At 45.5% G+C, this 144,179-nt stretch overlaps 2 protein-coding genes across 3 annotated transcripts; both read right to left on the reverse strand.

The window, feature by feature from the left end:
* Positions 1-23,939: 23,939 nt before the first annotated feature.
* CAMK2A (calcium/calmodulin dependent protein kinase II alpha) lies at positions 23,940-102,204 on the reverse strand. 2 transcript variants are annotated; one of them, XM_036752541.1, is made up of 18 exons: positions 101,933-102,204; positions 86,806-86,900; positions 79,898-79,957; positions 72,243-72,297; positions 70,866-70,931; positions 70,449-70,521; positions 64,180-64,282; positions 62,875-62,958; positions 59,350-59,444; positions 52,154-52,276; positions 51,084-51,167; positions 49,212-49,254; positions 45,891-45,931; positions 41,119-41,151; positions 39,929-39,977; positions 30,381-30,456; positions 26,647-26,741; positions 23,940-24,172 (listed from the first exon to the last, which is right to left on the reverse strand). In XM_036752541.1, exons 1-18 carry the CDS (start codon positions 101,992-101,994, stop codon positions 23,940-23,942), a joined length of 1,470 nt encoding a protein of 489 aa, XP_036608436.1. In that variant the 5' UTR covers positions 101,995-102,204. The 2 variants fall into 2 exon arrangements, with proteins under 2 accessions (XP_036608436.1, XP_036608437.1); XM_036752542.1 differs by lacking the exon at positions 41,119-41,151 and having other exon boundaries at positions 101,933-102,203.
* An 11,873-nt stretch (positions 102,205-114,077) lies between these two features.
* ARSI (arylsulfatase family member I) lies at positions 114,078-123,564 on the reverse strand. Its single transcript, XM_036752269.1, has 2 exons — positions 123,224-123,564; positions 114,078-115,494 (listed from the first exon to the last, which is right to left on the reverse strand). Exons 1-2 carry the CDS (start codon positions 123,553-123,555, stop codon positions 114,078-114,080), a joined length of 1,749 nt encoding a protein of 582 aa, XP_036608164.1. The 5' UTR covers positions 123,556-123,564.
* Positions 123,565-144,179: the final 20,615 nt, after the last annotated feature.

Below are 144,179 nucleotides of genomic sequence, written 5' to 3' on the forward strand. Positions count from 1 at the left end.
AGTTCCCCCATCCTCCCTCCCTTCCCACCCAAAGAAAGAAGTATCCCTTATTCTCTACAGATGCTAATCCTATGGCCCTCTCCTCCTGCTTCCTCCAGGCCCATCCTTAGCAATCACCCATGGTTCTTCAGTCATCTTCAATCTTTCACTGGCCTCTTTCCAAGACCCTACAGACATTCTCCAAACTCCCTGAAACTCAGAGAGTCTCCTAGCCCTTCCGCCCCCTCTGATTATGGTCCCTTCTCTCCCCTTCCCTTCTCTGCCAAATTTATTGAAGCAGTTGTCCATATGCATGGCACCCATTCCTAATCACCCACTCACTTCTCTACCCTCTGCAATCTGGCTTGTGTCAATGACCTCCCAAGTCACTGAATCAAATGGCCTTTTTCATTCTTCCTTATCCTAAAGGGTGTGGCATTTAACCACCCCCTCCCACCTAGATCATCTCTCCTCCTTTGGTCCCCAAGACACTGTACTGTCCTTGCTCTCCTACCTCTTTCCCCACTTTTGTCTCCTGAGTTCTGCCCTCTTCCCAAGGTCCTAAAGATGGGTGCTTCTCAAGGTTCTCTCCTTAGCCTTCTCTTCTCTTCTCTTCTCTTCTCTTCTCTTCTCTTCTCTTCTCTTCTCTTCTCTTCTCTTCTCTTCTCTTCTCTTCTCTTCTCTTCTCTTCTGCTTTGCTGATCTCATCACTTCTGTGGCTTCAATGGTCACCTCCACACCTAGGACCTGAGAATCTACATCCCCTGCCCTGCTTCCCACTCTGTGCTTCAGACCCACATTTTCTATCTAGGTGGGTAGAATCCATCTCCATATCCCAGCAGCATTTCAAATTCAACTTGGACAAACCTGAACTTCTATGTCCCCACCCTCCCCACACACACACACCCACACACCCCCACACCCCACAACTAGTCTTCTTTTCCTTCTAACTTCATTATTGTGGTCACTAAGTTCACTGGACACAAGAAGAATTGTCCTCTTCTGCTTTGAGCAGGCAGCTATCTGTGGGTCACCTTGGAGAGGGGGGAAGAAGAGATCAGAGTTTGGTCCTGTTCTCCCATGTCCCTAACCTCAGGGTTATCTTTCACTCTTCCTGCTCCTATCTCATTCCCCAAATTACAAAGTCCTTTTCAATTCTACCTCTGCGATTTTGCCTCAGTCCCCTCTTCCCTGTTCTACTGCTGCCATCATAATACAGACTCTCTTTTCCACCCACCTAAACTACTACAATAGCTTCTTTTCCACTTCCATTGTGTCCCCCGCCTCTCAGCCCTTCCTTCACATCCCCCCCAGATGTCTTAGGCATAAATCAGGTTATATTACCTCTCTGTTCAGTAGAATTCTGACTGGAGACAACTAGATGGCACAGTGGACAGATTACTGGGCCTGGAGTCAGGAGGACCTGAGTTCAAATCTTACATCAGACACTTACTAGCTGTGTGACCCTGGGCGAATCACTTGACCCTAATTGCCTCAGTGTCCTCATCTGTGAAATGATCTGGAGAAAGAAATAGCAAACCACTCCGGTAGCTTTGCCAAGAAAACCCCAAATGGGGTCATGAAGAGGCGGGCACAATTGAAAAGACTGAAGAACAGCAAAGAATTCCAACTCCTTTGCCTGACCTTCTGGAGAACTTCTCTCACTCAGATACACCACACTTACTATACCTTTCCAGCCTTCTCATATTGGACTGTTCACCACTCTCCAAACATCCTCCATGCTTTCCTGTCTCCATACCTTTCCTCACAAATGGTAGCTAAGGGAAGAACTTGGTCCCTTCCCCAACCATTGGGAAGGGCAAATGGGCCTTTTCCCTGGAGCAGGATGAGGCTGTGCATCTGAAAACTCTGCCCAGAGGCCTGAAAGCTGAGTGTAGAAGACCCACCTGTTGAATTTCTAGTCACTCATGATGCCTCCTCCTCCAAGAAGCCTTCTCTAATGCCCTCATTTCTCTTCCTGGACCCTCACATAGCACTTTGTAATTTTCTGATGCGCTTCTGTAGTATTTTACGTAACTATTTGTCTATGGGCCCCAGGCCAGACTTGTGTCTCTCATCTAAGGACCAGCCCAGCTAACCATTAAAGGCTCATAACTCACCTGACAAGGCATGGAGGGTCTGTAGCATGTTGGTGTAGAGAGGACCAATATTAATGAAATCTCAGCATTCTGGAGTAACAGTATAGTTATTTGAGCACATCTTATATCCTTCCGCTGGACTGTAAGCTCTACAAGGATGGGGGACATGTTTTCTTAATTTTGCATCCCACTCAGCACCTAGTACTAAACACTGTACATAGTCAGTGCTTAATAAATGTTTCTAGGGTTGGGTCAGCTCAGATGACATCCAATCCCCCACAACAGCAGTCCAATCCTGGGCCTCTCTTCCATATACTACTTACCCACCCCCAGGCCCCAAGCAACCATGCAATCAATGATGCTAAGGGTCTGCCCCTCCTTCCTCATCTCTGTGGCCCAAAAGGCTCAGAAACCAGACAGAAACTACCTGACCAGAGAGTTGTCCATGCTTGGTGGGAAGAGGGTAGTTACCCAAGTCAGCAGCATGGATGAGAATAACCTTAAAGGAAGAATTGCTGCCAATCCCACTCCAGGGCAACCATGGGAGATGCTCCCTTGCCTATCAAAGGGCATCCTGACAGAGACTTTGGCTCAGGGCCTCTGCCCAACCTTAGTGCCCCAATCTCTCTGACGTGGAAATATTAAGGGTACTAAGTAGAGAGAAGGAATCCAGGACTCAATGTTCTTATCCCAGCACCTTGGACATTTCTCATTCTGTCTAGGGAGGGGAATCTATCCAGGTGGTATCTGAGCTCCTTGAACTCTTGGGACCTGGTAAGAAGGTGCACATATCTGTGAGGCAGCTTGTCTTCTGCAAATAGTATTATACAAGGGGTGCAGGGCACTCTCTCTTAAGGTGTAGTTGAACAGTGCAATTGTGGTCTTCTGTGAATCATATCCCTCCTCCTGGTGTGTTCTGTTCTCTTGGCTGTCTGTGTTCTGTTAGTTCAGTGTTAATAAACACTCAGTGAGTAGCCTTCCAGACATCTTTTCCTTGTGTGCCTGATTTCTAAGATAACCTTTCCCCTCCCTCTTCTAATGTGGCTCTCAGGAGAGGCTAGAGAGGGTAGTAAATACATAGGACCAAAGACGTTAGACACCAAAGAGGCGTCGTAAGAGAGAGCGTCAGAGCTAGACTAAGATATCTTAGAGACTATGTGGTGTCTTCTACTCATTTGACAGACAAGGAAACAAAAGCCCAGAAAAGCAAGTGGATTGCTCAAAGATACACAATAAGTTAGTGGTAGATCTGGGACCAGAAACCAGATTTCTTTCCTTTAAATTCAGTGCCTTTTCTGTTATGCTACACCAAGAACTATTTCCATTATAGAGATAAACAGAAATCTCATCTGGTGCCCTTGGTCAATGTCATGGACATAGACCAATAAAGATACCTTCTTAGATATACAGAATTCCACTTCAGAGGGCTTTTGGTGTCCCTAATGTCCCAAGGGGCAGGTAGGTGACTCAGCGGATAGAGTACCTGGCCTGGGGTCAGGAAGACTCATCTCCCTGAGTTCAAATCTGACCTCAGACACCAGCTAGCTGTGTGACCCTGGTAAGTCACTTAACCCTCTTTGCCTCAGCTTCCTCATCTGTAAAATGAGCTGGAGAAGGAAATGACAAACCACTCCAGTAGCTTTGCCAAGAAAACCCCAAATGAGGGTACAAACAGTCAGTCGTGACTGAAAAACAAGTGAAGAACAACGTCCTTAACTCTGTTGGGGTATGTCGGAAGTCGATCTGATACTAATGGACTCCCACTGAGTCCAGTTAAATCAAATTAACCAGTTTTTATTAAGGACCTAGCAGGGGAAGGGGGAAGGGAACCATGACTCAGTGATGTCTAAGATCCCTCTTCCTGCTCAAAGGTCCAAACACTTGCATTCCCATCTTTCAGGCTTCATACAGCTTTCTTTAAATGGTGCCCATGAGTTAGAATCCTGCCTCTAGCTTTTCATCATATTGTGTCCTATTTCAAGCTGGTGACTCGGTGGGAGAGGCGACAGCCAGAAAAAGGGTTAAAAAGCAAACTCAGATGCTTTGGGTTTCCAGGTGACCTTTTGTCCCACTGGACACAGAGCTCAGTTGTAGTGTTGGTCTGAAGCAAATGCTTCTTCAGCTGCCGGTGTAGTCAGTCTCATTTTTTTGTCAGTGGGTCATGGAAAGTTTTGCGTCTTTGTGGCATATTTTTCCTTGCAGGCCAAAGGTCCTGAAGACAGATGTCGTCACTCTGGGAAGCTGACGGGCCAAAGGACAAATTGGTCTTCATTTTCCACCTCTGCCCATCCCCCACCCCCCGGAATATTTCACTGTCCACATGACTTCCTGTTCTCTTGGCCCCTAGATGATTTTAATGGCTCATGTCCCAGACCCTTCTCCTCCCTGGTGGGCCTCATCAAGCAGTCTCTCCTCCATTTCAGCCCTTGCTCCTTAAATCTTTTGTTCTGCTCCTAGCACTATCCATGTCTCCCTTGCTTGTGGGGTTTTGATTACTAACTACCCTGGTCAGTCTAGGTGCCAGTCACTGGCTATCAGAGTGAGTGGTACCTCAGTCGCCTAGCCTGACCCCGGCGTGCTACAAAGGACAATCTCAAGGCCACAAGAGCTGCTCAAATGCTGTGACTTTAATTAGTAGCAGTGTGGAAATGAGACGGCAGGTTTTCTAATTTTTTTTCCACTTTTAAAAATAATTTGAGTCCAAAGCACAGGAAGGTGAAGATTTGAGTACTGGTCCTGGATCCAACACATTATGCTGGGTGAGTCAAGTTGAATAGCTTAACCTCTTTGCCATCTGTACAATGGGACTGCTGTTATACCCTACTCCCCTTTGAGGATCTTGGAAGATAAAATGGTGATGATGGGAAGAGGAGATGTGTAAACAACACAGAAACCCATATAACCTGTTCTGAGCTTCCTATATAAAAGCAAAATCATGGTCTTCTCTCACCATCCCTATGATTTAAGGGGACAATATAGCACTTTTTAGGAAAAAGTATCCCAAACTCAAGCTCCTAACTTCCTGATCTGTAATATAAGGGCTAGATGACCTCTGAGGTCATCTGAGGACCAGCCCAGCTAACCACTAAAGGCTCATCACTTCCCTGACAAGGCATGGAGGGTCTGTGATGTGTTGATGTAGAGAGGACCAATATTAAGGAAATCTCAGCATTCCAGCTCTAGGTCTATCATCCTGTGATCTTGGTGGCACAAGGTTAAATGGCAGAAGGGTGTGAGAAGCATCCAGACCATCCAAGGGTTAGGTATCTTCAGCCCCTCCTTTACAAGGGTCAGCCTTCCTGCTCCAGTATCGTTCCCTTGACAGGTACTTACTGAGGGCTACTGAGTCTGGTCAGGTATAAGGAGACCTTTTTTCTTCTGCTCTGATCAGGCAGCAACCCAAGGGTTGTCTTGAAGATAGGGAGGGAGAGAAGATCTGAGCTTGTCTCTGTCAAGTTCTACCCTGAAGACTCCACTACTCCCCCACTCTGACCCATGTACCCCCTCTCCCCTCCTCCCCTTTCAGGTTGGGGGGGCAGGGAGAATATTGTGTTGTCCCACCTAGACTTCAAAGGACTTTGGTTTTGGGGGTGGAGAGGAGAATCGTGTCTCTTAGCAAGACTGTTTTTCCCAGCGATAGTTATGCACGATCCTAACCTTATCTCCTGTAAGTATATTGGAGAAGGAATAGGTGACCCCCACAGAGTTGTAGCTGGTTTCTAGTTTCTGTGACCATATGGATCTAAAACTACAGGCTGTGCGCCTTCTGGGGTCTCAGTCTCCTCAACTATAAAATAAATGGGCTGGACTACATTACCTCCCTACTCGAACTTTCTATGATTCTTTGCTCATACTAATGGGCATTCTAATGCCCATTCTAATAATCTTAGAAACCAAAAGAAGAACTAAGGCATAGGAGGTAAGGGTGGAGTAGAAGTGCAGTGTCCTTCCCATCAACTCTCTCTCCACTTGACTCAGCCCTCAAAACTCCTGCTTTGGTTTCAATGACAAGCCCTGTGGGACTGGTAGAAATTTTCCAGCAGTCTTTCCACAAGGTTAATCATTAGGAGACTAGCATGGGGCCTTATGCTGAAGTCCCAGGAGGGGAGAGGCAATAAAATTTTATGGTCTCCAAGGCTTATTTTAACCTTGGTTCTGTTTACCCAAATTGGAAGTTTAGAGGTTAAGGCAGAACTGGGAGCCCATTGGGCCAAAGGTAGATAGAAAGATAAGCTGAGAGAGACCAGACTGGAGGAAGGACTTGTTGATAGCCAGAACCCAACGGAGAGCCATTGTTGATGTTGGTCAGAATTGATAGAATTGAGTTGACAAAGGAGATGGGACCAGCAGGAGGAAGAAATGATGAAGCCATTCAATGGATTTTGGAGATAATTCAGTTGCTGTATCCATGGTAACTGGTAGTTGGGTGGTTTAGAGGAAGCACTGGCCTTTCTTTAGCTACAGAAGGCCCTTCTTATACTGAGATAGTCTGGGGCCCCACCTCCCCACTCCATCCAGATCCTCCTTCTCCCAGAGCCTAGGGAAAGGTAACCAGGCCTGACTACCATGTCATGGGGGTTTGGGGCTAGTCAATAGCAAGGGAGGAAATGGAGGACATGTGTAATGTCACCCCACAGGAGGAAGTGGTTGGTTCTGGGAGAAAGCAATTCTCATGGGAATGGAGTGAAGGAGGGAGGAGGGCAGAGCTCCACCCTAGCTTATAAAAATACTTCCTGTTAAGAAGGGAAGCATACTAAAGTGTTTATGATAGACTAGGGTCCTGACAACTTCCACTTTTCATAGTTTGAAGGGGCCATGAGGTGGCAAATAGGGCAAATGAGCCACTTCCTGGGAAAAGGAATTTCTATCATTCACATCTATACCCATTCATTCCTGACTAGCTAGACAACCATCTCCTAGACATACATTAGCCCCCATAACCTGCTTTTCACCCAGAACTGGGGTAAATAGAGACATCATTCATATGGACCAAACATGGGTGGAAAGACATTGATGAGTTCTTGAGCAGAAAAAGCATCGGAGAAAAGTCACTGAAGTGGAAGGGGTGGGGGGAAGGGAATAAACATTTATGTAGTGCTTACTATGTGCCAGGCACTGTGCTAAACACTTAACAAATATCTGATTTGATCCTCACAGCAACCTTTCTACCTAGGGGCTGTAAGGAAACTGAGGCAGACAGTGTTAAGTGACTTGCCCAGGGTCACACAGCTAGTAAGCACCTCAGGTCAAATTTGAACTCAGGCCTTTCTAACTCCAGGTCCAGTGCTCTAACCTCTTCACCACCTACTCAATCTCTGTTGCCTTCTCCATAAATTGAGGATAACAGCAGCATCTACCCTACAGGCTATTGTGAGGATCAGACGAGATAACATGTGAGGCACTTTGCAAACTTAAAGTGATGTATAAATGCTGGCCAGTATCATTCCAGCATTATAGACTTAGAACAGAGCCGAGAGGCCAACTAGTGAACCCCCTCATTTAACAGATGGGGAAACAGCCCTAGGTAAGTAAAATGACTTATTTAACTGTCGGTTGAGCTCTTCCGATTTCCTCAGTAAGTTCAAACCCTTATTTGACTCAGAGCAAGAAGAGTCTCTTCCCATTCCCGTGACTTATTGTTGTTTAGTTGTGACCCCACTTTGGGGTTGGTTCGCCATTTCCTTCTCCAGCTCATTTTACAGATGAGGAAACTGAGGCAAACAGGGTTATGTGACTTACCCAGGGTCACACAGCTCATAAGTGTCTGAGGCCAGATTTGAACTCAGGGAGACGAGTCTTCCTAACTCTAGGCCTGGCGTTCTATCTACTGAGCTACCTAGCTGCCCAGGACTACCCCAGTTCAAATTAGAGGAGCAAGACAGAACTAGTCGCTCTCAGTTCTGCATTCCTACCAGCAATAACATTGTCATTCTCCTCATACTCATAACAATCCTATGAGACAGGTCCAATGGGCATTATTCCCATTTTGGCAATGAGAAACTGAGAGGTTCAGTGGGCCTAAGTGACTTATCCATTGTCACACAGCTAGTGTCAACAGTCAAAGCAAGGTCTTGCCTTGCACCAAGTGCACTGTACTGTTATGCCTCTCTAAGGGCTGACTTGAGTAGCCTTCCCTCTGTGAAACCTTCTCCAAGTACTTCAGTTGATCCTAACTTCTTCATTCTCTGAGCTCTTCTTATACTTTATTCATTCATTCATTCATTCCACAAATATTTACCAAGCACTTGCTAGGTACATATCCCCATTTCAGGGGTGGTGGGGACAGATGGCAAGACACAGAGCAGTGTTCCACAGCTTATAATCTAGTGGGGGAGTCAAGATACACACATAAGGCAGTTGAATGTGACAAAATGGAGCACAGTTATTTGCATTCAGAACGTTGCCAAAACCACGAATGGCAGCCGATGAAGTCACCAGGGGAAAAATCCTTTGGAAGAAAAGAGGAGACTCAGGCCACTGTGTTCGGGGGAGCAGCTATTGCACAAGCACAGGGTGGAGGATACGTGGCTAGACAGTGGTTCATATGAAAAGCGGCCAGAGGGGCTTTCACGGACTGCAATTTCGATGAGTCAATAACGTGATGCGTCTGCTATAAAAGTTAATGAGATCTGAGGTTGCATTTGGAGAATAGAAGCATGTATTCATAGCATGTCCCAGTTAAAGGGGATCTTAGAAAGTATATGGTCCAATCCTCTCCTTTTGCAGAGGGTGAAATAGGTCCAAAGTGATAGAAGCACTGTGCCCAGAACAGGGGAGGTGGCACCAGTCAGATGGTACCTGCTGAACCGTGTTTAAGTTCTGAGTACCACATTCGAGAAGAGGCATTGACAAGCTGTGTCCAGGGAAAGGTGAATAGGTGGTGAGGAGACTTTTTGAAACCGTGTGCCACGAGGATCAGTTGAAAGGAATAATTTAGCCCCAAAGAAGACCTAAGAGAGATATAATTACCCATCTTTATCAAATGTCAAAAGGGTTATTATCACGGGGAGGGGGGTAAGATTAGAATTTTTCTGGGTGACCTCAGAGGGCAATATTGTGAATGAGTCAAAGTAGTATGGAGATAGATTTCAGCTCAATATAAGGAACAGCTTCCTAAAAATTAGAGCTGTCAAATGAAATGGCCTGGTTGAGGAAAAGAGAGATCCCCAGCACTAGGGGTACTCAAACAGAGGCCATGACATCACAGAATGAATTCCTATGCTGGGTAGGAGTTTGGATCAGACAACCTCCGAGGTTCCTTCCAAATCCAAGTCTGCTCCAATGTGTCTTCAGCGTGACAGGCCTTTACATATTTAAAGGCAGCTTCTCTCCCCTCCCTTCCCTACCCCCTTCCCTCCAGTCTTTTCTTCTCCAGGATAAACAAAGTTTGCTCTTCTAGCCACTTCCTGTTGTCCACAATTTCTCAAAGGTTGCTGATAGTAGTCTGGAGCTGACATCTACAAGTTTTTTCAAGGCCCTGGTATAGAATTCATCTAGGCCAAAAGACTGAACTCATTTTTAAAAGCTAGGTGAATCCTCCCTCTGTTAAAGATCCCCATGGATGCCTCACTGTGGCAGGGGGTCAGCCATAGGTTCTCCAAGGCTATGCCAGGTTTGCAGGTCCCATACTAAAACTCCAGGAATGTGACCAGTGATTAATCCAAGGACCAACCTAAGTTCAGAAGCAATTCATCACCAGAATGTTGGCCCCCAGATGATAAATGTTTAGCTACATCAACTTATGAAACTATTTGCTAAGTCATGGACAAACTTCTATATCCTTAGTGGCAGTACCCAAAATTATGAAATCACCGATTCTTGAAAGATCAAACTGTTGAAAGAAGATATACCTTTACTTGCCGACCACCTATCTTAGTTTTCAATTTCCTTCTGCCTCTCTCATCTGTCGATAGTATCGACTGACATGAATTTTTTTTTCTAAATTTCACAATACCTCTGGAAGTCACTAGCATTATATAACTAAAGCTGAGGATCCCAGCTCTGAAGCTACACTAGGCTCCTCCCTCCCCTTCAACTGGTAACTTGCAAAAATCTGGTCCCATGATGCCACCTGCTGAAAGAAGCCTGGAATAGTCTCAGCATCAAAGCTACAAGGGGCATTGAACGCAGAACAAGGGATATCAGAGCTGGAAGGAGACTTAGAACACAGAACAGAGATAAGTGGAGCTATGAGGAGACCTAGAACAGAGAAGATAGAATATCAGAGAGGGAAGGAGCCTTGGACCAAAGACCAGAGAATGTTAGAGCTGGAAGGAGCCTAAGAACATAGGATTTTGGAGCTGAAAGAATTTAGGGAGTGACCTAGTCCAATTCATTCTATGGGACCCTGGCCATAGAAAGTGACCAAGAGCAGCCCAGGCCTGAAGAGCTCTCTACATCTCTCACAACCCTTGGTCAGTAACAAGAAGTAGAATTTTTTCTACAGTCTACCAGGCTCCAAACCAACCCTACTCCTAGCTCTCTCTCGTCTCAGGCACCAAAGCAGCTGCCGGAGGGATTTGCCCAAGTGGAAATGGCCCTACTATACATTTTTGTGTCTAACAGGTTCTTTAAGTGGGGATCACACTTTCCTGTTACTCCTAAGTCTACTCAAGTTTTAGATTCAATGTACCCCAAACTAGATCAGCCGCCACCCCATGGGAACTCTCCTCCTAGAATTAACTTTAACACATCACTTACAGCTCATCTCATAACAAAAGTGTTGAACTAGGAAAATCATAGTAATAGCAAGATGCAGTAGGGATAGGTCACATAAACTACAAATGAAAAACTGAAGTGGGGTGACTTGAACAAGGTCATACAGCTGGCTAGTAAGCATTCGAGGAGGGATTTGAACAAAGCTCTTCCTGAATCCAAGTCCAGCTTTCTATCTACTGAGCCATGCTTACAGTCTAAAGGGGAGAAGAACAAGTAGACAGCTATTTCAGTATCCTTTGTACCAGTTAAGAAACAAGGAGAGACTAAATGACCTTTAGCTTAGGGGAAGACGATGGCATCAGGAATCCTGGATGGAAGAGCATTGGAGTTGGGCTATGAGTAAAGCCAGAGACAAATAGAAATTCCTAAGATCATGGATTTATACATTTAAAATTGGAAGAGGCATCAGAAGTCTCTTAGAGAGGTAACATGGGACAGTGTGAAATTCTCTGAATCTTAGAGTTGAAGAACTTGGCTTTGAATCCTGACTGCCACTTACTAGCTTGAAGACTTTGAGTAAGACATTTAACCTCTTTGGGCCTCAGTTTCCTCATCTGTAAAGTGAGGATGGATTAGATGGACCCCAAGGTCCCTTCTAACTCTAAACCTATAATAGATTTAGCATAAAAGAAGCCTGGAATAGTCTCATCTTGTCCCACCCCTTCATTTCACAGATGAAGAATCGGGTAACTTGCTCAAGGTGACACAGAGCTAACTAAGGGATCTGGGATTTGAACCCAGGTCTTCTGTCTCCAAATTCAGCACTATCTCTCCATTTGATCAGTCTAAGCCATTCTTCAGTCTATTCCCCCTTCCCCAGCTCGGCTGCTTTCTAATGGTTTTGGACAGCTCCGAGGGGCCAACAGGGCCTTCTAGGGGTGCTCCCTGGCCAGATAATTCTCTGAACCATGATCTGCCACAGAGGTCAGCTACTTAGATGCTGGTGACCTAGTCTCCCCCTCACTCCATCTCAGACTACCCAGCAAGAGAGAAACAGCCAAGGCTTGTCATGCACAGAAGTTAGTAGCTCTTTATTGCACTGGAAACATCAAGAATAAAACAGATAGCACCCTCACTTCCTCCCTCCCTCCCCTTCCCAAATAACATAAAATTAAACAGCGATTATTCAGGTCACAGCCACAGATTCCCCCAAAACAACCCCCCCCAAAAAACAGTAACAATGCAACACGGGCACACTGGCAAACATGCCCCAAACGAGGTCCCCTCAAGCCTCATCCAGACCAGAGAGGAGCAGGGGCCAGGCTTTGCTCCATGAGCAGGGAGGTGAAGGGGAGCAGGGTGTCTTTAAATATGTTTTTAAAAATATATCCTCTGCTATTTTTTTGCAATCGCATGGGCTCTAGAGATCCACACATTAAGTTTGGGTGCTTGGGTCCTGCCCATTTGAGCAGAAATCTCTAAAATATGCAAGAGTTAGAAAAGAGAATGCCTACTCCGTACCCCCTTTGCCTTTACCTTCCCCCAACCCACCTTCACCTTCTGGCCCCACTTGAAGGGTAGAATGAGGGACAAAGGGGTGTCTCTGGGGCAACAGTGCTAAGGATAGAGAAGAAAGCTCACCTTAAAGAGAGAAAGGAAGGGTGAATGAGTGGGCATTGAGGGAAGAGCATACTTGCTTGGTCATATGCTAATAGGATGTCGAAGCTGGAAGGAAGCTTCAAAATCATCTAGTTTTGTACTGGGGGAAACTGAGGCCAAGAGAGGTTAAGAGATTTGTCCAAAATCCAGCTAAGTAGCACACAGCTAAAACTAATATTCAGGGTTTAGCGCTTCTCCCAACCCCCATTGTGATCATTCTTATTGTTACTCAGCATCAATGAATGACCGTGCTTCTGGGGTATGGCCAGATAACTCCATGGTTAGAGTAACAGGGATCATGGGATCTGACTTCACTAAGGGCTCCTGCTGCACTGAGGGAGCCTGAGCAAAGATCACCCTAACATGCACCTGCTACGTGTTGCATGTTCTCACTCCTTTTCCATCCCCACTGAATACCTGGCGTCCTTTAAGCTAGCCACCAAGGAGGACCAAGGTACGATGTTCTCCTCCAATCCCCAATCAGGGAATTTTCCCCAACACTTCAGTGATTGGATTTGGGAGTAGGGAGTGGGGCAGAGAATCACCCCAGCAAAAGAGAGATGGGTTTCCTTGCCCCCCACGAATTCTGACATAGCTACAGGGACTATGGAATTACAGCCTGAGAGCTGAGGGTGACCCAGGAGGGTGGGCCACCCCACTACCTGAGGGTGTTGAATTGGGGAGGAGGAAGAGAGATGATCCTCACATATTCACACACAGACATACTCACACATGCCCGCATTCTGATGACTCTAGTGCCTAGAATCACAGAATCTCAGAGCTGGAAGGGACCTCAGAGGTCCTCTGGTCCAACTCATACCTGAGAAGGAATTCCCTCTGCGACATTCCTGACAAGTGGTCATTCAATTTACCCTTGAGGCTCTCAAGCGAAAGGGATCTCATTACCTCCCAAAGAAGACCTTCCACTTTGGGATGGCTCTGATTGTTAGAACTTTCCCCATAATGAGCCAAAATCTGCCTTTCTGCCACTTCCATCCACTATTCCTAGTTTGGACCTCAAGGGCCAAGTTGCCTTTGTCCACAGTAGCCCTACATCATGTCTACCCCAAGCCTTCTCTTCTCCAAGTTCTACGTTGCTAGTTCCTTCAAGTAATCCTCAATCAGCATGGTTTTAAAAGGCGTTCGGAAGACACAGAGGCATATGTGGGAATGAAACGGCCACTGACTCGGTTCTACTATGAGTGGCTTTTCCTGCCCATCTAACTGTTTTGGATGCTACTATTTAAAGCCACTACGGGGTGCAGGGCGGGGAAGGGACAGCTTGTCCCAAAGCCTATAAGGCACTAAGGGGTGGGGTGACTTGGCTCTGGAGGGAGGAGGTGGAAAGGAGGAGGGCTGGTTCCAGAGTTCCATTCAGAACAGGAATGGGGATCATGAAATCCTTCTTCAATTTTCTGAACTGTAAAATTGGGGTGGCCGTTCCTGCCTCACCTCCTGCACAAGGCAATTTGGAAAATAGACTCAGATAACAGATGTGTAAACTCCTTGATAAAAAGTAACAGATAGATCACTGTTGGCAAGGGAACAAAAGAGCCCTGTGTCTCAGATGCTTATCTGGGCTGAAACCTTAGGGCTGGAAGGGATGTTGAAGCTCATTTGGGCCAAAGACGTACTCTATCCTCATCTTACAGATGACGAGACTGAGGGCCCCAAAAATGAAGAGGTCAGGCAGGGAGTCACTAGTAAAGCCAAAACTAGAATCCAGGGGGAAGGGGGAGACCATGAAGTCAAAAAAGATAAACCACAAAATTCCAGGGCTCTTTCCACTGTCAGGCTACCAGGTAGTTGTTGGGGTACCAAGAAAGGGATTGGGGTTGGAGGAAAGAAGGGAAGGGGGGATAAAGAGAGCCCTTCTTCTCTTCGGTGTCTAAGAGAAATCTAGAGTTTCTCTAGTGGCCCTCCCAATCTGCTCAGGGCCCCTTGGGGGACCAGAGGTAGGAGATCATAGACTTTAAAACAGTAAAGAACCTCAGAGATCATCTGATCCAACCCCACCATTTTACAGACAGGGAAGCAAGCCTAGAGAAAGAAGTGATCAAAAGGTTAGCCTGGAAGAACGGGCCCTAGGGAAAGACATCTTAGAAGCTTGGAGGAAATCAGAATAAGCAAGTTCTGGTCACTATAGAGCCCAAGAGTGCAGCCAGGGAGAGCAAAAGGGCTTCCTAGAGGGAAAAAACAAAAAGGGGACCATTGGTGGAAGACCATTTAGACTGTAAAGGAACTACTCTGGAGAACCAAGTGAGAAGGCAGGAACACTCTCTGTCTGATCGCCATCCTAGAAGGTATTTCCCACTAAAACATTGGGATTTAAGATAAGCATCTGCTTGTTGCAGTACTGGCAACCTGACTAGGACATGTACATATTCCCTACCTCCCACCCCCTACCTCAGAAGAGAACTATAGAGCAAAGAGAACCATGACTTAAAACTGTACTGATCCAATGATTTGGGGAACAACTCTTGTTAGGCTTTCTGTCCCCTGCCTCCAAGGACCCAATGGATGTACCCAGGTGTTCTAATTACCCTGCCTTTCCCCTGCCTCCAGCTACTACTGCCCCACCCACACAGGCCCCTCTTCATACTTCCCCATCCCCAAAAAACAACAATCCCAAAGGTGCTGGGGAAGGACCAGGCATGGAGGACTGTCTGTCATTTGGCAGAAAATCACTCACAGAGAAGTCAAACAGGGAAGACTTAGAAAATGCCCAGATTAGAAATAATTCAATAGTCCTGTGCCTACCCTCGCTCCACACACAGGACTCATGTGGAGGTCAGTGGGCTGGGTGGGAGCCATCTCCCAGAGCTCAGTTTACAGCCCCTCATTAGCTGGGCCTTCCTCTCCTAAGATACTCAGGAGAAATGATCTTGCTCTGGCAAAACATGGCCACACAAAGGCCGTGAGACAGAAAGGCAGCAACGCAATTCCAAATTGAACACTGAGAATACAACCTCTTTTTTTTCTTTTTTCTTTTTTTTTGTCCAAAACACATGATTAGTTTTGTTCGTTTTGTCAATAAACTTACTGCATATACAGTGTAAGGTCATGCAAGGAACACAGTGCAGACACAGCCCTGCTGGAAGGGCCAGGGCATCTTATGTCAGAGTCAATCCAGGGGGAAAGGGAGAAAAACCAAGGGAGGGTAAGAGCCAGAAAGCAGGAAACCAAAGGGTGAAATAAACACTAGAAATACCGTCAGACCCCACAGGGAAAAGGCCACACAGCATCAGGCCACGTAGGGTGTCCCTGACCTCTCCCATCTACTGCCGGAATGCCCTGTTAAAGGTAAGGTCCATTGAGCCACATAGATGGCTTGGCTCTTCACAAAGGTCCAGGGGAAGCTTCTGGTGGGGAGCCAGGAGGCCAAGATGTTCTTCCAACAGGCCAAGTTCTTCCTCGTCATTTCTGACATCCTCCATGGCCAGCTGTGGTCAGATGTGGCCAGCTGTTTCAACATTTACGTCAGCATGCAATGCTTCTCCCCAACTCCACCTCTGTCAGCAGAACAGAGGGGAACCCGGGGAGGGGGAGGGCTGATGCACGGGAGAGAGCAGAAAGGAGAGACTCCTTCAAGGATGAGAGGGAGAGCTCACCTATGCTGCAGACACCCAATCATTACACATTTATAGCTTCAGAAGTTAAGGGGAAAAGAGAGAGAAGCGAAAGAAACAACGACCCTACCCTAACCCGCCCTTCCCCAAAGTAATCTGAGATGTTTAGCTATTACATAAAGACCCATTTCAGCAAATACATGAAATCAATTTACCAAACACACAGAAGTTTGGATATCAAAAGGCATGCGGTCAAAGTAGAAGAGATTCCTAAAGGTTGCATTTAGTTTTTCTTTTTTCCCCAAAAAAGATGATCAGCTTTCCTCTCTCAAGTGTTACTAAAGCAGAAACTCTCAATCTATGCTGGAAGAATGGGTTCAATGAAATCCTTATTTGAAGCAAACGGCCCCACCAAATCAACGACAAAGGACAAGTACCCTGGTCTAGCACCAGTGTTCTTAACACTGCTTGTTTTCTCCAAAATAAAATAAATAACGAATAAATAAAATCAGTTTCAATTTTCACAGAAGGAAAAAAAGGGAGAGAGAGAACAGTAGGAGAAAAGCAATTCACCAAGGGAAAGGAAAGAACACAGAAGGGAAGTATAAAGGTGGTACCTTTGCCCAAGGCAAAGAATCTGACTAGCTCATGCTTGCAGCCAGATTCCCCAGGTTCCCTTCTTTGCCATAAATGAGCTTCTCCATTGGGTCAGCTGAAAGTGCCTCAAAAGAGAGGCAGGAACAGAGAAGGGAGGCCTGAGACCTAAGGAGGGCTGGCAAACAGGGACCCGCTCACTCTGCTAGCTAGCTAGCTACCAAGGCCTGGCACCACCATAGAACAGGCTTGATTCCCCATCTACCCATATCTGCAAGGAGGGGTAGACTGTGGGAATTGAGGGTTGGGTCCAATAGGCATAACAGGTGACAGACAAGAGTGAGCCCCTGGGAAACTGTTAGCTCCCAGACCTGGGGCAGGAGGTGGGAGGATAGGGGTAGGGGTCCCTTCCCTTCCCTTTATTCTCCATCCCAAGAGTTGGGAGCAGCTGACCCAGGCAGAGGAATGACAGTCTGGGCCCCTGGGCCTGGCTCATGCACACAATCAAAAAATGAAGCAAAAAGCAAAACAGGGAGAGAAAAAAGGGGAAAATAAAAGTAAATAAATAACTGTGGCCGTTTGCTCTCTGGTGCATAATGGCTTGAGTTGGTTGGCAGGTTTTCTTGGCTTCTGTGAGGAGCTTGGTGGTGGTGATGATGATGATGGTGGGAATTCCAGCATATGGTAGAACCAGCAGCCACATGCCACAGATGAAGAAGGGTGGATCTCCGTGGTGCAGCCAGGGAGTGCACAACCCAATCAGAACTTCAACTGAAAAATAGAAGTCGAGGGATTAAAAGAGAAAGGTGAGATCACCCAAGGGTGATAATAATAGATAGTATATACTCAGGATTATAGGTCATAGGAGTATAGATTTAGATCCAGAAGATATCTTAGAGGCAATTAAGTACAGCCCTTCCCCATTTTGCAGATGAGGAAACTGAGGCACAGAGAAGTATGTAGACAGTGCAGTATTGGCCCAGAGTCACACAACTCGAACTCCCCTATTTCTGTCAAAGGCTATTCTTCCAGGTTTCTGGTTTATAACCTAGGAGTCACTCTTGACTCACCCTCACTAACCTCATATAACCAACTAGTTGCTAAATCTGGCCATTCTACCTCTACGACACCTCTTGCATCTAACCCTTTCTCCTGCCCATATAGTCACTACTTTAGTTCACCCCCTGCCCCACCTCCTATGGGCCAGTGAGATGCACTGGATAGAGTTGGAGACAGGAGGATCTGAGTTCAAGTCTGACCTCAGACACTTACTAGCTGTGTGACTTAACCCTGTTTGCTTCAATTTCTTCATCTGTAAAATGAGCTGGAGAAGGAAATAGAAAACTATTCCAATGTCTTTGCCAAGAAAACCCCGAATAGGGTCACAAAGAGTTGGACCCTACTGATTGACTAAACGACAACAACAACCCCTCCCATCACCTGTTGCCTGGATTATGGCAACATCCTCCTAATGGGCACCCCCCTCCAAGCCCTGTGTCCCTCCCCACTCCAGTCTATCCTCTCCACAGTTGCCAAACGGAGTTTCCTTAAGCACAATTCTGACCAGGCTCCTCAATAGACTCAAGCGGCTCCCTACTATTTCTAGGATAAATTATAAACTCTGTTTAGTTCAAAAAGTCCGGCCTCAACCTATCTTCCCAGCCTCCTTGTCCAACCAAACTGGCCTCTGTTCCTCATACAGACACAGCTCTCCATCCCCCAAAGCTGAAATTCTGTCTCTCCTCACTTCTACCCCGTAAAATCCTTCTATTCCTTTCAGACCCAGCTGAAGGACCGTTTTCTACTCCAAAGAGACTCTCCTGAAACTCCCAAATGCTAGCTCCTTTCCAACCCAACCAACTTGCGTTTATTCTCTTTATAGTTATTCTGTCTGTATGTACTCAGCATGTCCCAAAGGACTCAGTGCAGCTCTAAGCTTTACTATCTAGGTGACGCAGTGGGCAGAGTACTGAGTCTGGGATCAGGAAGACCTGAGTCCAAATCTGGCCTCAGACACTGACTTTTTGTGTGACCCTGAGTAAGTCATTTAACTTCTGTTTGACTTGGTTTACCCATCTGTAAAATGGGGATAATGACAGCACCTACCTCAAAGGGTTGTTGTAAGGATAAAAAGAGATAATATTTGCAAAAAGCACTTTACATGGTGCCTGGCACATCGTAGCAGCTGTATAAATGCTTATTCCCTCCCCTAAAGCACTCAGCTATGTAGGGGATGCGGTGGGTAGAGAGCTGACCCTGGAGTCAGGAGGATCTGAGTTCAAATCTGGCCTATATAGTAGACACATAATTAATGCTTGTTTCCTCCTTGCCCTCCCCTAATAAAATATAAGCTCCCTGTGAATAGAGATTGTTTCATCCTCTGTATTTGTACCCCCACATCTTTCTGACTCAATGTCCAGAATTCATTCTATGCACTAAGCCATGCTGCCAAAAAAAGAACCACAGTCAACATTTGATCAGCTTTCTTTTTTCATATGTATATGAATGTGATATATGTATATATACACACACACATATGTATATATCTCCTTTTCCACTTCCTAGAGTCTAGGAACTTCACAGAACAAATTCCCTTAATAAAAGAATTTGTTCTGTAAAACTTGGACTCAGTCAAAAGGCCACACCCAAGGACCTAGAGCTCAAGGCTGAAGGTTCCCCACCACTGTGACCTAGACCCCTAATGTAGTAACCCTACAAGACTGGTCCTCTTCTCTTCCTGTGCAGTGTCCAGCAATCTCAATCATTCCTCCACCTTCACTTCTCATCTCCATGTAATGGCTCCAAAGTCTCTCTTGCTCTTCCCAAGCTGCCTCCTGAATCTATACCCACATCTTCAATGGCCACAGGACACTTCCACCTGCATAGATCCACAGCCTGGTGCCACCTGTCTCTTTTTACTTCCCTGCACATACTATCCACTTATATCTATTCCATATTACCCACAGGCATCTGGGCTAATTGAAAGAATGAATGGATTGTTGAAAGAACAGCTGAGAAAATTAAGCTCTAATAATCCATATCAACATTGGAAGTATAATTTGTCTATTGCCTTAGGTAATTTGAATAATAGGCCCTTAGGGGGGAGAATACCTCTAGCCAGAATGATGACCCCAAATCTGCAGATTAGAGAACAGCAAACACATGAGATCCAAAATATTGAATTTTGGACTGTGAGGGAAGATGTCCCACTACCATCTCCAGGAACACCTGGTTCGGCAGGATATGATTTACATTGTATAGAGAATTTTAGGTTAAATAGGAAAGAGATAAGAAAAACCCCTACCGGAGTATGTATGAGAATCCCCAAGAATCATTTTGGACAGATATTACCTAAACCAGGATTAGGAGCTCAAGGAGTACATGTATTGATTGGAGTGATAGATTCTAATTATCAAAAAGAAATTGTTGTGACACTCCAGAATTTGGGTAAAACACCTGTACAATTTTGTAGAAATGATAGGATAGTTCAAGTGATTATTACCCCCTGTGAAAAAATACCCTTTGTGAAAACTGACCCTCCTCCCAAAATAACTACTAGAGGGGCAAAAGGGTCTTGCTCCATTGATAGAATAAAGTCGGGAGCTAAGGTATGGGTAAAATGGAAGCCAGATGATATTCCAAAGGCTGCAGAAGTTATAGCCCATGGGAAAGACAACACTGTAACAGTTGTCTATTCAGGGGAAAATAATTACCAAATAGTACCCCTGAACCATATATTTTACTGTGAATAGGGCTATAATAATAGATTCACAGACTCCACAGGTATGGCTGATGCTGGTAAATGCCACAAGCCACTCAGAGGGAAGGTGACCTTGTGTGATTAATGGATGAAAGCTTGTACATCTGGGGAAAGACTGGGAGGACAATCCTAGTCTCTACCTAGGATGGGATCCTCTTAGTTTAGTTTTCCCATTGTGTTTCCTTGTACATCTGGGGAAAGGCTGGGAAGACAATCTTAGTCTCTATCTAGGGCGGGATCCTCTTGGCTTCCTCATTGTGTTCCTTTTGAAAAGAAACATTTCCCACCTGAGTCTGGCTCTGATATTGGATCTTTGCATAACTGAGATCTCAACCAAACCGGAGATGATTTTATTTGAAGGATAATAGCCCATACTTGCCTACTCTTTTTGTTCTTTGTTTTGGTTAACCTTGTTGCTAGTTCTGTCTCCTTTAGGCTTAAGCACCCTGCACTTTCCAGTGACTGCCTAAGCACGTAGCATTCTTGGAATTCTTACAAGCTCACTAAAGAACTGACCTCTGCAATGGGACTCTTGGGGCAGGGACAGCTCTACGCCCAATTTCAGCAAGAAGAAGCTACGGAAAATGAGACCTTCACCCCTTACCCCAAGATTTTGAGCCCCAATCGTTCAAGGGTGGGGGGGGGAATGATGATACTGTTCTGTGTACTTATTTTGTATTATCCTTACTATATTGTTTGATTGTTATGATATTATTGATCCTATGTAATGGATACAAAGATCTAGGGGTGGAAATTTGAATTATTAACAATTATTTTAGGGATGATTGATTGAAGAGATTATCTTACTGGGACCTAGGGGTGGGTCACATTTGAATTGTAAACCAATATTTGGGAATGTCACTGAATGATATGTTTTGCTTTATTATGAATGATATGTTTTAGTTTCCTTCGTAATTGGATCACAATGTATGTTCTAGGATACATGGCTGATTAGATTATGTATCCTAGAACAAGGGGTGGAGTGTGTTGGTAACCAAAAATGGGCTTCTTAGCACTTAGTCAACAAGTGCCCTTGAATAGTTTGGCTTTTTCCCCTGAACTGGGGATTGAAGTAAGCCTGTCAGCCCCTTCACCTTGCTTCCCTTGGTTAAGCAGATCAAAAGAACCTGTGCTTTCCCGGTCAACCCCTTCACCTTGCTTAAGGAGATAGAAAGAACCTGTGCTTCCCCAGCGTGCCGGCTACACCCCCACAGAAGCTGCTAGCCGAATGGTTAAAAACAGCTTCTGTTGGAGCCAGAGACAGCTACAGCTACAGCCGAAGCTGAAGCAGGAGCTGCCGGTAGCAGAGCTGACCTATGTGTGGACCGAGGAGTGCTGAGCAAGGACTTGAGGCCAGTGGGTAATCTTTTTACCGTAGAGGGGAAGCATGTATATGATTTTGCTTTATACCATCATGCTTCTCTGTGGCCTCCTGGTTACTCTTGTGAGGCAGACTTATTGGGCCTGGAAGCTTTTGATCAATATATCAAAATGGGGATGCTGGCTCATGGGTCTGTTACTTTGGAGTTTAAATACATGCTTTGATTCTTCTGCCTCCTATCTAGAGAATTCCTTATATCCTGCGGTTCCGAACCTTTCAGATATATATATGATCCTCTTTGAAATTATAAATTCTGCCTTCATATTACACCACTCTGTCCAAAATGGACAACTTACCACCTCCTATAGATACCATATACTTTTCCAACTCGAAATCTTTACATATGCTATTCCCTAAACCTAGAATGCCACCCCTTCCCAACCTGCTAAATTCCTTACCAGTATTATAAAGGCCAAATGAAATGCTACCCCTTCTGGAATGATTTCCCTAAAATTATGGTCAGTAATGACCTTTGCCTTTCAGATCTTGCTCATGTAGCACTTTGTACCTCTCTAATGAAACATATAGAGTAGGTCTTTCTGAACTCTCTGCATATATTATGGCCAATTGATAGCCTGTGGACTCTATGAGGACAGAGACCATATCTCATCTAATCTTCATATTTCTCAGAAAGGATAACAATGATCTATAAGTTGCAGGTACTTAATGAATGCTCCTTTGAATATATCAGGAGATGTTGCCATTTAAAGGAATTCTATAGTGAGTTCTTGTGTAAAGTAACACAAATAAGCTTGTTTTCATAAATTCAGCTACTCTACTTAGTAGCTCTGTGACCTTGGGGAAGTCAAGTCACTTTTCGGGGTCTCAGTTTCCTTATCTGTTGAACAGAGCTAATGACTGTACTACCTCCCTCACTGATTTGTTGCAAAATAACAGGTTTACATTAGTAAACTTTAAAAGACTGTAAAATTGAATACACTCATCATGGTAGGCCCAGACAGAACACTTTGCCAACATTAAGGCATTATATCGATGTGAACTGTTATTATTAGGTGGCTTGGGAGGAGAAAAGGGTGGAGATGAGGGTGAAGGTGGGGGTGGGAAGGGGAGTGTACTGAAAAGACACAGAAGTGTGACCTCTGAACATTTTTTGGAGGGAAAAAAAGACAATAATCAGAATAGTTCTACTATAGAAAACATGTTTGAAATGTACAACAATGAAACGTGTATTTTTAATGTCAACCATGTAATTATTTGGGCTAAACCAGCAGGATTCATAAAAGATAAGGCAAATGCTTTTTCTTTTTTAGCTGAGTTTGGGAGTACGAAGGAGTGAGGAAGGGAAGAACGTAGCTTTTATAAATGTTCTCAAATTCTAGATATCTATGAAAATCCTAAAATCCTGTGGGGAGGGGGGAGTTAGGCTCTAAAACAGACTCCCTAACAAAGATGCCAGTTCACCTGACTCTCCCACTTATTAAATCGCATGACCTTGGGCAAATCTCTTAACCTCTCTGGTTCCCAGCTTTGTAAAACGAGAAGATCAGAACATCTAACCTCTTAACATCCCTTCCAGTTCTAACATTCTACGTCCTATGATCTGGAAAGAGTCTGGTGTAGTGAAAGGAGCCCAGAGGACCCTTCTCTGACAATTACTGCCTGTGTGATTTCAGGCAAGTCACTCGACCTCTTGGGGCCTCAGTTTCTCTATTTGTAAAATGAGGGGATTGGATTAGTAATCCCTTCTGAAGTCCCTCTGCCTTAAATCCTATGATCCCAGGTCTAAGGTCCCTTATGTCTCTGACATTTTGGAGTCTAGGGCCCCCTCACTTTATTCTAAGGTCTCTTCTAGTGCTGTCATTCAATATTCTGAGTTTCCTTCTGGCTCTAACATTTTTTTAAATAGATAAAATAGCCTCCTACAATGTGACTTGTACTTCCTGCCTCAAAGTGTTGCTTCAAGGATCAGATGGAATAGTGTTAAGAGCTAGAAAAATATTAGCCATTACCATGACTACAATTGTGATTATTTCCAATAAAAAGTAATCTAAAGAATCATATGCTGTTTTGACACTGATGCATCGTAACCTAATTAGAATGACTGGGTCCAGGGTAAGTGGTTCTGTATTAACAGAAGATTGTCTACCTGGGAGAAAATGACTTAGACACTGCTCCAAAATCCAATCAAACCACAGCTGCCTTTCAGACTCGGCCCCTGGGAAATCTCAATATCAGAGGCAGCCTGACATGAAGGGGAGGAGGGAAAAAGAGAAAGGATCTCACTGTGGTAGGACTGAAGGCGCTCCGGATCTGTGGAAGTGGACAATCTGCCATTTGCCATCCCGGCGGTGCCAGATGCGGGTCTCCTCAGACTGGGCAGTGCGAGGGATGCCACCGGCGTCCACATATTGTGTGATGCGGATGTAGGCAATGCAGGCTGACTCATCACCCATCAGGTGGATGTGGGGGTTCAGGATGGTGGTATGGACAGGCTTGCTGTTCCTGGACCACACTGGAGATCAGGGAGTAGGGAAGGGTAAAGAGGAAGGGGGACAAGGAGTAAAAGTGGAATGGAACCATGGGGTTGTACATGAGCTGGGAGACCCTGAAGTTTCTCATCATCCTCTTTCCTTCACCAGCTCCCCCCAAGGAGTTACTTAACTGAGGGGACCTATCATTTACATTAGTCCAGAGTTGGGAACTCAACCCCCAGGCCCTATCTTGCCCCTCAGACATCTGGGAGCCAAGGTAATTTTTCTAGGGGACTACACCCTTTTATTGGAGAAGTTTCAGGAAAATGAGACCACTCCCTCCCCAGATTGTTCTCCATGAGGGTAAGAGGGGGCAAAAAGTTTAGGAGAAATTACTACTGCAGAAAAATACTTCCCAGTGTTGAAGGAAAAGATCTCTCTGCAACAGATAGGCAAGGAGCCCATCATCCCTGCTTCAACATCAGGCTAGTTCAGATGGCAATGTCCACATAGATCCCCACAGCTTAAAACCAAAACATCTCACAGTTGGAAGGAACTTCAGGGGTCATCTCATTTAACCTTTCACCCAGGGCAGGAGGAGTCTGCTCTACGGAATCCTTGACAGAAAGCCACGCAGAACTAGAAGGGTCCTTAGAGATCAGCTAAGTCAACTCCTGATATTTTTTCAGATAATGACAATAACTCCCATTTCTGTTGCATTTTAAGGTTTGCAAAGTACTTCCCTCACAATCCCATGAGAATGATATTACAAATATTCTAGGGATAGGGAACTGAGGCTCTCAGAGGAAAAAGTACTTGCAAAAGTTCTCATGCTCAGCATGTTGCTGAACCTAGACCCTGAGCAAGAACACTTGGCCCCCAGCTCAATAACCTGCCTGCTCTAACACTTTGGCCCCTTAAGAGCCTCAGGATTCCCAGGGCCTCCCTTCCAGGGCAAGACAGGAGTAGAAAGGAGTGCTCAGGCGAATTAGCATAGAGCCATGGGGCCAAGAAATCAGGCTGTAGGCAAGGTTGAAAATTAATGGCTCCAGAAACGAAGTCCCAGGGTGTCTCTTTGGCTTTCCACCACTGCCAGTGCATATTAGGAGAACTACAGAACATTTTGCTGTTATATAAGATGGTTCGTTTTTATTTTATCTCTCATACTTTTTCACATGGCAAAAATGATCCAACTGATGGCAAAGTCAGGAAGAGTGGATGAAGCCTTCTTTGCTCTCCAGGCACAGAATCTGGGAGGAGGCCCCAAACTCCAACCCAAATGGAATATTTAATCAGCTAGTCCGTGACCAAAGGGCCACAATAGAATGAAGGCTTCCTCACTCATTTCCCTCCTATGAAGAGAAGACAACATGCAGGGTGGAGGTAGGTTAATGGAAAGATCACTAGCTCAGGAGCCAGGAGATGTGGGTTCTAATCCTGACTGCCTCTCACTGGCTGGGGGAGCTTGAATAAATTATATCTCTTTTTCTATAAAATGAGGATAATAATACTTACCCCAACCACCTTGTTGTGAGGAAATAAAGCAATCAACAAGCATTTATTAAGCACCTACTATACCTTAGCACAACTCCTGGCATATAGTAAAGCCCTAATAAGTGTTTATTGACTAAGTAAGGGAGTGAGAATACAAAGACAAATGTGAAACTGTCCCTGCCCAAAGGAGCTTAGATTTTCTAAGAAAACACTTAGGATTTTCATAGCACTATGAAAATGTGAGCTATTATTAGTCCTGAGTCTCTGGCTATCTCACTGGCTGCCCCTGGGAAAGTCCCTTCCCCTCTCTGAGTAGAAGTGTTCTCATCTATGAAAATGAAGTTGGGTCTATTGATCCATTAAGGTTCCTTCCAACTCTGAGACTCCATGAGGGCCCCTTAGGATAACATAGCCGGGGGGAGTTTTTAGAGCCAGTAACAGGGAAAACAGGCAAAGGCAGAAACAGGCCTGCGGAAGCCCCAGATCAGCCCCCAGGTATCATGCTACCCCCGCTGGGGGAATGCACAGGACTAACAGACATGAAGAACAGAGACCCAGCCGCATGGCACACAGACGGGGGCGGGGTACAGCAGTGTGAGCTCCTCCCCCATCTCGCCCTGGTAACACACCCAAACCTCCATCCCAAATGGCCTGCCGGTGAGATCAGGACCACGCTGGATGGAACCCGTGTGCCCCTGAGAGAGCAACACTTTTCTCAGGGACCCTGGGGGGAAGGCTGCCTGCCCTCCTGTCCCTCCTGTGAGCCCCAAGGTCCCTGCCCCTAGCTATTAAAGGGTAGAGTTGGGGAGTGCATTTTGCCTGGCCAGGGTTAGGAGAGGGATCCGAGATGGTACCAACCCACGTTCCGCACGGGGCTTCCTGCAGGCTTCTCGGGGTCTTGAGTTGCCCAGGGGCCCTGTCTGTCACACTGCTATTCCCAGGAGGCTGAGACACGCTGCCAGCGGGCAGGACAAGCAACGAGAGGAGACAACAGGCACCACGGAGGGAAGGAATTGCTCACGGTTTTCAAAGTAGAATCGATGGAAGTCCAGGCCTTCAACCAGGTTTCCCAGAGCCTCCGGTTCAAAGGCTGTCATCCCAGGGTCACACATCTTCCTGGGGAAAGAAAGAGCAAACAGGGACCTCCCTGGACCTCAGTTTCTTCATCTGTTGAATGGGGTTCCTGGGGCAGGGCTTTACCTTCCATCTATTCCTGAAGGTCTCTTTTCTAAGATCCTTTCAAGCTCTGACATTCCATGTTTTGTGTTCTAAGATCCTGCCAGCTATGACATTCTATATTCTGTGTTCTACAGTCCCCTAGAATTCTAGCATTTTACTTTTGTATTTTATTATCCTATGAATCTAAATGGACACCCAGAGGACCCAAGGCTCCCAAGCAAGCCGCAAGCCCTGTAAGGGTGGTCTTCCTCTCTTCCTTCCCTTCCCTCTGCTGCTAAATACTGGCAGAGTCTTGGGTTAAGCAGGACATTTTGGCCCCTTGTGTGTTCTCTTCAAGGGTACATTCTACACACTCAGATATGCAGAGATACAAGTAAATATGTATACACTCACGTGACCACACATGCACAAACAAGCACATTTAGAGCTTCAAAGGCCCCATAATCTATGGAAGCAAGAGGTGTCTCAGCTCACTCTTAACCTGCCCCTTCTGGACCAGTTAGCACATAAAATGGGATTTCCTCATTTTGTCCCTTTCCCTAGGAGGGAAGGCCACAGAGCAACCACCCTAGGCTATCTCTCAGCCCTAGGGCTATGGAGATCCAAAGTTCAGCACTTGGCAACATCAGCTCCTCTCCAGTGAACTTGGGCATGAGCACAAGGAAGCCCATTCAGGAATACTGATCCCCTCATCCAGCCCTAATATTTGTCCCATAGAGCTGACGATTTGTTGAACAAAACAAGCAAGGAGGAAGTGTCCCGACTCCCAGGGAGCCGTCAGCCAACCCCTTGCAGCAGAGTACGGTAAAAGCAGAACGTGGAAAGTATCCCTTTCTCTTTGCAGGCCAAGAGCCCATTTCCCCTTTCTTACAGGGATCCTGCAAGATTCTGACTGAGAGGAGTTATCTCTGCCTTTTCCCTTATTCCCTATATCCCAGCAGCTGCCAAATTCTGAAGATTCTACCCCCAATAAAACTTCTCCATTCACATAGTCACCGTGTTAGTTCAGGCCCTTATTTCTTCCCTCTGGCCTACTTGAGATAGCTTGACTGGTCTCTCTGCCTCCAGCCTTGACAGGGCTGCCAAATAAATCTCCCTAGTGCTTAGTTCTAACCAGGTCACTCCCCTGGTCGAAAACGTCCAGGGCTCCCCACAGCCTTCAGGAGAGATTACAAACTCCTTAGCCTAGCATTTAAAGCCTTCCATGATCTGGCTCCCTTATCCACCTTTCCAGATTTCTTTCACACTACATGCCTTCACATAGTCTCAGTTCCAAACAAACTGAACTACTCGCTGATGCCTGGTCTCTTCTAGCCTTCTCCTGACCTCGTGTATTTACATAGGCCATCCCTGTAGCTGGAATACACCCATATCTCCTCCTTACCTCTTCTTGTTGGAAACCATCTCTTCCTCCAAGGCAGAGCTCAGTGCTAACTCTTGCATGAAGTCTTTTTTGATTCTTCCAGCTCAAAGTGGATTTCTAATCTTATCTAGCAATCTAGATCTCTCTTTTACCCTTTTGACATTCTGCTTTTCATTACCTACACACACACACACACACACACACACACACACACACACACACACACATCCCTACTACTTCCATGCCTCCTACCACCCCCCCCCCAGTGGCTTGTAAGCTCTGATGGTTTGTCATTTCATCTTTGTACCCCAGAGCCAAGCACAGTACCTTGCACATAGTAAGTAAATGCTTAATAAGTGTTTATTGAATTGAATGTGAGATCCCAGCCCAGAGGATAAGCTAGAACAATGTGGAATGAGCAGGGAGTCCATTAAAAAGTAAAGATCGTTCTATAACAGTGGATCTCAGAGGGTGGTCTGTGGACCCCTGGGGTACTGCAAAGTCAAAACTATTTTCATAATAATATTATGATGTTATTTGCCTGTCAAAATTCTTCTTCCTTTTCTAGCTAACTATCTGTGTGAGGCTGGATCTTCTTCACACACTTCAAGCAAAACAACATATTGCAACAGATTGAATGCAGTAACAGATATGAGAACCTAGCTCTCTTCTATTAAGCAAAACATTAAAGAAATTTGCAAAAACATGGAAAACAAATCTGCGAAGACTTATACGAACTGATGCAAAGTTAAGTAGCAATAGTGTGCAATGATCATCTGTGAATGACTTAGCTATTCTCAGCAATACAATGATCTGAGACAATTGTGAAGGACTTCAATGATGAAAAATGCTGCCCACCTCCAGAGAACTGATGGAGTCTGAATGTTGATTGAAGCGTACTTTTTCTACTTTATTTTTCTTGTCTCTTTTTGTCTGTGTTTTATTTCGCAACATGACTAATATGGAAATATGTTTTACGTGACTGCACGTTATAATCTATATCAGATTGCTTGCCTTCTCAACAAGGAGGTTAGGGAAGGAGTAAGGGAGAAGATTTGAAACTCAAAATTTTTAAAAATGAATGTTAAAATTGGTTTTACATATAATTAGGAAAAAGAAAATATTAAAAAATGCAAAACAATGCCACTCTTCTCGCTAAATTTAGTTTTCTTTTGAAAAAATATCATTATTTTTCATAGAAATGTTATTTATATTAATGTTATTGGTTTATGGTCATTTTAAATGAATTCAATATTTCAACCTATAAAATAAATGTTTTGTATATTTTAAAAATAAAATAAGTATTTTAAAATTGATCATACTTTAATTTTATTAAATTAATTTTATTAATTAAATAACATTTTGCTGCCTAATATGGTAAATGTTAATAGGTAGAACACACATAAACAAAAGCTCTTCAGAGTCCTCAATAATTTTTGAGTGTGAAGGGGTCCTGAGACCAAAAACTTTGAGAACGGCTGCTCCACAACATTCTCACCACAGACAGCAGCATGGCTGGAGAAACACTACCACCAGAATCCCCTCCAGGGAGCATCCAGCTGCAACCCCTCTACCCAGCAACACATATACACACACCCACGCACACACTCCCAGAGAGCCCAGGGAATTCAAGGAAGAAATAAAAACATCTTTTCCTTAGGGAAGTAAAGGATCATTTGGCAGTATAAAGGAAGCATCTACAGGGAATGAGAGTTAGGAAGGCATGGGAGGGAAGGCAGAAAAGAAACATAAATCAAACTGCAGAGAGGAAAATTCTTACCAAGGGGGAAAAAAACCTTAAAATGAGTTTAATCTAAATGCAAAAAGAAGTTTACATTGATCCATGCCCTCAGCAGACCTTTACAAATAAAAGTGAGGTGAATAGGGATAGGATAGGGACTGTCCTTATGCTTTATTGGTTAAAGGGAGCTCCCAGGTGAGGCGGGCCCTTCTATTAGTGCATGTTGATAACTTCCTTGCAATTGATGGTCTTAGAGAGTCATCAAGAGCATAGAAAAATTAAATTGTTTGCCCAGGATCACACTCAACCTGGTTAGGTTGAGTCAGAGACAGAATTTGAACCCAGGTCTTCCTGGCTCTTAGGCTGGCTGTCTGTGGTTATGCCATGCTGGGATTAAATCATTTCCACATAATCGTTCAGCCACTGCCCTCCTCCCTTGCCCCGGATATCCGGAAGTACCCATCAAACTCACGTGTAGGACTCAAAATCCCCATTGCTTATTGCTTCAATCAGCTGCTCTGTCACCTTAATGATTTCTTGCTTTCTCACTGTAGGGCAAGGAGAAAATACAGAGAAACACAAAACACAAAAGGCGTTTGTAGCCTGATCAGAAGGAAGCATTAGCAATGGTCCCTGGAAGCCACCAGGTGGGGGGCCAGTTCCTGGTGGCCAAATGGTGAGCCCAAAGAACTTGGCTCTGGGCTAAATTTTTAGGAGCCTCCACTTGGTGGTGGTAAGACATGACCACAGGCAGGAAGAAAGGAGATGCCTCTCTCGGCCTGACAGCCCTTGTATCCTAACTGATACCCCTGACTCCAGGTTCTACCCTCCCAATGCAGCCTTCACACAGTTACCAAGAAAATCTTCCTAAGGCACGTGTCTCACCAGCCCCTGCCCACCTCACCCTCCCATCCCCATTCCTTTTTCTGTCCATCCCTACCAGGCCTTACCTCCTCAGCTAATGAGCTGTGCCCCCTCCTGTCTCATTGCTACTGTCTTAGAAGAATTCTCTGCTCATGGCTCCCCCCTACATTTACCCCAAAAGGAAGCTTTGCCTAAAGTCCCTTAGGGAGCACTGAAGCCAGCATAGAGTAACAGGTGCTTATAATTCCCACCAACACTAAGTGGAAAGGACATTTCCTATTAATAGTTCACAGTTATACAGGTCTCAGAGCTGGAAAGGACCTTAGGACTTCTTAACCTGGGTCTGTGAACTTTAAAAGTATATATGTGTGTGTGTGTGTGCGCGCAAAACTATATTTGGATATAAATGGTTTCTTTTGTAATCCTACATATTTCATTTTTTGCTTTAAAAAAATTCTGAGAATGTGTCCATAGGCTTTACCAAATTACCAAAATACCAACCACATAGCTTTACCAAATAGTCTCCAGCACAAAAAAGGGCGGAGAATCTGTGATCTAGACCAGGGGTGGGGAACCTGTGGCCTTGAGGCCACTTGTGGCCTTCTAGGTCCTTGGGTGCAGTCTTTTGACGGAGTCCAAGTTTTACAGAACAAGTCCTTTTATTAAGGGGATTTGTACTGTGAAGTTTGGACAGTGAAAGGGCTGCATTTGAGGACCTGGAGGGCCACATGTGGCCTTGAGGCCGCAGGTTCCCTACCCCTGATCTAGACCAATTCCCTCACTTTACATGTGAGGAAACTGAGGCCAGGAGAAGTAAATGACTGAAAGGTGAAGGAACAAATGAGATAATATTTGTAAAAAGCACTTAGGACAGTGCCTGGCCCATAGTAGGCCTTATGTAAGTGCTTACTTAGAGGCAGCTGGTTACACAATGAAAAGAGCTCTGGGCCTGGTATCAGGAAGACTTGGGTTCACATCCAGCCTCAGACACATAACTAGCTGTGTGATCCTGGGCAAGCCAAGTAACCTCTGTTTGCCTCAGTTTCCTCAACTTTAAAATGGGGATAATAGTAGTACCTACCTTGTAAGGATCGAATGAGATAATACATATGAAAAACACTTAGCACAGTGCCTGACATGTAGTAGGCACCATATAAAGGCTTATTCCCTTCCCCTTCCCTTCCCTTACTTAAGTCACACAGCTAATAAGCTGAACAGGAGGGGATCAAGCCCAGGCCTTCTGATTCCACAGGCATGCCCTCTTTCCACCTCTCACTGTGGTCTCTCACATAGCAGTCTGCTCCCAGTGGTCCTTTGGGCTAGGACAAGAATCATTAGCTCTAATTTACAAAGAAGGTGAGTCGAGCTGCCCAGTGTTTACACAGCTAATATAAGAATTAGGAATGCAACCTAGATCTCCTGGCTGCAAGGCTTGTTCTCTTTCCACCACCCCAGGCCTCACAGAAGTGCAGAGTTGGAAGGGATGTCAGAGACGATCACACCTGAACAAGAATCCCTTCTACATCACAACTGCACCAATGGTCATCACCGTTTGTCAAAACCAAAGGATGGAGCACCTGGGTGTAAGTCAGCCAGAGGCTAGTGACCCCCTACTCCAAGACACAATCTGAGGGTGGGATACTTGGTTCTGAGTCACAGCCAGAGGATGGAACCCAATTCTAGATCGCAAGCAGAGGATGGGGTCATTAGGAAGTCTCAAGTGATGAAAAGGGAGAACCTGGTATGAGTAATGAAATCCCAGGAGCCAGCTGGCCTTCAGACAAGGTCTTAAATATCCTGCCCTCAGCATTTTTCCCCATGGGGGCGTGCTAGTGAGACTGAAACCCTGGGTGAAGCCCTGGGACCGGAGCTAGAGCACTGCTCTGCTGCCATCTCCTGGGGTCTGCTGCCTCACCATCAAGTAACCTGATTCTGGACACACACTCAAGTAGCCCAGGGCCACGCCTCTTACGGGAGCACAAACTTGGGCCCGGAGGACTACAATTATAATAGCTCATGTTCCTACAACTCTTTCCTGTTGACAGAACAGTCTCCTCAGAAAACCCCCATGTTTGATATTTTACAGATAAAGAAACTGAGACTCAGAACGGTTAAGTAATTTGTCCATGCTCAATCTGGCTAGTGCCAGAACAAGATTTCAACCCTAAGAAGAATCACAGAATCATAACCTGAAGGGGAAGGGAAGAAGGATTTATTAAAAACCTACTATGTGCCAGACACGATTGTAAACATTTTTACAAATATCTCCTCATTTGATCCTCACAAGAAACTTGGGAGGTAGGTATGGTTATGATCCCAATTTTATAGTTGAAGAAACTGAGGCAGACAAGTTAAGCAGCATGCCCAGGGTCACACATCTAGGAAGCATCTAAGGACAGATTTTTGACTTAAAAGATCTGAGTTGATCTTTCAGACTCCAGGCCTGGCAGACTAGTCACTGCATCACCCAGCTGCCTCGAGCTACCACCTGAAGGATGAATACTTTCTATGATGAAATAATAACAATGGTTGGCATTCATGTACTACTTTGTGGTTTGCAAAGGATTTTAGTGTGTTATTTCAGTGATTTATGGGTCAGAATCTGTGATTTCACAGGTGTAGAGACCTATCCAGTGAGGAACGTCTCTCTACCTAAGCAGATCAATGACTGCTCTGCGACGTATGACCTTAGAGGGTTTCCCTGAGGCATGGAGAGTAAATGCCTTACCAAGGGTCACACGCTAGTTGTATCAAACATGCTATCCTGACTCTGATGAGCCTCATAATAACTCAGTAACACAGGTATTACAACTGCTATCCCCATTTTACAGATTAAGCAACTAAGCCTCAAAAAGATGGAATTATTTGCCTGAGATCACACAGATAATCTGTGGCAAAGCTGAACCTCAAACCCTGATCTTAAGATTTGAAATCTGGGGCTCTTTCCGCTACCACACCATATGGTAATCATCCAATAAGTAGCCAGTCCACCTCCACTTGAAGGCCTCCAGAGGCTTTCCCATGTACTTCTGAGGGTAGACCATTCTATCATTGGACGTCTCTAGGTGCAGCTAGGCGGCACCACAGTGCGCAGAGTGTTGGACCTGGAGTCAAAAAGACTTATCATCCTGAGTTCAAATCTAGCCTCAGACACCTGCGAGCTGTGTGACCCTGGGCAAATCACTTAACTTTGTTTGCCTTAGTTTCTTCATCTGTAAAACGAGCTGGAGAAGGAAATGGCAAACCACTCCAGCATCTTTGCCAAGATGGAGTCACAAAGAGTAAAACATGACTATAAACAACTGAATGACAATGACAACAAAAAATTGACTCTTATTTTTGAGCCTCAGTCTGCACGTCTGTAGCTTCCATCTACCGGTCTTAAAATGCCTACTCATTCCTCCATATGATCATCCATCAAGCATTTATTTAGCATTTACCTATGGGCTAGACATTGCGTTCAGTGCTGGAGATATAAAGACAAAGCAAAACAGCTCCTGCCCTCAAGGAATTTACATTCTACATTTGCTGTTGCTCAGTAGCATCTGACTATTCACGATCCCATTAGGGGTTTACTTGGCAAAGATGCCAGAGTGGTTTGAAATTTCCTTCTCCAACTCATTTTATAGGTGAGGAAACTGAGGCAAAGAGGGTTAAGTGACTTGCCCAGGGTCACATAGCCAGTAAGTATCTGAAGCTGGATTTAAACTCAGGTCTTCTTGACTCCAGGCTCCACACTCTATTCACTGCACCACCTAGCTACCTTACATCCTATATTGCATTATCCTAATAACATCTACCTTGTGTCAAGCACTGGACTAAATGCTGGGGCTATAAAACAAAAATGAAAGTCTCTGCCCTTACAGTGCTCATGTCTCCTCTGACAGAGGTAAATATATGGAAGACAAATTGGAAAGAGGGAGTAGCTAGAGGGATCAGGAAAGCCTTCATGTAGATGTTGTTTGAGTGGAATTTTAAAGGAAATGAGTGACTTTTCCAGTGTCACAGTCAGTGTGTGTCAAAGTTGGGACTCCAGCTTAGGTTGTCCTGACTTCTGGACTGGCTCTCTCTCTACTGTCCTACATGACCCCTCTTTGGGCCTCATGATATTCCCAGGTCCTTAAACCCTTCCTCTAACATAGGACATCTTTTCAGAAGCTAAAAACCAATGAACTTTGAGTACCACAAAAGTCTACCCCGGACCCATCCTTCTGCCCAGTCCTAATGTATGGGAGTCCATCCAGCAGCTCTTCAGAGGCAACAGGCCAGGTCCCCACTTGGTTCCTGACATTTCGCATAATTGGTGATCATCCTGGCCTCCCGGGAGCACTTCTTTCCAGAGAAGAGAAACATGAGGCTTTAAGAGGTTAAGTAAGCTTCTTAAGGTCAGATAGTGAGTCAGAGGCCAAGAAGAGGCCTAAGCTCCTGGTCAGTATATCCCCATTAGGGACAGAGCCAGGGAATTGGAGAGCAAAAAGCTGCTGTGGGGGAGGAGAGACACCCAGGTTCAGATACTGGTGCCTACAGTTAGTAGTTGTTTGTGACCCTGGCCAAGACACTTCACTCTCCCCATCTGTAAAATGGAAATGGCGGGGGGGGGGGTGTCCATCTTCAAAAGATCATAGCTCTGGATCTTCAGAGCCCATCTAGTCTCACCTGTTCGTTTTAGAGATGAGGAAACTGAGGTTCAGATAAGGGAGGTCACACAGGTAACCATGCTTATACTACCTTCCTCATGGGTGTGAGTGTGCGTGTGTGTGTGTGTGCGCGTGTGTGTGTGTTGGGTTTTTTTGAGGCAATGGGAGTTAAGCGATTGGGGTTAGGTGACTTGCCCAGGGTCGCACAGCTAGTAAGTATCCAAGTCCACATTTGAACTTGGGTCCTCCTAACTTCAGGTCCTTTGCTCAATCCACTGTGCCACTTGGCTGCCCCATCATGACCTTATTGTGAGCAAAGCCTTAGAAAGAGGAGTTCTTGCTATGATTTCCCCCTCATACCTCCTTGGCCATCCCAGCTACTCCTTAGTCCAGTGTTCTTATTATTAGATGGCATCAACCACTCCAAGGGGAGACGAGTGGAGGAGGCCAGGCGTGTCAGTAATTAAAGAATTTCTTCACACACACACAGAAGGCTGCACACCCATTTTGGATTCTCCGTAAAATGTGAGCAGTAGACCCTTTCCTCCCTGTCCCCATCCCTCCCTCACAGGGATGGTGAGAGGGTCAGGATCAGGAATGTGAGAGCCTTTGAAGAGCTAAAAAATCACTGTGCAAATAGAAAGGTAGATGATAATCCAGGGGACTGTACTTTGTCCTTCCTGTTCTTAACGACAGGGCTTCTCAAGCTCCAAAAGAAACCACGTTAGCCTTTTACCTTTGCTCAGGTGTTGCCTGTAACAGCCCCCTTTGCTCCTCACAAGCCTCAGGACTGGAAGGGACCCAAGAGGTTGCCTAGTCCAATCCCCCTCTCATTTCATAAGTGAGGAGATCATTAGATTGTGAGCTCCCCTAGGGCAGGAACTGTCTTTTATCTTTCTTTGAATCCCCAATGGTAGGCACATAGCTTGGCACATAGTAGGCACTTTGTTTTTTTGACTGATTTATTGACTGATCAACTGAAACTCAGAGAGGATCAATATTTTTCCCAGGATCATACAGGGAACAAGTTGGAATTCAATCTAGCTCCTTCTAATTCCAAATCCCCTGCACTTTTCACTATCTAAATCTAGAAAATATTTACAAATATGTAAAATATTTATACATATTTAAATGTAAATATGAAAAATATTTACATATAAAATATATAGAAATACATGCAGATATAGAAATATTTGCATAGAAATGTATAAAATATTTATATTCAAATATATTTGTGTAGAAATATATAAAATATTTATATGTATAATATATAACATATTAACGTATAAAATATTTATATAGAAGCATGTAAAATAATATCATTTAATCAGTGGAAATGACATTAAAGAAGAATTAACATGTGATTTTCCAGCATACCCCAAGGACCTTTTAAGCTTTTTTTTATCAGACTTGAAGGTAAAATCTTCCCTGTGTATTGTCTCACCCATAAAATCCTGAGGCTCCTTGAGGGTCAGAACTGTATTCTCTATTTGTATCCCCAGTTCTTTGCAAACAGAAAGAGCTTAATAAATGCTTTGTTCATTCATACCCTGCATTGCCTCAAATTTCCTTGTCTATTCTTTGCCCTGAGAAGCTCATATCATGGAAACAGCCAAAGGAGATGCCCAAACGAGAGTTGATAGTCAAGTGACTCCCTCCTTCCTGCAGGGTGTCATGGTAGAGAGAACACTGGCTCTGGACAAAGAGGACTCAGGTTCAAGTTATGCTTCTGATACTATCTATGTGACTCTCAACAAGTCCCTCAGCTTCCTTGAGCCTCAGTGAATTCATCTGTAAAATAACACAGTTGGGCCAGATGTTCTCTGGTCCTCTTCACCTCTAAATCTATGATCCCACCAGCCCAGAGACTCTTGACCTCTCATCCTGCACCACCTCCAAAAGGAGAGGCAAAGATAAAGAGTTTATAAGGATACAGAACCCCAGTCAGGAAAGGAAACTGGCCAGAAACCCCTGGGCTTCCTCCCTCTTCTCCACTCTGCCTTGCTCTACCACTTCTTGCCGGTATCTTACTTTGTTTGGGATATCTTTCTTCCAGAGATGCCTAAACCCAGGCCCTGGTCCCCTTCTCATGCAAAGCTTTGGCTCCATTTTTGGCCCCATACCAAATCCCAATATCAGAACTCTCAGACACCACTAGATAGCTACATCATCAAGGCCCCATCCCAACTGACTGAATCATAGCTTTCCTCCCTTGTCAGGGAAATATTTACCAGAAGGCCTTCCTCATTTATAATACCACACAATTAGAAACCAACGCATGCTTAAAATTGTGTGGTTAGCAAAAGATTGCCGGAGTTAAAATCCCAGCTCAGCCACTTACTGCCTGTGTGACCTTGGGCAAGTTACTTATATCTCCAGGTCTCAGTTTCCTCATCCGTAACATGAGGGAGTTAGACTAGATTATCTCTAAGGTGTCTTCCAGCTTTAAATTCTATGATCAGAGGCCTCGTCCAGTGATTCTCAAAGTTCAGTCCAGGAACCCCTGGGATCCACAAGACCTTTTCAGAGGGTATGTGAGGTCAAAACTATTTTCATAATAATGCTAAGATGTTTTAATTCCCAATACAGTAAATATTGATAGATATAACACACATAAACAAAAGCTCTTTAGAGATCCTCAACAATTTTAATGGTGTAAAGTCCTGAAACCAAAAGGCTCCCCAAAAGGGTTTCTGAGAACCGCTAATCTAATTAAACTACTTCATCTTACAAATAAAAAAAATTAAAGCCAAGGGAGGCTAAATAATTTATCTTTGGTCACATAGGTAATAAGTAATAACCAACATTTATATAAGCCATAAAGTTTACAAAAGACTTTACATACATTATTTTTCTGGTAATGAGATAATGAGGTAGCAAGAACTGGGATTCAAACCCAGGCTGTTTCTTTTTTTCCCGGTGTTATTTCCACTAGGCTACACTGAGTCCAGCAATTCCCACCAAATAGTAAGAAGCTCCCCAGAGGAATGATCACCCCTAGGATGTGTCTATCAAGTCTGTGGGAACCAGAGAAGGAGGTTCCACTTCTCCGTTGAGGCCAATAAGCTCTCTCATACCCCTCTCTCTGCTTTAGGCAGACATCACTGACAACCTTGGTGTTGGCCCCAGCTCCTCAAACAGCTTCCTGAGAAGGGTGATACCCACTGTGGTATCAGTCCTGGGCCCAGGATGGAGATGAAACCAGCCAACTGTCCCAAATCTTTTTCCTAGAAAGAAGTCACCTTATCTAGGGGTTCATATGGTTCAAACTGAGCACTAAGAACTGACTTCTCTCCAGCTGTAACCGGTAAGACCTGGGAATGGTTCTATTACCCTGTCCAGATAGTGACTGGGGGGAAGGAGTGCAAATACCAAAGTGATTTGTTATTGTTTGCCAATCTGGATCTTTGAGTGTTATGTGGGATTCCCAAATGGTATCAGATCCAAGATTAGGACTAAAGGGGGAGTGGGAAATCAATGGTGTCACCTCAACCTTCCAGACTGGTGGCTATAAAGAAACATGGTATCTATAAACCGTTGGGGTGTTTTGGGGCACCAAGAAAACCAATATGATGTCCCTTGGGACAAAGATAGTGATGAAGGGAGAGGGGTCAAATGATCAGAGTGGAAGGTCCTTGGGCTTCAGAATTTACTTGGCCTAGAACCAGGGATTAAGGGAGGACAGGTTGGAATGTAGCCCTTGACTTCTTGGTTAGTTGAGGGTGGGTGATGAACTTTAAATCATGTCCCTAGAGTGAACCTAGGGAACTGAACTTTTGGAGGGGAGTCTGCTCAGTCCAGAAGTGTACTCTTCTTGAATGGAAAGAGACTGACTTTCTGTGGGCTTATCCTGATAAAGCACTCAACCCTTTTCATAGAGGATCCAAAGCTTTGATGGGGTTCAGAAGGGACCAGACAGGCAAGTAGATCTATAAACTTTGGAAACATCCAGTTTGTTTTTATGCATCTTTGATCACTTGTGATTCCACCAAAATATTTCTGTCCCTCACTCTTCTCCTTGTGCCCCTAGTGAGTGGGTGTGTTGTGTGTATATGTGGCAAAGGGGCAAAGGAAAGGAGAAGGGGCTAGGAGTAATAAGCACCTTATGGTGGCATTGAGGGATAAATGGGGATCAGAGATGGAGAAACAGAACATAGCGAGTCTAGCCTGATCAGGTGTGGTTAAGTGATCAAAGAGTAGTTTCTGCCTGGATAAGATCTGGAGCCCAGAAATAAAGATTAAAGAGACCTCTAGTGCCTCTTGCAGCTTTGCCCTTTGAGAGAGATCTGAAATTATTCTGTGGAATCAAGCACCCCAGTCCTATGGGGTTTTCCCAACACCAAAGGAGCTTACATCCAAATACGTTTGTCCTGTTTTGATTAGACAGTCCCTCTAGGCACACATTAACTTCAGCATATAGATTCTCATTACAAAGGGACATACTAGACTAAATTAGGCAAGGCTAGAAAGATTCAACTACAGAGTCTCCCAGAAGGGAAAATGGAGCCAACCCTCCTACCTTTGGTGTCTTCATCTTCAATGGTGGTATTGGTACTCTCAGAGGATTCCTAGGCAAAGAATAGGGGGGAAAAACAATAGGAAAGAAGTGAACCCCAGGCTGACCATTGGGACCAAGGAACCTGCTCAGCTGATGGCAGACATAATAGCTTCTACCAACCCTGGTTGCCAGAGAACTTGGCTGATGATAGTTCAAGAGCCAGATGGGCCCTGGATCCCAGATAGAGCAGCTAAAACCCAACCTAATTTTCAAACTCAGGGAGCAATGAGGAAGAGAAGGAGGAGGAGGAGGAGGAGGAGGAGGAGGAAGAGAAGGGGAGGAGGCGGTGGCAGTGGAGGGGCTGTTTATGGAGGTGTCTTATGGGAATGAATACATAGAGAACTCCAGCCTCTGCTATGAGATGGGAAGAGGCTTTAGCCAGAACAGGGTTGAGGAGTTGTGGAAAGGAGCAGAGTGACACCATGTTGACTGTACAATCAGGGGGAAATGGTACAAATTTACAGGGGAAAAAAAGAAAGGAGGGAGAATTAAGATGAGGGAGAGAGGAAGTTGTGCAGAAGTGGGGGAGAACACATGAAACTACAGTCAGGAAAGATGCACAGTCACACAAAGCGCATTTCTGAGCCCCAAACGCACCCACTGGTTATACTGACAGGCCTATGGAGAGGTCAAGGAAGGCCAGGACTGAGGTTCAAGCTTTCCAATGCACACAGGGTGCCTCACTCTACAAAAGACCCTAGGTGGGTCCCTATACTGCCACACCCACAAGTCCATATTGGCCACCACTGCGTCATCATTTAGTAACTGGGTAATTCAAAAAGTTGGATTTTAGAGTAAAAGCTAAGGGCTTTGGGCTAGAGAACTCCAGTGAGAATGATTCAAGAGAATCAGATTGGGAAATGACCTGAGTTGTTGTTTAAGGTTCATGTCAACCACTGCCCACAATGGGTCAATATTGGTCCTATACTGTGTATGCTAATGTATGCTGATGTATTGTTCCAGAGCACTGATCTGAAGGTATTAACATAAACACACAAACAACATACATGTTTGCCACACAACACACACATACCACACACGCCCTTGGCCCCCTCTTCCCACCCCGAATTCCCAGTGTGACCTCTAGGAGCAAGGCGGGAGTGCGCTGAGGCCCAGCATTACCGGCATTTGGGAAGACGGCAGACACTCACCATTAACTGAACACTGGAACTGGACTTTCTTTTCTGGAAAAACAAGGAGAAGAGATGGGACAGGAAGAGACACAGTGGCAAAACGGTAGAGAGTAGTGGGGAGAGGGAAGCAGAGTGGGGAAGGAGGGAAGCAGTGGCCCCTGGGCCAGTCTCAGTGGTACTTCAAAGGTGTTGAAATCTGGCACTCAGAGAAAGAGGGTAGTGCCCAAGGTGTGGCGTGCCCATGACCCTAGGAACACTTCCCCCACTTACCATAACTCTGAGGACCAGTTGGAGCCCTGCCTAATTCTGCTGGGCCTTGTCATTCAAATCCTTCTAACTGCCTGGGCCTTACCCTTCAAATCCTCCAAATCCCAGAACAGAGTCCCTCCTGAACCAGAGCTACCCACCATGCCAAGTTTTGGTGAGAGAGGGGATATGGTGCCCTGGATGCCAGTCACCCCCCAGCAGCCAGGTCAAGACTGCCGCAATTGATTGGCTTTCAAATGGGAATTAGATCCAAGAGTTGAGAAATGGTGCTCTCCAAAACTACTCCCTGGGGGCTTATCAGAGAAGACCCTCAGCTGCTAGTATTCTCAGGGCTTAGCCTTCCAGGGACAAGAGCAGGACAGGCCTCAGTGTAGTCTCAGAAGATTGGGGTAAACTGGTTCAGATACCAGTGTCAAAGATAGCTCCAAAGTATCTGAGAACAGCTGTTAAGTGCCTCTATACAGTGCTCTTCCATCTAGCACTAATTCTAAATCAAGTTTGATTTCCATCACTTTTTTTCTGACATCTTACAATTCTGCAAAGAGCAGAGGTCAACCCTATTTTCCAGATAGAGACACTGGAGCCTAGAACAGTTAAATGACTTGCCCAAGGTCATACAATGACTGCTATAGCCAAGATTCAAATCTGGCTCTGACCTATTCCATCTCTCTTAGGCATCTGAGCTTTTTTCTTTCCCAATCTCAACACTGAAGTGGGAGGGGGAAAAGGAAGAGGAAGAAGAAGGGAAGTAGGGTGAGAGGAAAAGGAAGCAAGGTAGGAAGAGAAAGCATGGCTCCAAATGATTTTCTCTTTCTCTGACTCCTGAACCAGAAATCCAGGTATGGACAAAGTCTCTGTGTGCCTGGGTGAAGTGGGACTGAGATGTCTCAAGAATCTAAATAGGGATACCAGTGAGCCACAATGTCATGATGCCAAAGCTCACTGATGACTCATGAGTGCTCCCATCCTGGAGGGGTGAGTAAGGACTCAGAAGCGGCATTCAAGAGCCCCCTTTTAAGGCTTTAACCCCCTCCAGGGCCACCGCAGCCTTCTTCTCTAAGGATCTGGGTAGCACTCCCCACTGAAGTAAGCCTAGTCTCCTATGCCTGCCTGCCCCTTCACCATGAGCCTCTCTGGCCCAGGCTCCCCTCCCATGGACATGGTCCCCTAAATGGCCTCCATGCCATGATGCGAGCCAGTGGATAGTGGGAGCCAGATGGCCTCTGGCAGGCCTTGGAGTCCAGTAGCTGTTCTGTCTTCTGCTGTAACCCAAAAAGACAGGGGGGCTGAGAGACTTGGCTCTACTCACTTAGGTCTGTCACATGGGGCAGACGTTTCAGACAAAAAACATGATGCAAACACAGAGCAGCGACTGTACTAGGTTCTGGACGCACAGTAACAGGATGGGACACGGCGGGCAGGGTGGGGAGTGAGTGCAGTTATCACAACAGGACAGGATGGGACACCACATATTGGGGCAGTGAATGGCTTTGGTAGCCTCTGTGAGGTGGAAGGGGTGGGGGTGGACAGGAGAGGGGCCTCATTTCCCCCCCCTCACCATTATGTAAGCAGGAAGGAGGATCTGGGGACTGGGATGGGTAGGAATCAGGGGACTCAGTCCCTCTGCCTAGATGAGCACAGAGTATAGAGATGAGAGGTTTCCTGAATGGTCCCTGAGAGGGGAAGAGAGGGGAAGAGGATGACTGTTTCTCCCTGATGTGCCAAAACCAGTGTATAACCCTTTGGAGATCTGACTATTAAGAAATAAAAGCCAGCACATGCTGGCTGTCCAAAACCTGACTCCCTCTTATTCAGGGAATGGTTTTCATCAGAGATTCTCATTCAAGGAAGGGAAGGCTAGGCTCACTCATCCTGAGGATTCCAATGACTGGCAATAGCTCCCTGGGCATTCCTGGTCAGAGCTCATGTCCTTCCCCCACCCCATTCCTGCCTCCCTCCTGAGGCTGCCAGAGGAGAGGAGAGGGTGGTGAGGCAGCATCAGGGGGTTGGGGGAGGATCTCCCAGGGTTGTCCCAGCCACGCCTTCCCCTGACTAAAAGCAATGGCATGGCACCCCAGGATGTTGGCACTCTTCTACCTCCCCACCAGTCTAAGAGACATAAGATGGTCTCCTTAGGCTCTGCTGTGGGGCAGGGGAACAGAGTGGCATTTTGGTCCACATGGGCAATGCCAACTCTGCTGCCCACAGATGGTGGACTCGGAGTCTGAGTCCAACTACTGCCTCTCCAACACTGAGGTTTCCTTGTCTCTTGCTTCTCCATCTCTCTGGCCTCACACACAGAGGATCCAACTTCAAAGCCAATTTGCAAAAGCTACCTTGTAGCCTCAGCCCTCAGGGGTGCAGGCTATGTCTGAGATTTGGTGGGGTGGTCCTGGAATCACTGCCCCACCCATCCAGCAGAATTCCTTCTCCTTCCTCAGACTGAAGCACCTTTGTTCCAAAAGCACAGGACTTATAACCCAACTGACCATGCAGGAGCCTGGGTCCCTGCTCCCTCAATCCCTAAAGCAACTCCCCAGAACCTGCCCCAAAGCCCATCAAACCCCATTAGAACTTTCTGCCCTATCTCCCCTACCTTCAGGATACAGACTACTAGGGAATTTGGGCTTGGCCAGCAGTTCCAGCTCAAGGCCACCTCAACACTAGGCTTTTCCCCAGGAGGCCTATCACCCCAGCTCAGCAGAAAAGACACCAGCAACCAAGGAGGACCACCAGGCATCCAAAGTCAGTAACCCCTACTGTGTGGGTATCTCATCATAGCCAGTTCTCAATTTCCAAGGAAGCAATGAGAAACCATGTCAGGGAAAATATAAAAGCATTCAGAGTCATTTCTAATTGACTCTAGAGTACAATGTATATTTTTGTTTGTTTGTGTTGGGGGAAGAGGCTTTTTCATCTCATTAATTAGGTTTGACTCAGGCCAATAATAAAATTAATCTGGATTTCTGGCACTACTTCTGAACAATGATTTGAGAGTCAGCTGGATAACCCAGTAAGGCCAGCAACACTAGAAGCACTAGAAGCATGACAGACTAATCCACTTAATTTGGATTATTATAGACTTCCCAAAATCCCACTGTCACTCACTTTAACATCCCATCATGGCATAAAGCCCATGTGCTGGAGGGGCTAAGTATGGTAGGATGACAAGGCCTATCCAGGAACAGTAACCTTGTGGTGGAAGAGAGCCAAGGGCAGGGTGGAACCAGTGTGTTTCTTAGAGGCCCAAGCATCATTCACCAGAGAGAAGAAGTAAAGGATAGTAGAGAAAAGGGAAGAAGCGAAGATAAGGAAGTATCATTGAGTGACTGGCCATCAGCATGGTATGAGGGTAAGGTGGAGGAAAAAGGTAACTTATGTCCATTTTTTCGGAGATAGAAGATCAAGTCCTCTTTCATTTGGGGAGGAGACAGATATTCTTCAGTTTGGTTCCCTTAGGCCTCAGAACTCTTCAAGGGAGATAGGATGGGCAGGGGATATAACCATTGATCAGGTAGCATCCCCAAAAGGCCACTAAACGTGTCTTTGGGGAAAAAAAAACCAGGTAAGGACCTTTTTAGTCATTTGGGTCCTGGATATACTACATTCCTGATGAGTCCTCACTCAGTGGGACCAGAGACTCATTTCTGTCAAATAGCCCTATGGGAAATAGAAGGGCATCATTAGCTACTTCAGCGGACTTTGGGGGAAGGTGTGGAGGCCAAAGCCTCCATGTTCATCCTGGGGTTTCCTCCTAGTGACCAAGGCTCATGGACACCTGCAAGCTTTTATAGGGGTGTTTTTGTTATCTTTCTTAATTCTGAATACTCACTCATCCTCTTGTTTTCCATCATTCTGGGTCACTCAGGGGGATTTAAACCCTTTCCTCTTTATTCTTGACCTATCCTTTTTTCCCCATATTCAAACTTTCCTTTACCCCCTTTCCCCTTATGTCCCCCTGCCTTTTTGCTTCCAACCATCCCCTCGCCCTTGCAGAAGGAGAGCAGTGCCTTGTGAGAGGGGACCCAGTGGTGAGATGGGATAGAAGAGAGGCCATTATCCCAAGGTACCCCTTTCTTTTATTTTTTGGACAAAATATCCCTTTCTTAATAGACTGTCTCTGTGACTTGACTCTCACCAATAGTCAGGAGGCCCCCAACATTGGTACTACCCCAGATGATCGGCCTTATGAATACAGTAGGACACCCAGAGCAGTTAGAGCCCCACCCCCTCCGCAACACATTCACACACACTCACACACACACACACACACACAAAGTGTGAGCTCTGTTATCATAGCATCATAGATTCAGAATTGGTAGTAACCTTAGAAATAAAAACCATTTACTCCATCCCTTCACTTTAGAGATGAGGGAACTGAAGGCCAGAGAAATTAAGTAAACTGTCCATCGTCTTAGGCAGTAAGTAACAGTTGGGATTCGAACCCAGGTCCCCTCTGGCTCCAAATCTTGTGCTCTTTTCCAGCACACCTGAGGCCTTTCCAGGCATCAAGGGGAGCTTACCTTCACACCGTCATTCTTCTTGTTGCCCCCGCTCTTCCCTCCTGTGATGGAGACAAAGTAGAGAGTTATAAGCACAAGGCAGGGCACCAGGGCCCATAGCGTGAGAAGGAGCAACATCAGAGAGCAGCAAGACAGGGGGTGAGAGGCTAGGGGAGAGGGACACGGGGCAGGGTGGATCCAAAATGCTCAGGAGGGACACCCTCCTCTTCCTCTTCTTCCTCCTTTTCCCAGCACTGGCGTTGGCCCCCTGGGGGGAGGGGGAGTTTCCTCTCTCTGTGGAGCCACCGGACACTCAGGCACTTCAAAGAAAGAGAACTCCTCCCCCGAGGGTCCTGGCCACCACACTGCCACAGGGGTCCCCCGTCAGCCTTGGGGGATTTCCTCTGAGCCCCATTCAGTCCGAAAGCTAATCCCAGAGTCTCAAACTCCTGGGACAGGGGTGGTTTGTACTTTCTCCCCGCCTCTGCCCCCTCTCTAATTTTAGCCCCATGCTGCCGTGGTCATGTGTCACCCGATCCTCCTCACTGGACAGCTGCAGGACCCATTTTGGCAATGAGGAGAAGCAGATGCCCACCCACTGTCGAGGTCCTAGCCCAGGCCCCCCTCCCAGGGCCAGACTGGTGCCTTCTAGCTACAGACTCTCAGCTCCGGAAAGCATGCCCAGGGTGGGTGTTGGTTCCCTAGGCACCAGCCGGAAAAGGAGATAAACAGCTGCCCTGGGACTCCTGTTCCAATGAAAATTCCCAGAGGCCTCTGCCTTTCTGTCATCTCCTTACACACACACACACACACACACACACACACACACACACACTCTCCTGGATGGAATGCTTAGACTTGGATACCAGCCAGAAAATGCCCCAGAGTTCTCATCCCAACCTGACATTCTGACTAAACTTTTCTCTGGGTCTCCTGAGCACCAGAGAGGAGAGAGTAAGAGAGAGAAGTAGGCCCAAAGCAGTCAGGAGTTTAATCTTGACTCCCCAAAGCTGCTTTAAGGACACACGGTGAGCCTAGCAGGGTGAATATCTTTTCTCTCGACCTCCCTTGGCCAACACTCATTCCCATCCCAAGGCCTACCTATAGTAGCTGCTGCAGTCTTAACTCTAACACGCCAGGCCCTGCCCTCTGCCTCCCCTAACCTGTGGGCACTCTGTGTACACTCTGTGCACACTGTCCCAGCTCAGAGGCTCTCCGGTACCTACGAACTCCATAAGGTTCCTGCTCCTGGGATCCTTTGAGACCTTTTTTCAATTGCACACCCATGATGCCTTGGAGCCTGGAACAAAAGGCACCAGTTCCTTCCTCATGCTGGTATTACACTTTGTAGTTCTCACATCCAGCATCCTACTTAGTCAATACAACTCTGTAATATAAGCTGGGCAGGGATTACTGTACGCCTTGTGTGGATGAGGGAAGTGAGTCTCAGTGAGGAAAAGTGATTTGACTAATGCCAAGTGTTCACTAAGAGGCACCAGGAGGAAGAGATCCTAGGATCACCAGCTCTTTCCATTGCACTGCTCCACGTCTTGGTTTTTTGCCATTGTCTTGTTCACCGTCAGTATCTTGTTTTCTTAGTCTCTCTTGGGAGACACAAATACAATCTTGGTTAGTAGGGAAGGTGTTTCCTAACCATTTTCCTGGCCCTTAAAGCCCTGCCTAGGGTCTCTAAAGTAGAACGTTCATTTCCTTATGCATGTGCATAAGCTTACAAGCAGTTCTGTAGGAACCAGCCTGGAGAAGATAGAGAATGTAATGGAAACCCTGGAAGGTGGTACACTCTTGGCTTCCAGGCTGAGCAAATAGGATGGTGAACAGATAATAGAACTGGATATTTAATGCTGGAGAAGATCATAGATTCACAGAGTCAGAGATTTAGAGCTGGGAGGGACCTTAGAGGTCTTCTTGTCCCAATGTCTTTGTCTTAAAGATGAGAAAAGTCAAGCCCAAAGAGGTTAGATAGATTTCCAAGGTCACCTGGGCATAAGTGGAAGAGCAAGGGTGTGACCCCGAGTCCCCTAACTCTGAATCCAGGACTCTCCCCCCTGTGCCACACTGCCTAGTTTGCTGGAGATAAGCATTATGTCCATCTCCAATTAGCAGCTTGAACACTATGCCATATCCATGCTATGCAAAGGCAAGACAGAGTTTGGCTGGGTCTGTTGGGTTTGAGAATGGTCCCCCTACCAAGTGAGTCTCTAGCTGCTGCCCATGGTGGATAAGATTCCCTGTTTCCTGAGATTATGGAAATGGGACAAACCTTGAGTCCCCTTGTCTGGGGATAGGTGAGACCAGGAAAGGGAACTGAGCTTACACTGTGATGCAGAATCACCCCAAAGACCACTTGTCCTCCTTTGGTGTGAATTTGCCACCTCCACCCAGCTGCCCTGTCAGTCCTCCCAAACCCCTGGCATCAGCAGCCAGACTTTTGTAGCTCTGTCACTCACTCATGTGCCCTCAGACAAGGGTCACTTGGTAAATTCAAGTTCCTATCCCTTCCCCCTCAATGCCCCCTAGTAACCTCAGATACTACTGTGCAACAATTGGGTGCTTCTCACACACCCCTCACAGGAAGCCCCTGGTGCATCTGCGGGCACCTCTCACTGCCCACTTTTCCCCTCCTGGTCATCCTCGATTGGAACTGGGGAAAGTGCTAATCTAGGCTTTGCCAGCCTCCCTCTGTGAGGTTGCCTTTAACACCGGGGCTGTTGCTTCTTCTACCCCCAGCCCAGGCACCATTCTCACAAATGGCGCAGCAAAGAATGATCAAAATAATCTTTTACATTCCCAGAGTTCTTTACAATTTATAAAGTACTTTCCTCATGACAACCTTGTATTACTACCCCCATTTTACAGATGAGGAAAGTAAAGCTCTCAGAGGTTTAAATGCCTTGCCCAGGGTCATACAGCTAATTAAGTGCCTTAGAATTTAAGCCCTGGTCATCCCTCCCAGAATACAAGTCTGTAGCTCCAGCCAATGGGGCAGCTTGTTTAGAGACACATCTGTCAAGTCCATTGGGATTTTTCAGCACTTGGTCAGCACCTCATGTTCCTCTTCCCCCTCCACCCACCCCTCAGCTGTCACCCCAAGTCTTGGCAAAGGACTAGCTGCCTCCGTGTATGTGTATGCTGAGCAGGCAGTGATGGCAGTGGGTGGAGGCCAGAAAATAAAGTCCCTGTATTCCCTGGGCAGGGGGAACAGGAAGGTTTTCACCCCTGAACTCTCTTGCATCCTTTGAGCACCATGAATACAGAACCCTACAATCCCAATGCTGAGCTGTGTATGTCAGATCCTGAGGACCAAAGGGTCCCACCACCTACCAGAGAAGTTCCTGGTGGCCAGCATGGTGGTAAGGATAGCTCCCTGAAACAGACAAAAATAGAATGGCAAGAGAGGTGAGGGTGGGAAAAGAGACCAGGGAAGAAAAGGGGAAGGAGGGAGGGATAAGAAAATGTGGAGAGTGGGTAGAGAGAGAGAGATTGTTGTATTCAGAGACCAAGCTTCCCATTCTCCCCCATCCCTTTGTCCATCTGTCCTCAGCACTCCCAAAGAAAAAGTGATTGGCTGGGAAGGGTGTTAGGTGGGCACAACTCCAGGGACAAGATTGCGTTGGACAAGAGTATTAATAGGCAGCTCCAGCCTGAGCCAGGGTTGCTGGCTAGACTCCAGAAGGCCTGCCAACTAGGTCTCCAAAAGGCCATGTAAATCTCCTGCCTGAGTCAGGTAGGTGGTCATTTTCTTGACCCTCCTTCCTCTTTCTACCCCTGCCCCCAATCTGAGTTGTCCCTGCCTCTTTAGAGCATTCAGTGCTCTCTCTCCAGCCAGCCTACCATCCCACTAAGGAATTCTAAGCCTTCAGAAATGTTCTCCATCTCCTCAAATTCCACATCTGTAAAACAGAAGGAATTGAATAAATGATTTCTAAGGCCCCCTCCAGTTCTGATATCATTTTATGTAAGATTTCTGGTTTCTGCTTCCATTTCTAAGCTCCCTTCAGGCTCAAAAATCCTGAAGTCAGGTGGGAATCCCCTTAGCCCAGATCTCCTCCTGGGATTTCACCAGCCCTTTGGTGCCAACCTCCCTTAATAAATGTAGTCTTCACTTCTGCCCCTTACACCCCCTCCCCTCCCATTATGGGAGGATGGCAGGCTCTTGGGAACAATGCACACTGGCAGGGAAGGAGATTAACAGTGAGCTCAGCACATCTAAAATAAATCATGCCTCAGCTCCATGTAATCCTGAGGGCTCATAGGCCCATTTAACTGGATAGGAAGCACCCTTAACTCCTGTTCCTGAACAGTCCATAGTATACTAAGGGGCTCAGGATATTCAGGAGCTATTCTGAACTATATGGATAATGATAATTTTTTTTCGGTCCAGACTCATGATTTCATCAGTATAGAGAATTCCAAGTGAAGAAAGTCTCTTTGCAGATATAAATTGGCACCTATTTTGCACCTTAGAGAATTTCCTGGGATGCTAGAAGATTAACCTGCATATGTTAAAGTCAGCACTGGAACTCAGGTCTTCCTGAGCATGTTGCCTCTCAATAATAATGATACTCTAAAATGATAGTCCATTTCTATAGCATTTTGTAGTTTAATAACTCATAAGTGCATCATCTTTTTAAGGTTTGCCAAGCATTTTCCTCATCATAATCCTGGGATTATCACAGATGAGGGAAGTGACTTGCCCATGGTCACATAATTACAGGATCTTAGATTTAGAGTTAAAAGAGACTTTAGAGTTTATCCAGTCAAACTCCTTTATTTTTTAGATGGAGAAGCTGAGTCCCAGAGAGGTTAAATGTCACAGAGCTAGTCATCACGTAAGGCAGGATTCAAACCTTTGTCTTCCCAGCTCTAAGTCCCACTACCCCAAGACTCCAAGTCTAACACTATTTTGACTTTCCCAGGGTGGCACCTACGTCTGCCCTGCTTCCAACTGGGGAGGCGGCATGGGGGAGAGGTGGGCTTCCTCACAGTGAATGACCACAGCTAGCCAGCTGTCACCATGCTTCTCTTTAACTTTCTTGACTGCAGTCCACTGTTGCTCATAGCCTAGGCAAGGCCTGAGAATCTTCCAGTTCCCCAGGGGCCCCCATCTGACCTTATCCACTATTCCCCCTGGTAGAAGTGTGGACCAATGCAGAGTCCAGCAGTCTCAGAGAGGGAACCAGGCCAAGGGGTTACCTTTAGTTTCCTCCTTGCGTTGAATTTCTTCAAGCAGTCCACGGTCTCCTGTCTGTGCATGCAGGAGGCCACTGTAGATCGGTGCTGGCAAAATGAGAGGGAAAAGGACATGAGCAGGAAGGAGGGGGTGGGAGGGGGCTGTGTGGGACTTTTATCTAAGGGACAGTTTCAGTTTCCAAACTTGGAGGGGTGGGGTTGGGGGCAGGGGTGTTTCCCTTTTTAAAACAGGCTAATAGGAGCAAGGACGTGATGTTGCAAGGGCAAGCCTATCAAAGTCCAACCAGTAGTAAATCCCTATCAATGGAAGCTCACTGAATTAGAAGACAGTAGAAAAGATGGGGCTACACCGGGAGTGGGGGGGAGAGAGGGGCTTCTCCCATTTTTTTACATTGGCTCATATTTCTATCACTTTTTATCGTTTACAAAGCATTTTCCTCACAACAACCCTATCATATAAGCAATGTAAGTATTATTATGCCTATGTATAGATAAGAAAACTGGGCTTCAAAAAGATTAAGTAATCAGCCTATGGTCACACAGCCAGTAAATGCTAGACCCAGAAGCTGAACTCGGGTCTCCAAACATCAAACCCACAGCGCCAGGCCTGGAGTCAGGAAGATCTGAGCTCAAACCCTGCCTCAGACACTTGCTAGCTGTGGGACCCTGAGCAAGTAGCACTTAACCTCTGTTTGCCTCAGTTTCCTCAACTGTCAAATAGTGATAATAGTAGCATCTACCTCCCAAGGCGGGGAGGATCAAATGCGACACTAATTGTATATCACTCTGCCAGTGCCCGGTTACGCAGTAAACGCTACATGAATGTTAGTCGTTGTCATGAGCTATCACTTCCAATTCACTCCTCCTAACGAGTCTTTTCTGGGAACAGGGGCAGGGGTCTTGTTTGCCAAGGAAAGGTACATAATTTCCTAAACACTCAAACCCATGGGCAGTGAGCATGCTGAACGTTCTTTGGTCCCTTGTGAAGCAAACCACTCTTGGCTATGTGATGTGAAGCCCTCAAATTGTACCCCAACCCCAGCGGCCCAAACCCCACTCCAGGTATTACTCACAGAGATCCAGGGGTGCTTGAGGGCTTCAGCAGCTGTGATGCGCTTGGAGGGGTTGATGGTGAGCATTTTATTAATCAGGTCCTTTGCTTCTGGGGTAACCGTGTCCCATTCCGGGGATGGAAACTGAAAGGGGCAAATGGGCCAGGTTTGGCTAGCCTGCCACAGGCCACCCCCTGCAATCAGAACAACTCCCGCCTGGCAGGGGAGCAGGCGTAGGAGAGCCATGGCCCAGAGACCCTTCTTGTTTGGGTCTACCAGAGGTATAAGCAGTGGCCATTCGGAGACCTCAGCCTATCTGAGCAATGTCAGAATTCCAACTACCTCTGGGACAGCACCCAGTGCCAATGGGAGAGGGGAATGAGGATTAAGGTATTTCCTCTGTACCTGGCACCCTGACCTCCGGGAGCCAGACTTTTATCATTGTCATTTACAATCTGGCATCTGTCTAGCTGAAGGTGATCAGAACTGTGAGGAAATCCGGAAAGAATGTGACACATTGATTGAAAGACCTGGGGATGTTCAGCTAAGAGAAAATTTGAGAACGACAGTCTTCAACATCATTGCCTATGACTTAGATGGATGCATAAATGATAGAATCAGGATATTGTAATAATAATAATAGCTCACATTCCTATAGCATTAAAAACATCCAAAAAAGTCTGGAACAATGGGCTGAGTCAAATAATATGAGAAGCAAATATAAAATCTTACATTTGAGTCCAAAAAATAAAAAGTACAAGTTGAAAACGATGCACCTAGAGGTTTTTGCGGACCACAAACTCAATATGAATCAGTAGTATGTGATGATTGCCAAAACAACTAATGGGATCTCGGGCTGTGGGAATTCTATTTCATTCTATTCAATTCAATAAATATGCATCAATTGCCTGCTATGATTAAGGGAAGAGAAGACTAGCATCCAGATCAGGGAAGGTGATGGTCCCAGTGTACTCTGCCCTGGTTAGACCACATCCTGAGCACTGTGAAGCAACACATGCTGATAAAAAAGAGCATGTCTGGACCATGAGAAAGATATGAAAACCATATCATACACTGTAGGAACAAGGACTGTTTAGAATGACAAAGAGAAGACTTAGGGGGGACATAGTAGCTGTCTTCACATACCGAAAGGGTTATCACAAGGATGAAGGATTCAATTTATTCTATGTGACTCCTTTCATTCAACACACAAGGAAGACCTTTCTAAGAAATCAATCTGACTAATAATGGAATGTGCTGCCTTCTGAGGAAGGGAATTCTCCATTCCTGGAGCTATTCAATCAGAACATAGATAACTAAGTGCAAGGCTTATCATTGAAGGCTTCCTGCATGAGGTAAGAGGTTGGATAATTTGACTCCTATGGCCCCTTGTTGTCATTCAGTCATTTTCAGTCATGTCCAATTCTTCACGTCCCCATCTGGAGTTTTCTTCGTAAAGCTATTGGTATGGTTTGCCATTTTCTTCTCTGGCTCATTTTATAGATAAGGAAACTGAGGCAAACAGGATTCAGAGACTTGCCCAGGGTCACACCGCTAGAAAGTGTCTGAGACTGGTTTTCCTGACTCCAGGCCCAGCACTCTATCCTCTGTGCCACCTAGGTGCCCTGAATGGCTCTTTAGAATGCTAAAATTCAGTGAATCCACAATCTGGGTTTTAGGCCTGGCTTTTACACCGACTTGGCTTTGCTACCAGAGACAAGCCAGTTATCCTTCTGTGCCTCCGTTTTCTTATCTTTAAAAGGAGGTTATTCTAGATGATCTCATGGACTCACAGAATTTCAGAACTGAAAGTCAACAGGTCAAGTCAATAAGTATTTAATAAGAGCCTGCTCTGTGCCAGGCACAACGCCAAGTGAAGAAGATACAATGGAAGGCAAAGTCAGGCCCTGTTTTCAGGGAGGTCACAGTATAATGGGAGAGACAATGCGCAAACAACCGCCTACAAACAAGAAGATAGATACCAGATAAACAGGAGGTAGACAGCAGAGGACAGGCACTGGTATTGAAGGAGATCAGGAACGGCTCATTTAGAAAGTGGGATTTTAACTGAAACCTGAAGGAATCCAGGCTTAAGCCGGGAAGGAGGCAGAGATGAGGAGGGAGAGCATTCCAGGCATAGGAAACAGACATTGAAAATGTCCAGAGTTAGGAGTGTCGTGTTTAAGGAACAGCAAGGAGGCCAGCGTCACTTGATCAGAGAGTACACAGAGAGGAGGAGGTGTAAGAAGACTGGAAAAGCAGGATGGGCCAGCTTGTAGAGGGATTGGAACATCAAATAGAATTGTATATTTGATCCTGGAGGGGATAGGGAGCCATGGCGTTTGTCGAAGTGGGGAAGGGGTGGTGTGGTGACAGAGTCAGATGGAATGGCTTACCCATAGTCATACAACCAGCATACATCAGAGATGGAATTTGGTTTTTTGTTTTGTTTGGAGGGGGGAAGGCAGGGCAATTGGGGTAAGTGACATGGTCACACAGCTAGTAAGTGTGTCAAGTGTCTGAGGTCGCATTTGAACTCAGGTCCTCCTGACTCCAGGGCCAGTGCTGTACTCACTGCGCCACCTAGTTGCCCCCAGAGATAGAATTTGAACCCAGGTTTTCCTGACTCTTAAGCTGGCTCTCTATCCATTACACTAGCCTGCCACTCAGTAGAGAAAAATACAAAAATAATAATGATAAGAGCTCACATTTCTATTGACAGACACTAGCTTTAGAGTTTCCAAAGTGCTTTCCCAGTAGAATATAAGCTTCCTGAGGCCAGAGATGGCTTCATTTTGTCTCTTCCTCTCCAGTGCATAACACATAGTAGGCACTGAATAAATTCTTACTGGATTGCACTGATGTGAATATCTCTGAAGTAGTATAGGTGTGGCTATCTCCATTTTATAGGAGGAAACTGAGGCTTACAGGTCATTGCCTGGCCAGAGCTCATATGTAAATAAATGTCCAAGATGTGCACCAAATTCAAGGTTTTTGTCACCAAGCTCAAGACTCCTACACTATGCCAAAAAAAAAAAAATAATTACATATAACAATAAGAGCATAAAAAATTTTTTAAATTAAAAAACACAATAACATCAAACTCTTTTTGTATGAAGCCCTGAGCGCCCAGAATTTTCATGTTTCAAAGATTATTGGTGGGAGGGCAGAGATGTATCCTGAAATCAAGGGATCTCAAAGGTTGTTTAGTCTGCACCACTCCTGAAAAAAGGAGTCCCTCTATAATCACCTGACAAGTGATTGACTAGCCTTTGAGCCACTGACTTCCTTGGGCACCCTATCCTGTTGCACTTTGGAAGAGCTCTAATTATTAGAAAGCTTTTCCTTACCTCAAATCTAATGTGTTGCCTCTTTGTAGCTTCTACCCCATTACTCTAAATTCTACCCTCTGGAGGCAGCATCCAATCTCTCTTCTATATAACAATCCATCAGATATTTAAAAGCAATTATCATGTCCCAAGAGACGGCTAGGTAGTGTAGTGAATAGAGTGTTGGCCCTAGAGTGGGGAGGACCCGAGATTAAATCCAGCCTCAGGCACTTACCAGCTATATGACCCTGGGCAAGTCACTTAACCTTGTTTCTTCATTTGTAAAATGAGCTGGAGAAGGAAATGGCAAACCACTCTAGTATCTTTTACAAGAAAACCCCAAATGGGGTCATGAAGAGTCAGACACAACTAGTCAACTAAACAACAAGACCATGCCCCATCGCTCCCAATTGGTCCCCAAGTCTTCTGTTTTCCAGACTAAAAGTTCCAAGTTCCATCAAATAATCTTCAAGTGACATGAACTAAAACTCCTTCACCATCCTGGAGGTCTGTCATTGGATTGGGGTAGGGGGGGCTTAGAGAAAAGAGAAATTTCTAGAGTACCCTCTGGATAATCTCTAGCCCATCTCTAATATTCCCTTAATTTCTAAATCCTATGATATTATGACTAAACCATCTCTAAGTTCCCATAATCATGAATGTTGTTGCTGAATCATGGCCTAGGTTGATGACAAACATGTGTGTGTGTGTGTGTGTGTGTGTGTGTGTGTGTGTGTGTGTGTGTGTGTACATAGGAAGGAAATTAAAGTCCCCTTCGTGTTCCATTGGATCTGTACAACGGAATCTACATGCAGCCAGGAGGGTTGATATATCAATCAATCAATGTCCCCACTCTCTCTCGGTGATCTCATCAGCTCCCATGGGTTTAATTATCTCTGTGCAGATGACTCATAGGTCTATATCTCTAGCCCCAGACTCTCCCTTGCTTCAGTCTCACATCACCAACTGCCTGCGGGATATGTGAAACTAGATGTCCCAGAGACACCTCAAACTCAACATAGTCAAAACATTATCTTCTCCTGAGCCCCAAACCCACCCCTCTACCAAACTCACCTATTTCTGCCAAGGGCGCCATCATCGTTCCAACCTCTCGGCTTCAAAACCTCAGCCCTACCCCGACTGTTCCCTCTCCCTTAACCCACATATCCAGTAATTTGCCAAATCTTGCCGTTTTTAACTCTACCTCACTCCCATCCTACCCTTTCTCTCTTTCACAGGGTCAGCACCTTCATTTAAGTTCTCACCACCTCTCCTGCAGATAACTCCATTGTCCTCCTAATTGGTCTCCTTGCCTCAATTTCTCTCCCCCCACTTGAATTCCACACAGATGCCAAAGTGATTCCCCTTAAGCACAGGTAAGTATAGATCTCAAGGTGTCACTACCCTTCTCAGTAAACTCTAGTGACTCCCAAATTCTCTTAAGAATAAAATATCAGTTCCTCTGTTTGGCTTCACAACTTAACCTCACCCTATCTTTCCAGCTTCATTGGATTACTCACCTCCCCACACCCTATGGTCTAACAAAACTGGGCTTCTCTCCACTCTTCACACATGAAACTCCATCTCCCATCTCTGCACATTTGCATTGACCATCCCTGTTGACCATTCCTCATCACTGCCTCATAGAATCCCTACACAGCTCAAACAACAGCTTCTACATGAAGCCTTTCCTGATCCCCCAAACTGCCAATGACCTCCCTCCTAACATTGTATGTAGCTACCTTACACTAATTCGTATTTCTCCTTATATTTATTCTTCATGTATACTTTTAGATGTATATGTATTCCTTCCTCCATAAAATATAAGCTTCTACAGGGTAGGGTTTTTAGCATTTTTTTGTCCTAGTATCCCCATTACCTAACACAATGCTTGGCACAGAGGAGACTTTAAAATGTTTCTTGATCAATGTGAAGATACAAGAATGAAACAATCCCTGTCCTTAAGGAGCTTAAAATTCTAAGGGAGAGACAACATATATTTGTGTAAGTGTGTACAAAATATAGGGATCAGGCCTGTTATGTGCTTGATATAGGAAATTCCCAGATGAATTAACTCCCTCTATCAATGCAAGCTGGCACTTTCTCTGAACTGATAACTGTTAAAGAGTTCTTAGAAAGCACTAAGAAAGTAAATGACTTGCCCAGGATTGCCAAACCAGTAAATGTCAGAGGTGGGATTTGAATTGAGATCTTCCTGGCTTCAAGGCCAGTTCTCTATCCACTATGCTAAAACAAAAACACATAATATAATAAAATATACAAAATAAAAATGTAATTTGTGGGGGGCGGGGTCAGGGAAGACACAAGCAGCTGGGGAGCAAAGGGATAGGAGCCCTACTTGCAGATTCACAAAGATTCAGGCCCATTCCTCTTCTATATGATGGTCCTCCAAATGCTTGAAGGCAATGACCACATTCGCATTGTCTTCTCTTCTTCCAAACATTCCCAACCCCTTTAATCCTTTCTTCTAGAACCTAATTTCCAGATTCTTTACCACTAAACTCTGGGGGAATCAGCTTTGACCAAGATAGTACTTCACACTCAGGAAGACAGTACCTTCCTGCACTTGAGAACTGTGCATAATGTAATGAAATTATTTTTCTCTTCCCATTAGTAAAGATGATATGTTCTTGCTTCTCCTCATGCTATTAAGATGCTTGTGAATAAAAACATGTTTCATTGGGCCTTAGAGAGAGATACTTATGAGACTTGAGGAAGGAAGGGAGGGAAGTTCCAAAGAAAGTGAGGAGGAGAAAAAATTCATCCACCTGAATATACCTTGATAAGTAAAACCAGCAGCCAGGTCAGGAAACGATATCTTTTTTTTTTAGTGTCTGTTATCTCAACTTTGCAAATGAGCTGAGATGGAAAGGGGCTAGGGCTGGAGAAGAGAGCACCAACTTTGAAATGGAAAAGAAGACTGAGTTGAGTTTAGGTGCTGGGGGAGATAGTCATGTTTGGTCCCTCTCTGAAGAAGCATGGCATCTAGTCATGTGATGGGGACAGGCCCAGATGCTTAATTAGATGAGAAGGGGAGAGACTACAGAGCCCTGGCAGCTGTACCACCCAAGAAGCTAGATTAGGCATATTTTAGAATGAGATTCCTGAGCTCTCTAACTCAACAATTCTATGCTCTATGAATTTGTTTCATTGTATGGGTCTTTCTCATCATTGCTAAAAAAAGTTCTCTTGAAAAAAAGAAGAAAAAAGCAACCTCTGTCTTGGGTGTGCTAAGGGGAAGAAGAACCCATATCAAGACCAATAGAAGCTAGAGAAAATCTAGGCACACCAGAGAGCAGGCAGAAATGGATAGCAGTAGAGAGAGGGCCATCTCCCCTTTCTTCCCTTTTACCCCACTCCTCCCATCCTAGATCTGAGGTATGGGCCATTAGAAAGAAGCTTCAGATAGGCCTGAATCTGGTATTTTACTGCACCCACCCTCCTCCTAGTACAAAGATTCTTTGCAAAGGGATACTAAATTTTTGCTCTAATATTTCCCTCACTTTCCTTAACAGGGTTCAGAAGGGTTGATGGCAAGGTAAGAATTGGACCTGGGTTTGTCAAGGGCCATCTTTATTTTTTTAGCATTATCTTGAGCTCTCTACTATGTTACTTTTACTGTTCTAACTTCTAAAATTTGATGTGTCCACAATACATACTGTGTGCCTAGAGCCATACAAGCATTCAAGAACCAAGACTTGGGAATCTCTGCAAAGGCTGAGTTGAGTACAGGAGTCCTCCTGTCCATAAGTCCCATAAGGAAGACCATCTCTGGTTCAGAAATAGCAGGATCAGGCCAGGAGAATCATAGCAGGCCCAGTGCACTAAGAGGGCCAAGAAGAAGCCCCAGGATTAAGCAATACTCACATCATAGGCTCCAGCTTTGATCTGCTGGTATAGTCGGTGCTGGTCCTCATCCCAGAAAGGAGGATATCCCACCAACAAGATGTATAGGATGACACCTGGGGGAAAGGAACAAGACTGTGAGATGTTGATATCAAGAAGAGTAGAAAAGGATGAGGGTAATATTGATGGAGGCAGAAATATAGCTAGCGACAGATGATAACCTGATTGCCAGATTCAGTGGTCTCATCTCAATCTTCATCTTTCTTGACCTCTCAACAGCAACCATTACTCCTTCTGGATACACACTCCTCTCTCCTCTCTTCTGGATACTGCTTTCTCATAGGCCTCTCTTCTTGTTCCTCTTTCTCTTCTTTCTCTCTAACTATAGGTATACACTAAGGCTGTAGCTCCAGCCAACTGCTCTTCTCTCCTTACATTCTCTCCTTTAGTGATCCCTTCTTGAAATATAGCTCTGAAAACACAGGCTTTGAAAAAGCTCGTTGCAATTCATTTGGAGCTACTTGACTACGCCTTTAAACCCAAATCACTCTGGCTTTCATTGAATGGCCAATAAATAATATGCCCCAGTCCAAGCCTCTGTTGCTCGGTGTTTGGGCTTTGATAGTTTAGAGTGAGTACAAATAGCAACTATTTTCTTTTCAGTGCAGAAACTTTGAGGGATTGATACTTTGTGATGGATAAATGGATTTGATACTCCCAGATTGATACTTTGTGATGGATAAACTAGGCCATTTTTTGTCCATAACCTAGCCCTTGGTCATTGAATGGGTGTTGCATCAGACAAACTGAGACTTGGAAAAGACCTTAATTTTAAAAGACCAAGGTCACTCACTGCATCCTGGGCCATTACCAGTCAGCAAGACTTTTGTCTTGTCACTGGACTCCAATGACTCCGGAGGAGAGAGTGAGGCTGATGACTTTGTTCAACTTTGTCTCAGTTAAATCCAGTTCACACACAAGTCATCAGACTCCTGATGTCATTGGTCCTCTCTGAGAATGAAGGATGAACAACAATCTATTCCATTGCCACAACCTCATTCTCAGCCAGAACAAGTGAAATGGGAAGAGTCCTGAAAATTATGTCAGAGGACCTGGGGATCTACTGACCCTGTGGCATTGAGTCAATCACCTTCTTTCTATAAGCTTCAGTTTGCTCCTCTGTAAAATGAAGACTAGATGCTAACTAAGGACCTCTCTGATTCTAAATCTTGTAATCTGTGATCTCCATGAAGATGATACTTCAAACTAGATCTTCCAGCCTAGAATTTTCTCTCAAGCCCGAGACTCCAATTTCCAAGTGCCTGCTAAACATCCCCAGCAGGATATCACTGAGATTTCAAGTTCATTATCTTTAAAGGTGGATTCATTACCTTCCATCTATAGTCCATTCTTCCTTCTCTGTTTCCTATTTCTGTCAATGACACCTCCATTCTCCCAGGCACTTAGGCTCCAAACCTGAGTCATCTGTGACAATTCCTCCCTGGCCTTGCAAACCAAATCAGTCACTAAGACCTGTTGATTCTTCCTTCATGATCTCTCTCATGTTTATCCCTTTCTTTCCATTCCCACTGTTACCACCCTAGTTTAGGACCTGATTACTTGGACTATCCCTATAGCCTCTTTATCAATCTACTTGCCTCTAATCTTTTTTCATCCAGTCCCTCTAAAATGTAATAAATATATATAACAAATATATAATATAACATGATATGATTATGATATGATATGATATGATATGATATGACGTGATATGACAAAATAATCTTCCTAAAGTTATGATAGCATCCCTGGAAATCTGGACCTCAGTTCCCTCATCTGTGAAGTGAGATAGTTAGACAAAACGATTTCCAAATGTCTTTTCAGCTCTAAATCCCACGATCCTATGTTACCCTTTTGCTCAAAAATCTTAAATGGCTCCCTATTGCTTGTAGAACCAAATCCAAATTCCTTAGCCTGGCATTTCAAGCCCTCTGCTGCCTGATCCTAACCTCTCCCTCCAGCTTTAATTCCCACCATTTTTCCTGTTTTACTCTATAGCTACTCAAAACGGTCACCTCACCATTTCCCAAATGTGCCCTGTACTCTCCTGCCACAATATCTTTGCTCACATTGTTCCCTCTTCTTGCAATGCCTTCCCCACTCCTTCCATCTCCAACTACCAAAATTCAAGGCCCAGCTCAAAGCCCACTTCCTCCATGATGCTTCCCAGATCACCCAAAGGGGCTCTCTCCTTCCTCCTCATCTGAATTCCTTCAGCACTGATAATCTGTGTCACTCGTTTTGTCGGTTATCCTATCCTGCCTTGGGTTGCAGCTATTTGTGTGTGTGTGCGCATCTCTTTGACTAGAGCAAGCTCCAGAGCATGGGGACCACATTCATTTATCCTTGTAACTCCCCCAGGCTTTAACACACAGTAAGTGCTCAAGATGGAGAAGGAAATGGCCAACCACTCCCTTCTCTTTGCCAAGAAACCCCCAAGGGATCACAAAGCCTGACTAAGCAGCAAGGACAACAACAAAATACTCAAGAAATGTTTACCGAATGAATAAATAAAGGTGGTAGCAGTACTAACAGAGGTTTTTTTGGAAGGAGGCTTCATCTGGTCGACACGGCAAGCAGAGAAAAGGGCAAGGAAGGGAATGAGGGGAGCACGGGGGATTCACTTTGTCTGCTCACATCAGCCAACTTGGGCATACCTCCTTGTCATAGAAACATGGACAGCTAACGGGGCTTTTCAGGAAAAGAAGCTTGTGTGACCTCCTACCATCAGCAGATCACAAAGTCCCTGTGGAAGCCCCTGGATCTCTGTGACCCAGACAACTACAATCATCCCACAGGTTTGGTAATGTTGCTTCCTGGCCCACAGAAAGAAGGTTAAAGCTGACACATTATGTGCATTCCTACAAATGCCTCCTCCCTTATACACTTTTTCTAGGAGGTTATGCCAGGCACAATAATGGCCTATGGGGAGAAGTTCTTCAGCGTAGCAGTTCTTGAAGCAGTCGGGTGGTGCAGTGGATAGAGCACTGGGCCTTGAGTCAAGACCTGAGTTCATATTCAACCTCAGAAACTTACTAACTATGACTTTAGGCAAATATTTGTTTGCCTCAGTTTCTTCAGTTATAAAATGGGGGAAAGCATAGCACCTGCCTCACAAGGTTACTGTGAAGTTCAAATGAGAAAATATTTGTAAAGTGCTCAGTATAGAGCAGGGAAGTGGTAGGCACTTAATAAATGCTAACTATTATCTCTAGAATTATGACAGTGGGATTCTAGGGTTATGGGGTTCTGACAAAAAGACCAGGTGGGGGCACAGAGCTCATGAACGCACACCGGACAACGTAGGAAAGATCATCTGGCACACTCTGGGTTTGGTGACTGACTGTTGGTAACTGGAACCCTCCGGGTTACCTGGATGTCTCTGCGGTCACAAGCCAGGGTAGAGGACTCACTCACCTGGTCTATCATAGGACCAGAGAGCTCTGTCACCATGACTTCTCCTACTTTTACTGCAGTTAAACTTACCGCATGCCCAAAGATCCACAGGCTTCCCATATGGGTCCTTTCGGAGAACTTCTGGGGAAAGATACCCTGGTGTCCCTGCAAAGCCTGCTCCCCGCAGACAAAAACAAACAAAAATAGATGGATGATTAAACTTAATAGCCTAGGAAAGTTTCCTACTAAGACTAGGAGGGATGAACTAGCAATGATTTCTCCTTTCCATTCCCATGGCTATCACCTTGATTTATGCCCTTGTTACTGAATACTTGGACTTTCCCAATAACCTCTTAACTGTTCTCTCTACCTTCAGATGCTTTTGCCATCCTGTACGTACAGCTCTGACCTAGTCACTGCCCCTGCTTAAAAACTTTTGATGGCTCCCTATTATTTATAAAATAAAAGTCCCAAATCTTTGGTCTGGGGGACATTCTCTACTGAAGAAGTTTCCCCACACACACCCTGCCCCTCCCCAAGTATTCCCAGAGTTTGATATCGGAGAGCACAGCCTCTGAAAATTGTAGTTGGGAAACCTCGGCCTGATCATGGGCAATAGAATGAGCCAAGGAAAGGGAATCAAAAGAAGAGAGAACGAAACCACTTCCATTCTGAATTTCTTTTTCCCATCTCTGTTTTCAGTGTAGTGAGTACTGTCATGGCAGAAGGAGCATGGGAAAAGAACCAGGGCAGAAGGGAAGGAAAGGGGATCTTCTGCCTCAGCCTTTCTGCTCTTTAGGAACAGAATTTCTCCTTGATCTTAGCCAAATGGAACTCTGAGGCTGAGGCCTAAGCATCCAACCTACTCCAGGTCTGCTGTGCTCTAGGCTGTGACCAATAGAGTGCTGGATTTTAATTCAGAAAATTAAGGTTTTAGCCCTAGCTTTACCAGTAACTCACTGTGTGGCCTTGGTCAAGTCTTTTCCCCTCTATAAGCCTCCTCTACAAAATCAGAATAATCTTGCATGACCTACCTCACCAGGCCATGGTAAGGATCACCCGAGATTGGATATGAAAGTACTTTGAAAAGAATAAAGTGCTGTACCAATGGGAGAAATTATTACTAAGTTACTGCAAAGACCTCAGGAAGCTCCTCTGGGCAGCATGGACCAGAGGAGATGCTAACAGCTGAGATGGCTGAGATGTTTGGGGCGCTGCATTTGCTTCCTGGGCCCTGGCTGGAGCATAGGAGACTTCAAATCCTTTGCCTTCTTTCCATCTCCCATTTTCAGGATAGGCAGAGGGGGAGAGGGAGAAGTGAGGAGGCCCTTCTAAAAACCGCACCATTTCCCTTGTAGACGCACCAACTCCATCCTTCCCTCGGCACCCACTCACCGAACCATGCCTGCTGCTCCCCTTCCACCTCGATGGCCAGGCCAAAGTCCGCCAATTTCACTGCAGCCCCCTTAAGCTTGGATGCAAGTAGCAGGTTCTCCGGCTTCACAGGAGAGGGGATGAAGGGAGAGGCAGTCAGTCAACGAACAAGCATTTATTAAGCATTTGCTGTGTGCCAGACACTGCGCTAAGAGCCGGAGATATAAAGAAAAGCAAAAACGGTCCCTGACCTTAAGGAGCTTATGGTCTAAGGTGAGACTACATGTAATAGTAAGTACACATAATGAGATAGCAACCTTCGAGGAGAAAGATAGATGGAAGGGAGGGTGAGAGGAAAGGACCAAAAGGGAATAAGATAGACTAAGACCACAATGGCCAGGGCCACTCAAGGCCCTGATTTCAAGCTTGAGACTTCAAGAAGGGGTATCTGGATAATCAAGGCTCGAATAACCACCACACACACATACACCACACACACACACACACACACACACACACATACATACATACACACACACCACACGTGCACGCGCGCACACACACGTACCACACACACACACACATACACACACCACACGCACACACACACGTACCACACACACACACACATACCACACACACACCACCACACACATCACACACACATACACACACACCACACACCATACCACACACACACCACCACACACATCACACACACATACACACACATACACACACCACCACACACACATACATACACACACCACACACACATACCACACACACATACATACACACCACACACACACCACCACACACATCACATACACATACACCACACACACACACATACACACACCACACACATACACACATACATACACACACATACCACACACACACACATCACACACACCACAAACACACACACCACACACACATACACCACACACAAACACACACACCACACACATACCGCCACACACACATACACCACACACATACACACACCACCACCACCACCACCACCACCACCACCACCACCACCACCACACACCACACACACACACACACACACACACACACACACACACACAGAGTTGATTTCTCCTTCAATCTTCAGCCTTGGAACTGTGACGCCACCTCCTCCAGGAAGTTGTCCCTCATCACTCTTGAGCAGTCAGTGACCTTTGCCTTCAGACCTCACGCAGCAGTTTGTTTAGTGACTGAAGTGTGTTCATCATGTATCACGTTGTATTATATATGTACACACTTATCCCCCTCCCCAACTCATGAATTTCATGAGGGTAGGGGGCTGCACATTATTTATTTGTTGAAAACAGGGATTGTTTCATTTTTAATATGTGTCCCCCCAGTATTTAGCACAGTGCCTGGCACATAGCAGGTACATTAATTTGTTACCCTACCTACTCTAAAATTCTTATTTAAACTGTCTCTCCCAGGACCCAAAACACTGCTCTGAGTAGGCATTTAATCAATGTTTGTGGGATCAACGTTGTGGTTCAATGAGATCACCCAAACAGAAAGGGGTTCGTGTCTGGCCCTGACCCAGAGCCATAACTAGGAATTGTAGCACCCAGGGCAGATTCAGTTTTCAGGGAAGGGATGAGAAAACCCATGGGATGGCTAGAAAACAATTTTCTCCTCCTTTCCAAATCCCTGTGATTCAGAATTATAGGCTGCCTAGATAAAATCTCCCTTCCCCTGCTACCGCTTTCCAATCTGCCTTCCATCATGCTCTCGGGAACCTCTGTTCTATTGCTAACAAATTTCCCGTCAGCTTAGATTTCTTCTACCTTCTTGCTTCTTATGGTAAGCTGGCTTTTGCCAGAGGACACTTCATCCCCTAGCTGCCCTCTCCATAATTGGATATACCTTCTCCTAACCCCCTGGACACATAGAGCTAGAAGGAAGACAAATGGGCACCTCAGCAATCTCTCAAGGTCTCTTCTGTCCTTCTAGAACTTCCATCCAGGCCATGGCACCTGGTACCCACTAGTACCCAGGTCATTCTTCGTCCTTTTCCAAGAAGTTCAGTACCTGAATCGCAGTCTTCTCCACTTGAACCTCTGCCCTCATACTTACAAACTTATAAACTTCAATAGACATGTTCCCTCAAATACCTTGGCCTACCCTGGGAGTTTGCCTTTCCCTAAGACAGAATGTGCTATGAAATGAGTCTCAAGGGCTCCTCTCTTGTTGGCGCAATGATGGGCAAGAGGCTGTTGCCCAGCATCACAGACTACTAAAACTGCAAAGCTGGAGGAGATGAGAGGTCATCAAATCCAACTGTGTTATTTTACAGTTTAGAGAAACTCAAGTCTCTGTAAGTGAAATTAACTTGTCGAAGGTCACACAGCAATTCGGTGGCTATCAAGGGTGGTTGCTTTTCAGCCAGAGAAATCTGTTGTTGGAGTCAGAAGGAAAATGGCTGGATCAGTATCCAGGCAGAGCTCTTGGCTCCTGGGATTCAACCCCTGTGGAATCTGCCCCAGTTACTATTGGCTATGAGTAGTAGCATGGTGCTCAGAGAGTAACTGCCTCCAGAATTGCTCGTTCACATGACCCCTGCATCTGCAGCTTCCTGGGGTCATGGGAGTGACTCGGGGCTCTAGAAATATACCAGTAAGGTCAGTTGGGATTCAGGAGGCATCCCTCTGTCATCACTCCACTGATAGACCTGGAGTTGGGAAGATGTAACTTCAAATCCTGATTTTGATGCTCACGAGCTCTATGACCATTGGGCAGCTAGGTGGCACAGTGGATAGAGGGCTGGACCTGAAATAAGGAAGACTCATCTTCCTGAGTTCAAATCTGGCCTCAGACAATAGCTGTGCAACCCTGGGCAAGTCCCTTAACCCTGTTTGCCTCAGTTTCCTCATCTGTAAAATGAGCTGGAGAAGGAAATGGCAAACCACTCCAGGATCTTTGCCAAGAAAACCCCAAATGGGGTCACAGAGAGTTGGACAAGGCTGAAATGACTGAGCGACAACAGCTCTATGGTCATGGGTAAATCACTTAACCTCTCTAAGTGTCTGTTTTCTTCATCTCTAAAGTGGGGAATCTTAATGCCTGGAGAATCTCCCTCAAAGAGCTGCTGTAGAGCTCACATCAGAGAGTGTATGTAAAGCCCTGTGCAAACCTTAGAGCACGACAGTGACTGGAATTGCACTGCCTCCTTCTTGTTGCTTGCTCTCTTCTACATCCTCAGTGCCACTTCTATCAATACTGCTCCCATCATCCCTTCTTCTACCATCCTGGTCTCCATCACTACGGACTCCATCCTACCTGCATCCATTATCACAAACTCCATTATCACCATCTCAGTCACCCCTACTTCTGCCATCACTGCCTCCATCATTGTTATTTATTTCTCTCCTAATAATAATAATAGCCTTCATTTATGTGACACTTAAAGGTTCACAAAGCACTTTATTCACAACAACCTTGCAAAGGAGGTAGAGAATTCTAATTCCCATTTTCCAGATGAGAATACTGAGGCTCTTTCCACTATGTTAAACCGTTTGTTAAACCGTCCCCATTGTTACTGCCTCCTTAATCTCTGCTTCCACCATTAATTACTATCCTCATTATCTCTGCCTTCATTTAGCATTGCTATATCCATCATGACTGTATCTATCATTACCGCCCCTAGCATCTCTATCTCTATCATCACTGATTCCACTGTTCCTGATTCTCAATCAACTGGCCAAATACTGGCCAACTGAGATGCTGGGAGGCTCTTCCCCCCTCCTCCTGCCCCCTCACCTCCCTATCCCCCACCCCCCACACCCACACCCACCCTCCCACCTCCTCATCCCCTCTCCCCCTCCAAGGAACAGCTAGTTTAGCACACAACCACAGGTCCACCAGCCATCACCTGGCCTAAGAGAACCTCCTTTCATTCATCAACAACTCTGGAATCCGGAGGGGTTAGCCAAAGTCCTAGACTAGACCCCTAAGAGATGACATAAGAAGTCTTGAGATCTCTCAATGAGACACTTTCCCCCTTTTTACTTTTGGAAATGGGTTTTTAAGCCCAGGCAGTTGATTTATAATTTCTTAGTGGTTGATCTCTGATTTTGTCTTCTGGGCTTCTGAGTGGACCAAAGCCTGACCTTCCAGCTGCCCAAAGATAGACTGGCCTCAGCTAAATATAGTCCCAGTCTGCTTCAACTCACTAATGGCTCATTCATTCTCCCAGGACAGTGTTCCCAAAGAGTCTCCACTCCTGGTGCCAGAGGTGCCCTGGTTTGATGAATGTGCCCCTAATTATCTCTCTGAAGTGGCCTAAATTTGAGCTGCCTTTTTTTCATTCCTGCTCCTGAGCAACAGGCTTAAAATACCAGGGGAATGGAACCAGTGGGAGGGCTCTCCATTCTCACTTGCTCAGTCGCCTAACCGGAGCTCTTCAAGGGACACACCCAGACATTAGGGCTATCAGGGAAGCCCTGGCCTCACTGGCAACAATCAACACATTCCAGCACTGGCTTTCTTATCCGGTTCTGGGAACCACATTTTGGCAACCAGGATGGGTGAGATCTTCAAGCTAGGATCATAGAACCAAATTTCTAAGGATGGAAGAGACCTCAGGGGCATCTAGTCCAACACTCTCATTTTGGAAAAACTGGGAAAGCATATAGACCAGCACCTCCCACTGATACCAAGATTAGTTCCAACATTTTCTCATTTTACAGTTGAAGATACTGAGGCCCATGGAGGTTAAGTGACTAGCCCAAGGTCACACAGATGTGTCATAATTAGGATCCATGACCTAAAAAGATAAATGAAAAGGTCTAGAGATATTTAGCCTGGAGAAGAGAACACATGGGGCATGGTGGAGGGGTTGGGGTGGGGAGGAAGGGATTAGAGAGGCCATAATCACTGTCTGATGTGCTTTGATGTGATCAGACTTGGCTTGCTTAGCCCCAGCGGGGAGAACTAGAACTAATGGGCAGAAGGTTCAGATAGGCAGAATGAAATTAAATATAAAAAAGGTTTCTAACAACAAGAGTTTTGCAATAACTGAACAAACTGCCTCATAAAGTAGTGAGCTCCTTGTCATTGGAGGTACTCAAATAGATATGCTATAGAAGACATGGGGCAGCTAAGTGGTGCAGTGAATAGGACCTGGGTTCAAATCTGGCCTCAGACACATTAGTTCTGTTATCTTTGGCAAATCATTTAACTTTGTTTGCCTCAGTTTCCTCATCTGTAAAATGATCTGAAGAAAGAAATGAAAAACCACTCCAGTATCTTTGCCAAGAAAACCCCAAATAGGTCACAGAGAGTTGGACATGACCGAAACAACTCAACAACAAGAGTCGAAGACAGCCCTTCGTAGAGTGAAAGACTGGGCCAGCTGACCTCTGAGGACCCTTTCAACCCTAAAGAGTCTATGTTTCTGTGATTTTATGTCACGGGCCCTAGGTTACTGAGAATCCAGAACACTGGGTCAGGGCTGTACAACAGAAACAGTGCCAGATTTGGGCTCCTCGAACCTGGGTTTAAACCTTACACAGAGCGGTCATGCTCTTTGGGCCTTTAGTCTCCTCCCCTGTCAGATAAGGGGGTTGGACTAAGGAATGCTGAGGCTCTTTCCAGCTCTAAATCTATGCTTCAATGATAATGAGTCATTGAATCCATTTCCTCTCTTTTCCCTGACGCCAGGGCCAACAAGCCAGAAGGCACATGACTGCAGACTTCTGCCTGGCCCAAGAGGGCACAACTAGAATTAATGGGGTGGAAGTTATAGGGAAGACAGATCTCAGCTAGATGGAGGAGGAAGCTGACCAAAGTGTTGAGCGGTCCTGAGGCAAATGGGCTGCTGCTAAGGATCTTCTAGAAGAGGCTGCATGATCCCCTGGTGGGGATGCTGCAGAAGGGGATGCTCCTCAGGGAGGGGCCACACTAGCTGCTCCCTGTATCCGTTATAACCGTCTCCAATGTTCTTCCTCCCCAGTCAGCCCAAGCAGTGCTAGCCAACAGAGCCACAGGGAAGCATCCTCTCCATCAGACACCTCCAGCATGTGGAGCTAGCCTAGCCCACAGCTGCAGATACTGCCTGACAAGGGAGACCCTCCTGCCAGCTTTCAGACAGCTTTTCTCGGGGTTAGCTGCCCTCACTCATTAATATGGAGATTCATGTGCCGTCACAACCCCTTCATGCCCCACTCCAGGGAGGTGCTGGCAGCTCCCACACTCTGTAGTCTGGGCTCAAGCACGGGGCTCCCACCCTATATCACCCACCTTCTTCCTCATCTCACCTTCAGGTCTCGGTGCACCACACCCATCTGGTGACAGTGAAGCACAGCCTCTAGGATTTGCTGAATGCAGTGACTATGGAGAACATGAAGAGATGGGCAGGTCAAACACTTTCAGATAGAATGAGACAGGGGACACATTCTTTGTGGGGCCATTGGTGCATGTAGGCCCTAAAGGCCTGTTCAAGGCCTTCTTCTCACTTGGACGAGGCGGAGTGACTGACAGAAGGTATTCAGAGTAGAGGCTTGGCTGGGCAGCATTGGCCCTGGGACATGAGTTCTAGTTACCACAAACACAGGGTAAAATTCCAAGAAGGAAGCTGAGGCCAGCCTGGGCAAGAGGCAAGCTTCCCACAAAACGTCTGAGGCTCCAGGCCCCTGAGGTCAGGCAGGAGCCAGTGCCACCTCCCTCACACTTACCTGGCATCAGCCTCACTGTAGTATTCTCGGGCCACAATGTCCTCAAACAGCTCCCCACCCGTGACCCTGAAAGTGAGGAAGACATGGAATCAGTCATCCTCAAGCAGCACCGGCTGCCCTCCTAGGCCCACACTCTAATGGCAAGAGCAATCTGTAACAAACCAGCCCAGATCCCAATCCTGAGTGTCACACACACACACACACACACACACACACACACACACACACGCCCCACCAGGGCTGGTGCACCAGCAAAGCACAGGAAAACACACAAGGGTATACAGCAAGAAAGCCAAGCCCCTCCTGCTTCCTCCTCTCCATCTGCCCCCTCAAACTATAACTCTTTAGCAGCAGACATGTTGATGACGAAGACAGCCTTCAGCATGTTTGGAAACACCTGTGCTCACAATCCCACGATAGCAGGGGAGGGTTCTACTCTCTTCTCACCTCTGGGGCTCAGTTCCTTCGCCTCCCCTGTGGTACTAATGCCCCAGTGGACCAACAGAGTAAACATGGTTCACAGCATGGGGAAAACATTTTTTCATGAAATCGAAAAGAGTAAAGCCCCTTCCCTCCTTGATATTCATGAATCTTCCCAGTATTCTTGGCCTCCTCTTTGAATTTATTTCAGGCTGGGGTTTGTTCCTATAGTGGAAAACCATTCTCCAACATTTGCTAGCTGTGTGAGAATGAGCAAGTCACATAACTTCTCTAGGCCTAAATTCCCTTATCTATAAAATGAGGGGGTTGAACTCCATCACCTCTAAGGTCTCTCCTAGCTCTAAATCTAGGAGCCCATGAGCCTATGAATTTACAAGGTCAAATAGATCAAGAGAAGATCCTACAAGCATATCTCTCTCTGTCTCTCTGTCTCTGTCTGTCTCTGTCTCTCTATCTCTCTGTCTCTCTGTCTCTGTCTGTCTCTCTGTCTCTCTCTGTTTCTATCTCTGTCTCTCTCTCTACACACACACACACACACACACACACACACACCCTCCTCCCCAAACAGAAGCAGAGAGGAGCATGGAACACAGAGACAACTGATCCACAAATGGTTTTATAGTTCTCGTTGCCCCAAGAAGCCAGAAGCTGAGTAAATCCTCCTTGCCCCAGTCATTACTAGTGGTGTGACCATGGACAAGTCACAACCTCTCTGACCCTCATTTCCTCATAAAAGACTCCCAAAAAGAGCCCTCAGGTCTACTCTGAGGAAGACTTCTCAGTCCCTCAGGGTCCTAGATACATAAGAGGCCAGCTAACCCCACCTAATCCTGCCACCTCCCTCCCTGTCTATACTGTGTTGGACTTGTCCGATGCCCTGCCCAACCTAGGACTGACACCAGTGAACAACAGCAAAGGATTCTGGTTGATACTTACAGGTCAAATATCAGGTAGTGATGCCCCTCCTCTGATATGCTATCATGGAGTCGGACTGCAGAAAGGGGGAAGAAGGTAACAAGCATTTATCAGTAATGCCTACTATGTGCTAGGCACCAGCCTAAGTACTTTACAAATGCTTAAACCCAACCACAAGCCCCCTTCCTCTACCTCCCCTGTTTTGTCCTTTTCCTCTTCATCTTTCCCCTTTATCCTCCCTCAAATTAAAAAGAAATCTAAAAACCCTAAATATTATTTAACATTAACATATCCCCCTGTGGGACAGGGAAAGCAGGAAAGGATAGGATCAGGCTCTGCACACTGTGAAAACAACAAGAGATTGTGGAAATTGTGCCATATCTAATGTTGTTGTTGCTTGTCCTTCATTCTCGAAGAAGACCATGACATCAGGAAAGTGATGCCATCACTTGCCAGTGAATTGGATTTAAGTGAGGGAGGGCTGAGATCTGATATCAGAGAGCAAGGAACCATCTGATCTAGCACAGACGAGTACTGGAGTACTCTGAGGGTTGTTAAGAGAGCAGAGCCAAGATTTGGGTTTCTCCCTGATGTGGTGCTAGACTCTTCTCAACCCCCCACAGAAGGGCAGGGGGGCTGCAAGCCAGGCCTTCCACAGAGCTTTCAGTTGGGGCTGGGAACACATACTGCCAACTCCCTGAGCTGGAAGTCTCGAACCTTCTCAGAAGGAGGGGGACCCACAACAGCTGTCAGCTTCTTATCTAACCCAGGTCCCTCCAGTCCAATTCCATGCCTCGTAGGAAACTAGTTCTATTATCCCTCCCCTAAGAAAACGTGTTCTCCTCCTTACTCCCCCTCCTCCTCCTCTGCTGAGGAGGGCTACCCACAGGGCTCCCTGGAGGCCCACAATTCCTCCTGGCCCTTGATCCTTTGAAGCCCAAAGGCCTGGATGCTGGGTCATGGATTCCCAATGGGTGCTTTGTGACCGATGGGGATGCAGAGCCCCAGCAAAACAAGGGGAGGCTTACACTAATAATAGTTTACCTTTCTGTAGTGCCTTAACGTTTACAAAGTACTTTCCTCACAACAGCCTGGTGAGGTAGGTGGTGCACCTTGGAGATGAAGGAACCAAGACTTAGAGAGGTTCGGATTTGTCTGAGCTCACACAGCTTGTGAGTTTTGGAGCGAGGTGGATTTGCCCTGCTCCTTGGCCACGGAATACAACCTTAGCAGAAAGGAGGGCAAGGCAGGAGTGTTTGTACCGTGGAGGGGGCGGCATATGGAAAAGAGTAATATTACTGTTGTTCAGCCATTTCTCACTCTTTGTGACACCATTTGGGGTTTTCTTCATAAGGATTCTGGAGTGGTTTGCCATTCCCTTCTCTGGCTCATTTGAGGAAACTGAGGCAAACAGGGTTGAGTGACTTGCCCAGGGTCACACAACTAGTAATTGTCTGAGCTAGATTTGAACTCGGGTCTTCTTGACTGCAGGCCCAGCCCTCTATCCACTGTACCACCTAGCTGCCCCACAAACCAGTCCCCAATTCTGGAGACTCAATACTCAACATCCCCCATTGGACTCCATTCATGACAGATAGAACCACATAGGATCACAGATAGAATTAAAAGTCTGAAGGGACCTTAAACATCATAGGCTCATAGGTTTAGAGCTGGAAGGAACCTCAGAGGTCATTAAGTCCAATCTCTGACTTTTACAAGTGAAGTGATTTGCCTAGGATCAAACAGCTAGAAAGAAGCCAGGGTGAGTGCCTAATAGGGCTTTAGTGAAGACCTTGTTTCTATGGATGGGTCATGCATTTGGAGTCAGAGGTCCTGGAATTTAATCCAGGCTCTGCTATTTAATATCCTTGTGACCTTGGGGAAAAAAAATCACTTACGGGCCTCAGTTTCCTCATCTATAAATGAGGAAGTTGGACTAGATGGCCTCTGAGGCCCCTTCCAGCTCTATGTCTGTGACCCTATCACCATGTGCCTTCATTAAAACTCTCCTCGTTTGCCTCACGGTGGTATGGGAGGACCCTTGGTTCTCAAAGGCCCTTCCATGGCCTTCTGCAGGGATGAGCATCGAAGGCTCTAGATTTAGGGCTGTACAAGACTTCAGACATCAACTAGTCCTACCCTTTCACTTTACAGATGTGGAAACTGAGGCCCAGAAAAATAAATAGCAAAGCTGGAATTTATATCTACGTCCTCATTCCAACCACACCGTGTTTTCCATATGCCCATGCCAGCTCTCACTGCCAGGCAGAAGGAAAATAAACTAGAAAGATCTCGGATATGGGCCCAGGTCTGGCCCATGGGCCTCTTCTCTAGATATCAAACTTCAGCTAAGTTTGGTGAGGTTCACGACCAGAGAACCAGGAAAATTCCTCCGCCCCTCAGGGCTTTCTGTTTGGGTTACAGCAACTCCTGAAGCATTTACTCCTAAGCATGGAGGGGTTGGAACCTACCTCAATGGTGAATGCACCCACACTGATGAAATCGTGAAACTTAAGCATGATATTTATGGTATCATAAACCACCCAGATTCCTGCACTAGGTGGGTGGGGGGAGCGGAGACGTGGGAACTTGGGTAGATACCTTCTAAGACTTGCTTCCAACTCTGAGGCTCTTAAGAATCATCAGAGGTTTATGGAGTTTGAGTTGAGAGACCTAATCCAACCCCCTTATTCTACTGAGGAGGAAACTGAGGCCCAGAATAACTTGCCCAAAGTCACAAAGGCAGTAAGAGGTAGAGTTGGCATCTGAACCCATAAGAGCATAGATTTGAGCCATAAGAGATCTCAGAAGCCATATAGTCCAAGGTCATGTGAGTTGTCCAAGGTCACATGGACAGTAAGAAGGGATTTGGACCCAGGTCTCTGAATCCAAATCCATTGTACCACACTGCTGGGGAGATTCCTCGTTGGAATTTTTTTTTTACCTTTGGACCTAACCGTCCTACCTCCTTCTTGTCTTCCCTACCTCTGGGGAATGCATGCTACCTTCTAAGTTGCTCAGAGTAAGTGTAGCTGGAAGCCCTGAACCTTTTCAGAAGAAATGGGATTCATAAGTTCTGTCCAGTTCTTCTTACCCAACCCAGGTCCCTCCAGTCCAATTCTATCCCTGTTAGGTAACCTGCTCTATTCCCCTCCCTCAAGAAAATGCATTCATGGACCTGGTCTCTTCCCTATTACCCCTTCTCTGTTGAGACAGCTGCCCACAGGTCTCCCTGGAGGCCTCCAATTCCTCCCTGCCGTCTTTGATCCATGCCCTGGCAACACGGCCTTGTCCATCAGTGAGTAATCAGGCTGTTTGTGCAGCTTCAGGAAGCTGTCCTCACTCCCCGGTCTCCAGGCAGCAGGGAAGGGGGAGCGGAATAAAAGGAGGTAGAAGTGCATTCTGGGTGTAAATAGCTAACGGAGTTGTCACCCTCAAACACCGCAACCCTTCTGGGCTCCATCTCTGCAACCCCAGTTACCCAGGCTCAGATAAGACTCTGTCATATTTGTCTTCCTCTCCCCAAGCAATTCTATCTTCTCCTTGTTTCTTTTTTATCTGTCCTTTCCTCTCCCTGCTCAGCCGCCTCTTGCTCAGACTATAGAAATAACCTCCTGAGCTTCCTGTCTCCTCTCCCCCTGAAAGATCCATCCTGCAAAGTCTGCCAGATGAATCTGCTAAAGACCCAGGTCTGGCCACATCACTTCCCTGCTCACAAGCCTTTGGCGTCTCCCTGTTGGCTACCGAATGAAGTCCAGCTTCTCAATCTGGCATTCAAGGCTTAAAATATCCTGACCCCAACCAATCTTTCTAGCTTCATGGCACATTGTTCCTCTACATAGGGTATCCAAGAAGTCTTAGTTCACAAAGCTTTTAATTGCACTAAGACCTTTGGGATACCCTGTATATGCTCGGCACTCCAGAAAAATTCTACTGTATCCTGTGCCCCAAACATATCCTGTGCTTTCCTGACTCTCTTCTTTTTTTCACATGATTCATTGAGAATATCTTTATCTCCACCTATTGAGTCTCTATCCATCCTTTAGAGTTCAGCTCAAATGTCATCTCCTACAAAAAGGGTAGAGGCCTGGGCCTGGAGTCAGGAAGACCTTTGTTGAAATTCAGCCGCTAGGAACTGTGTAACCCTGGGCAAGTCACTTACTCTCTATCTGCCTCAGTTCCCTCAGCTGTAAAACGGGCATGGTGATAGCTCACCCACCTCACAGGGTTTTGTGAGGACCAAATGAAGTGTTTGCAAAGCATTTAGCGCAGTGCCTGGCAGACAGGAAGAGCTTAATAAATGCTTGCTCCCATGAAACAACTCTGAGTCTCAGTTTTCCCATGTGTCAATTGGGGCTAACAAGGGGAGTTACTTCGCAGGGTCTTCATGAGGGACCAAAGGAGCTAAGGCGTGTAAAGCCAGAGGCTGTATGCCAATATAAACCACTATTATTTCCTGATTCCCACAAACAGGTGTGATCTTTCGATCCCGATATCCCTTCATATTCCTTTTTCCACCCGTCTCTCATTCCACCTTGTAGCCTAGAGATGGGCTTTCACCAGGAAGCCAGCTCTAACAGACTTGTGAGAACCGGTTGTTAAATTGTCAACATAAGCGCTTACACCTCAGAAATCAGCAATCCCTGTAAATCAGGGCTTGACTTTTTTTTTATTTTTTTGCCTCATTGATTGTCTAGACTTAAGAAAGTGAGAAGAAAATGTTAATAATGCAAATTAAACTTAAAAGCGTGTGTGTGTGTGCGCGTGTGCGCGCGCGCCTGCTTTTTTTTCTTTCTGGAGAGCCCGGTTGTTAAACATTTGCCGATATACCCCTGCATTGCTCTAAAACATTGTTTGGGCTCAGCAGGAATACTGTAGAAAGCCCGGGGAACTAAGTGATCACCAGATTGGAGGCTAATAGGAATGATACCTCACATTTGTGTAGCACCTTAAGGTGTGCAGAGTGCTCCCCAGGGCTGGTTTTATCCTCGCTTTTGGGAGCTAGCTCACTAAGGATAGAAGCTCTTATTTATCCTGGGCTCCCCCTCCCCCATAGCACCTTGCCCAGGGTCTCCTCCCACACCACGCCCCCAGCCCCATAAATATCTTTTGAATGAGTGACTGCATTAGGAGAGTAGGGACCACAATAGGAGAGCCGGAGACCGGGAGGAGCCGGGAGCTAAGCCAGCAGCTCGGAGGGGAGCTACGGCAACAACTTGGCGGGTAGTGGGCAAGGCTGGTGGGGGCCCCAGACAATGCTGGCTGATGCACGGCGTTGGGGGGGCGGGGTGCTTAATAACTGATGATAATGATGGCCGGACGTCGACATACGCTTTTAAGTCTGTAGAGAACTTTACTTGGGTTATCTCATTTGGTCCTCACACCGGTCCTGTGCGATAAGTGCTTTTATTATCCCCATTTTACTGACCAGGAGACTGAGGCTGAGAGAAGCTAGGATTTGAACTCAGATCTTCCTGTATACAAGTCTCCACATTGCCTGACAATCTAGCTGCCAGATAAGTATCAAGCCTTGACAGGGTCCCTGCTAAAATGAAATCTCAGAGACCAAGAGGAGAAAGGTAGTAAAGGGGGAGGGGGGGGGCGGGATTTCTCTTTCCCATTCTTGGAAGTTCCTTTTTCACCCCAGGTCTTGAGTAGCACCTAAGAAGCAGGACTTTGTCCAGAAGGTCCCAGATGTCAGTCCTGGTAGCTAGGTGGCATAATACCCAGAATGCTGGACTTAGAACCAGAACCTGAGTTCAAATCCTGCCTCAGGGGCAGCTAGATGGCACACTGGATGCCCTGGAGTCAGGAGGACCTGAGTTCAAATTTGGCCTCAGACACTTGACACATTTACTAGCTGTGTGGCCTTGGGCAAATCACTTAACTCCTATTGCCCTGCCTCCCCCCTCCCCCCCAAAAAATTTAAAAAGTGAAAAAAAGACCATTTACCTGACTCTGGGAAAGTCATTTAACCCCATTGACTTTCTCCCCCACCAAAAAAAAAAAATCCTGCCTCAGACACTTTACCCTTGAGCTACACAAATCACTCAGACTCAGTTTCCTTATCTATAAAATGAGGATAAGAATAAAACCTATCTCACAGGGTTGTTGTGAAAATCAAATGTGATTTTATGTACATAAGGCAGTTTATAAATCTTAATGCACCCTATAAATGCTAGTTTTTATTATTTTGACATCTCATAAGAACGTAGTTAGATCTTGGAAGGGACCCTTAGAGGCCATGGAATCCAATCTTCTCAATTTACAAGTGAGGAAAATGAGACACAAAGAGATTATTAACTAACTTTCCCAGGGTCACACATCTATTATTAGAGTCAGGATTTGAACCCAGATCTTCTTGACTCCAAGTCCAGGACTCTATCTTCTATTCCACACTGCCTCTCTCTCCCAGCAGGGTTGCCTCAGATTTGGAGGACAAATGGGGGAAAAAAATGCACAGGGAAAGGGTGGGTTGGGCAGTAGGGAAACCTTCCATCCCAGACAGCTCAAGGCCAAGAACGGGAGAGAGCAGTCAGGAGCCCGTGACAGACACTTTGTTTTGAGAGTTGAGATCAGGTAATTGGCAGAGATGGAGAATTGACTCCAAGGAACAAGTCAGGTGGAAAGACAGGGCTACTGTGGCTTTATCTTTCCTTCCTCCGAACCCACCTAGCTCATCCTGCGGTTAGCGTTGGGTGTTGTGTTTGGGGCTGCCCAAGCCCACCTTTACCCCTAACTCGCTCATGTTGGTATAGTAGAAAGAATATTCCATTTGGAGCCAGAAGATATGGGACTGAATGTCACCTCTGTGGTTATAGGCAAAACCCTGCCTGGTTGCCCCAAAGAGATTGGATTAGATAGACTAAATTGTCCCTCCCAGCTCTGAGGTCCCATGGCCCAAATCCTACCTTGGGGGCCTGTACCAGAGCCCTCTCTACAAGCCTGAGGCAAGGCCAGAAATAACAATTTGGGAGTTTTCATCCTTGAGTGGACCTGAGAGAGGCCTATTCTTGCCAGGGCTCCCCTTCCAGGTCTGGGAGGCCAGTCTACATGCATTTGCCACTTCAGGTAACCTACCTTCCCCAGAGAAGTAACCACCCTGCCCTGCCACGGCTTCTTTGCACCTCCCCTTGGGGGCTGGGGGCTTGCTACAGAGCTGGGCCGGGGACGGGGTGCTGGATGCATGCGGGGGTGGGTGACAGATTGACTCAGCATCACTGTTGGTGGGTTTGTTGTGTGTGGGGGGTAAGGGGGGCACACTGGGAATTTTTTTCCCTTTGGGGACTATTTTAATCTTTCTCAGAGCTTCAGGAGTTTTCCTGAAACAGCTTTTCTGAAGGAGGCTGCCGGCAGGCGTAGGCTGGGCGGAAAAGGCCTTCTCTTCCCCCCCTCCCCACCCCCACCCCCAGCTGCTTCTTAAGGAATGTTGCTGCCCTCCACCCCCACCCAGTCCCCTCCCTTCCCCCTCTAAAGAGTCCAGAATTACCTCTCCATCCCCCTTCCACCATTCTGTCCAGGAGTCACCACACAATATACCAGGAGACACAAGCTCCATCTTCACCACCCATTGGCACCCCACTCCTGCCCCATTCCTGATCCTCTTACCCACAAGTGCAGCCCCTCTCAGTCATCCCTCCCCTCGGTGGGGAGCAAGGAAGGGCAGATTCTCTTACCAATATTTGGATGCTTTAGCAGGCGGCAAATGCGGGCCTCTCGCTCCAGCTTCTGATGATCTGAAAAGCAAGGAGCTCCAGGTCAGAGATGTATTGTGTTGGACTGTGGGTGTGGGGGGGGAGGGGTGAAGTGGATTTTTCCTCCCAAAGATGGAGTAGTCCCCTCATCTCTCTGAACCCCCAAACTCCTTCCTTCACTATGGGGGGAAGGAAGAGGAAATTTTTTCATTGGTAGAAAAGAGGGGCATGCATTATTAGCTTATTTCTGGAGTTCCTTCTGAGCTCTAATATTCTATAATCCATTCTAAGGTCCTTCCAGCCCTCTTAGTCCCTGTCCTAAGGTCCCTTCCTGCTCTGATGCTCTATCTTCTAAGAGAGTAGATATTCTGCAAGGGTAGCAACCAAAGATTGCAAAGGAAAGAGGCCATATCTTGAAACCAGATTAAGCACACCTACCAAGGCTTCTCTACTCTCTAATAGCCCTTACCCCAGAGCTACTGATGAGGCCAGGCCTTGGCAGGTTAACTTACCATGGCAAGGCCAAGTCTGGTTTCTGGCTAGATGGACACAGGATCAATAAGCTCAGGAGGCTAGATGATATCTATGGCCAAATTAGGAAGCGTTTAGGATGAGATACCTGTGGTAAGGAAGTTTGTTTTACTCATTCTTGGCCACCGCTTGGGAAATCCTGCTGGAAAATCCTACCTGGGTCCTAGGTGAATTAAAGAGAAAAAAGGGTTTGTGTTCAAGCCCAGGCCTCTGGGAAATTAGAGGAATTGGATTTCTTTGAGGCCAGGGCTGGTGGCCGCACAGGAGAGAGAGGAATGCCCGCCTCCAGTATATACCGCACACACGTCCCAGCTCTGGGGTCAGGCCTGCCTATCTTTTTTTTTTTTTTAAAGAAAAGCTCGAGGAAAGTGGTTCTAGATCATAGCTCCTAGCTCTGTACCCCTCCTTCCCTGAGATTATTTATTTACCACCGTTTTTGAAGGGCAAAGGAGATGAGGACAAGGATAAAGTCTTAGAGTACAAAATGTCCTAGTATGAGACACAAGGCCACAGCTATGCAAGGCCACAGGTACCCTGTTCTTGGTGAAACCACTGCCCACAACATCCTTTCTCTTTCCCCCAATCCTTCTAGAGGAGAGAGAACGCTTACGGTTTCGTTCCTTTTTCTAAAGCCTCCAACTCCTAGATGTCTAGTCTTGGTACAAAGGTGAGTATGCAGCTGGTCCCCAATCATTGAATCATGGATAAGTGCAAAGGAGAGAAGGAAGTAGGGTGCTATAGGAAATCGAAGGAGGGAGAAATGACTTTCATCTGGGAGAGGAGGATAGGTAGGCTTCTTGGAGGAAATGGAACCAGAGTTGGGACTAAAAGGTGAGGGGGGGGTTTTGAAAAAGAAGGAGACAGAAGTTGGAGGAATCCATTTCAGGTGTGAAAAATAGTACAAGAAAAATGCAAAAAGACCAAAGAGGTCAAGATGAGATCAGAGACAGTGAGGAATTGGGTCTGGCTGGAATGCAGAGGAAAGGAATAGTATAAAATAAGTTTTATTTCATCAGCTCGTCAAAGCCTGTCCCCCCCACAGCCTCTGTCCAAGCCTCAGTTTCCAGCCCTACCCACACCTTTCAGAATTCTGGAGAACCACAGATCAAAACTGACATGTTGCTTTCCTACCCATTACAGCTGCTTCCCAGCTAAACTCCCTAGCTGCCAGGAGGGGCTATTTGGAAAGGAGCTGGAAAATCTTTGACCTTTCTGCACCCCCTTCATCAGGAGAAGTTACTTCCTAGAAAAAGGAAAAGATCCAGCAGCAGAAAGATGGGCCAACCCAAGAGCGGCTAGGATGGGGAGATGGCATAGGAAGCAAGGACTCTCTGTAGGAAGAAAGTCAATTCACTTACCTCCCCAGACCCTGAGGAAGGAGTTAGCTAGAGAGGATTTTCAGGTGGGGGGAGGGTGTGGAGAGGGGCAGGGCGGCAGAGAACGCACAGTCACATTTTCCTGGCACTTCTAATGTTCTTCCATTGAAAGTACCGTGCCGCCTCCCTGGGTCCATTTTCCTTCCCGTTTTTTATTTAATGCCTATTGCCTGATGTCTTTCAAATTGACCAAATTTCACACAGCTCCAGGCCTGGTCCACTTTGCTTGGTTAAACAGGAAATAGCTCTGCCAAGACTGCACGAGATAATCAGTATCTCCGAGTTCCTCCTTTGTTTCAAGGCAGCGGTGCTAGATAGAAAGCGGTAGACTCTGAATAAGAAAGACCTGAATTCAAATCCTGCTTCTCACCTTTACTAGCTCCATGACCCTGAAGGACCTTGATGCTTTTGGAGTTTCAGTTTCCCCATCTGTAAAACCTAGATCAGAAAAGCTATAGTTCTTAGCTCACACGGTTATCACGAGGAAAGCACTTGATTAATTTTAATGTGTTATATGAGCTATTTTACATTTATATTTCATTGGTGTAGGGAACTCCTATCAGAGAAATTCCCTTTGCCAAGGTAGACTGGCACCAACTCAGCTAGGCAATCATCTGGAGTACTCAAAGGTTAATTGATTTGCTTTGCCCAAGGTCATGTGGCCAGTATATTTCATAATCAGGATTTGAACTCAGGTCTTCCTGATTTGAAGACTGGCTTCCTATCTGCTCTCTCCCTTGTTGACTTATAGAGCCACAGAGTTACAGGCTTCACTACTGGAAGAGCTTTGATCACACAGCAAATTACCTGTAGATCCAGGACTAGGACCAAGGTCCTGCACAATTTCCCATCCAATCAGAATAGAAACATCCTAGGATCTAAAAGTCAGAAGGGCCTAGGGAGAGCTTACGCAACAGCCCTATTTTACAAATGAGAAAACTGAGCCCCAATGATTTGGGAGTCAAAAACAAGACAGGGATATGGAAGCAGAGAGAAATGCCCCTTCTCATATCCCCATTTCCTTTTTCTCCATTGCTTCAAATAGATCTTACTTGAGTGTCAAGATTAAAAAGTAAGTCCATCGTGGGATGCCTGGGTCCCACTTGGAAGTCCCACTCCTTGGGCACCACTTGGAAGTCTCTCCTCTGACCAGTAACTCACATTTTTGGATGAACTATACATTTATCTTTGGAACCCCACTGATATAACATTCCTGCACGTGGCTTTTGGCCATAACCTTCACAGAACTTGCACAGAGAAAGCAAAGGAGCTGAACCGGAGATGCCAAGCTGATAGGTTCCATCGCTTGTTAAGGCCTGGGATTTTGGTCACAGAGGCTGCCTTGTTCTGTGGGATGGCTGAGTGCCAAGGAAACCAACCACTCTCCAACCCCATTCCCAAACACAGATGAAAAACAGGAGCCGGGCACCGCCATCTCCATCAACCATCACCTCCCACAATGACCTTGGAGCCTTCCACACCTCCTCCTCCCTCACACTGATGTAAAAGGCAACAAACAAGATACAGAAGAGAAAGAGCTAGATTGGAGTGAGAATATCTGGGTTCAAATCTTGGCTTTCCTGCTTAATTACTGTGTGATTTCAGAGGAAGTCCCTCCCACCTTTGAGCCTAGATTTTTTCATCTGTAGAATAAAGTCACTGGGCAAAATTTCTCAGGTTGCCTTCTACTCTGACTCCTATAGCACTGCTCTTTTGATTGGGGAGCTGGGAGCAGACTCCCCAGAGAGCTATGGATGCCTGGAGCTATTCCGAATACTCCCAGGAGTAAGAAGCAAGAAACTCTTTTTTTTTTTTTGGTTGATGCCAGTGCCTAAATAGCCAACAGAAAAATTTGCTCAGAGAAATTGTACTAAGCCTCTTTTGGGCTGGAAGGCTAAGCTCTAAGGAGGCCTGGGGGGCTTGAAGGCAGTGGGGCTCAGTCGGTAGGTGATACATTGGATAGAGCCCTAGGCCTGGAATCTGGAAGACCTGAATTCAAATCCAGCTTCAGATTCTTCCTAGATGTATGACCCTGGGCAAGACACTCAACCTCTGCCTCAGTTTCCTCATCTGTAAAATGAGCTGGAGAAGGAAATGGCAAACCTTTGCCAAGAAAACTCCAAATGGGACCATGAAGAGTCAGACATGACCGACGAAACAACTGAAAACAACTGAAAGACATGTAAAGGAAAGGAACTTATCCAAAGTCACACAACACCTCAGTGACCAGAACTCTCAGTTAGCAATGTGGTGGTTTGCGTAGTGAAGAGTGTGCTAGAGCTGAAGTCAGGAAGTTTGAGTTTGAATCCTGTCTCAGACACTTACTAGTGTGTGTGATCCTGGGCAAGTCCCTTAATCTCTATTTGTGCCTCGATTTCTTCATCTGCAGAAAGGGAATAAGAATAGCGCTCTCCCCAGAGGGTTTTTGTAAAGATCAAACGAGATATAGAAAGTGCTTAGCAGACTTTAAAGAGATCTGTAAATGTTAGCTCTTCTGATCCTAGAAGTAATCCACTGGATGTTATGCTCTGCCCAACACAAGAAGAAATGTAGGCTGAGTCACGTACTGCAAGGGGGAGGTAGGAAGAGAGGCTCACTGTTGATCCAAAGGCTTTTGTTACCTCTTAGGGACAGGGAAAGGGACAGCAGAACTGCCCCCTTTACAAGATCTGCAAGGGGATTGAGGCAAGCATTGTGAGGAGCAGGAATCTGTGCTCGGCATGATCCTTCTTTGTTGCTTGCCTCAGGCCCTGGACCACCCCCAGTAGGACTCATCCAGGCACATTTCTAACTGGGGGTAGTCCTAATTGGGGGGATCCTGTGTAATGGGGAGATTTGTGGGTATCCTCTCCAACAACCAGTCTTGGACCAAGGGAAGAGATGGGCTTTCAGATCCTGGGAGAGATTGGAGAATTTCTGGGAGAGGGTGGAATCAAGACCTTGGCCTGAGTCAGGCATGGGTGTATAGCGTAGGGACTACAATTTTTTTCAGAGACATCTGGTGCCTGGCTCTGGCTAACCTGACTGACATCAGATTAAGATTCCAAGGAGACAAGATAAAATTGGGAAGATGCCAAATGTCAGCATTTCACAGCTGCAGGCAGAAGCACAATTGAGCCATGCCCAATCTATGTTAATCCCAAACAGGTCTACTATGATGGTAGATCAGGGGAAAAAGTTATTCTTCCAGATTAACTGACATAGAGCCCTTCGGGCCATTGGCATTAATTCTGGAAGAGAATAAAGAAGAGTAAGAAGAACAGAAGACTGGAAGCAATGGGCTGGGATCTTCTTTCACTCTGCATTAACTTAGAGAGGTAACCTACAGTAGTGAGAAGAGTGTTGGACGTGGTTTCAGAAGAGATCTGGACTTGAACCCTAGCTCTGACATTCATTAGCGATGTGACCCTTGGCAAGCCCCATTACCTCTCTGAGCCTCGGTTTCTTCATCTGGAAAATGGAAATAGTAATATGAAATTATTTGTAAAACCTAAAATACTATATCAATGCAAGCACAGGCATTCATAAAATGCACTACCTTAAGTAGACATCCATTCTCGTAGAAGAAAGACTGAAAGATGAGGAAGTCATGGATTGATGAGTACCTAGCAGCTGCAAATCTGACTACTACTATTATCCTGTTTATATTTCAAAAGGTTAAGTCGAATCTAATACAACAAAATTTATATCGATATGTTAAGGGTTCAATGGAGTGAGCAATCCTTCCATCAATGAGTATTTTAACTCATCCATTAAGTTAGTAAACAAATTCCAGTCAAATTGAACTGCTCCTTGTTTCTCAGCTTGGCATTCATCTGTCTCTGCTCTTCTGCACATGTGTGTCCTCCATGCCTGGAATGCCTAGAATATACTCACTCCTTACCTCCACCTGTTAGAATCCCCGGCTTCTTCAAGGTTCAGCTCAGGTGCCACCTCTCACAGGAAGCCTCTCCTGATTCCCCCTGGTTCGTACTTTATCCCTCCACAGACTATCATATGTGTTCTTGGTCCTAAATGTGGAACATTCCCCTCCCCCAAGAGAATATATCCTCCTTAGGGTCTAAGTCACATTTTTAGTTTTGTCTTTGTATCCTGAATGCCTAGCACAGTGCCTTGAGTATGATGAGTGCTTAATAGATGCTCATTGGATCAAATAAATATTAGGGAGTTGCCTGTGGCTCAACAAGATTAAATGACTTAGCCAGGGTCACACAGCCATCAGGTATGAGACACAGGATTTGAATTTGGACTTTTCTGGCTCTAAATCTAACAACCTATCCACTGTGCCATGGTAGCTCTGATGAAATTTCATAGGGGGAAATGGAAGATCCTGAACTTATAACTGCCTCAGGGACTGGGGGAGGGGGAAATAAGAGGCAGAGAAGATGACCATTTTTTACTTTGGGTCTCTATGTACCCAAGTAGAAGGAAAAGAACGTCTACAAAGACACTTCTTTACCTATAGACTTGGCTAAAAGTAGAAGCATGTGTTAGCCCCAGAAACCCCACAGCATGTTAGATAAACTGCAGCCTTTAGCATCCGCATCCTTCAGAAAGAAGCAATAGAATGATTCCAAAGTGCAAATAGAAATTTATCAAATCAAAGGATTTGGAGCTAGAAAGAGCCTGAAAGAAGGACATGTAGTCTAAAATCCTTTTATAGACAAGAAAGCGAAAGCCCAGAAAGGTTAGGTGATTTTCCCAAGGTCACACAGCTAGTAAATGGCAGAGAGCCAAGATCCAAAACCAGGTCCTCTGACTCCAAATTCAGGGCCAACCATAGAAGAAAGAATTAAAGGCTAAGAAGAAGAAGGGGGTGGAGGGTGGGAAAGGCCATTTCTCCTCCTTCCCCCCAAGTTCTTCTCAGGCAAGACAGGGCCTGACCAAGACCCAAGCCCAGTTGCTGGGGAATGGGGTATAGAGGTGGGAAAATGAAAGAAGAATCCCAGGAGAGAAGGAGAAACCCAGAGCCAAGCCACTTACCTCGGGCTGAGAGCTTCTTCGTGTTGATAATCTTGGCTGCATACTCTTGACCAGCTAACACTTTCACACATCTTCTAACGATGGAAAACGCACCCCTGGGGAGGACAGAGAAAAAAAAAGCCAAAAGAAGGTGAAGGTCCAGAAGCAGAATTCCAGCCAGCAGTAATAGTACATGGACAAGTGCTGGAGATGGAGAGAGGCCTCACTCTGGGTCAAGAGGTAGGAGAACATGGCCCTGCAAAGGAACAGGACCACCAAGGAGTGGGAGTACAAAGATAGGGGCAAGGGCTCAGAGCACCCTAAAATCTAAAGACAAGCCTCTTAAAAATGTGGGTGCTGGAAGACCCCATAGAGGTTATTGGTTCAAATGCTTTCATTTTACAGATAGGGAAACTGATACCCCAGAGAGGAAAGGATTTGTCCAAGGCCACACAGTGAGTTAGTGCAGACATGAGACTATAACCCAGGGCTACTGACAATACAGCTCAGTACTTCTTCTAACCCACCATGCTGTGGAGCCATAGTCCCCACAGTTAGGGAGCTTACAGTCTAATTAAGATCATAGGCTCATAGGATTAGAGATGAAAGGGGTTGCTTTGTAAACCTTCGAGTGTTATATAAATACTAGCTATTAATTCACAAGCCTTCTTTCCCTGGAACTTCTCCAGAATGCCATTCTACAGCTATAAGAAGGGCTAGGGGTCAGGGTAGTCCCAAACTGACACAATGGAAAGAATGCCAGCTTTAAAATCAAAAGACCTGGGTTCCAATCCTGACTCTGCCACTCGCTGCCTATGTGATGTTAGGCAAATCCTCTGGATCCTAGCTCTTCATCTATGAAATGGGGTATAAATGGGACAGGATGACCTCAAAGGTCTCTTTCAGCAATAAACCTGGGAAGGAAAAAAGGAAGGAAGGGAGGGAGGTATGAAGGGAGAGAGGACAGAGGGAAGGAACAAAAAGAGGGAGAGAAGAGAGAATGGAGGGAAGGAGGAAGGGACAGGAGAAAGAAGTGAGGAAGAGAGGGAGAGGGAGGTAAGAGAAAGAAGAAAGGAAGGAAGGAAGGAAGGAAGGAAGGAAGGAAGGAAGGGAGGGAAGAAAGAAGGAGGAAGGGAGAGAGAGAGGAAAGAAGGAAGGATGGAAGGAAGAGAGACCGTTGGATCTTAGATCCTGGGCTCCAGTTCTAGTTTTGCTACTTAAGTCACAGAGATTTAAAGCTAGAAAGATGCTTAGAGCCCATGAAGCATACCAAATCCAAGTGCCTCATTTTGCAGATGAGGAAACTGAGGCCCAGTGAGAAATGACTTGCCTTCACACTGTCAGAGACAGAGCTAGATTTCAAGCCTAGGCTTTCTCACTTTTAGTTTCTTTCTTTTGTGTTTGTTGCTGTTTCAAAGGCATATTTACAGGATTGTCTCCTAAGTAGCCTGAGAAGCAGCAGAAAAATCTCTGAAAACAGCACAGACAACTCACCCCCCTCTTGTAGGGGAAAGGAGCAGATGGCTGGGGGTGTTGGGGGGGAGGGGGCTGGTGACTGAGGAATGCGTGAAAGGATGGGACAGGACAACGGCTGGGGGAGAGGGGGCAGTGGGGAGCTTCAATGGGAAGCACCGGGTTAGCAGACCCTCCTGGGGGAGGTGAGAGGGGGTGGCAAGTGTTAGAGGAAGAAGCCTGGGTCCTGGCTCAGCATATATAATAATAATAGAATAATGTGGTGCTTTAAGGCTTACAAAGTGATTTCCCCACCCACATCAACCCTGCGAAGTAGGAATTATTATCCTCCTTTTACAGATGAAGTAACCAAAAGTCCAAGAGTTTAAATGACTTCCTCATGGTCACACAGCTATTGAAGCCAGAATTCAAATCTGGGTCCCTGGACTCCAAGTCCAAGGCTCTTTCTGCTCGCCCACACGGACACTCACACATTCCTAATATTAGCTCACGATCCTATAGTTGGTTCACCAAGCACTTCCTCCACAACCACCCTGTGAGAGATGCTCAAAGTGCTTTTCTTCCCTTTTTGCTGATGAGGAAACAGTGTCAAAGAAGTGAAGTGATTTGCCTGAGGACCCACGGATGGTGTTGGAGCCAGGAGGTGAGATTGTGTCCCTGTCGGGGAGACTACCACTGGTGTCCACAGTATGGTGCCAGGAGGATAGCATCAGATGGCATGGGGCAAGGGAGAACAGAATGATTGCAGATCCTTGCAGGGAACAGATAAGACAGGAGAGAGAGAACAAGGAGTTCCTTTCATAACTGGTCTCCAATCCCTTCTACTTGGCACCACCCAGATGGCCTTGGGTTCCCAGCTAAGGAAGTGGGAGAAAGGAGGGGCTAGACAGATGGGCTGGGAGCACAGGGCCCATCACTGAGAATGTGGAAAACTGTTAATGGCCTGTGAGAAGGAACACAGGCCTAGCCAGGACCTGGGCATCCAGGGAGTCACACTGAGAAAATGGCTTTCTCACTGCCTGTTGACTGGACCCTTGGGAGCCAAGTGCAAAGCTTCCAGTTGGGAGCTGCTAACGGTACAATCACCTAAAACAGTGCCTTCTAAATTTCAGCATTATTAACCATTACTCGGGGCTGACTCAACTGGCTAACCGCACCCACCAGAGGCATTGTCTGTCTTCCCTTCTACCGGGAACACTGCCCCACAGAAACTTCCTGGTCCTGCCACTCAGTCCCTCTGGCTCTGCCAAGAAACTCACTCTGGGCTGTTATGCCCTGAAAGGCAGTATAAAAAGATACCAGGCTATGGCATCCAAAAACCAGGGTTCAAATCCCAACACTGCTATTTACTAGTTGGGTGACTTTAGCAAGGTAATGTAAATTCTCTGGACCTCCTCATCATCTGTGAAAAGGGGCTGGACTCCCCCTCTAAGGTCCTGTCCACTGATGACCCTGTGATCTCTCTGGACTAAAGGAAGTTAGACCCTTGGATAACTTGGACTTACACCTGGTATCTGTCCTTCTACAGGTAGCAGCATTTCCATGGGAGGTAGTGACTAGTAAAAATCAGCGTGGTTGACACAATGAATAGAGTGCAGGGCCTGGAGTCAGGAAGGTCTGCGGTCAAATCTGGCTTCAGACACTTACTGGCTGTATGATCTTGGGCAAGTCACTTAACCCTGTTTGCTTCTGTTTCCTCATCTGTAAAATGAGCTAGAGAAAGAAATGGCAAACCACTCCAGGATCTCTGCCAAGAAAATCCCAGATGGGGCCACGAAGAGTCTGACATCACTGAAAGAACAACATGTTTGTCATACCTTTTTCATGATCCTCACAAAAGCCATCCATCATCTCTATTTGATTATTTAAGTAATTACTTTTCCAGGCTTATCATGCATTATTCCTGTTCACACACTCTATGGTCCATCCTTCTTGCCCTTCCCCACATTTGATGTTTCAGTTCTCAGTGCCTGGAGTACCTTCTCCCACCTTAGAATCCTTCCTTTCCTTCAAAGCTGAACTTAAACATCTCCCAAGAGAGGAAGTTTTCCCCAGTGCCTCCGGCTGCTACTGCCTCCCCTTCACCTCAAATTATTTTGTATGTTTTAATGTGTATGTATTTTTTCCCTCAGTAAAATGTAAACCCCTTGAGGGTAGGACTGCTTCAGTATTTTGCCTCTGTATCTCAAGTACCTGGGATTGTACCTGGCAAATAATAGGTTGGTGCTTAATAAATATTTGAGTAGCTTGATTGATTCTTAAACCTTATTATCATCATCGAGAAGGACCAGAAAAAGGTGAATGGATCACATTTTGAAAGTGAGGGATAAATGAATATCCAAGTGCTGAACCCATGTATATGAAATACTAAAAGACCCGGAAGAGGCTTCTAGTATATTAGGTCGTCCCTCTGAAGGACATGGAGGAGAATCACACAGGATGAGAAGGTTAGATGGATAGCAATCCGCACTGACGTCAGTCAATAAACATTTATTCAATGCCTACTGTGCCGAGTGCGGGGAATGACAAGAAAAGTAAAAGGCAGTCCCTGATCTCAAGGAGATCACAGTCTAATGAAGGAGACAATGTACAAATAACTGTGTACAAATAAGCTATGTGTAGTGTTGCTTGTTCAGCCATTTCAGATTCTTTGGGATCTCTTTGGGGGTTTTCTTGGCAGAGATACTGGAGTGGTTTGCCATTTCCTTCTTCAGCTCATTTGACAGATGAGGAAACTGAGGCAAACAGGCTTAAGTGACTTGCCCAGGGTCACACAGCTTAGAAGTATCTCAGGCCAGCTTTACACGCAGGTCTTTCTGACTCCAGGCCCATTTGTGCACCTAGCTGCCCACACATAGTGTGAGCTGGAGTTAATCCACAGAGGGAAAGCATTGATATTAAGGAGGAAATGGACAAGCTTCCTGTAAAAGGTGGGATTTTAGCCAAGACTTGGCAGAAGCCAGAAAGAGGAGATGAGGAGGGAGGGCATTTCATCCCTGGGAGACAATGAGTGAAGAGTCAGGAAATGGAGTGACTTGGTTGAGGAGAAGCAGGGAGTCTACTGTCACTGGATTGCAGAGTGGGGGCCAGGGAGGGGAAAGGTATAAGAAGACTGGAAAGGTAAAGGTAGAAAGACGGTCAAGTTATAGAGGATTTTGAATGCCAAACAAAGGATTTTATGTTTAATCCTGAAGGTGATAAGGAGTCACTGGAGTTTATTGAATATTGACATGGTCAGTCAGACTTGCTCGTTAAAAAGCCTTAATGGACAGGAATGGGGAGAATCAGGAAGAAAGAAGACCAGCCAGTAGGCCATTGCAAAATGAAGGGGTGATGAGGACCTGCACCAAGGGGCAGGAATACTCCTACTGGCAAGATCACAGATGCCTACAAGTATCAAAACAATGGGGGCAATAAATATCCTCTCAAGTCTGGACCTTGGTGTATGAATGCCCCTCCAAGACTGCAGACCAGCCACTCGGTGGCTTAACAGCCTTAAGCAGTTGTCTGGGGGCCTTGAGAAATTAAGTGACTTGTCCAGATAGTGTCAGACGCCAGCAAGATCTGAATCCAGGTTTTCCACATTTCAAGTCTGGTCCTGAGTCCACTATGCCAAACTATCTCTCTCTAATAACCATAAGAATAATAATCCTTTATAATTATATAATGCTTTGTGCTTTTCGAAGTCCTTTGCTATCTCATTTGACCTTCCCAAACTGCCCTGTAAGAGTCAGGATAATAATTAGCATGCCCATTTTACAGAAGGTCAAAGAAATTAAGGTACTTGTCCAAAGTCACACAGACAGTGAAAGGAAGAGCAAGTGTTACCATCCAAGTTTCTAGACAACCAGTGCAGGACTTTTTCCTTCTCCAGCCACCCCAGCCTGCTTAGCACCACACCTCCCCCTGCCATGGGAGGCATCTATACCCCAATTCAGGATCCCTGAGACTTAGCTTCCCTCTGGCAGATGCCATAGGGACACGATGTATTGGAATTGTCTCAGCCCAGAGCCCTGGCCTACACCAACGCAGCAGCAGCACAGAGGGTACACAGAAGGCCTGGGAAATGGAAGATTTTGTTTGATGCTGAAGAACACTGAACCAACAGAAGTTCCAACATATTCCTTGTTTTGGCTGCTGTTGGCTTTTTCTTGAACGATTTACAAAAAACGGGACACAAAACAGAAAGATCCTTTCCAGCTGAAATGTTCTGATTGCTGACAATTGTCGATTAGCAAAAGGCCTACCATCTTTCTGAAAGGGGTTAGGCCAATGGTCAGCAACATGGTGAAGCCAGAGGAATTTGTCTTTGATGTTCCCTCCTCTTTTTTTATTTTTTACCTCCCTTCCCAGCAACCATTTTGGCCTCACAGGATCATACTTGCTGATGGTTGGGGGCAAGGGAGGGGTTTGCTGATGCTGCTGCTGAATGGTGGGGTCCATTTGGAATCCAAGGGCCTAAGTTTGAGTCCTGACTGTCACTGACTAGCTTTGTGACTTCAAGCAAGTCACTTAACCCCCTCTGAACCTCAGTTTCCTCATCTTCAAGATTGGAACAGTGTTGTCATGAAGATCAAATTAGACAACGTCTATAGTACTCTTTATGTACTAATATATTTTATATAAACGTAAGCAATTATTATAACTCACTTAGAGTAAGGTGCAGGGATCCCTTGGGCATGAGGAGGAGTGCAAGGGCTAGAGAGAGGGAACTGCATTTTCAAGGAGAGCCTAGAAAGAACCAGGCTTAATTTCCAAAAAAAAAAACCTTATTAATGGTGGACTTCCCAGTGTCGGTAAGGGCTATTTAGAGGCGAGGGTGGGAGGTTGTCTTCCTAGTACTTCTGAAATACTTGTAGTTCACATATATAGCCCTTTACAGTTGACACAGCACTTTAAAGTAGTTTACATTGCACTTCATATACATTATCTCATTGGAAACATACCATGGAGAGAGTTGTCTGTTCTTCCTACATATAATACTGCCTGTTCCTCCTTCTGGAGATTAAAAGATCACATAGGGCACCTGGGGCTGTGGAAAGTTCATGTTGCCTAGGTGAGCAGTGGCCCTCCTGGGGGGCTACTGAATCTTTTAAGTACCAAATGGAATGAATGAATCAGAGGAAACTGTTAGCTGTTTAATTCCATTCCCAGACTGGATTCAGATCTGTTCTCTCAGGGTGAAGGCACTTGTTGGCCTGATCAGAAGACAGAGTGAGCCCTCATAGAGAAAGGCTAGAGTGTAGGGGCATGAGAGACAGAAAGAGGGTTTGAGGGGGCAGAGTCTAGCCTTTGAAATCACAGAATTTCAGATTTGGAAGAGACCCCAAAGTGCATTTGCCCCAATCTCTGCCTGAAGCAGGTATCTTTTTTAATACTTCTATTGCTGAAGAACTCATTAACTATTCAAACAATCTATTATGCTTTTGGAGCCCTTGAAAGAAAGGGAGCCTGAGCATTCTAGGCAATCAATCAATCAATCAACATTTATTAAGTTCCTACTATGAACCAGGCACTGTGCTAAGGTCCTGAGGTATAAAAAGAGGTCAGTTTCTGATGTCAAGGAGCTCATGATTTAATGGGGGAGATAATAAACAAATATATACAAAAAAGTTATACTCAGGATAAATAGGAAATAAGCAACAGAGAGAAGGTACTAGATCTAGGAGAGGTTGGGAAAGGCTACCTGTAAAAGATGGGATTTTAGCTGGGACTGGCAGGAAGCCAGGAAGTGGAGATGAGGAGGGAGAGAAGCAGAATGACAAATTTAGCTAGATCAATGGCCATGAAGGCAATCTCTTCCTCTTTTTTCCCCTCCCCTTTTGCCTCCTCCCACCACTACCACTACCAAAAACCATTGCTGCTTCCTCTCCCCTTTCTGGAATGTCTCTAAAGGGCATGCCTTTGGTTGGGATTCCAGAGTAGGCAAGTTATATGACATCCCCGTTAGGAAAAGACAAGTGAAGTTGCCCAACCCTGACCCTCCTGGAAGGGACTGAAAGGCATAGGATTTAGAGCTGGAAAGATCCTGAGAGAATATCTTGGCCAGTCCCCTTACTTTAGGAAGGAAGAAAATGAGTCCCAGAAAAGAGAAATTGTTAACCTAAGGTGATACAGATAAATTTGGCAAATCTTGAATTTGAGTGAAAATCATGAAGCTCTCAATCCAATTCCCAAACCTTTATTTGCAGAGGGCTCTTAGGGCAGTACTGGAGGGCTAAGTGGTCTTGGATTTAGAAAGCAGTCCATAAACCAAGGCCCACACTCCTCATTGCACACTAGATCTTCACCTCACAGTAAAGATTGACCCACTAAGGTCATTGTGATCACTCACATGAGTTACAAACTGCTCCCATTAAACCTTGAGCTCTTTGAAAATAGGAACTGTCTTTGATCTTTCTTTGCATCCCCAACACTAAGCATAGTGCCTGGCACATAGTAGGCACTTGATAAATGTTTATTGTCTGACTCCATATCTGTAATCTCTTTGGATCCTCATCACTTTCCTGAGATATAGTCAAGAGAAAAATTATCCATATTTCTCAGAAGAGAAAACCAAGGCCTGGAGAAGGTAGGGAATTTTCCCAAGGTCATAGAATCTTGGAGTTCTATGAGAAACTCCAGAAGTCATCTAATTTAACCCCTTACCTAGTGCAGGAATCCTTTCTATAACACCTTCAACAAGTGGCCACCCAGCCTCAGCTTGACTATGTCTCTTGATGAGTGATTCACTCTGGAATCATCCCATTCTCCCTTTGGGCAATGCTGGTTGCTAGGAAGTTTTTCCTTATATGAGGCCAAAATCAGCCTCTCTGTAACTTCTACTCATCATTCCCACTCCTGTCCTCTGGGATCAAGAGGAACCAGTTAGATTTCTCTCCTGCTTGATAACCCTTCAAATATTTGCCGGCATCAGCCATGTACCCCCTAAGTCGTATTTTCCCAAATAGACCCAATTCCTGGTTTCTCAACCCTTTACCATTCTGGGCTGCCATCCTCTCTGCAGGACCCCCACATTTTTCTAACTGGACCTGTGACTTCGATGATATAGGAAGCCCTCAGGTAAGGAAATTCCTTCTCTCCCAATACAGAAGCATTTGCTCTGTAACATAGTTTGAGAGAGTTGCCTGCAGCCACTGAAGGGTAAAATGACCCACAGTCAGTATTCAGAGAATGGGACCAGAGATGGGATTTAAACACCCCACCTGGCGGCTGGACCTCTTTATCCATATTCAGTGGTGCCTCTCCAGGTTGCCCTTCCTAAAACATGGTGCCCAGGGTTGGAAATGATAGTCTGGATGTCATCGTGGAGAGGACAGTAGAAATATAGCTTCCCTCGCCCCATTCATTATGTTTCTATTTATGCAGCCTCAGACCTCATTAGCTTTTTCGGCAGCCCACATCTCCTCCGTTGTATCTCGAATCTCGGGCAGCTGATTTTTCTTTTTAATTCAAGTGCAGGACTTTACATTTGTCTCTATTAGGTTCCACCTAATTAGATTAGGTCATCTGGCTAGTAAGAGGAAGAGCCAGGATTAAGAGCCAGGTCTCCTGGCCCCTAGTCCAAGGGCAAGCTTTCTCTTATCCCAGGCTGCTTCTCCTACACCCGTGTCCAATGAGCCCATGTATTAGGAACAGCCCCTCTCTGACCTAGGGACCCTTCTTGCAATAGTGCCTTGGAGATACATAAGATTTAGAACTGGAGGAACTTCAGAGAGCATCTCATTCAACTCCTTCATTTCAAAGATTGAGGGAACTGAGACCCAGAGAGGCTGTCATTTGCCCAAGGTGAGGCAAAAAGCCTTCAAAAGATGAGGCAGTAGAGAAGTGGCACCCTGGTGAATGGGTGGGTGGGTGTACCGTGGTGAAGGTGTTGGGACAGTGCTCCTTTTTGGTGAATCTTCCCTGGGCGCGCGCGCTCGCGTGTGTGTGTGTGTGTGTGTGTGTGTGTGTGTGTGTGTGCAGCATGGTGTTGGAACAGTGTACCTTCGCCTGTAGATCTTTGGAAAAGCAGGATGTCTGAATGTATGCGTGTGTGTGTGTGTGTGTGCGCGCGCTTGCGCCCCCATGCGCCTGCGTGTGAGTGTATGTCTGTGTGTGTCCACTGGCTACAGCACCAGGAATGTTGCGTTTTGTAGAGAGAAAGCTCCCGCAGGGGGTACTGCGAGAAGCGCTTCATGCGGGGGTGTGGGGAGAGGGCGTGCACTCCGATCGCAGTCTGTGGGTCCCAGATTGCAGGGGGAGTTGGCAGTGGTGTCAGCGTGTGTGTTGCGAGGGCTCTGTCGATTGTCAGTGTGTCTCAGTCTGTGTGGGGGTGGCTGAGGGGGCGCCTGAGCCATGCTGCATTCTCCAAAGCCCAGACTGGGAGGAAACTTGACTTCCCTCTCTGGAAGGATGGCTGAGGCTTACTTAGAATCAGAACATGGAATCTTAAATGGACTTAGGGACAGAAATGTCAGAGCTAGGAGGGACCTTAGAACAAAGAATGTGAGAGCTGAGAGGGAACTGAGGACATAGAATGTCTGACCCAAAAGGTCCTACATACAATGTTGTGGCCCTCCTGGGCCTTCTCTGCACCCCTTGCCTCATTCCCCTGCACCCTTCTCTCACCTACCTCAAGGATCTACCCAGTGTTCACAAGCTGCCCTGGGTCTCTCCTGTTCTGGGAAGAAAGCTTCAGATACATTCTTTCAAACTGAGGTAGTTGGTTATTGAATAAATTACTCTCTCCCTCTCTCCATCCTAGGATTATTTGCATTTTTAAAGCAGAATCTTGAGAAGATCAGATTTAACCCTAAGGGAAAACAAAAAGATCTAATGGGGTTATTGAAAGCCAAGAATTGGGAGTTAGGTTTACCAAGGAGGAGGTAAGAGGCTCTGATATCCTTTCCATCAATAGTGACAAGGCTGTGCCAAAGGTAGCACTTAGAGCCACCTTTCACATCACCAAGACGTTTCTATGAGAAAGATGGATTATTATCATGTACTGATTATTAAGTCCCATAATGTCATGACTCGTCTGAGGACTAAAAATAAAATATTAATGCCTTATTATTGCTTCAGTTTATCGCCAAAACATTTTTGTCAAGAAGAGGTATTCTCATTCTTATCATCAATATTATTTCCATTTTACAGATATAAAACCTCAGGCATGGCAAAGCAAATGACATTAAAGGTCACACAGTAAGTCAAAGGGAAAGGTGAGATTACAACTTGGGAAAAGGTGAACTCCTTGCAGATAGAAACTGTCTTCTTTTTTAAGAAGTGTCTTGCACACAGTAGGCACTTAAATGTTTGTTAAACTGAGTTGCACCTAGATCTTCAGGCTCCCAAGAACCTTCTAAAAGGCCATGTTACTGTCCACAGATCTATACACATACACACACACACACACACACACCCTACAGAGAAGCTGCCCAGGGCTCTTCTACTGAAGGCTTTTTTCTGTGGGTTGGGGAAGGTGGGCAGTGTGCAGGGCTCTGAGTAAGAAGACACCTCCATAAGGAGCTAAAAGTCTTTGTTTTGCTCTTTCACACCTTCCCAGCTGAGGCAGCCCCTGCAGATATCCAACTCTTTTTAACCCTCTTCCTCCCCCCAAGTCAGTCAATGTTCAATCTCTCCTTTTCAAAGAGAAAGAAAAGTGTGGGTTGCATTCTCTCTCTCTCTCTCTCTCTCTCTCTCTCTCTCTCTCTCTCTCTCCTCTTCCTCCTCCTCCACTTCCTTCCCTCTTTTCCTTCCCTTCTCGATGCATCTATCTCTCTCCTCTCTCCTTCCTCTCTCTCTCTCTTTCTCTCCCTCTCTCTCTCTCTTTCCTCTTCCTCCTCCTCCTCTTCCTTCCCTCTTTTCCTTCCCTTCTCGATGCATCTATCTCTCTCCTCTCTCCTGTCTCTCTCTCTCTCCTCTCTCTCTCTTTTCCTCTCCCTCCCTAATAAAACCCACTTCTGAAGCTCTTTTTGAGCAATGCTGATGATTACATACTGCCGCAGGATAATTTCCTTCCTCCTTTCTATAACCTGTCATGGGGGTGGGATCTAAAGCCTCAGAGAATGTCAAAGCCACAAGGAGGCATCCCTGCCACGCTCCTCCTCCCCAGCAATGGGTCTGTGGTTCCCCATCCTCCTCTTGGAGAACCTAGCCACTAAGCACACCAAGGAAGGGACAGATCTTAAACTGATGGCTCTGGCTAAGGCCCAGGCCCAGGCCACCAACCTGCCCAAGGGCATGGTCTCTCCTGCCTCAAATGAGGAGGCAGGACCCTCTACTTGGTTTAGAGCATAAGACTTCTCTGGATTACCACTTCCTTGTCTTTCTACCCATCTGACCCAGCATCCTGCCACTTCCCCTGACCTGACCCCAGGCTATTCCTGCTAACTTAGGGGAACATAATCACGGCTCCCATTTCTACAGTGCTTCAGGGTTTAGAAAGCACTTTCCCTTCAACAATCTTTCTAGGCAGGTAGTGAAAGTATTGTTACACAGCTAATCTTAGCTGGCTTGAACCCAGATTTCCAGCCTCTAATTCCAGGACTCTCTCCACTGCAGAATGCTACCTAGACAAACAGATGTGTGCGTGTGTGTGTGTGTGTGTGTGTGTGTGTGTGTGTGTGTGTGTGTTGGGAGAGGTGTTGAGAAGAGCCAAGAAATGGGCATTTTCTTTCAGACTCCCTCCTTCCTCACTCCAGAATGATCAATCAATCGGGGACTGATTAAACACTTAATTCATTTAGGCCCACTTTGCCTTGACAGATTCTAGTCATCCCCTTCCTCCTGGCGTAGCCCCTAAGACTGCCTGGAGAACTTTTGGCTCCATCACATCTGGGATTCAGCTTGTGGCCCCTCTAACTGCCTGCCAGGGCCCCATTGATGATCCTCCCTGGTGACCACAAACCTTAGAGGCATCTCTGTTGCCCAGGGAGGTGCCAGAGGATTCTTATCCCATCCTCAGCCCTGAACCTGGCTATGTAAGGGCTCAAAGGATTTAGACTTTGAGATCCTCTGGTTCTATTCTAACCCATCCTAGGGAAGGAAAGAGACTTGCTCAAGGTGACACAGCCTGTGAGAGACAGCTCCATGGACCCTTTGACTCTAGTCAAAAAAAACTCTTTGGCAGAAGAAGTCCTCACAAATCAAGCCCCTAGAGTTGGACGAAAGAAACAACCAAAGCAACATTCAGACATGCCAGTATGCCACAGAGGTAACATGATCTAGTCAGGATGGAAGATGGAAGTCAGACAGCCGTAACACTCTACCAAACCTTTACCCTATCCTGCCAAGGCACTGGTTTTTTCTTGCATTCTTTGCCAGCTCCCAGAATATCTTTACCTCCCCTCTGCAGACACACACACACACACACACACACACACACACACACACACACACACACAGAGCAATCTGTGCCAATGTCCAGCCTTCTTGCCCAAAGCATTTAAAAAGCTCGGTCTCCACATATCACCCCATACATCTTCCACTGCTTCCCCACTGTGTGGCTACATCCTAGCTCAGCAGTACCTCAAACCAGGGTATACCACTCCTCAAAGAGCCAACGGCAGGCCTGTGAGTGCCAAGGACCATGGGGGAGAAGCCTCTAGAAGGTGATATTCCACCAACACCCCCACAGACACCCAAGATTCAATAATATCCTTCTCCTCTTGGGGCAAAATATCACTTTTACTTTCACTTAGAATGACTGAGTCACCGCCCCCCCTTCTCTGTCACTATTTATCCACCATACAGCCCTATAATCTCAGAGAAATGGAAAATGGGTGCACCCCAAGAAGCAGTTGCTTCTGACTAACTGGAATTGCTGAATCTCTTCAGTGGTAGCACAGGACCCTTTCACCTCCTGAGCAGAAGGGCCACATTCCTCAAGTTCCCCAGCTCTGCTCAACCTCGTCTTCCCCGGACCCACTCCAAATCTGAGCCCACCTTAAACATGCTAGTGCATGTGATTATGTCCCATATAGATATTCACAGAACCTTCAGGTACGTGCATTAACATATGCACCCTCTGTGACTGGCTCCCACAGACGAACAGCCTGCTCATGTGCAGGCAGCCTTCCTGAACATATGCATATAGGCAAGCCTCCCACACATGGGCATATCATATATTCAGGTCTTGCGCATACACCCCATCCTAGCATGCCTTCACACGGACCCAGACTCCTCCCATATATGTGCACACACATTCAGTAAGCCCTCATGGAGGCATATATGCTTAGATTCAGCCCTACAGGATTATGCATACCTGTATGCAGAAACATATCAGCACACCTTTACATATGTTCTCAGACTCACACAGACACATGCACACATATATGCACATGTTCATATACTCAACATATTCCCATACAATGCACATACAGATGCACACCAGGATCCTTTCATGGATTCACACAAGATGCATGCAGATGCACAGATGCACAATCCCCTACATAGACACACACACCCAGCATCCACAGCCTGACTAGCTGGAACCCAGATTCTGAATGTCTGGTACCTCTCTGTCTTGGAAACACTCCAGCCACAAGCAGAAGACAGAGGGTTAAGTGCTAACGGGGCAATGTGGTGTAGTGGAATGAACATCGGATTTGCAGGCAGAGGAACAAGGTTCAAATCCTGCTTCTCCCACTTAATACTTGTGTGACCTTGGGAAAGTCACTTTGCCTTGGATGCTCTGCCTTTTTTTTTTTTTTTGGTCTATAAAATGAGAGCTTTGGACTAGACAATCTCTAAGGTCCAATCCACCTCCAAACCCTACGACCCAATGCAGATGTCGCCTAACCTACTTCCTGCAAGTCATTAGGGTTCCAGGCCCCCTGAGGGTAGTGCCATTGTTACCCTCTATCCTCACAGCTGCTAAGACTGTGAAAATAAACTTCAGGAAAGTCTAACTGCCAACCTGGTCCCAGTCCCTTCCCATTCTGTCCCCCGCATGGACCAACTCTAGCCAACATTCATAAAACCAGGTTAAGCACCAGCAACTTGGTATTAAGCGGCCATACCCAGGTACCTCTCTATCCTCCCCTACTTTGTCAGCTGTACAAGTGCACCCAGGACAGCTGGGCCACAGATCCCATGGGTCTGCCCCTCCCTATCCCTACAGACAAAAAGGGTTCAAGGATGCCTTCTAAGCACCACTCCCTACAACCTCCCCCCATCACCCCAGGGCAACCAGGCTTTAACCCTGCATGGACCAGGCTAAGTACTTAATAAATGCTTGTTTGCTTCCCTCCCTCCCTACCGCTGAGGCCCTCTGTGGTGCTAACTTTGGCTGGGAGGAGCTTCCTCGGAAAAGTTGGCCACTCTCCACAGTCCAGGCAGTGTGTGCATACATGTGCATGCAATCTGGTGCATCTATATGAGTTGTACGTGCATGAGTGTGCAAGGGCATGTTGAGTATTTGTATGCGTTAATGAGCAGGGGTGAGCTCAATGAGTGTGCATGGGTCATGTACCTAGATACACATACATACGTACACACACACACACACAAACACACACAGACAGACAGACACACACACACACACACACACACACACACACACAAGTCTTTGGGAGCCTAACCTCCAATACTCCTCCAGCAAACCAACCCCTTTGATCAGACATCTTCTCTCTTTCCCACCTTGGGGGGAAGAGATCAGCCTGCCTTCCCCGCTTCCCTCACAAAGGAAACTTACTTGCCCAGTTCCTCAAAGAGCTGATATTCTTCAGTGAAGCGGGTGCAGGTAATTGTAGCCATGCTGCTCAGCAAGGCAAGGAGGCAAAAGCCAGGTGAGGAAAGCTATGAAGCTGGAGAGAGGAGCTGGGCTGGAAGGCAAGCTACAGCTCACAGCTCACTGATGCCACTCCTCTCCCGGGCTCCTCTGGGGGCTCCCAGCTGCTCGCTTCCCCGAGCAGAGGGAAATGAGGGAATGGGTTTGATTGGCAAGCTTGGAGATAATGATGAGGGCAATTTGTCTCCTCTAAGCCTCACAAGCCTTCGTCAGCATCCAGGTTCCCACGGCAACCACCTCTGAAACGCCCTGTTTCCGTTGCCCCAGCAACTGCCTCCCAAACACCTGCAGGCCACAGGGCCCAGGTTGGGGGCGGGGGAGGGGGAAAGCAGCACCCAGAGAGAGGGAGGGGACAAAGGAGAAGAAACTTGCTCCCCAGATAAAATAAGTAAATAATACCCTAACCCCACCCCTAACGCTGGGGTGATTGAAACAGATAGGCTAGGATTAAGTGGGGCAAAAAAGGGTTGTCATGGCAACTACCCTTGCCACATTTCGGGACGGTCCCTGAAAAGACAGGATGCTGTTACCCTAGCAACTACATCTTATCCTCCAGAAAAAACAGGTATTGCCCTGTTGCCCTGGCAACATTCAAGTTCCAAGGTTTAGAGAGAAATGATGTCTAATTCATCCAGACCCACATCTCTTTCTCATTTCACTCTCCTTTCTCCCTGCTCACCTTTCTCCTCTTTCCTAACTCTCACTTCTCTCTCTCTTACCTCTCTCACCTCTCTTTTATTCTCTCATTCTCTTCTCTCACCTCTTTCTCAGTTCCAAGCTTTCTCTCCTTTCACCTATCACCTATCACCTTTCTTTAATCTTCCTTTCTCACTCATCTTTCTTCTCTCCTCTCTCGTTTCACCTTTCTTTTCTCCCAAATAGCTCCTCTCTCCCATCTTGCTCACCTTTCTCCCCTTTTTTCTCCTTCATCTCTGCTCTCTCACCTCTGTTATCTCCTATTGTGTCTCAGTTCTATCCACTGTTTTTCTTTATTCTTCCTCCCTATATCTCATTCCCACTCTCCTCTCTTCGGTCTCCCCTCCCCCACCTTCTACTTCATTAAGTTTCTGCTTTTGTACCGTCCTTGTTAGAATCACAGGCCCTAGGAGGAATCCAGAGGAGAAGCCTCAGATGTGGGGTCTTGGAGAGAATCATCCTTTGTGACCCAAGACATGAGCTGGTCCTCTCCCAAGGCTCCTCAAGTGGACATTAGACGCTGCCCCTGCCAGCCATCTTTCCTTAAAGGAATCACCAAGTTGCTCTCTCCTGGGGGCCCTGTCCTAGTTTCTGTTTTTTGAACGATCCTAGGAGTGGGGGTTGGGGCAGGAGCAGCAGCCCAAAGTAGTGGAGACAGAGCTAGAATCAGGAGACCTGAGTTCTGCCCCTCCTGTGCCATTATGTGACCTTGGGCAAATGACTCCTTCTCTCCCAAAGGTGAGTTTACTTATCTGTAAAATGAAAGGGTTGGATTGGTGACCTCTAAGGGCCCTCCCACCTATGGGACTCAATCCCCACCATGGCACCCATGCTCCTCCTGTGTGCTTGGCCAGGCCAGTGGGGATAGTCAAGGTCTAGGGGGCTAAGAGGGGAAGGGAAACCAGGTCCAATCTTTGCTCACATCTTCCCGTCCCCAACCTCGCTTTAACCAACCGCATCTGAAACAGTTGGCACGTGTCTAGAAAGGGATTGTCAGCATTCTCACCATGGGAAGAAACTAATCTTGATGTCCCTTGCCCATCATTAATGCCACTCCCCCCACTTCTTTCCACAAATCCATATTCTCTTCTGACTGTTATTTTCTCCACCAGCACCTATAACTACAAGACTCCTTGTCACCCCTCACCCCAATAGCAGAGGCCTTACAAGCATTCACCATCCTAGCCATCACCTCATCTTTCTAGAGGAGACAAAGGGAGGTCCAGAGAGGTTTGGACCACAGTATTAATGGACTAACCTGGGTATACAAGTTACAGGCCTATTCAAAATCATAAACTTCTATGTTTTCCCAGGGGGAGGGAGTACCTTGGTCCCATTTCACAGCCAGATAAACTGAAGCCCAGGAAATTGTCCTTTGGTGAGCTCAGAGTTGGGGGTGGGGAGGGAACAATTTTAGGCATCTACATCATTCTCCAAGATTTTCCAATTCCACCCCACCCAGTTATCAGCAATGCTGGCCTCCTTCCTTAAAGGCATTTCCCAAACTCTAATGACTTGCTTTTATTCTTCTCCAAAATCCCTGTGGCTAGTGATACTCTAGGGATCTGGGATCTGAATTCCAGATGATCTCTCTCTCTCTCTCTCTCTCTCTCTCCCTCTCTCTCTCTCTTTCTCTCTCTCTCACACACACACACACACCCTACACCATCCCACCCACTCCCACTCCCACCTTTCTCTGGCTGCAGGGGCCCAGGAGCCAGAGATGAGAACAGCCTAACTCCTGAAGAGATAGGCTCCTCCAGGTGGTGAATTGAACTCATCAGGTATAGCTGCCTTTTCAAAGGAAAGAAATCAAAGAGGGCGGGGGAGATAGAAAGGGGAATAAGAGGAGAGGAGAGGAGCTGGGAGGGAGGTGGAAAAGAGGGAGGAGGTAAATGGCTCAGCCATTAATTGCACCATCACCACCTTCAGAAAAAGGAAAAACTACTTGGTTTTGTTTTTGCACACAATACACTTTCCCTTCTCCCGCCAACGTAGCAATTCAGAAGCATAAAGGAGGGCCCTGTCATGTGCCTGGGCACACAGGACTGCCACTCAGCTAATGGGCAGCAAAACATTGGCTATGCTATTACCTCCACCTTCAGTACCCACCAGGAACAGGACAGTTGCCCCATGAGTAGGGGAAGGGGTGGGTAAAGGGGAAAGGGGGAGGAATTTAACTAAGAGAGCAGGGCTTGGCAGAAATCTCAGCCACAGAGTGAGGGACCCAACAAGATGTCCTGTGGTTCCCGCCTCCTCATGTCCTGGCTCCTCCACCTGGAGCCCTTCTTCTGCCACTCCCACCCTTTTCCGCAGAGGCTGTGCCTAGTTAAAATGCCCACCCTGAGCAGACTATTTGAGGCAGTGGAGGGTGAGATGGAGAGGTGATCACTGTGAAAGACTGAGCAGCCTAGCCACACAAAACAAGAATAGAGTTTTCTTTATATCTATCAATCCCCCTATACTGAGCTTCCAGTCCAAGGAAACAGGCCTTTGCATCTCATGGCTCGCCAAGCTCCTAATGTCTCCTTTCTCTTTCTTGGAGATAGTATTCCTTTGTCTGCACCTAGAAAAGCAGGAGGGCAGAGGTTTTATCAAATCATAAAATATTAGCAGTGAAGAGGCTTTAGAACATAGAATGCTAGCATTAGAAGGAACCTTAGATATCGAACAGAAGATTCTCATTTTACACAAGATGAAACTGGAGCTAAGAAAGACAAAGTAACCTGCTCAAAGTTGTGTGGCTATTCACTGGTAGAGCTGGGGTTATAACCAGCCTTATAAATGTTTAATAACCACTGAAGTGACTTGCCCAGGGTCACACAGCTAGTGTCTGGGGCCAGATTTGGACTCAAGAAGATGAATCCTTCTAACTCCAAGCCTGGTACTCTGTCCACTGTGCCACTAGCTGCCCTCTCAGTTGCTGATTTCTGAGGTGTAAATGCTTACCCTGAAAATTTAACAATCAGCTCTCAAGAACTTATACTAGGTGGCTTTAGCACACCCCTGGCTATAACTCAGGTTCCCTATAACTCAGGGCTATACCATACTATCATCTTATCTAGCCCCCAGACCTAGTCATACAGCAGTTTGTATGACAAAGATCTGGAGATGGGAGAATTTTAGTTGACCACAAGATCAATAAAGATCTCAAGTATGACATTGTTACAATGAATGAATGAATGAATAAATGATGCCATCTTGGGTTGCATAGAATCAGGGCTGGACCATATATAGAATATTGTGTTCCTTTCTGGGCATCACATATTGGGAGGGACATCAGCAAGGCCAGAGGAAGGTAGCCATAATGGTGAAGGAGCAAGAGATTGTGTCATTTGATCAGTTCAAGATTCAGGGAGGCTGTGGTCACTATCTTCAAGTATCTGAAGGAATCAGACTTTTTCTGCTTAACCCCAGAGAGCAGACTTAGGAATAACCAGGGAAAGTCAATACTGAACTAAATTCAGATCAACATAAGGTAAAACTTTCTAACAGAGATGGAGAACAATGGATTGCGTTGTCTTATGTACTGAGGAGCTCCCCATCACTGAAGGTATTTAAGTAGTGGTTATGCCTGTCTCATAACAGGTGGTGCAGAGAAAGCAAGGCTAAGGTAGGCGAATGTAAGTGATTCCTCTCTTTCCTTCCTCTCTCCTTACACTCCTTTCTGCCCCACTTCTTGAAAAGTCCCTCCTTTATTTCCCTGGCAGTGCCAAGAATTGATATGGGGAGGTGAGGGAAGGAAAATGGTTAAGTGATGGGAGATGGGGAAGAGGGAAAAGGAAGAAGATGGGGTGAGGCAAAAGGGTCCTCCTGGCTAAGTCACTTTGACTGAACCCCAAGTCTTCTAGTGGGTGTGGGACAGAAGCAGGGGAAGCCCATGGAGAGAGGAAGGTCACTAGCAGATCCTCTTCTAACTCAACAGAAGTGAATTCTCATCTGGAAAAGGCAGCAGAAGAGGGTTGGTCCTCTGATTGGTTCATCATTTCTCACCTTACTATGTAATTACTGCCCCTGGTAAGGAGGAATTACAACAAACGTAGAGATAGCTTCCCTACTATTCATGGGACAGAGAGAAGGAGGGACAGAGGGGAAAAAGGTACTGTCAATAGTGCCCAGTGGTCCATGGCAGCAGTAACAAGAAGCTAGCTCGTGTTTGTCCATCAGCGAGAGCAAGAAAAGATGATTACAGCCTCTGGCACTCATATCCATGTGCATGCTGACATCTGGCACACATGTGTGTTGCTGTCTGAGCATGAGCACCATGGACTGACACCCAGAAGCACCCAAGCCTACCAAGTCCCTACTTTGCCATGCTGGTATGCAGGCCCACACATGTGCTCAGCTTAGTGCTGTTGCCTTCTGGGCTTCCTACTGTGTCCAAGGGGCAGCCTTTGAGGTCAAAATAGATATGCTTCCTGGCTTTCAAACCATGCCAAGTTACATGAGCAGGGAAGTCTAAGTGAGTTCCTATCCATATGACAATGCAAAGACATGTATTTGGATTCAAGGGGGCACTTCTGCATCACTGGCCAGGACAGTGACATGTGAGGGATACTGAGTCTGTCCATCAACCCTTACTTAAGTATCCCCATGGACATAAAGGAATGTACTCAGATAGCCAGTCTCCTAATACTAGAGTGCCTGTCCCCAACTCCCAGCTCCCCCGATTCCTCCCTACACTTGGAAGATATTCTTTCTGAACCTAGGTGGAGAAGAAGGTTTACAGTATGAATCTTCAGTCCAGTAAGGACTTATCCCGCTGAGTAAGTTAAGGAATAGGGATAAAAAAAGGAGCAGAGAAGTGATTCATAAGGAGAAGGGGAGGGCATCCTGAAGGGAGCCCTGATTCACTCACTGAATGGAGGTGCAGCTTGGGATACACTATCCACTTCACAAGGTTTTAATAAGGTTAAGTGCATTGCAGATCTTAAAGCGCTACATAAATGGGAGCTATCATTATTAATCAGAGAGAATCATAGAATGTCAGGGTTGGATGGGATCTCAGACACCACCAAGTATAACTCATATCTGAACAACAGTCCCCTCCTTACAACTTATAAAAGGAATGGTCATCCAGCCTTTGCTTAAAGAACTGCCCTCAGAAGGAGTCTGTTCTTCACCAAGGGGTGTGCTTCTAAGTGTTTAACAACCAGCTCTCTAGAAATTAAAAAATGTATGCTCCATACTCTTTTAAGTTAAACATATATTACTAATATTTTCTCCATTTTTTTAAGTCTAAATGATCCACAAAACAAATAAACCCTAGCTTGTAGTACTTGCTGCCAAGGTATAAATATTCACATGGAAAATTTAACAATTGACTCTTGAGGGGCAGCTAGCTGGCACAGTGGATAGAGTTCTGGGCCTGGAGTCAGGAGGACCTGAGTTCAAATCTGGTCTCAGGCACTTAGAATCTTGGTGACCCTGGGCAAGTAAGTCACTTATCCTTGTTTGCCTCAGTTTCCTCATCTGTAAAATAAGCTGAAGAAGGATATGCCACTCTAGTATCTTTGCCAAGGAAACACCAAATGGGGGTCACAGAGAGTCAGTCATGACTAAAATGACCCAATACCAACTTGAGAGCTGGTTCAAGCTTACGGATCGCCTGGATGGTTGGGAGGCTTCTTCCTGTGTCATCCTCATATTTCCTTCCTAAATCTCCCTTTCTGCAACCTCCACCCATTGCCCCCACTTCTGCCTTCTGGAGACGTCATCTAATCCTGCTTCCGTGACAGCACTTCAAATTTCTGAAAATGACCACCAGGTTCCTGCTAAGTCTTCTCTCCAGACTGAAGAACAACAGATCTTTATATGCCACGATCTCAAGGCCCCTCACTATCCTGGTAATCCTCCGCTGGGCACTCTCTAGCTTACCAATATCTTTCTTAAAATGTGGCACCCAGAGTATTCCAAGAGTGGCCTGACCAAAGCAAAGTGGAGCACCTCTCACTCTGAACATTACGACTCTTACAATGTAGCCTAAGATTGCATCATCTTTTTTGACTGCCCTATATCAACCAAACAGCCAACTAAAACCGCCCCCCAAATATTAAAAGCATCTTTTTCAGATAAACTGCTATCTAGCCATGCCTTTCCTGGGTTATACACAGGAAGTTAACTTGTTGAACCAATTACAAGATGTACACGTTTCCTAATTCAGTTTCATTTTATCAGATTTAGTCCAACATTCTTGTCTTTTCAAGATCCTTTTGGATGCTAATTCTGATCTATGTGTTAGCTATCTCTCCGAACTTGGTGTCATCTGCATATTTGACAATCACTTTCGTGCTTTTATTCAAACAATTGATAAGATATTAAATAACATAGGGCCATGGAGAGATCCCTCACACTCTCCATTAGGCACCTCCTTCCCAGCTGACATGGAACTAATTACCTTTTGTAATCAGCCATTTAGTCAGTTCCAAATCCACCTAATGCTATTTTATGTAGCCTACATATCTCCATCTCAACCACAAAAATAACATGAGAGATTTCATCATATGATTTGCTCAAATCTGGGTAAACTATATGACAACATTCCTTTGATCTAGCAACCCTTTCCAAAAAGAAAAAAAAAAGGAAATCAGGTTAGTCTGACATGACGTATTCTGGATGATTCCATGCTAGCTTTTTGTGATTGCTACCTCTCTCTCTCTACGTGTTCACTGTACTTTGGCCAGTATGTTCTAACAATGTAAATAGAAAAAACAATCAAATCAAATCAAATCTTGAACACTGTATGATTATAATGACCAAGCTTGATTCTGAAAGGGAGAGGAGAAAACATGACTCCCTCCCGGTGGTCTTTGCAGGGATGAGGGACTGGGAGAGTGGAATACTGCATCTGCTGTCAACTGTTCTGTTGATTATTTCTGCTGAATCGTTTTCCTCCTCTTTTTTTACTCTGTTACAAGGGGTAGCTCTCTGGGTAAGAGACAGAAGGAGAAAAAAACCAAAAATTTATTAAGTACCTACTATGCGCCGGCACTGTGCTAAGCACTTCACCAACAATCCTGGGAGATAAGGGCTATTATTATCCCCATTTTACAGTTGAGGAAATTGAGGCAGAGAGGTTATGTGATTTGCCCAGGGTCACATAGTTAGTATCTAAGGTCAAATTTGAAATCAGGTCTTCCTGACTCTAGGCCTGCTCTATCTACTACACCTCTTAGCTGCCTCTCAGAAGAGGGATATATTAGAAATTAAGCTAATGAAAAAAAAACAATAAAAATCTAAAGATAAACAAAAGAAATATGTTCTAGAATTTTTCCATGACTCAAAGGCAATCATGCTGACCTATGGTGTGTACCTTCTGCTCTCTTCCTTAAAAACAAAAAGGGACATTTGCCCTTCTCCAACACTTCTTCCATTCTTCTGAGAAGAAAGGACTCTAGATCCAGAGACGGAAGAGAATTCCAAGTTTGTCCATACAATTCCCTCCTTTTACATAAGGAATCTCAGGCCCCCTGTACGTAGAATGACTGTTGACATATAGGGGCAAAATTTGAACCCAGACCCCAAATCCAGCATGCTTTCTACTGTAGCATACTGCCTCTTTGGGGCAGAAGTGGGGGTGGGGGGCAGGGAAGAATAAAGGATGTGAAAGGGAATGGGACAAATCAGAAGATAGTGGCTCAAGGAGGTGGCCCCAGAGAGGGGCTATCATGTAGCCAGGCAGCTGCCCCTGCACTGGTTGGGTTCCTTGACTGCCCAATGCCAGGAAAGTAAGCAGACAATGCAGGGATGAGGAGGGCCAGAACCCAATGGGAATGACTATCAGGAGTGAGCACGAGGGCATCTGTCCTCTGGAAGCCCATGTAGTACCAAGAGACCTGGGGCTCAGGCCAATTCCACTTTCTCCCCCCAGGCTCACAGAGCGCAAACCCCAGTGCCCTGAGCAAGGGGAAGGGAGGCAGTGAATGTACCCTAGGAAGCAGGAACTAAGTCATCCCTTCTCCTCACCCCCTCTCCTCCGCCTCCTTTCCTTTCCCTGCTTCCCTTCTCTCTTGGCACCACATGCACCACCAAGTCCTGCTGGCTCTGATTCTAAGGTGGCAGGTTAGGTACCTATTGAGGTTGAGGGAGGGAGGCAGAGAAACAGTCAATACAAAGCACCTACTATGTGCCAGACACTGTGCTAAGTGCTGGGTGTACAAAAAGAGGACCAAGACAGTCCCTATCCTCAAGGAATTCCCAGGAAGCAAAGCCCCCTGCGGCTGCTCTGAGGCTACATCTCCCTACGTTGTACTACCAGGCACCTAACTTGTGGGTTAGTGGGAAATAGCTTGGAGGATTAGGGCCCAGCTGGGAATGTGGCCACCCCTTTGGCCTCTATGCTCTCACAGCTGAAGAGCCAGTTTCAAGGACTCGCTGCCACCCAGTGGCCAACACCGACCACGAGGGAGCCAGGAAACATCCATGCACCAGTATGTTCTGACAACCCCGTGCCAGGATGGGCTTCCCCACTGAACCTTCAATGGGTTGTCTATCCTGCCCTGGGGACAGGGAACAGTTGAGGGAACTGATAACAGTAACTGACATTTATTTAAGTTTTGCAAACATTTCATTTGAGCCTCACAACAATCCTGTGAGGTAGGTGCTACAGGTATTTTTCATCTCATTTTACAAAGGAAACTGTGCCTCAGTGAGATTGAATGATTCATCTATAGTCACATAAGTGTTGGAGGTAGGATTTGAATTCAGTTCTTGATTCTTGAGTCCAGCATGCTATCCGCTATGCCCCCAATAGATCTGCTTCCTCTGAGGGAGCTGACTCAAGGGTCACTCACCTCTAAGGTCAAAGCCAGGTTTGTGCCCAGGGGGAACCTGCAGCTGAGAAAGTCAGAGCTGAATGGGAACTTAGACGGCATTAATATTCCAACTCCTCCGTTTTACAGATGAGGAAAGGAAGTCCTAAGGAGGAGCAATGTGCCCACGGTCACTGTGAGTCAGGGGCAGGGCAGGGAATAGATCCCAGATCTCCTGACTCCCAATACTAGAGAAAAGATCTCCTCCATTGTGTGACACTGCCTCCTACTCACTGGGTTTAAGGGTGGGAGTGGAAGGAAGAAGGGAGAGAGAAATGGTTCCCTCATCTCAAGATACCTCCAAGCTGTCCAGTCAAATGTAAGATCGAGGGACAGGGCAAGGACTTTTTTTCACTGTATCTGCTTCCCTGGGACACAGTTCAGTGACTTATATGTGGTAGGTGCTCAGTAAATGCTTGATGGATTTTGACAGTCTTTTTCTATAGGGTAAGAGGTAGGTAATCAGGAAAATATTACTGCCACTCTTCCTGAGGGCAGGGAGAAGGACATTATTAAAGAGAGAAAGGGGGAGGGCCCAAAACAGTGAGCAAAGTGCAAGAGCATCCAGATAGTATTGGCCATCCATGCTTTATTGGGCCTGTGTCCCTCCAAGGCACATTGCCAGCACTGTGATGAGTTTAACAAGTTCAGAATAAACCGGTGAGGTCTTAAGCAAAAGACAGGTTAGCTGGAGCGGTCCAGAGCAATTAGGGGTCCTTATGGGGCTGGTCCAGATCAGACACATCATTTCAATGAGAAGCCCTGATTCCCCAGGGCAATCACTCACCCCATCCTGTTGTCACTGTGTGGCCCAACAGCCCACAGCAGCCACACTCAGGGTCTCATCATCATGGTGCCCCCTCCCCAGTCCCCTAACCCTGCTTGAGGAGGGTAGGGAAGGGAGAGCCTTCCCACCTGCAGAGATTGTACCCATGGTGCCATGGTTGGATAACCATCTGTGCCAGGATACCTGGCAACCCCTAAAAAGAACTTGTCTTTGCCTCAGGTAAAAAAAATTCCTTTAGATATTGATCCTTCAGCCTTCCCAACCAGACCTCTTCCTACCAGCCCTGGGGCAAAGCCAGTCTGATGCTTCACTTTAAGGGGAAGATGGAAGTGGAGGGAAGAGGAGGGGTTGCTCTTGCTCTCTTCCCATGTTCCTTAGGCCTCTCCCTGCTGCCTGGAGTCTATCCCCCTTGGCCACTGGCCCCCAGGCTGTGTCAAATCCTTCAGTGGCCGGTTTTAAATGAATGTGATTTTGTGACAGCAAAACCCCTCCCCCCCACCCCCTGCAGCTCATCCCTGAGCTGACAAGTCCTAACAGGCCTCATTTGCCAGAGACAAAAATAACTATTTTCAAAATTCACAGCAGAGCCATCGCCTACACATGCGGCACCGACTGGAACCTAGAGGGAGAAACACAGAACAGGCTGTGCAGAATGAAAACGCACTGTACATTAGAGGCTTTTAACCCCCACAGACCTCGTGCCTGCCCCTCAGTGTGTGTGTACACGTGTGCATACACACATGTATATACTTCCATACACACACAATTTCTCCCAGTTCCACTCCCAGCATCCCCTCCCCCACCCAATCCCAGGGCATACACTGGACAGATGTACATGTAGGTGTGTATCAGTGACTTATCAATGACTACACGTGCACATATTTATACCCATTTGCACAATGACCTAACCTGTATACATGCTTATATGTGTTCATAATCATTCACTTAGCCCATTGCCTGGTACACAGTAGGTGCTTAATAAATGCTTATTGCCTCGCATGTTCACACATGCCAAAGAGTCACTGATAATCACTCACCACCACCACCACCACCACCAGCTCCTCATTTGCCAGAAGCCAGCTGGACGGAGGAAGCTCCCAAATCTTAGAATCACAGATTCATAGAGATGGTGGGAATGTCATAGGCCCCCAAATCCAACTTCCCTCCCCAAGCATGAGGCCTTCTTTAGCAGGCCTGCTGGGTACTCATCTAGTCATGACTACTTTCCCTATACTCCCTCTACCCCTCCACACCTTCTCTTGGCACCAACCTCACTCCCCTCAGCTAAAGCTGGGGGAATACCTTTATTTGGTTGGGGACAAGGAGATAGGCATGGAAGAGAAACTCCAATCCTCCCTCCATGTGCAGCCTAGGGTGGTGCAGGGGCCTAACTGGCTGCAAGGCCTGGTCCTGAGCCCACGTTCCTACCCCTCCATCTCTGCTGCTGAGCTCCAGGAGGATTGTTATGGAATTGAACAAATCAAGCCATATCATCACCAATCAGGTTGTGTCTGTCCCCCCAGCCCTGAGCCTAAGGGATATTCCCACTCCTAGACTACCCCTGTTCACTTTCAGGACATACCCTCCCCCACCCCAACCAGCTGAGCCAGCTCCCGTTTTTCTCTAAGAGAAAACAAGTACTTAGGTAACCAGTAGTCTCTTCTCTACGGGTTTCCCAGCCATGAATGGGTGCCAGCCAGAAGCAGCCCTGGCGGAAGAGTTGGAATTGAGACCCCCACCCCCAGCCTACCCCCAGTCAGATGCGGTTGGACATCAGCCTGGTGTTGAGCTTGCGGAAGAAAGAGCGAAGTTTACAGATTTTGCACTTCTTTCTGCCCCGGCGAGAACCCCGGACCCTCCCTTCCCCAGCCTCTTCCTCTTCCTCTTCCTCTTCTTCCTCTTCCTCACTAACCCATGGGCCCCAGGCACCCCCATTGAAGTCGGGGTGGGCCCGAGGATTCTCAGCTGGGTAACGCACGGGGATGGCTGTCCGGTTATAATATGCCAGCCGAGCCAACAAGGCACGGACCACATCAGGCCTTTGGGCTGCCAGGTCCTCGCGCTCATAAGGGTCAGCGCTGATGTTAAAGAGCCACACAGACTGGCGGGTGCCATCTGCCAACCGCTCCAGGTTCCACCAGCTGCCAGGGAAGTTGGCAAGAGTCTGGGGGGGGATCCAGTCACTGTAGCCAGGGTCCCCCGTCAGCAACTTCCACTCACCAACCCGAATAGAAGCTTGCACAGCGGTATTCCAAATGCCAAAGCCACCCTCGAGGGAGCCATGCTTGGCATGGTTATAGAGAGGGTCAATGTTGTGCAGGATCTCCATGCGAGGTGAAGCCTGACCCTCACTAATGGCCGGCCATACGTTGTAACCATCCAGCCGCTCTGCCTCAGACACACTGCCCCCAGCCAGTGTCACCAGTGTAGGGTACCAGTCTGTGATATGTACCAGTGCCCGGCTCGTCCTCCTCTTCCTCTTGAGCAGGGGGCTATGAACGAAGCCGATGCCACGCACGCCACCCTCCCAATAGGTGCCCTTGCGGCCCCTCAGGGGCCAGTTGCTTCCTCCAGAGAAAGTCTGGCCGCCATTATCAGTGGAGAAGATAATGATGCTATTGTCATAGTAGCCATAACGCTTCAAGGCCCATGTGATATTGCGCACAGCCTCATCCATACAGGTCACCATGGCAGCATATTTGCGCCGAGCCACGTTGCCCATGGTACGGTAGCGGTACAGGTACTCACGGGGAGACTGCAGGGGTGTGTGCACAGCCTGAAAAGCTACGTAGAGGAAGAGAGGCTGGCGGGGACTGTGGTTGGCCAAGATCTGGCTGGCACGCTGGGCATACAGCAGGGTAGAGTACTGGCCACTCTGCTCCCATGCCACACTCTCACCCTCATGAAGGTCATAGCCACACACACCAGGCCCATCACAGTTGTCATACGTGTAGTAGTCCACGTTGCCCGTCAGTGAGCCCAGGAAGGTATCAAAGCCACGTCGTGTGGGCAGGCATGCCTTCTTATAGAAGCCTAAATGCCATTTGCCCACCATGTGAGTGGAGTAACCCACTTCCTGCAGCTTTTGTGGCAGCGTCACCTGGTCAAGGGGCAGGCAGCTGGGCTGACGAGGACGGATGATTGAGTGCTGGAGTCCTGTGTGGATCTGGTACCTGGTTGGCAGAATGAAGTTAGGAGGGGGAGAAAAGTACAACATGAATACATTAGCATGAATCTGATTCCACCTTTGCTCACCTCAGACCTAAAGATGGAATGAATGAACAAATGAATGAATGAGCATTTATAAATGCTTAGTGTGTAGTTAGGAGGCAACCTATGGTTCAGTGGATAGAGCAGTGGGTCTGGAGTCAGTGAGACCTGAGTTCAAACCCAGCCTCAGACACTTCCTAGCTGTGTAACCCGAGGCAAGTCAATTAACCTCTGATTGCCTGCCTGACAAAATGGATCCACTGGGGAAAGAAACAGCAAATCACTCCATATCTTCACCAAGAAAACTCCAAATGGAGTCACAAAGGGTCAGACATTTCTGAAACGACTGAACAACAAATGTGCAGTTGATAGAGCACCGGACCTAGTGTCAGGGAGACCTGGGGTCAAATCTGGTCTCAGATACTTACTGCCTACATGACTCTGGCTAAGTCACTTATCCTCCGCCTCAGTTTCCTCATGTGCAAAACAGGGATAATGATATCATCCAAGGGTTGTTGTGAGGACAAAATGAGATAATATTTGTAAAGCACTTTGCAAACTTTAAAATGCAATACAAAAACTCTCATTGTCATCATTATCATCATCATCATTAAGCATTTACTACATGCTTAACTTAGCTGGGAACACAAATGGAAAAGCAAGATAATCTGTTTTTAAGAAGCTTACATTCCAAAAATGTCCCTCCCTAAGTGAAAAAGAAGGAAAGTCTGGAACAGTAAAAAAGACCCCTAAACTAGAAGTCAAGAAGGCAGGGATCTAATCCTAGCTATGACACCAACTAGCCGAAATCCCTTTCCTCACTCTGCTCCTGAGTTTCCCCAACTGTAAAAGGAGGGGGTTTCACTAGATAAATTCCCCATCAGTAAGCTGGGGTGGAGGACATTGTAAAGGTTCCCTCCAACTCTGATATTCTAAATTCTGTGTCCTAAGGCCCATCCTGGCTCCAACTTTTTATGTTCTAAAGTCCTTTCCAGTTTTAACATTCTATGTTATAAGGTCTCTTTCAGCTTCGGCATTGTCTGTTCTAAAGTCTTCCTAAGTCTGCAGGTGGGAAGAATGAGATGGAGAAGACAGTGCTGCTCTGTTGACCCTTTGCTCTGTGGGAGAGAGGAGAAGCAACCTGACCCCTCGGACCTTCTCTACCCGGGGCCTCATCGCCTGGAAATGGCCCTTGGCAAACTGTGGAGATGTTACCCATCCTAGTGAGTTCCAACTTAGGCTAAGTCCTCTTATGCATTCCACAAAGACCTATTAAGTAGCTACTATCTCACCACCCTCCCATCTTCGCAAAGGTAGGGGATTATGGGTATAGAATATTGCATGTATTATTAAACAGAGTTGATAAGTGGATTGGTTTTTCTGTATTGCTTCTTTTCTCTTCTTTTTTTTCTTTGTTATAAAGGATAACATACTGTGGAGGGCAGGGGTGAGGAACACATTTGGAAATGAAAGTGGTATTAAAAATAAACATCAATATATTTTTTAAAATACTAACTATATGTAAGATGTCATGTTAAGTGCCGTGGTAGATATAAAGATAATAAATCAGTGTCCCTTCTACCCTCTGGAGTCAAGTAGAAAAGATAAGATGTAATAAATATAACACTTATACATCAATTATCTTCAGTTCTATCAGTGAGGGTTGATCACCTACAACCAACCTGGTAATGAGCCTCTCTGAACTTAGCCAGTCTGGGTCTCAGAGGATAAGTATAGCATCCGTTACCAGGCCCATACTGAAAGACTTTCTGGCACAGAAAGATCTGCCATAACTCGCCATCTGGTAAGATAGTCTTAGAGACCCGAGAGTCACCTGTCTACCACAATGAGGCTTGGAAGGAGGATCTGATTCTAATGCAAAGTAGGATAAGAATGCATGAGATATTGAAACAAAATATGATGAGAGACCCCAGGAAGGGGAAATCACTACTGGCTTAAATGGCAGAGGAGTGGGAAAGCGGGGAAAGGATGAAGGAAGACTTCATAGAAGATGTGATACATCACTTGAACACTGAAAGTCAGGTAGAACTAAGGAATGATAAGCTCAATGATTTTAGAAAAACATGGAAAGACTTGCATGAAATAATGAAGAGTGAAATGAGCAGAACCAAGAGAACATTGTATACAATAACAGCAATATTATTTTAAGAATGGCTTTGAGCAAACAAGTTATTTTGACTACTATAAGTACCTGAATTAACTGTAAAGGACATATGAAGAGAGATACTATCTGCATCCAGAGAAAGAGCTGATAAATAGAAATATATACAGAATAATTTTACATATATATGTACATATATGTATACATAGATATACACATATATATATATATATAACTATGTCTAATGGTAGCCATCTCTAGGGTGGGGGTGGGAGGGAAGAAAAAAAGGAAAAAAATTAATTTTCATGATAATTTTGTTGTATATTTGAAAGGAATAGCAAGTTGAACATAGTGGCAGTTTCATGTGCAATCATCTTTTTATTATACTATATTTTGGAAATGCATATTTTGTTCCATAAATTGAAAATAAATTTAAAAAAAGAATCCTATATCGCCTTCCAGATTGCTCAAATAAATTTATATTTTTAGGTTAAAAAAAAAGAAAGGTAGGATTAAGACAGGTAGAGATAGGGGGAAGAAGAAGAGAGAAAGAGACAGGTATGAGCAGTTTCATGAGTAAAGACCTACAGTCAGAGAAGAAGGGATGTGGGAGGATGGATAGTAACCCAGTTTGGCCAGGGCACTGAGTATGTAGGGAGGAGGATATAAGGCTGGAAATGTAGAGCTCCTATAGCCAGAGAAAGGAGTTTAGACTCTATCCTGGTGGCAGCGGGTGCCCTGAGGGTATCTCAGCAAGGAGTTGACATGATGATCAAAATTGTGCTTTACAGATAACTCTGGCAAATATATATATATATATATATATATATATATATATATATATATATATATATATATATATATATATATATGTTCAATCCCTGGTAGCCTACTCTCTTTTCCATATTAAGCACCACGAAGGAGCTATGATGTTGTGCGTGCAGGGCACTCTTCTTTGTGGAGTTCCTTCCACATGGTGCAATGGAAAAAGCCTCACCTCTGGAGTCAAAGGACCTGGGTTTAGATCTGTTTCTGCTACTTACTCCCTGTATGACCTTGGCCAAGTCACATTCTCTCTACCTTTCTGGAAACTCAGTTTCCTGATCTGTAAAATTAGGAGGTTGGGTTAGATGACCCATTCCAGGTCCCTTCCAGCTCTAAAACTATCATGCTTATGATTTAGCAAATAAGTTGCCCAAGACCCACCAAGCTTAAAAGACTTGCCCAGGATCACACACCCAGAAAGTACCAGAATCACCATGGGAACTAAGGTTAAGCTTACAAAATCACTCCCAGCCCTCTATCTTATACCATGCTGCCTCTATTATAGTATTTCTTTGTTTTAGAATTTTTTTGGTCAAGACTTTCCTCATTTCATCCATTTGGGGAATTCCCAGTGTAGAAACCCCCTCAACTGTTACAAATTGGCAACTCACCTGTCACTTATAGTCTTAGTGAGTTGTCTGGAGACACTAAGAGAATAAATGGTCACATAGTTGGTATGTGTCAGGATTTGAACCCAGTTCTTCCTAACTCCAAAGTCAGCCCTCTATCAACCATGCCTCTCAATTATGTGCTGTTAAGTTATGTTATGTTGTTGTGTTATGCTGTGTTGTGTTGCGTCATGTTGTGTAATGTTATGTCAATCAACAAGGATGTATTAGAGCCTACTAGGTGCCATGTGTTGTGCTAAGCTCTGTGGATACAAGTTCAAAGAATATAATGATCCTTATTCACAATTAAGTTTACATTTTAATGGAGAAGAAAAGTACATATATAAATAGAGTGCATATATATAGTAAATTAAAGAAAAATTTACAAAATAGTTAAATATATGATAGTTATGTTATGTTTTGTTAGGTTGTGTTACATGTACCTGTTTCACTAAAATTCTATTCCGATGCTTCCTCAAGGCATATAATTGAGAATGGGCTATCAAAGGCTATATCAGCAGAATACGAGCTTGTCCAAGTTCTACTGGAAATGTTATACATGCATGCCTGGTGATAGACCACTGTTGGGTGTGCCTGCCTTGTAACCAGCCTAGATAAGAGTGGAGAGACTCATCACCAGAGAATCAGGAATGGTTTAGCCATAGCAAGTCTACTAAGGCACAAAGGGGGTTTAATCTGTGGCAGAGGAGGCAGTACTCCAGTTGGGTGTGCCCAGGTCTGTATGTCTGTGTGTGAAATGCAGTCAAGTTCAGTCCCTGGTGCTTAAGTGAGAAGAAATAAAATGAGGGGGAAGACAAGAAACAAAGAAGTGGTAGAGGAGGAGGTGGTAAAGGAAGAGGAGGAAGAAGAGAAGGAAAAAGAAGGGAATGAAGAGGATCCTGAAAGCGAGGAGGATGATAACAAAGGGAACCAGAGCAGCTGGGGATAAGACGAAGCAGTTCCCAAGAGACAGAGAACAGAAAACAGGGGTTGATTTGAGTTGTTTTCAAGCTGAGAAAACCTTAGTGAGGTCTGGAGGTGAGCTAGGGAGGCATAAATGAAAGCACCCTTCATCAACCTCCCTGATTCCATTCCATCCCCTAAGCCGTACCACCCCCCCCCCATTCTGCTCTCCTCAACACCCCTCTCCAAACACTGCTATCCTTAGCTATCCATCCAATTGCTTGACTTTTCCTCTTCTTCTACCACCCCTGAACTTTCAATGGATCACTCCTCTCCCCAATCATCAGATAGTCTCCCCCCGAGCTGATCTCCTAAATCCAGATCTACTTATTTCTCAGAATCTATTCATCTCACCATCAGATTCCCTTCTACCTTCTGTTCTTAAACTTATTTGCATCATCAACACTTAGCACAGTGCCTGGCATACAGAGGGTACTTAATAAACACTTGTCAACTGACTGACTTCCTATGCCTTGTATCTCCTTCCACTTCTCCACCTCTTGATAGCATTGGGCTGGAAAGGGCTCAATCCCCTTGGCTACCCCTTTTCTTCCTCTATTGTTTTTGTGTAATTTGAAGAGAAATTCCCCCACTTTGGAAGAAAGCAAAGAAGGAAGGGAGGGAGGGAGGCAGGGAAGAAGGGAGGGAGGGAGGAAGGAAGGAAGGGAGGGAGGGAGTGAGGAAGGAAGGAAGGAAGGAAGGAAGGAAGGAAGGAAGGAAAGAAGGAAGGAAGGAAGTGAGGGAAGAAGGGAGGGAGGAAGAGAAGGAGAAGGAAAGAAGAAGGAAAGAAAAGAAGAACAGGGAAAGAGAGACAAATGAATGTTAGGAGGAATATAATGGAGCTTTTCCAAAAAATGTATCCTGACTATTTCTCCCAAAATGGTTCTTTTCCCTTAAGGGGTTATTAATTCTTGAATCAGGTCAGTTAATAGCTGACTAGAGGACCAGAACTGAAGGGTATTGATCTGTTTTGTTTCACCTAGGTGTGGCCTTTGATCATGGTCCCAGGGCTCTTTACTTAATCTTGTCCTATTCAACATTATTCATCCAACCTCCATTGATTCAACAAATATTCATTTAGAGCCTAAAACGTGCCAGGCACTATGCTAGACAAAAAGCAAGTCCCAAACCAGTCCCCACCTTCTAGGAGCTAATATTCTGTTGGGAAGAGGGGGGAATGGCATGAGCACAAGCAAGTAAACTCAAAATATGTCCAGTAAATTCATAGAGGGGTCAGAGAAGACATCATTGAGAAGGTGGCACTTGAACTGAAACATGAAAGAGGCAAGGAATTCTAAGAAGCAGCAGTGAGGAGAAAATGTATTCCAGACTGTGCAAAAATCTGTAGATGGGAGATAGAACGTTGGGTACAGGAAGTGGCAAGGAAGTCAGTTTGACTGGAACGTAGTATGTGTGAAGGATAGTTATATGAAATAAGTCCGGAAAATGTAGGCTAAGGTCAGACTGTGAAGGGGTTAAGTGCTAGGATAAGGAGTTTATATTTTATTCTAGAAGAAATAGACAGCCACTGAAGCTTCTTTTATCAATGACTTGGACAGAAAGGACACTTATCAAATCTGCCATTGCACCAATACTTGGAATAGTGGCCAACATGGTGGAGGAAAGAACCAAGTTCCAAAAAAAAAAAAAGACCTATACAGACTAAAACAATGGAAAAAACCTATTAAGATGAAATGTAAGCTCCTTGAGAATAGTCGATGGTCTCATTTTGTCTCTAAATGTACAGTGCCTAGCCCACCACTTTCTATGTGGTAGACTCTTAAAAAATGTTTACTGAGTTTAATCTAATTGAATAAATGTAAAGTCCTGCACTTAGGTTCAAAAATTCAACTGCACAAGTTCTAGACGGACTTGTCCTAACTAAAGAGCCACTCATAGAAGAAAACCTTGGGAATATTGGTTGACCACAAGTTCAATATGAGTCAACAGCATAAAATGGTTGCCAAAAAAAGCAAATGTGATCATAGACAGTATGAATGGAAGCACAGTGTCAAGATCAAAGGAAGTGATAGTCCCACTCTCTTCTGCCCTAGCCAGACTCCATCTGAAGAATTTTGTCTGGTTCTGGATGCCACATTTTAGGAAGGATATTGACAAACTGGAACAAGTTCAGAGGACGATAACCAGGATGGTGAGGCAATTGGAATCCATGCCATATATGAGCAATGATTGAAGAAACTCGATTGGGGGTTTTTAGTCTGGAGAGGAGAAGATTTCAAGGGCCTTCTTCAAATATTTTTTATATGAATGAAGGATTAACTTTGTTCTAATTCCAGAAGACAACACTAAGGCCAGTGGGTGGAAGTGACAGGAGGATTTCTGCTTCCCATAATCAATCAATCAAACAAGCAAGAAAGAGCTATGGAGGAATAGAATAGGAAGCCTTTTGAAGCGCTGTGTCCCCAGTCACTGGAAGGGTTCTAGTAGAAGCTTGATGACCATGTGTCCAGAATGTTGCAGGCAGTATTCTTGTACTGTACTGGGTGGTTAGAGGTCTTAGACAACTTCAAGATGTTCTCCAGCTCTGAGATTCTGACTTAATTTCATCTTTCTGACTCTGCAACTAAATAGCTGTGTGAACTTGGGTGAGTCTCTCAAATGAGGGGAGCTGACTGACCTGGAGGTCCTTTCCAGCTCTAATAGTCTCTGTTCTAAGATGCCTTCCCTCTCTGAAACCCCATATTCTAAGAGCCCTCCCAGTTTTGCCATTCGGCGGTATAGAGGGAAAATAAATGATGGAAATATAGTTAGGAAGACCTCACTATCTCTGATACTTACTAGCTGTGTGGCCACCAGCAAGTCACTCAACATCTCTGAGGCTCACACTTTTCCACTTCTGTAAAATGAGGAGACCTACCGAACTTACCTCAAAGGGTTGTTGTGAGACTTAAATGAGATAACACCATAAAACACTTTGCAAAGTTTAATCCATATAATTCTACACTCATTCACACTGACGAGTGGGTGAATTAATATATGCCTCCTCCTAGGGATATTTGCACTTTAAAAGAAGAGCCTGGAGGTGACTAGGGAATGCTCCACTAAATATAGAAAGGCCAGCCATGGTAAAGTAAATACTCGGTGAGGAGGGGCTTCTCGGGCCTTTAGGCCCCTAGGCCCATTGTGATCAGTGCAGAAAGTCAGACTACTTACCTGCCAGTGAGGAGCTGGCTTCGAGAAGGGGTACAGATGGGCTGGATGTAATAGTTCTCTAACTTTACTCCCTCGGCGGCCAATCGGTCCAAGGTCGGCGTCTGGATATCTGAGCCATGGTAGCCCACATCATGGTAGCCTTGGTCATCAGTGAGGATGAAGATGATGTGGGGCGCAGGTGGGGATGCAGACTGCGAGGGCGATGGGGCAGGCTTGTCCCCAGAGGCCCGAGGCCCATCAGCTTGGTGGCCCGGCTTGACCCAGTCCCATGAAAGGTAGCCGAAGCTGAGGAGGCTGACCAGCGAGAAGCCGGTGATAGCTGACACCGCCATGCTGCCCCCTGCCCAGCGGCGGCTCAGCTTCTGAAACAGGGCCAAGGTCACGGCCGCCAGGAGCTCAAGTCTACAGGACCACTGCGCCCTCCAGGCGCTCACTTGCCTCTTATGAGACGGGAGAGTGACTCCTAAATTACTTTTTTTTTTTTGCCTTTTCTCCAGGAGGTTAAGTCTGCAGAAAAAGGGGAGAAACTACCGGAGTTCTGTGCCCAGAGTGGGCTGAGGTGGCTGCGCCCCTAGCCTGAGGACCCTAGCTGGAGAGAATAGATCTAGGCCCCTCCCGCTTAAAGACTCGGGTCCCAAGGTCCAGCTGTGTAGCTAAGGGTCCTCCTTCACAGCTGGAGGCTACCCCGGGATTGTTGGGCTCCACGAACAACTGTTGTGGTGCTTAGAGTGCTGCCTCAGCTAGGGGTCCCGCCGCTTTTCTTTCCTCCCTCTCTCCTCCCCTCCCTCCTTCCTTTTCTCCCTCTTTTTCAGCCAGGAGAGCCCCGGACCCGCCTTCGCTGCCTCCCCAAAGATCTCTTGCTCATTCTCTGGTGCCCGCCCTCCTCCCCAATCCCCCTCCCTTCTCTGTCTCTCCGTATCCCTTTTCTCTAGTTCTCGCCTCCCCGTCCGGCCCTGGCACGCCTCTCGGCAGCTTCAACTTCAGCCTGGGTTCAGTCAGTCTTTCTTCGAGATCGTGGTCGCTGCCAAGTCCAGTTCTCTGCAAGCCCCCGAGCGAAGTGGGCTGGGACCCCAACGAGAGGAGAGGAAGGCTGAATGGGACGGGGCGGGGCAGGACAGCGGGGCGGAGCTGGGGGCACCCCGCGGAAGAGAGGGAGGGAAATCGCAAAGTTTTGACTTCAGCGGGGGCTCCCAGGTGGAGGGGAAGCGCGCACAGCTGTGGCTCCTCCTCTGATGCCTTGCGGGAAATTGGCCGCCTGAGGGGTGCAGTGCCAGCCCCGGTCATGAGATGGGGGATCAGTGCCCCAACCCGGGGCTCTGGAACAAGAGTGCTATCTTGAGCGCGCCTAGAGCTATCTGGAACACAGAACGCCAGAACAGAAAAGGACCTTAGGAGAACATAGGACGTCAGAGCTGGAAGGGATCATAGAACATGGAATGTCAGAACTGGAAAAATTTAAGAAAATAAGCATCGACTTTTAGAGACGAAAAGGACAGAGACTAGCTGGTCCAAATCCTTCAGTGTACAGGTACGGAAACTGAGGATGGAAGACGTAAAGTGACTCATCCTAGGAAACACAATTAGTTCCTAGCAGAGCAAGAATGCCCAGGTCTGATTCCTAGTCTGGTACTCATCAATTTTTTTTAATGGAAGAGAAAGATCTTTAATCAAGCACCCTTTCCTAGCTGTGGTTAGGGTGAGAATTCTCAACCAAACAAGTTATAGTGGAGATCACAAAAGAGAAAATGGATCATTTCAATACATAAAATTAAAAAGCTTTTTAACGAACAAAATCAAAACGTCTATTGGGGAAAAAATCTTTGCATCAAATATCCATGATAAGGGTCAATACTAAAAGCCATTGTCAACGTATTGATCAGACATGAATGACAGGTCTGGAAGGAAAATCTGTGGGCTATTAACAATCATATTAAAGACTTCTCCAAATCACTAATCATAGGAGAACTGCACATCAGAACTCTCCTGAGGCTTCACCTCACACCCAGCAAAAAGGCAAAGATGAAAGATAGACATGGTGTTGAACGGATTGCTGAAAGAAAGGCATACTAATACACTATTGGTGGAGCTGTGTCTAACCATTCTGTAAAACAATTTGTAATTATATATTTTTAAAGTAATTTTTTTGACCCAGGGATCCCACTATGAGACATATGCCCCAAGGGAGTGAAACAGAAATCGTAGCCAAGAAATGGAAATAAAGTAGGTGTTATAGTGATCAGGGAATGACTAACCAAACTGTGGCACACTCATGTGATGAAATATGACTACACTATAAAAAACAATGAACATGATGAATACAGAAAATCACAGGAAGACATGAATGAGTGCAGAATGATGCTGACTACAACAATGTAAATTTAAAGAACAAAAATAACAGAAAGAAAGTGAAATTGAATCTAACGGAAAGAGCAAGCTTGACCTTGAAGAAAATGCATCTCCTACTTTCATTGTTGGGGGATTTGGGGTATGGAATATTGCATATATTGTCAGATATGGCTGATGCTTTAGGTAGTTGTACTTAGCAGCTGTCTGGTTAGGGGAGAAGGGAAGGATATATTCAGAAGCAAGAGTAGCAAAAATAAAATTTACCAACAAAAATTAAAATCATAATAATGATAACACATTTATTTAGCTTACAACAACCGTTGTAAGAGATAAGGTAATACATATATCATTATTGTCATTTTATGGAAGAGAAAATGGAAACTTATGGAGGTGATGTAGTTTGCCCGCCATGGACACAGTATTGGCTAGAAACTAAACCTAGAGCCCCTGACTCCAAGTCTGGAGCTGTCTAGTGATAAATCTTGTACTTAATAAGGCTAATATTCAACCTATGACATAGAGTTTTTTTACTGGGCTCTGGGCAGCTAGGTGGCACAGTGGCACAGTCTCTATAGACTCATCTTCCTGAGTTCAAATCCAGCCTCAGACACTTCCTAGCTATGTCACTGTCCTGGACAAGCCACTTCACCCCATTTACCTCAGTTTCCTTATCTGTAAAATGAGATGGAGACAGAAATGGCAAATCACTCCAGCATCTTTGCCAAGAAAACCCCAAATGGGGTCACAAGGAGCTGGATGAAAATGAAAATGACTGAACAACACAAGGTTTTCCAGACTGGTAGAACCTACCGGAGATTAGTCTTGGCACAGCCTTTGAGAACCTAGGGTCACCTCTAAAACATAATGATGCTTTAGAAAAGCACTTGAGGGAGGAGGTGGGGAAGAGAAGATAGGTTTGCTTTCTTTTTTAAAAGATAAACATCTTTATGAAATGGAAAATGCACATATTGAGGGCATCCTTGATGAAAATACAAGAAGGAAACAGGCAGGCTTTAATTGGTGATTTTCTACATCAGGCCACATCTGGACAATAATATAGGTGACTGAGGAGTGAAGAGTTTCCTGGACTCCATCAGAGGAACAGGAGTAGGAAAAGCATTTGTAGAGGCTTGGTGGTTAGGGGGGAGGGGAGGGAGACAGCATTGGCATGCAAGAAAGATCACAGAAGGAAAATGCTATCTGCATACAAAGAACTGATAAATAGAAGTTATGTATAGAATTCTTTTACATACATGTACATATTTGTGTCTAATGGTAGCCATCTCTAGGATGGGGGAGGGGGTGAGGGAAAAAAAGAGGACTGCTCTCAAGTGAAGGAGACCCATGACCTTATGAGATTTGAAAGGTGAGAATGGAAAACCATCAGAGGTCTGGGAGTTGGGGTCCACGTGGAGATTTGCCAGAAGCCGGATGGTAAGGAATGATCCCAAATGACCTGCTCAGCCCTGTCCAGTAGTAGCAGAAACAAGCACTTCTTCTATCCATCTGGGCTATGTTTGGAAGCAAATTTGTTAGGGTAAATGTTATATAGAAACTACTTTAAGTTTGCTACCACGCTCCCCAGAGAGCAAAGTGGTACAGGAGAGAGTGTGCCATTCACATATTGGAGAGGAAATCTTTGTACTTATATTCTTACTCTATCTCCTCTGTAAATAGAGGCAGCTATATGACTCAGTGGATAGAGTGCTGGACCTGGAGATAGGAAGATCTAAATTCAAATCTGACCTCTGACACTTAACTAGTTATGTCACCCTGAGCAAGTCATTTAACCTGTCTGCCCCAGTTTCTCCATCTGTAAAATTGGGATAATAATATTACCTACCTCATTGGATTGTTGTAAGAATCAAATGAAATAATTGTAAAGCACTTTACAACCCTGAAAGTACTATATAAACACTAGCTATTATTATTACATATCCCTTTGTAAAAGCTAATTGAGGCTAAAAGGTTCAATGGAACTGGGGTGCTAATGACTGGTGGTTCACAGTAGGGAGAGAACAAACAAGAATGAGGACTCAAGCCAATGGCGTTAGAGAAAGCCACTCCACTCCCCCTCAGAGGTACCACTAGAACCCTAAATGGGAAATGTAGCCAAACTCATTCTGAGAGACCATCATCAGTATCCCAGGATTCTTTGACTCCAGCTCTTGTTCCTGCTCCCTGGACATCCCCTACCTGGTAGAGGAAACAGGATCATTATAAGCACAGAGTAAGGAAAGTTTGGGAAGTATTCTGGGGACAGTGACTGGCCCAGTTTAGCTGGTCTATAAAGTAGACAGAAGTAGCATGAGACAAGGGTGGAAACAGAGGGCCACATCATGAAAGCAATAAGGAACCACTGAAGTTTTGATGTCATCAGCTTGGCAGCCTTGTGACACTGAGTTTGGACCCATGAGAGAATGGATCATCTTACCTGGCATAATGGAATTAAGGCTAGGATTGAAATCAAAGGATATGGGTTCAATTCACAGTTCGGATACTCACTACCTATGTAACCTCGGGTAAGGCGTTGGCTCAGTTTGGGTCTTATGTATAATAAAAGGGAGTTGGGTCAAATGATCTCTGTGGTCCCTTCCAATCTAGATTCTGGGGTTTGGTTTTTTTGCCCCAAAATATACTACATAATATACTACAGAGTCAGTGAAGGCTTGATGATTCACTCAAGGAATTATAAAGGGACAGCTCCTGCTCGTCCCATCTTTTCCATAGGTTGAACTTCCTTAACCTGAGGCCTCAGTCTCCACCAGGACTCTGATCATAAGTTCATCTTTACCCTCCACCCCATGAGGCTCTTGGTTGTGGCTTGTGCCTGAAATGAATATATTATGAGGATGGTCATATCCATGTCCTCCTTCTGCTGAATTTTGCCTGCCACATTTTAGGCCCATTCTTCTTGATCCCTTCCAGCTAGGTGGCTTGGTAGATAGACTGTTGGGTTGAGAGTCAGGAAGACCAGAGTTCAAATGTAGTCAGACACTTACTAGCTGGGTAACCCTGGGTAAGTCACTTAACGCTGCCTGCCTCAGTCTCCCCAACTATAAAATGAGGATAATGATAACAGCCACTTTTCAGGGTTGTTGTAAGGATCAAATGAGATAATGGTTATAAAACTCTGGCACTCTGGCTCAATAAATACTTGCTCCCCTCCCCCCTTTTCTACTCTGAATTCTATGATTACGCTGCCAAAGCACACAATTAAGCACTTAATACCTGATGAGGTTTTGGAAGATGATATACAAAATCCATTCATTTTCTTCTCCCCACTCGATAAAGGGGCTCTCAGACAGGCCTGCGGTCATCAAGCATTTATTCATCACTCTTAAAAGATACAAATGCAAGCAGAAAGAAAGTCAGACCCTGACCTCAATGGGGTTTACATTCTAATGGGGGAAGGCAACCTACGAAAGGGAGCTGGGCTGGTGAAGGACAGGTACCTTCACAGAGACGTGATAGCATAGTCTGGAGAATAAGAAACACAGCTAGGAGGGGAATGAGACATGGCCAGCTTGAGGCTGTCCCCCAAACGGAAGCTCCCAGAAGGAACCATTCAATGGGAGAGGGGATATTCCAGAGAGGGATGGCTCTCAAAGTCACACAAGGGAATTTAGTCCTAGAGGAAATAAGAGTTCTTATCCCTTCACCTGGGATAGCACTAGCTATCCATCTGGCAAGTACCTTCAGGCCATCTCCTCTCAGCCCAAATTCCCTCTGAGCCACTTAGCCTTGGAAATCAGAGTACTGGCAGGTGACACAAACCGGTGAGGAAGAGACTGTCCAGCAGCTATGAGAGGGGGCCACTCTGGAGCCTCGAAGGCCAATCCTAAGCATCTGGAAGCCCCTTGTGTTTAACCCTCCAAAGTTCACCAGTGCCATGAGGGAGGTGCTATTCAGTGCAGATTATTCAAAGCAGAATTCCGGGGCATACAATGGGAGCTCTGTACAGAGCAGTGCGTGCCCAAATCTGTTTGCCCAGCCTGCCTGTGGCCTCACCTCTCCCTGTGTTCCCCACAGCCTCCACCCACCCTGACCCCAGCTCTACTCCTGAGCCCAGCTCAAAGAGGATACATATGAAAGGCCTTTTAAAATAATCATTGAAAAAGCTTTCAGAAGTTCCTTACCTTTTCCCCTGGCCTCAGGAGGACAGAACACAGGAATCCAACTCCCATTCCTGTTCAGCCAAGGCTAAGCTGCCTTTCTGATGCCATAAGGCATTCCATTCCCTCTATGGACAGGGTGGAGGATTTGCTCACAGATACACATACACACATGAAGATACACATACATACTTACACAGGCACACAAAACTCATACAAATGCTCACATGTACACACACATGCACAATACCCACATATGTGCATACAGTAGAGCTCACTCTCTCTGAAGTCACTAACAGTCTCTTATTTGTCAAGTCTAGTGGCCTTTTCTCAATCCTCACTCATCCTTCCTGACCTCTGCTCCTTCTGCTTGATCACCCTCTTCTCCTTGATACTTTCTTCTCTCTGGGTTTTCATGACACTACTCTCTCCTGGCTCCCTTCCTTCCTATCTGACTGTTCCTTCTTAGTCTCCTTTGCTGGATCTTCCTCCAGTAAACTCACTCTCACTAACCATGAGTGTCCCATAGAGCTCTCTCCTGGACCCTCTTCTTTCTCCCTCTATTTTATTTTACTTGGTTATATCCATGTATTCAGTTACCATCTCTATGCAAATGGATCTCATATCTATTTATCCAGCCCTGACCTTTCTGTTGACCTCCAGTCTGGCATCTCCACCTGCCTATTGGTTATCTCGAACTGAATGTCCTATAGACATCTTAAATTCAATACGTCCAAGACTGAACTCATTAACTTTACCTGTGTTATTCATAATTTCCTTATTTTTGTCAAGAGGACCACTATCTTCCCACAACCCAGGTGTCATCCTCAATCCACCCACAATGTTGCCAAGTCCTGTTGATTATATCTTTGTAAACTCTCTCATACGTCCCCCCTTCTCTAATGCTGCCTTCAGCCTGGTGCTAGCCCTCATCACATCATGCCTAGAATAATGTAACAGCCTGCTGCTTGGTCTCCCTGCCCCAACAAAGTCTATCCTCCACTAAACTGTCACAGTGATCTTCCTAAAGCACAGATCTGATCACGTCGTTCCTCTATTCAATAAACTTCAGGGGCTCCCTGTGACCTCCAGGATCAAATATGAAAATCTTCCGTTTGAAATTATAAAGTTTTCAACAAGCCCTGGAACTTTCCTACCTTTTTGGACTTCTTATATCTTGCTCACCGCCTTTTACTCTATGTTCCAGAGACACTGGCCTCCTTGCTGTTCTTTGCACATAACTTGCATATCCTGACCCTGAGCATTTTCAGAGTCTGTCACTCACCTCTGGAATTCCCCGCCTCCTCATCTTCACCTTCTGCCCGCCCTTGGCTTCCTTCAAGTCTCAGATAAAATCCACCTAGTTCCTCCTTTCTTGATCCCCCTTAATGCTGGTGACTTTCCTACACTGATTTTTCCAATTTGATCTGTCTATATCTTCTTGGTACATAGTTGTTCACATGTTGTCTCCCCCAATAGACTGTAAAGTACTTGAAAGTACGGACTATCTTTTGCCTGTCTTTGATATCCCCAGTGCTAAGTACAGTGCTTGGCACATAGCAGGTACTCAATAAATATTTATTGACTGATTATTGACTGACTGGACATAAATAAAAGCTAATTAAGTCTGGCTGTCCAATTGATATCAACTGAGAATCATGGGGGAAGCACCCTGGTAGAAGTCCATGAGCAGTACTACTAGAGAATGCCCCCAGCCCTCAGGGTTACCCCTAGAACCCTGAGGGAAGATGTAGCCAGCCACCTTGTGTCACTGGGAATAGGGAGTTGGGATAGAAACTTCTTGAACTTTGACTATATGCTTAAATAGTGCTTTAGGGTGTACAGTGTTCTTTCCTAATAACACCCCTGTGAAGTTGGTAGCACACGCATTATCATCTCCATCTTCTTGATGAGAAAAGTGAGGCTCGGGGAGGTTGGATGACTTGTCCTGGGTCATACAGCTTGTAGACTCTCCCTTAGATACACACATTCATGCATACATTCACATATACACACATATATATGCATATATTCCACACACATCTGTATTCATACACACACACACAAACAATACACACACATCTCTACTTATTCAAGTGTAAAATGCAAACATACACATTGGAACATTTAGTGAAAGAGCTCCAGGAATCTTAAGAGATACAGTTGGAAGGAAGAGAGCTGGAGATTGGACAAGTGGAGGACCATAGTTTTAGCATCCCCAATCTCCTGGAGTGCAGGGTAGTTCTGGGGACATGACCAGACCTTCACTACCATCCCCTGACAATTCAATCTTTCCTTTTAGGCCTACAGCCTGGGTAGGCCACCCACTCCATTTCCTATGTTCATCTTTTTAGCATACATCTATTACAACACATTCTAAGACCCTTCATCCTGAGGACCACCAAGGCCCAAGGATCTCTAAGGCTTCATACTTGATCCAGGTCAGCAGGGAGCACACAAAGTAGAGAGTCATTTCACCTTTGGTCAAATGAAGAGGTAAGGCTTAGAGATATCTCAGTCTAGCTTCCTCAGACCAGGAGCCCAGCCTACTCTTGGTCCGGAGTCTCTATGACCCTGGAAAGTGTGTCCGTTCTCTGAATCCAGTGAGCTTCTCTTTTCCAAGGTGTAAGCTACGTTTCCCTTGCCTCCCTACACACAAAGTCTGTTTCTCCATTGGTCTTTAGTTCCTAAAATACAACAATAGCTATAACAACATGTCACTTCTTTCACCAACCTAGCTTCTTTCTGAGCCATTATTTTCTCAGTTTAGAGGCATTTGATGATGGAGAAGATGTGGGAAAGTTGGAACACAAATACATTGTTGGTGGAGTTGTGAATTGATCCAACCATTCTGGAGAGCAATTTGGAACTATGCCCAAAGGTCTATAAAACTGTGCATACCCTTTGATCCAGCAATGCCACTTCTAGGGCTGTATCCCAAAGAGATCATAAAAATAGGAAAAGGACGCACATCTACAAAAATATTTATAGCAGCTCTTTTCGTGGTGGCAAAGAATTGGAAATTGAGGGGATACCCATCCATTGGGGAATGGCTGAACAAGTGGTGGTATATGACTGTAATGGAATACTGTTGTTTCATAAGAAATGATGAACAGTCAGACTTCAGAAAAACCTGGAAAGACTTGCATGTACTGATGCTGAGTAAAGTGAGCAAAATCAGGAAAACATTGTACACAGTAACAGCAACATTGTATGGTGTTCAACTTTGATAGACTGAGCTCTCCTCAGAAATGTAATGATCTAAGACAGTTCCAAAAGACTCATAATGGAAAATGCTAGCCACATACAGAGAAAGAACTATGGAGTCTGAATGCAGATTGAAGCATACTTATTTTTCCCTTTTAAAAATTTTTTTGGTTTTTTCTTTTTCATGGGTTTTCCCCTTGGTTCTAATTCTTCTTTACAGCATGACTAATGTGAAAATGTGTTTAATGTGATTGTACATGTATGGCCTATATCAGATAGTATGCCTTCTTGGGTAGGGGGGAGGGGAAGGATGGGATGAAAACTTAAAACTCAAAATCTTAGAAAAGTGAATATTAAAACCTAAAGTTAATTAAATAAATAAAAATAGAAGCATTTGAACCCTCCCAGAGGACCAAGAATTGTCTTCTTGTTCACCTTCAAATAGCTAGCCATTTGACATGAAGAAATCAGAACAATTTCATCCAGGACTTCCTCAGCAATCCCTGTTTATATTCCTATTATTTTTATTATGTCAGCTTCACCTCACCAGTTCAGTCTATCATAGTCTTTTTGTATCTCAGATCTGTTATTAAATGTTTTAGCTATCCATCTCAGCAGCATGTTTTCCACAAATCTGAGAAGCAGGCCATCTTCGTTCAAATCACTGATAAAAGGGTGGAAGAAAATAGGGCCAGCGACAGAGCTGTGGCTCCAGAATGGCTACATGCTGCTGAATAACAAGGATATCCTCCATGATCTCAGACAACGCTGACTTCTCATTATTGTTCTCTCTTATACCTCCCTGGCCTAATCTTGCTGTAGCCACAATTCCAGGGAAGTCCCATGGAGGCTTCTAAAAACTATCCGGGTACTATCTCTATTAGTCCAATTTTCCATCACTTTTGAAAGTCAAGTCTAGGCAACCAAGACAAATCCCTAGGTGCTAGAAAGGCATCATGGGAAAAATAGGAAAGATATAAAAGTAAAAAGATTGATTCCAGTTATTGTCATTTCTTAGAAAAAATTATCCAACTTAACACAACTGCCACAACAAGAAGGCCAAAAACATTTCAGAGGCCATAGTAGTCAACAAACATTTGATCTCTTTGCCAAGTCAACAAATGAGACAACCAAAGTCAACACCCATTTTACCTGTTTAGAATATAAATTCATTTGCAAAACACTAAGGAAATAGATGATTGTATCACTTTAAAGAGTAAAAATAGTTGGTGGGAAAATAAGCCTACACAAAAAGCTCAGCAGGAGACGCAACTAGACAACATCATAGTGAGAACATATTTAGATGAAGCTGGAAGGAGATAGCAGGTTTGAAATAGAACAAATCTGTTAGCATTTCTACATTAATCTAGGGTCATCATTGATGACAGTGGATTTATCATCTTTTTAATGTCTAATACAATATGCTATATGAGTAAAGTACACTCCAGAAAATAAGGTAGGAAGAGTAACTGCACCTGAAAAAATACAAATGACACAATTTCAAATGCAATAATAATAGGTGATAATAATGCTAATAATAATTGATGTATAGCACATTGAAGTTTGCAAAGAACTTCACATGGTTATTTCTTTTAAAGGCAGAGATTGATTTTCAAGCTATCTGAAGGAGAAGACTATTCCAAAAGAATGGAAATGGAGACATGGGAAGGGAACAGATTTCCACTGCTGATTCCCCACAGCAGTATATATCTTCACAGTTATAGGAATTGACTGAAAGGCATAGAGAATACAAGATTATGTTACATTTATTGCTTTTTTATTAAAATGTTTTAAGTCATTCTGGAAAACAATTTGGAATTATTCAAAGAAAATAACTAAAATGTCCCAGATATCCCATTGCTTGGCACATACTCCCCAGCAGATTAATGACAAAAAGAAAGGCCCCTCCACACACCAAAATATTTAAAGCAACACTTTTTTGTAGAAAAGAACTTGAAATAAAGAGGATATTCATCAACTAGGGAATGGCTACAAGTTTTGATACTTAAATTTAATGGAATATCACTGTGCTATAACCAAAATGATAAGTATGATAAATGCCGAGAAAAATACAGGAAGATGTATGAACTGATGCCAAGTAAGCAGATCCAGAAAAACAATACATATGAGGATAATAATGTTAATGGAAAGAACAGAACAAAATAGTAGAAACTGAATGCTATGAAATTATAATAACCAAGCTTGGCTCCAAAGAAGAGACGTTCAAAGCTATATTCTCCCCCTCCTTCTTTACAGAGATTAGGGACCGTGGCTGCGGAACAATATATACAATGTCAGACTTTTTCAATATGTCAATTAATTTTACTGAACTTTTTTTCCTCTATTTTTTTGTTCTTTATTATAAGGAACAGCTCTATGGCAAGGAATGGGAAAAGGATCCATTGGGAAATGTAAAAACAAGATATATCAATAAAATTTATTTTTAAAAAAAGAGACTGGCCAACTAAACCACACAGAAAAAACTTAGCATATTAAAAATACACATTGCCCACATGCAGTGGAATGAGCTGCTCATCAAATTCATCCAACAGTACATATACTGTGGGTGGGTCCAGAACTGAAAAAGAAGAGAGTAAGCTGGAATCACATTTTAGAAATTTTACAGCACTTTTTATACTATTCTCTTCCACCAAAACTCATTAATGCCAATAGTCTACCATTGATACTATGTGGTCATAAAATCATGAAACATCACAAACTCAAAAAAAGATTGCCAATGACCCAAAGAGCTATAGAAAGACCTGTGATAGGAAGAGATAGGCTTGTAGAATATTCCCAATAAAAATTTGTGCATTTGAAGTCATGCGAAAAAGCATCATTAAGGTCATATATGATCAGGAAAGCAGGGGTACTCTTCATGTGATAAGAATGAGGGTCACTAGATTAATAGCCCAAATATTGCCCTAGTTTCCACAAAATATTAAAGGGCCAAGTGAAGCCTCTTGTATCCCAGACCCTCTGGGAAGATGTGATGGGAGAATAGGGAGAATGGATATGGACAAGAATCATACAGGATAAGAAGGCATGGATTGGTTGATAGCCTGGGATGTGTACCAGCAGGTCAAGTGATTATAACCCTGAGATTATAGATCCATTAGCATGATACGATATATGATGTGATATGACATGATACGATACGATGCAACGCAACACAACACAACACAAAACTCAGCACAACAAAATAATACAATACTGTGTGTATATATGTATATACATATGCCAGGGCAGCACTCGAGCTGCGCCTTCACTCTTGCTCTTTGATTGGTTCTCCTCTATTTCTGGCCATTCTGATGAATACGATGATACACTTATGAGTAATTGGAATTTCATGTCTATTGTTGATATGACCTAAGCTCTCTTCTCTTTGATCTAAAATTTCAATGTCTGATTCAGAGGAGGGAAAGTTCAACGTGAGATCATCAAAGAATACTTCCTAGATGACATGGGACCTAAAGGGAGACTTGGAATGGAAGGATGAGTCAGACATTTGGAGAGGAAAGAGAGGGCATTTCAGGTAAGGGAATGTAAACAGTCTTGTATGGGTCACCATGGGCTAGACTTGCTATAGAGTTGCTTACAATGATGGTAGTGATTATGATGATGATTGTGTTGTGAATTAAAATAATTACTCTTATTCAGTGAAGTGGGGGATGGAGGGGAGAGGAAAGGGTTGGAGAAAGGAGAAGTATGGAAAAGTAAGAGTATACTAGTTTTGACAGGAACTATCCAGACCTTAGCCCAAACCTAATTTGGCCCCCATATGTCCTTTACCAGGACAGTTCTATCGCCTATGCCCTCACCCCAAACCCTGCTACCCACTTCCTCCCCCCACCTCACACCATCCCCACCCCCTCACAGGCAATACCACAGCAAAGACAGCCACAGGCAGGTTATTCTTGGCCCGGAAGCCAAGGGGCCTGCCGGGTGGGCAGATTCCAGAAGAGCTGCTGCCCACTGGAGGTCTACAAGACTCCCCCATAAGGCAAGCAGAGGTATGTAATGCCTGCCCCCACCCAGGCCAGGCACAAGGAGCCCTTTCTAGCTAAAGACCCCAGGGTGGAGCTTTACGGGGGCTGTGGGTCACCCGATGCCTGGTTGTTTATTGCTCTAGCCCCAGACCCTGCCTAACTCTGAGTAAGAAAAACACACCTGTGAGCCAAAGCCTCAGGCAGGCACCTGCAGCCAGAGCCATGAAAGCGGGGGTTGCAGTTGATCCCTCACCCTAACCATCATGACTACCCTCAGGGGCCTCCCAGGGATCTTTCTGCTGATCCAATAGCTGAGGCACCATGGGAAGAAAGGAAGGAAAGGAAAGCTCCTTTCTAAGAGCCCCTGGAAAGTTTAAGAGAAAGCAGACCCTGAATAGTGCTGGATTCACTCTTGAAACCTATCAGGGTCAAAGTCAGCCCAGCGTTCCAATAGGGACTCAGGACCAATAATTCATTAATTCATTCATCCATCCAATAAGCATTTATTAAGCATGTACTGTTGAGCAGAGCACTATGCTCCAGGCTGGAGGAGATACATAACTTAGATAAGGCTACTTCTACCTTCTGGTCCAGCTGAGTTCTGCAACAAAAAGAGAAAAGTCCTAATCGCTCCCACCCCTCCCCAACTCCAGCCTCAGGGACAGTGACACTGGTTCAGCCAACTCTTCAGGGAAGACGTAGGCAGAGCAGCAGAGAACGTTTGGGTTGGGAGGGATGTGCAGAAGTCACTGAGTCCGTCCCTCCCCTAAGCCTCAGACATAGGGGCATATGCACCCAGAATTTCTTCTGTTTATAAAGACCTCCAGAGAAAGAGATTCCATCGCTATCTTTAGCTGCCTCCTTCCCCTATTGAATATGTGGCACCATAATATTTCTCTCTTTTAATGGAATCACAGACTTAGAGCTAGAGTGATCTTAGAGGTCATCAAGTGCAACCTCCTCGTTTTTCAGATGAGATGATTGAAGCACATGGAGAAGGAGTGACTTGCCCTAGGTTGTAAGTGATAGACTTAGGCCTGGAGCCCAGGACCCCTAACTCTAAATTCTGAGCCTTTTGTACCACGTATTTTGCCTTTCTCTCCCCCTACCCAATTCCTATGCATCCTTCCAGAGACACTCCTAGACCCACCTATTCAAAGCCTCCCCCTTCCCTCCAAGTCCCAGGAATCTCTCTTTCCTGATCTCCATTAATAATGACAGGAAATAGTGAAGTTGCTCCCACTCCTATAAACACCTTATGATTTACAAAATTCTTTCATTACAAAAACCTCAAGATAGGAAAGCAGAAGCCCAAACGGCTGAAATGATTTCCCCAAAGTCCTAATGCTAGCAAGTGTCATAGCCTAGAATCAAACTCAGGTCTCCCTGTTCCACCTACTGCACCATGGTACTATTTATCATCTTTACCTCATGGTTTGTCACTGACAATGCACCTGTGCAACAAAGAGTAGTTTGTTCAGTTGAAAAATGGTTATGGAATTGATTCTATGAATTCATACTCTATCTTGTATTGTCCTCATGTTATAAGACAATGTGAGAGCTCACCGAAGGCAGTCAGCATTCTCTGCCTTGAAATTATTTTGTATTACATTCTATATGCTTTGTATTTACTGCCTTGAATACATAATATGCATGTTGACTCCAACCAGGAGAATGGAAGCTCATTGAGGGCAGGGGCTGTTTCAAGCATTTTCCTTTTTGTATCCCAGGAAATTGATTAAAGGTCTTAAAACAAAATAGGCACTTGATAAATGTTGAATTGATTCAAATTGTTTTATATCCTAGTCCTACCTGCCCTTCCCATACCCCAAACTCTCTGTGTCTCAGGGAGTAGTTATATTCCTTAGCTATGTTTCCTTTCTCCCAGGCTTGCCCTCCTTTCCCCTTTCTCCCCTCCACCTCTGCTTCACCACAAAGCCCCCATCCCCTGGCACTGCTGACTTTGGCAGCCCTAGGCACATTCCAGCTGTCCCTCTATGTACAGAGCTGTGGTCTGACCTGGTTCCTATGCCTGCCTGCTCTTTCCCCTTGGTTGTCTGACCCCACAAGCACTTTCCAGTTACTATAGCTCACTGCTGTTACACCCTTTGCCTTCCCGGAACTGACTTGGGCCAGCATGGCTAAAACAACAGTTCATATGAAAAAAATCTGGGGATTTAGGCGTTGCAGTGGGCTCAAAGTTCAGTATGAATCCATTATGTGAAAAGTCATCTCAATCTTAAATTTCTCTGAGAGGCAGAAATAATATCCAAAATGAGGGGCACGATCACCTCAGTTTTCTGCTCTGGTTACAAAACATCTGAATGATTGTATTTAGTTCTGGGCACACATTAAAGGAAGGATATTGATAAACCAAGGTACATCCAAAGAACAATGACCAAGATGGGGAGAAGACTTGAAACCATATCCTAAGAGTATTAGTTTAAAAAACTAAGGAAATTTAGTGGAGGGACACAGCAACTGACTTCAAGTATCTGACGAGATGTCGTGTAACAGAGAAATCATAATTAAGAATAATTGGTGTGAAGGGAAGAATTAGAAATAATTGTGGCAAAGTACAAAAGGGGCAGATTTGGGCTCATCTTCCATTTCACCTGTGGTCCAGGGCAGAAGGGCCTTCCCAGAGAAGGTTCTGGAGTGTGAAGCTCTCTAACTCTAGATTCACATGGACCAGGCTTAGTCCTGGGGAAGCCTGACATGGAAGAAAGAGAGTCGGGATCTTCTTACACTCTCTGGCTCATTATATCCCAATGCCTGAGTTCCAGGGAAAATCTCCTAAACAAAGCTTAGTTTGGCTTATGTCTATGGTCTCTTCTAAGAGGGATTAGCATGATTCTTTTAGAAAAGGTACTCAATGTACAAAGCCAATATCAGGTCTAGGACAGCTGTGTATTTCTTCTACCACAAAAGAAATCCTTAAAATGCAAATTGCCCATGAAAATGTATTAACAAATACTTAAAATGTAAAACCATAACCATTACCTATTATACTCTCCCAGGAGATGACAACTTCATTGTTGAACTGCAGAATTTCACATTTGCCTTGAATCTGTACATCCTGAACACTCAAAGATTCCAGATATCCTAGACTTCCTGAGGCCTGGCTTGGTCTTTCATGGTCCTTTCAGCTGAAGCATTCTCCTGGAGTTCAGGCATCTCCTCCAAGAAGTGGTGTGGATGCAGAAATTCCACACACACCCCCCCCATCCCGCCCCTAATGAACGATAGCATTGACTCAGGAATTCCTGACAGGATGCAAAACATTATGCTAAGCACCAGAGGTACAAAAATATACATAGCCGCTACTCTCAAGAAACTTACAATCTATTGGGGGTATGAGAGGTAACTCATACATAAATACCTATAGCATTTTTTGTGGTATCAAAGAATTGGAAACAAAGTAGACGCCAGTCAGATGTATAAACAAATTGTGTATAACTGTAGTAGATACCACTCTGCTATGAGAAACCACAAATATGAAGCATTCAGAGAAACATGGAAAAATACATATAAACTGATACAGAATGAAGTGATGAGAGCATGTAAAACAACATATTCAGGGACTACAACTATGGATATAGAGATATGCAAAGAATAATGAAAAGAAAATGTAATTGTAATGACCAAACTTGGTCCTGGAAAAAAGTTCAGGAAATGTACCTTCCTCCCTTCTTTGCAAAGGTGGTGGATTATAGGTGTATAATATTGTGTATATATGAAGTTGAAGTGTTGGTTTTTCTGAGTACTATGAGAAATGTGAGGGGGGCGGTGGGGATCATTTTCACCTGGAAAGATCAGAGGAGGCAATCTAGAAAGGTGGCACCTTGACACAGTGTTGCCAAATGGATAGCATACTGGACCTGAAATGAGAAAGAGGTACCTGGGCTTAAGTCCTTCTTGTGTGACCCTGGTCAAGTAACTCAGTTATTCCAAGATGCAATTTCTCTCAACTATAAAATGATGAGGCTCAAATAAATCGCCTCTAAGGTCCCTGTGAGCTGTAAATCTATGATCCTAAGATCCTGGTTGGTTCTTGATTGAAGGGAAGGTCTTTGACTAACAGAGATGAAAGTTGAGAGGGACTCAAAGAGACTGAAACAGGGAGTTGAACCTCAAAGCCTGTTTCCATCTCCTTGACCCATGTTCTCTGAGGCAGGCAATGATTCCAAGATGACTGATCCAAATTCCTTTGAAAAGAAAAATATAATTTTCTTTTCCACTCAATGGCACCATGTTTTGCTTCCCCCCCATCCCCTGTGTTTATTTCAGTGAGGAAATTGAACTTGAAGGTTTTCACTACTTGAAAGCAAAAAGAGAGAGTCATTTAAAACATTTTAAAATATGCCCACATTTTATTTGGAAGTCAGATTTTTTCCTTTAGATTAATAACAGCTTTTTGGAATCCATGAACCCTGTACTCTTCCAAGGTTAAAAAAAATTTCCCCTGCATGCCTGAGCTATTAGTAGCTGCTTTAATCCTGTTAGAGTAGCCTCTTCTTTGGCACCACAAGCTAGAGGCTGAGACCAATCAAAGGCTCCCACCCTTCTTTTAATTCCCCACTGCAGTACCCCACTAGGTCAGGAAACTGAAAGCCTTTATCCTATGGGTGATTGGCCCAGAGGCCCTGCCATATAGTGGAAAAATCACAGTCAGGAGAGGTGGGTTCTAATTTCAATCTTGCCACTAACTGACTGCATGGCCTTGGGCAAGTTATTAATTCTTTGTAGGCCTCAGTTTGATGGGGGTTGGACAAGGATCATAGAGGGTTTAGTGTTGGAATTGGATGTTAGAACTCCCCTAATCCAGGAGTGAGTTCTTAACCTTTTTGTGTCATGGATCCTTTTGGCAGTCTGGCAAGCCTGTGGACCCCTTTTCAGAATATTTTTTAAATTCATAATGAAAGGAAATGCTAAATTTCAGTTAGAAGTTTGTGAAAGTAAAAATGTAATTTTTTCCCATCCAAGTTTTTTTCATCCAAGTGGTTATGAATCATTATCCTGGTCCAACCTTTCCAATTTACAGATGATAAAACTGAGACTCTGAAAAGTTAACAGACGTGCCCAAAAGTCCTCAGTGATTTGTCCAAGGTCATGTGGGTTGTTAGCAGAAAAGACAAGATTTGAATGCAGATTCCAGAACTGAGACTCCAGGTCCAATATTCTTTCCTCCATACTGCTGCCACTTCTTCCTCTGCCTTTACTCTAAAATCCCTACTAGCCCCAAAATTCCATTATTCAATCATTTTAACAGTTAAGAAAATAGCCCAAGATCTATCCAGAGACCTGTATCTAGAGGTATGCTGATAAACGATTAACAATCAGCTCTCGCTCTCTCTCTCTCGCTCTCTCTCTGTCTTTCTCTGTGGGTATATGGGTATACATATGTATATGCATATATATATACACACACACACACACACACACACACACACACACACACACACACACATATATATATATATGAAACACACTTTTAAGGTTAATCTGCATTATTAACATGTTCGCCATTACTTTTTTTAAGACTAGACAATCTACAGAACAATAAACAAGTCTAATTTGTGGTATTTGCTGATTTCCAAGGTATAAATGCTCACACTAAAAACTTTACAATAGGCTCTCCTGAGCTGGTTCAAGGTGGTTCCAAAATACCGCTGCCTCTATCTATCCACTTAAGACTCTTTCTGTCCTCCAAGGAAATTCAGTTCAATTCCACAAGGCCCACAAAGTGCAAAGTCCCATGCTAGGTGGTGGAGAGGCAAGACAAAGGGCAGGTACTAAGAAGCCTGAGTAATAGAAAACTTCCTGGGCTATCAAAGCCCTGTGATCAGTCCTAGGTCAGCTCCTTTGCTACTGTTATGACTCAAGGCAAATCACTTTCTGTCATTGTAGCCTCAGTTTTCTCTCCTGTTAATTAAGAGCAGGCAACTAGATAATCTCCAAGGTCCCTTCCAGCTCTAAATCCTATGACCCTATGATCCTCTTCAATAAAACAGCCACCCTATGACAGCAGATGTGAAAAGGTCCAATAGTAATAAAAATTAAAATCATAATCATAATAGCACTTTATCAAGTTTTTAAGATTTACTTTAAGATATATATATATATTTGTAAAAATTTCCTTTCTTCCAACAACCTTGAGACACAGAACATGTAACTGACCTCTAAAGGTCTCTTCTAATTTTATTATCCTAAATATTATTATCCTCATTTTACAGATGAGTAAAGGGAAGCCCACACAAGTTACATGATTTGCCCATAGACACGCAGCCCATGTCAGAATCAGTATACTAGCCCTAATCTTCCATCTCCAAGTCCTGGGCTCTCTCACGACTCCTGAGTGGCTCTGGAAGCTGAGAAAGGTGGCCAGGTTGTCCTATTTCCTCACTCTAGGTAGGGAGAGTAACCTCTCTCTCTCTCTTACCTCTGCCCTATACCTCCTCCCAAGCTGTCCTCTCCCCCAAAGCTCTGCCAAACACCAGACGGAAACTCTCTGATTTTCCTCTGTTTTCCTTTTTCTTTGGCAGAAGCTGCCCTGTTTTCTTTCTGGCCCTCTCCTCTCCCCCTCCTCTTCTTGGCCGGCAGTATCTAACCTAACAAGTCCACAAAGTAAGCCCCCAGGAGAAATATGCTCCCTGAACACCAATACGGTCCTGTCTATAAAACCTTTCAACTTCAGAAACTTGTAACTGCAGAAATCTGTCCAAACATACCAGGGGGCAGCTGTAACTATTGGTGTTGGCCAGTCACCAGGCCTTTAATGAGGAAATACTTACAGTCCAAGTTTGGGAGCCAGACCTTGGAGAGCACAGGGGTTGGGGGTGGGGTGAGGAGTTGCAGAGTAATTAATGTTGTGCCTTGGCACCTGGGGAGCCTCAACACACAATTGATTGTCCTCAGAAAGAGAACTGGTAACTGACTCCCGTTAACCCTTTAGGGCTAGGGGCCAAATGGATCAGGTGGGTCAGAACTGTCCCCTAATCCCTAATTCCCCATCATCAGTTTCTAGCTGCAAGATCCAGACTCACCTGGTACTGTTTGGCCCGAGCAGCCAGACAAATGAAAGGGGTGCTTGATCCTTTGAAGGCTGGGGAAACACTTCATTCCATGACTAATCTGGAGGGAATTGATGTGGCAGTCCTAAGGGCTAAGGCTTAGAGAGAAAATTCCTCTTGCAAGGCCCTATTCAAAACGTATTTTGGTTTAGACCTACGATTTCATTAATGTAGAAAACCTGGTGTAAAAATTCCCTCCACCAAAGCCAATCTGAAACTCATCCGT

Source organism: Trichosurus vulpecula, chromosome 3, assembly GCF_011100635.1.
Source record: "Trichosurus vulpecula isolate mTriVul1 chromosome 3, mTriVul1.pri, whole genome shotgun sequence".
Lineage (NCBI taxonomy): Eukaryota > Metazoa > Chordata > Mammalia > Diprotodontia > Phalangeridae > Trichosurus > Trichosurus vulpecula.

Excerpts from the sequence above, each read along its gene's own strand:
- CAMK2A (XM_036752541.1), bottom strand. The coding sequence starts at position 101,994 with ATGGCTACAATTACCTGCACCCGCTTCACTGAAGAATATCAGCTCTTT. Across the intron at positions 62,959-64,179 it reads GGAGCAGCAGGCATGGTTCG|GCTTTGCAGGGACACCAGGG; the intron begins GTGAGTGGGTGC and ends TGCGGGGAGCAG. Across the intron at positions 24,173-26,646 it reads TCGATTCTACTTTGAAAACC|TGTGGTCCAGGAACAGCAAG; the intron begins GTGAGCAATTCC and ends CCTGATCTCCAG.
- ARSI (XM_036752269.1), bottom strand. The coding sequence starts at position 123,555 with ATGGCGGTGTCAGCTATCACCGGCTTCTCGCTGGTCAGCCTCCTCAGC. Across the intron at positions 115,495-123,223 it reads AGCCAGCTCCTCACTGGCAG|GTACCAGATCCACACAGGAC; the intron begins GTAAGTAGTCTG and ends TCTGCCAACCAG.